General features: G+C 39.9%; 2 protein-coding genes across 2 annotated transcripts; one reads left to right on the top strand and one right to left on the bottom strand.

Annotated features, from left to right (window-relative positions):
- The first annotated feature begins 39,618 nt into the window (after positions 1-39,618).
- LOC117408309 (octopamine receptor-like) lies at positions 39,619-59,543 on the top strand. Its single transcript, XM_034013200.3, has 4 exons — positions 39,619-39,798; positions 51,520-51,808; positions 53,622-53,798; positions 56,750-59,543. The coding sequence occupies exons 2-4, from the start codon at positions 51,537-51,539 to the stop codon at positions 57,435-57,437; spliced, it is 1,137 nt and encodes a 378-aa protein (XP_033869091.1). The 5' UTR covers positions 39,619-39,798; positions 51,520-51,536; the 3' UTR covers positions 57,438-59,543.
- A 107-nt stretch (positions 59,544-59,650) lies between these two features.
- On the bottom strand, positions 59,651-122,953 carry eif2ak3 (eukaryotic translation initiation factor 2-alpha kinase 3). Its single transcript, XM_034013561.3, has 17 exons — positions 122,349-122,953; positions 89,571-89,700; positions 79,614-79,808; positions 79,298-79,428; positions 78,741-78,978; positions 78,345-78,510; positions 77,948-78,088; positions 76,541-76,663; positions 74,767-74,993; positions 74,393-74,508; positions 71,538-71,660; positions 70,325-70,474; positions 68,927-69,713; positions 68,266-68,439; positions 67,944-68,045; positions 67,573-67,635; positions 59,651-62,016 (listed from the first exon to the last, which is right to left on the bottom strand). Exons 1-17 carry the CDS (start codon positions 122,633-122,635, stop codon positions 61,840-61,842), a joined length of 3,330 nt encoding a protein of 1,109 aa, XP_033869452.3. The 5' UTR covers positions 122,636-122,953; the 3' UTR covers positions 59,651-61,839.
- Between the last annotated feature and the right edge of the window lie 21,226 nt (positions 122,954-144,179).

Raw genomic sequence — 144,179 nt, 5'->3', positions numbered from 1 at the left:
ATAGGCTTTCAAGAAGATCCTGGGCAGTGGCTGGACCCCTTAAAAACGTCAAACTGATAAAGGGACAGAATTTTTAAACAGAGAATTCCAAAACGTACTCAAAAAATACAAAATACACCATTTTACAACTGGTAGCATATTAAAGGCCTCTATTGTCGAAAGGTTTAATAGGACTCTTAAAACAAAAATGTGGAAATATTTGACAGCCTTCAACACTCATAAGTATACAGTTAAACTACTAGAAATGGTTCTGGCTTATTATAATTCATACCATCACAGTATTAAAATGAACCCCACAGAGGTTGATAAAGACAATTAATTTAACCCTTAGCAGTCAATTTATTCAGCGCATCTCAGGTGCTTCAGGTCCAATTTATTTTCACGCGCACAGTTTATTTTAGACGTGCTGTTTAAAAGTATTTTTTACAGTAAAACAGGTTTAAAAGGCACTGCATATCAACAGGACACTCAGTACTGCATCTCCAGCCCCGCCCCACCCCTTGTTCGCTGTATTTTTTACATACCTCTACATAGTAATACATACCGATAAATCATCTCCTGATCACTCGTTTTTATCACCAAACTCCTCAATAACACGATTAACACAAATCAAACGCAAATCATTATATAACGCAAATCTTTATTTTATTACTATAACATCTAAAAAAAAGCTCTGCAAATGTCTGTGATATTCGCTGACCGCTGGATGCGGAAGCAGCTATCTTGTTTGTGTATGTCCATGTTATCTATGTGGTGTCGGGTCTATCAGTATTCATGAGATATGCCCCCTTTTTTTCTTTTTTTTCGGCTTCTCCTATCGGTCCCACTCGGCCATTGAATAGTTTTCTCAGCTTTTTCCGGAGAAAACACGACTAGAGACCTGTTTTTTACTTCTTTTTGATGATGTCGGACAGGGTCCGACATTGGACCGGAAAGGGAAAATTGCAATGTCGGACCAGGTCCGACATAGGACCGCAAAGGGTTAAAAACCTATACCTTATGGACGATCCCATCAAATGCTCTAAGTATAGGTTTAGGGTAGGGGACTGTGTCAGAGTTTCAAAGCTAAGAGCTCCCTTTATAAAGGGGTATGAACGGCTGAAATATTTACTATAGCCGAATGTCTATCAAGAGGCCCCCCGGTGTACAAACTGAATGACTGAGATGGAGAAGAAATAACAGGGACCTTTCACAAACCTGAACTGCAGAAGAAAAGTGTAAATGATAGGATGTTTAGGGTCGAGAAGATACACTAAAAAGTATCATCTTATAAAATGGCTCAGTTGGCCGAAAAAATTTAACAGTATCTAAATCATTCAGTAGCAGAGCACGGGGAAGAAGTAATAAACAAAAGACTTGGAGAAAAAGAAAACTAGAAATATCTTTTAAATCATGGCTCTGGTTCATCATATGTCTCAAGAATGTGTCAAATCTGAACTGGATTTATTTACGGCCCCCTATACACAAACAAGTATTATTATTTATTTCTTAGCAGACGCCCTTATCCAGGGCGATTTACAATCGCAAGCAAATACAAATACATTCAAGTGTTACAATATAAGTCATACAATAAGAACAAGAAATACAATAATTCTCAAGTGTGACAAACCACAATTCAATAATACAGCAGATAGTGAAAGTTACATCAGGATATGATTAAATAGTGATAGTTACATCAGGATATGATTAAGTACAAAATACTACAGATTAAACACTTGGCAGATTACAATATTCTGAGGTACAGGATTAAATGCAGTAAAATAGGGGGCAGATAAGAGCAAAATAAAGCATATTTAAATGAAGGGTGATAGTGTCCCAGGATACAACAGAGGAGTTCTACAGGTGCTGTTTGAAGAGGTGAGTCTTAAGGAGGCGCCGGAATGTGGTCAGGGACTGGGAGTATAGATAAAGGCCTGTATGTGGAAATACCTCTGCTATCTGCTCTTTCTGACACAGCACCCCTTGAATTTGATATAGCTGGGAATGGTGAAGATTACCTTGATTTGAATAATACTCTTTTAGGGCTTTCATGTAAAATTACTATAGGCCGATGGGGTGGATATAGACAATGCTAGTCAGGTAGGAGTTATTAATTATCCTGTGGCTACGATGTTTTCACTAGTCGATGTAACTTTAGGAGAATGACTGATTAGTCAAAGCAGTAATACATATCTCTACATAAGCCTTATTCAGGTCCTGCTTAACTATAGCAAAGAAACATTGGCGTCTCAATTTACTTCTGGGTTATTTTTCAAAGATGCTCTGAGAAACATGGATGTGACAGACCCAACAGGAGCCAATACAGGTTTAGAAAGAAGGCATGTTTTTACTAGAAGCCACATATTTGAACTTTTAGGACCCCTGCACTCTGATATTTTTTTAAAGAAAAACTCATGTTAAATGTTATCAATATCCAAATTAAACTGGTTAGGGCAGGTGATAGATTTTGTTAATGTCTGATGGAGCAGATCATTACAAATTTTAGAAGCATCTCTATGTAAGTTAAAGTATCCCCTGAGGTAAAAATAGGCCATGTGCAGGCCCTGATGAATTCAAATGCTAAGTACCCCATTGAAAGAGTAGCTGTAAAGTTTATAGTGTACCTAGGGGTAGCCGAGTTGTAATTAAGAAAATATGTTCCTAGGACAGTTATCCAAGTTTGTAGTTATAGGCTTAACAGATAATGATGCCTTTAGCGGTGTATATGACAAAAACCCCTTTAACTTTAAACATTTTAACGCCAACTTTATAGCATTGCACGTCGATGGTGAACAATACCTTCAAAACCTTTTCAACCTAGCTATACTGCAGAAAATAACTCAGTTCATGAATATTACAGTGTGATTAAGGCCACTGGTAGGTATCTCAAAGACAAGCCTCTAATTATTAATAGCATTGATTATCCTCGGGGTTATACCCTCTATGCTTTTGATCTAACTCCTGACCATGAAGCTGGTGATCATTTTTCCTTAGTAAAATCAGGAAATATGCGTCTAGAAATGTGCTTTTCAGCAGCACTCCCCGACACAGTGAACATGCTAGTATATGCTGTGTTTGAGAATGTTATAGAGGTATCACAACAACAAGCAGTTCTCTTTGATTACTGAGAAGCAGTCTGACAACATCTTTTGAGGCTTTAAAATGAATACCTTACAACCTTCATTCCTAATGGCTAACAATCCTTTTACTCCCGGCAATGTTTATTGTCAACACAGATCCTCAAAATCAGCCTAGAAAACATTGGTTGACAATCTATTTAAAAGAAGATGGAACTGGAGAGTTTTATGTTTCTTATGGATATCCACTGGACTTTGCTTATTTTCCTAAAACTATTTCACATTTTGTATTCAAGAACTCTAAACAGACAGTGTATAATAATCAGCAGCTACAGGGACTCCTGGCAACCACCTGTGGTCATCACTGTGTATTTTTCTTACACCACCGATCAGGGGGTCTTTCTTACCAAAAGGTCCTGGAGCTGTACAGTAAAGAATTTGATTCTACAAATTTGTTAAACAAATGTGTACATCTAAACCGTCTAGTGTAAACTGCTTTTTATGTGTTTAGTGTGTAAGTTCATGCCATGAGTTTAAAAAGTGTTATAAATGTTAGAAAAGGTTTTAAAAAATGTTTAGTTAATTCAAAACAGAGATCCTTTAAGATGCACAATAACAGCTGTAAGATAGCAGGGAGGGGGTTAATATCCTCCCTGCGTGAAAACCATGTGCAAATGCACATTGATTGAGTTTAATTGTTTAATTAATTAATTGTTTGATTAGTGAATATTCCCATGCACCTGGTGATTATTGTAAATTAGAGCCAGGTGCAGGGTATAAAAGGAAAGCAGCCAGTCTCTTCAATCCATTAGATTATATAGTTCTAACCAAACGTAAGCAGATGTAAAGGCGGCAATAATTATATTTACATTACCTGTAGGCGTGTGTGTGTGTCAGAAGCATAGCGCCATTGAATCTGCACCACTGTGTCACTAACAAAGAACAAATGGGAAACCTAATATCTTAGAAAAAAGATATTGCAAAAACTGTTCAGGATCTTTGACCAAGGTGGTAGTTAGAGTTAGGTTTGTGTTTTGACCAAATTTACCCCAGAGGAAATTTAGAAACATCTTGGAAATGTGTCTTTTTGCTGGATTAAAGGTGGTATTTTTAGGTTCTAATGCTCCGCCTGCACTAGAAGACTGGCTCTACCTCCGCTACGCTCCCCTGCCTCCCGAGCCCGCTCCTTCTCCACCCTTGCTCCGCAGTGGTGGAACGACCTTCCTACAGGTGTCAGGACTGCCCAGTCCCTGACCACATTCCGGCGCCTCCTTAAGACCTCTTCAAACAGCACCTGTGGAACTCCTCTGTTGTATCCTGGGACACTATCACCCTTCATTTAAATATGCTTTATTTTGCTCTTATCTGCCCCCTATTTTACTGCATTTAATCCTGTACCTCAGAATATTGTAATCTGCCAAGTGTTTAATCTGTAGTATTTTGTACTTAATCATATCCTGATGTAACTATCACTATTTAATCATATCCTGATGTAACTTTCACTATTATCTGCTGTATTATTGAATTGTGGTTTGTCACACTTGAGAATTATTGTATTTCTTGTTCTTATTGTATGACTTATATTGTAACACTTGAATGTATTTGTATTTGCTTGCGATTGTAAGTCGCCCTGGATAAGGGCGTCTGCTAAGAAATAAATAATAATAATAATAATAATAATAATTGAATCCCCTCTTTCAGAAAATAATCACGGATGTACTTTTCTTTACTCTCATAATTAGTACCTTGAGCTCTCCTGTTTGCTCTTCAAATGGCTATTGATGTAATCTGTAAAGAGTGTCTTAGAGGTCTGAGGGAAATGCCATTATTTCATGTATTTTAGTCATTTTGTACCCTTTGTCAAGAGCTTTGTTTACTTCCACAGAACACCAAATCTTTCTTCAACACTATGGGTACAAGGAGGTGTCTGATTAAGCGTTTCCGTACAGGTGCGATAGAGTGTAAACATCAACTTGCCACAGATTATAGCCGGTAATACCAGACGACTTGGTGGAGGCACAGTCTGTTTAAACAACCCAAAATATGGACTCAGTCCTAAAAATCGTGATAAATGACGATGGGGTGTTCAATGGGATTGACAAAGGGGTACAGACTTGTAAAATCAAAGTATGCCAGATTTTCTTTAGCCACATAATGTAAAATAATGGTATTTGTACAACCCCCAAACAGTCCATCATGCATCGTGCATCGCGGGGGTTAATACACTCTGGAAAATCAGCTTTGGTCAATGAGCTGCTGTTTTTTCAGAGCAGTCCATTAGGGGGTTTGCATCATTAGAGTCATAAAGTGTCACAGCCGTGGAAAAAAACAACCTGCAAATTTGTAAGCTGTACGAACACCGTTAACAAGAGCAAAACCATCCAAAAAAATAGGGCCCTATTTTTTGTTCTCCACCACCCAGTGCCTGCCGAATGTGGACTTTGTCAGTTTCAGATACATACATCATCCATTGGATTGAAGCATTTGAAAAACTCTTTTGGTGGTTTGCATAGTTGTCTGAAGGCATAATGGCAACAGTGTTTTTTGGCATAAATTTACTCCCATACATAGACATACACAGGGAAGCAATTGTGATACATTGAAAGGGGTCAATTTGGCCTATAGCATAAACCTAATTTCTGAATCTGACATAGGCCTCTTTTAAAATCTGACACATGGCCTCTAGGACATCGTGATTACAAACAACATGATTTAAATAATGTAACATGTTATTTAGAAGTTAAGGCTGGATATGATGTAGTGAGGGGTTGAGGCACTGGTCCTGGAGTTGTTATATTAGAGTCTTTAACACTAGCACCACCATAGCCATAGCGTATGTGAATATCTTGTGCATGTCCGTTCTTAAGTGTTACTAAATATTTGAATTAAATACCCATACGGTGTTTCAGCTGCAGAATTGTAAAAATGAATAAGTTATAAGCACTTGCTTCTTCAACTGCCAGACCCTCAGTTTATGTGGCATATTGAAATCAATATGATATAGCCGACAATTTAGTCTGGGCTTTGTAGTAAAATCAACGTCATTGTGAAAGAACGTATTATAACCTTGTTGAGTGCTAGAAACACTGATGAAAGTCATGCTAACACAACATATATTATTATTATTTACACTACATTTCTCAGGCAGAACGACTGTGCCACCCTCAGTGTGACGGTGCACAGATCAGTGACCATCAGGACTGATGCTAAACGAAAGCCAGAGACTGTTGCGTTTTACAACGCAACAAAGTATGGTGTGGATGTACTGGATCAAATGGCACAGCTGTATTCTGTGAAAGGTGGTACTCACAGGTGGCCTGTGTCTGTTTTTTATAATGTTTTTGGACCTGGCAGCCATCAATGCTTTGGTTTTGTACAAGGAGTGCACCTGCAACACAATCACTCGGAGGGACATCATTTTGCAGCTAGCCCTGGAGCTACAGCAGAAACATTTTGATAAGAGACACGAAAGCCGGCTGGCAAATGCCCCTCAACCTTCAGCCAGCGCTGCGTCCACTGGCACACTGAATAAAAGACAATGCCAGGTTGCTAAATGCAATAAAAACATAACTTCTGATGTATGCGCTCGTTGTGAAAAGGCAAGTCTGTGGCAAATGCACTGGTACAGTTGAAAAGCGTGTTTTCTGCGTAGATTGTACTTAGAAAACTGTAATCACTCAAAGCACTTTCACATTGCATAAGTTATGTTATATTTTTGTTTTATGCTATTTTTATAACTAGTTATTTATGTAATTTGTAATTACAATGTTATATGTGCATACAGCTTTCTACACCTATTTACACAGAAGTTTATTGTGTAAAGTTTATTTTATTACAGTTTTTCATGTATGTGCTCTTTTTGAAAAAGAAAAAAAGATTAATTTTCAATGTATATACTGTGTTTCTGCTCTCAAAATGTTATGTATGATGTTCATAAATAAATATATTAAGTTGTATCCAATTGTTTGTTTTTCATTTTCATATCGAAGCTGTTTTAAAATGGAGCCGCACATTTTGTGGGTGCGGCGGTTGTATGTAGTCCAACATCTCGGCAGTTCTATTCTAAAGGGCATTCTCAGGGAGTTTGCCCTTTTCACAAGCATCTTAGTATTAGATGGAGTCTTCTAATTTCCTGGGGGTACTTTAAGCCTCTCTTGATATCAGTCTTTCTGAGAAGCCGTTCCTTGCTTTTCACAGCTCTCTCTGCAGAAGGGAGGGAGGAGGATTTCAAAAAATGTGGTCTTTTCCTCTGGGCTATTTAAAAATAAATAAAACAGTGGTTTATATCTCCAAGACACATATTTAAAAAAAATGTGTAACTGTTACATAACCATACACAAGATACATACCAAACGCTGTTGTTTCTGTTACAATGCAGGATCCTTCAGGAGTCTGGAATGCGTTAGGATTGCGGAGCATATTTACTTCGATGTCTCAATCATCTATAAAAGAACTGTAGATAAAATGTATAACTTACATTTTATAAGATTTAAAAAAAGATGTTATAGTAATAAAATAATGACTTGGATCGCATTATTGAGGAGTTTGGTGATAAAACGAGTGATCAGGAGATGATTGATCGGTATGTACGACTATTATTATTATTATCATTATTATTATTATTATTATTATTATTATTATTATTATTATTATTATTATTATTATTATTATTTATTTCTTAGCATATGTGAAAGCTTTAGCGAACGAAAGGGTGGGGTGGGGCTGGAGATGCCTAGTGAGTGCTTTGTTGATATGCAGGGCCTTTTAAACCCGTTTGACTGTGGAAAAAAATACTTTTAAACAGCGCGTCTAAAGTTAACAGCGTGTGAAAATAAATTGGACCTGACGCGCCTGACGCACACTTAATAAATGGACTGCAAAGGGTTAACTGTCTGTATATTAGAAATAGAGGGGTTGTTGTTTAATTGAGGAATGCAAGTGATCCATATCATAATCCAACACATTTCTGTAGGTCTCCTTCTTCCAGGGTTAATGGAGGTGCAGTGTTTTGAGAGGATAAAGCCACCCATTTAAAGAGAAGATATGACAATTACCTAATCAAACAAACACAGACACCTGTTGGAACATGTTACGTACTACCATATAAACGGTTAACGTACTAACCCGGAGTGTTTAAAATGTCCTCCGTAATACTTGCGGCTTGTGATGGCCTGTATTGGGCCTCCAATATATCCTCAATTAAAACATCAGTTGGTTCATTATTAGTAGGTAAATTCAGATCATAATCTAGAATTAAAAAAAATACATATTCGTATATTCATTTTTAAATGTTTTATTATTGTTTTTAAGAAGGACTTGTTTTTAATACCCTTATTTTATAATAAGTCCAGTGTAAAGGTACTTAGACTACAAAGACTAAATGCTAACACATACACTAACTATGAAAGTACAAAGACTAAATGCTAACACAGACACTAACTATGAAAGTACAAAGACTAAATGCTAACACATACTAACCACAAAGACAAAGACTAAATGCTAACACATACACTAACTACAATAAATAAATAAATGAATGAATAAATAAAAAGAAAAGAAATCAAGTGACATACCTGGGGTATTTAAGTAGTCCAGGGTCAGGCTTGTAGAGAGTGCAGGGTTTAGTGTATCATCAATTAAAATATCATTTGACTCGTTACTGCGGACAGGTAAAGCATTCACAGTATCTAATAAAAAAAAAACTAAACAAAAGGTCATAGCAAAAAACCCTCCAGGTAATTAAAAGTTGTTTAGGCCTTAAATTAATAAAGACATACATAATCTTTAAAACTCTCAATCAGGCAACACACCCCTTTTCAAAATAAAAACCTCTGAGCGTAAATCAAACAGCGCAGCAGTATATTCCTTTTAAAATGAACATAGCCGTGCTACACTTTAACATGCAAACTTCAGACTTTAAAACAAACATTCATTTTTTCAAAACAGACGCCATCAAAACCTCTCAGAACGTAAATAAAATAGTGCAGGGACATTGGGGTATTAAAACGAATAATAACCCACTCCATAATAAAAGGTATATTGACAGTTCGCACTCACACATTCAAAGAGGAGGTTAAATGTCGAAGAGATACAAATGACAAAATCATAGAGGAAGAAAAAAAAATAGCAAATATATGAAATGATTACTTTTCACAGGTTTTTACAAAGGAAGACACGGACAACATGCCCCACATGTCGACCTGTTCCTATCCAGTTTTAAATAACTAGCATAACAGAGGCAGAAGTGTTAAAGGGACTAGGAGCTCTTAAAATAAACAAATCCCCTGGGTCTTATGAGATCCTCCCAATAGTACTCAAAGAAATGAAAGATGTTATTTACAAACCACTAACCAAGATCATGCAACAGTCTCTTGACACAGGGGTTGTACCGACAGACTGGAGAATTGCAAACGTAATACCAATCCACAAAAAGGGAAACAAAACCCAACCAGGTAACTACAGACCAATAAGCCTGACTTCTATTATATGGAAACTTATGGAAACTATACTAAGATCCAAAATGGAAAATTACCTATATGGTAACAGTATTCTCAGATACAGTCAGCATGGTTTTAGGAAAGGGAGATCGTGTCTAACTAACCTGCTTGATTTTTTTTTTTTTTTTTTTAATTTAGTCGTTGCCAATTAGTTTTTATTATTTTCTCCCCAATTTGAAATGCCCAATTATTTTTAGGCTCAGCTCACCGCTACCACCCCTGCGCTCACTCGGGAGGGGCGAAGATGAACACACGCTGTCCTCCGAAGCGTGTGCCGTCAGCCGCCCGCTTCTTTACACTCTGCAGACTCACCGTGCAGCCGCCTCAGAGCTACAGCGTCGGAGGACAACGCAGCTCTGGCAGCTTACAGGCAAGCCTGCAGGCGCCCGGCCAGACTACAGGGGTCGCTGGTGCGCGGTGAGCCGAAGACATCCTGGCCGACCTAACCCTCCCTCCCCTAGGACAACGTTCGGTCAATTGAGTGCCGCCCCCTGGGAGCTCCCGTCCACAGTCGGCTGTGGAATAGCCTGGGCTCGAACCGGCGACGTCCAGGCTATAGAGCGCATCCTGCACTCTAGCGAGTGCTTTTACTGGATGCGCCACTCGGGAACCCCTCTGCTTGATTTTTTTGAGGATGCAACATCGACAATGGATAATTGCAAAGCATATGACATGGTTTATTTAGATTTCCAGAAAGCTTTTGACAAAGTCCCGCATAAAAGATTAATTCTCAAACTGAATGCAGTAGCGATTCAAGGAAATGCATGCGTATGGATTAGGGAGTGGTTAACAGGTAGAAAACAAAAAGTACTGATTAGAGGAGAAACCTCAAAATGGAGCGAGGTAACCAGTGGTGTACCACGGGGATCAGTATTAGGTCCTCTGCTATTCCTAATCTACATTAATGATTTAGATTCTGGTATAGTAAGCAAACTTGTTAAATTTGCAGACGACACAAAAAAGGAGGAGTGGCAAACACTGTTGAAGCAGCAAAGGTCATTCAAAATGATCTAGACAGCATTCAGAATTGAGCAGACACATGGCAAATGAAATTTAATAGAGAAAAGTGTAAAGTATTGCATGCAGGCAATAAAAATGTGCATTATAAATATCATATGGGAGATAGTGAAATTGAAGAAGGGAACTATGAAAAAGACCTAGGAGTTTATGTTGACTCAGAAATGTCTTCATCTAGACAATGTGGGGAAGCTATAAAAAAGGCCAATAAGATGCTTGGATATATAGTGAAAACTGTTGAATTTAAATCAAGGGAAGTAATGTTAAAACTTTACAATGCATTAGTAAGACCTCACCTAGAATATTGTGTTCAGTTCTGGTCCCTTCTTTACAAAAAGGATATTGCTGCTCTAGAAAGAGTGCAAAGAAGAGCGACAGAATTATCCCGGGTTTAAAAGGCATGTCGTATGCAGACAGGATCAAATAATTGAATCTGTTCAGTCTTGAACAAAGAAGACTATGCTGTGATCTGATTCAAGCATTCAAAATTCTAAAAGGTATTGACAATGTCGACCCAGGGGACTTCTTCGACCTGAAAAATGAAAAAAGGACCAGGGGTCACAAATTAGATAAAGGGGCATTCAGAACAGAAAATAGGATGCACTTTTTTACACAGAGAATTGTGAGGGTCAACTCCCCAGTAATGTTGTTGAAGCTGACACCCTGGGATCCTTCAAGAAGCTGCTTGATAAGATTCTGGGATCAATGAGCATAGACAGCTGCGCTCTACCAGGTAAACTAAAACTCTGGTGCTTTCAGTTTGGTCTACTGCCGAGGTTGCTGTGGCCATTGACTGTGTACGAGGTTTCTTTGACAACAGTAGAGAAGCTGGAAGCTTTAATCAGTTCATACATCAGGAAATGGTTGGGAGTTCCACGCTGCCTCAGCAGAGTGGGACTTTATGGTAAAGGAATACTGCAGCTACCAGTCTCTGCTCTAACCGAGGAGTTTAAGTGCGCCAAGGTCAGATTGGAAATGACATTAGTAGAGTCACGCGATAAATGCGTAAGGGAGGCAGCACCTGTGTTGAAAACTGGAAGAAAGTGGGCGGCAAAGAAAGCTGTGGAAGATGCAAAGGCTGCCCTTCGAATTGGTGATATCATGGGGCAAGTTCAGCATGGAAGAGGGGGTCTTGGTTTCAGTTCAACTCCTCCTACATGGCACAAGGCAGCCCCAGCTCAAAGAAGGAAGCTGGTAGTCAACGAGGTGCAAAAGCAGGAGGAGAGGATGAGGTGTATAAAGGCCATTTCCCAGGCCAAACAGGGAGAATGGATGAGATGGGAGAGTGTGGAACAACGCAAGATTGGCTGGCAAGACCTATGGTCAATGGAACAGAGCAGGATCAGTTTCCTCATCAGGTCAACATATGATGTTCTCCCATCACCACAGAACCTAAACCTCTGGGTAGGAGAGGATCCCTCATGTCCTTTGTGTTCATCACCTGCAACATTGAGGCACATTTTGACAAGATGTAAGGTGGCTCTTAGCCAAGGACGGTTTACTTGGCGCCATGACCAGGTGCTGCGATGTTTGGCCTTAGCATTGGAAGACAAGCGTAACATGACCAATAAGTTGCCACCTGTTCCATCAAAACATTACACACAAAAGACAACATTCCTCCGCCCAGGAGAGCAACCACCAAGAAAAGATGTTAAAACCAATCCTCGCCCAGGACAACTGGAAGCTGCTAGAGACTGGAATATGCTGGCAGATGTTGGTCAACGGCTTATTTTTCCACCTGAGATTGCCACCACTAACCTTCGACCAGATATTGTCTTGTGGTCTGGATCAGCACGCCTTGTTCACCTGGTAGAGTTAACAGTGCCATGGGAGGATGCTGTAGATGAGGCGTATGAGAGGAAGAAACTGCGGTATGCTCAACTAGCCACTGAAGTGGAACAGCGAGGATGGAGAGTCCGGGTTTACCCAGTGGAAGTGGGTTGTCGAGGATTTGTGGCACACTCTACAACCCGGTTTCTCAGAGACGTCGGATTCAGTGGCCAAGAGTTGCGTCGCACAGTGAAGAACTTATCTGAAGCAGCAGAGAGGAGCAGCAACTGGCTGTGGTTGAGACGGAAAGATTCTGGCTGGGGACAGGTAAGTAAGCTGGGCTGAGTTGAGTGGGGGACGGAGGGGGGTGATGCTGGGACGCCAGAATCACCGTCGAGTCCTCTTGAGGTGTCGTGGGCTAGTCGACGAAACACTGAGGATGGAAGGTGCCCACTTGAAAACCCCAGAGATGTACCCTACTTAGCTCAATCCAGACGGTTGTCATGCTGATGCGCTGGGGAGGCCGCACTTTGGTTGATCCCCGGAGCCAGCATCGCAGCCGTTGTGTGTGCTGATGCGCCAGGGAGGCAAAATAAGCTGATCCCTGGAGCCAGCATTACACTTCAGAAGGATATCTACATCATCACATGGAAGGAAACGTAAATGGATGGAGACGCATATGGATCACATTAGTTTACTGTAAAGCTACGTCTTAGTTGGTGCTTATCTTGGCGAGAGCCGAGTTCAAATCAGCATGAAGTTTTAACATCTACTCTCGTGTAATGGAAATCATGAAGATCTGGATACGTCCAGTGACTGCTGTGAATAGTGCAGCTGGCAACAAGGGAAAGACCTTGTGACAGCCTGGAGAGACAGCTGACAGGAGGAAAGAGACCCCATTGGGGCTGGTAAGGGTTAGCTACCCTTGTCGGCAGTATCCAGCTCTGTGTTTACAGGATGCTGGAGACACCCGCCCAAGGCTTCTAAGAAATTAAAGAGAAAAATACCCCTAGAGTCTGCGAGAGCGGGGGCGGAAGATGACTCAACGTTGGACAACACGGTTAACGACTTAGGAACGGAAACGGATATGAGTATGGAGAGTACTTCACAAAAGACTAGTTCAAGATCTGCAGTTAACAAAGACATGGAACTCCAGGTTTGTGTCTGCGGCTGGAGCAAGGCGACAACGGTCAGGGGTTTGAAGATTCATCAAGGGAGAATGAAATGCTTGAGGGAGAAGGGACAAGGGCCTCGCATTGATCAGTACTTCTTACGAAGTCAGTCAAGTCAGTCGAATGAAATCCAGCGACAGGAAGCAAACCACAGTTCGCAGGATATCAGCACCCCTGTCATAGATGTGAGGAGGACTTGCATGGACACAGTTAGTGATGAACCTAATGATCCTTGTGAACCCGGTCAGACAAACCAGCATAAGAGAGAAAAGAACCTCAACGGGCACAAGCCTGGAGTTAAATGGCCAAGAGCTTGTGAGAAAACTGCATGGGACACAGTAAACACAGATCTCTGCGTTGCATTGGAAAGATTAAGTGGAACAGTTGAAAAGAAGCTGGATAAATTTGGGGACATCATCTACGCATATGGAAGTGAGAGGTTTGGAGTTGAAAAAAGGAAGGAAAAAGTACAAACTATTCCTGGAAAGTCTAGACGGCAGCAGGAGATTGAACGCTTAGTTAGAGAAAGGAGACAGCTGAGGAACCAATGGAGAAGAGCAGAACAAAGTCAGAAGGAGGGACTCAATCTCTTACAAAGGGTCATAAAAGATAAGCTTGCAACATTGCGCAGAGCTGAGCGCCTACGGAAACGCTACAAAAAGAAGGAGCGTGCGAGAGCTAACTTTTATGAAGACCCATTCAAATTTGTAAAGAAGTTATTCACCAGTGAGAAGAATGGCACACTAAAAGCATCTAAGGTTGAGCTGGAGAGATATTTGGAGGAAACACATACAGATTCAAAAAGGCAGGAGCCTATGTCAATTCCGTCAGACATCCCACCTATCAATCCACCAGAATACCAAATGGAGGACTGTGCACCTAAGTGGAAAGAAATAGAGCAAGCTGTGAAAAAAGCAAGGGCTTCATCATCTCCAGGGCCTAATGGAGTTCCATACAGAGTGTACAAGAGTGCTTCAGGAGTTCTACGAATTCTGTGGAAATTGATGAAAGTGGCATGGGAAAAACAGGTTGTACCAAGAGCATGGCGCCGAGCAGGTGGAGTCTTTATACCTAAAGAAAAAGATTCTACAAGCATCAGTCAGTTTCGTCCCATTTCCCTATTAAACGTAGAAGGCAAGATTTTCTTCAGCATTATTGCTCAGAGATTGTCAGCTTACCTATTAAAGAACTGCTTCATTGACACTTCAATACAAAAAGCGGGCATTCCAGGTTTCCCAGGTTGCTTAGAACACATCAATGTGATCTGGCAACAAATTCAATCAGCTAAAAAGGAGAGGAAGGAGCTCCATGTGACATTCCTGGATTTGGCTAATGCATATGGTTCAGTGCCACATGAACTACTTTGGGCAGCATTTGATTTTTTCAGTGTACCGATGACAATAACAAATTTAGTGAAAGCCTATTTTGGAGATTTGCAATTCAGTTTTTCAACTTCAGAATTCAGCACTACATGGCAATGCCTAGAGGTTGGAATAATGGCAGGATGCACCATTTCTCCACTGGCTTTTACCATGGCAATGGAAGTAATCATTAGGGCATCAAAATGGGTAGTAGGAGGAGAGCGCTTGGCTTCTGGAATGCGACTACCACCAATTCGAGCATACATGGATGACATGACAACCATGACTACAACAGTAGCCTGCACTAATCGATTATTGGGCAAATTAACCAATAACATTGAATGGGCACGAATGCAATTCAAGCCCACTAAATCAAGGAGCATCTCTATAATTAAAGGCAAAGTAGTAGATAAAACATTCTTCATTAATGGTGAGGCAATACCAACAGTGTCTGAGAAGCCAGTGAAGAGTCTTGGGAGATGGTACGACGGGGATCTAAAGGACACAGTTCGTGTGGGAGAAGTTAGACAACAAGCAGTGGAAGGGTTGAAGAGCATAGACAGCTGCGCTCTACCAGGTAAACTAAAACTCTGGTGCTTTCAGTTTGGTCTACTGCCGAGGTTGCTGTGGCCATTGACTGTGTACGAGGTTTCTTTGACAACAGTAGAGAAGCTGGAAGCTTTAATCAGTTCATACATCAGGAAATGGTTGGGAGTTCCACGCTGCCTCAGCAGAGTGGGACTTTATGGTAAAGGAATACTGCAGCTACCAGTCTCTGCTCTAACCGAGGAGTTTAAGTGCGCCAAGGTCAGATTGGAAATGACATTAGTAGAGTCACGCGATAAATGCGTAAGGGAGGCAGCACCTGTGTTGAAAACTGGAAGAAAGTGGGCGGCAAAGAAAGCTGTGGAAGATGCAAAGGCTGCCCTTCGAATTGGTGATATCATGGGGCAAGTTCAGCATGGAAGAGGGGGTCTTGGTTTCAGTTCAACTCCTCCTACATGGCACAAGGCAGCCCCAGCTCAAAGAAGGAAGCTGGTAGTCAACGAGGTGCAAAAGCAGGAGGAGAGGATGAGGTGTATAAAGGCCATTTCCCAGGCCAAACAGGGAGAATGGATGAGATGGGAGAGTGTGGAACAACGCAAGATTGGCTGGCAAGACCTATGGTCAATGGAACAGAGCAGGATCAGTTTCCTCATCAGGTCAACATATGATGTTCTCCCATCACCACAGAACCTAAACCTCTGGGTAGGAGAGGATCCCTCATGTCCTTTGTGTTCATCACCTGCAACATTGAGGCACATTTTGACAGGATGTAAGGTGGCTCTTAGCCAAGGACGGTTTACTTGGCGCCATGACCAGGTGCTGCGATGTTTGGCCTTAGCATTGGAAGACAAGCGTAACATGACCAATAAGTTGCCACCTGTTCCATCAAAACATTACACACAAAAGACAACATTCCTCCGCCCAGGAGAGCAACCACCAAGAAAAGATGTTAAAACCAATCCTCGCCCAGGACAACTGGAAGCTGCTAGAGACTGGAATATGCTGGCAGATGTTGGTCAACGGCTTATTTTTCCACCTGAGATTGCCACCACTAACCTTCGACCAGATATTGTCTTGTGGTCTGGATCAGCACGCCTTGTTCACCTGGTAGAGTTAACAGTGCCATGGGAGGATGCTGTAGATGAGGCGTATGAGAGGAAGAAACTGCGGTATGCTCAACTAGCCACTGAAGTGGAACAGCGAGGATGGAGAGTCCGGGTTTACCCAGTGGAAGTGGGTTGTCGAGGATTTGTGGCACACTCTACAACCCGGTTTCTCAGAGACGTCGGATTCAGTGGCCAAGAGTTGCGTCGCACAGTGAAGAACTTATCTGAAGCAGCAGAGAGGAGCAGCAACTGGCTGTGGTTGAGACGGAAAGATTCTGGCTGGGGACAGGTAAGTAAGCTGGGCTGAGTTGAGTGGGGGACAGAGGGGGGTGATGCTGGGACGCCAGAATCACCGTCGAGCCCTCTTGAGGTGTCGTGGGCTAGTCGACGAAACACTGAGGATGGAAGGTGCCCACTTGAAAACCCCAGAGATGTACCCTACTTAGCTCAATCCAGACGGTTGTCATGCTGATGCGCTGGGGAGGCCGCACTTTGGTTGATCCCCGGAGCCAGCATCGCAGCCGTTGTGTGTGCTGATGCGCCAGGGAGGCAAAATAAGCTGATCCCTGGAGCCAGCATTACACTTCAGAAGGATATCTACATCATCACATGGAAGGAAACGTAAATGGATGGAGACGCATATGGATCACATTAGTTTACTGTAAAGCTACGTCTTAGTTGGTGCTTATCTTGGCGAGAGCCGAGTTCAAATCAGCATGAAGTTTTAACATCTACTCTCGTGTAATGGAAATCTAACAACCAAACGAGCAAGATGGGCCAAATGGCCTCCTCTCATTTGTAAACTTTCTTATGTTCTTACAGAAACATCCTATATAAAAAGTCATAATAAACCAACAGATGGAAACGCATGGATTAACAAAATGGACGCCGCAATGACGGCTGAGGGGTGGGAGCTGGTCCTGTCAATCATAAAGGACATAAGCAGATGTGGGTGGGATAATTGCGTCACAGGATTGGGCGGGGATAAATGCATCACAGGAAAGGGTGGGGGCAAAAGTGTCACAGAATGGGGAGGGATAAACATGTCACCAGAAGGGGAGGGGCGTATGGGGCCATAAATCAATCAAGGAGTCATAAAAGCATTTTGACAAAGGTGTCATACCTTTACTACTAACAGTCAAACAGGTAAACTACAAATAAAAACCAATTCCTAAGATCATAAAAACATTAATTACAAAAAACAATAAAAGTTTTAAGAACAAGTCCAATAAAAGTTTTAAGAACAAGTCCACAAGATCACTGTAAATCAAGCTGCAGAGAACAAATATGTCTTAAGAGTGGATTTAAAAACACTGATGTGGAGTCTCGAGTGACAGCCCTAGTTAAAACATATAAACTAGGTCAAACTCAGTCAAGTTTTAATTGACCTTGCCGTAAAACATAAATTAATTTAGTTTTCTCCCAAGGCTGCACAGAAGTACAACAAATCAATAAGCAGCATTGGAAGGGATATTCTTCTAAACTATTAGTCTGGAGGGCACTATTTTATGTGAGCTGTGGTCAGGTTTTTGTAACAGCAAAATAATCAAATTCTGTACAAGGCAAAAAACAACCAAAAAAAAACAACAACAACAAAACAAATCTACCAAACTTATTAAACAATAAAACCCGAACTTCATAACACAGTATGAAGACGCTGCATAGATGAAATTCCAGGTCTGTCAATCACATCAGCTAAAAGCAGAAGTACTGTTCTGGATCCTGCAATAAAAAAAGAACAAAGCATTTCTTATTCGGAATCTAAGGCCGTGGCATGCACAACAACAGTAATTACAGTTTTATTTCTCTTAAGAAACTCCATTATTATGTATGATAACAGAGTCCTATAGCAGTACATATACAAATGTAAAGTATTAAACTGTGTACCCATTTTAAAAATACCACCCAAAAGGCAACAGTTTCCCACAGCAGTATAATGCACTGCAGTATACTGCAGGAAACTATGTTCTTTTTTTATTTGGGAAAATAGCTTAGATCAGAGATTTTAAAGATGTGATATGAACAGCACACATTTACTTTCCACCTTTTTGTAGCAGATGGGGGTCGAGATTCAGTATGTGATTCAGTTCCTATAGGGACGTGGGATGAAGAACTTGGCAAACACAATCCCGCCACTTGCGAGTTCTTGGTTAACACATAATAAATGATATGCTGTCACACTCTGAATATCTTAATGCTATTGCCACTTAATGCTGTGCCACAATTCAGCTGGAACACAATACACGGGAAAGCAGAAACAGGCCACACTTTTCTTTATGACGTTTTATAAATTATTTATAGTTTTATAAATTATTTGCCTGTGTGCTGTCAGCTGTCAAATACACATGTGTACCATGAAGCCTGACTTTGAGATGTGTGAAACTGTGTCAATCTGTCAACAGTTTCTTTGCCAATGCTGTTACTAGGTTCCATGGGGCTCTTCACTGCACTTACTCCAGCTCCCTCTCCTCTCTCTGTCTGGCAGCCTGTAGCGTTGCTGTTTTTTTATCCCTGGAAACTGAATCACATAAAGTATCTCTGCCTTTATTGTCTACAAACAAGAGGAAAGTAATCACGCTCCAATCTGCACTGTCACACTCTTGTACACTAACGGTTCTGAGTTTAAAGTCATTATGCGCTGCAAGACATTTATACGAAGACACTCAGGTTGGAACAGATCGCAAAATTAGTTAAGTCTTTGAATCAAGTAAACGACTGTAAGTCACCCTGGATAAGGGCGTCTGCTAAGAAATAAATAATAATAATAATAATAATAATAATAATAATAATAATAATAATAATAATAATAATAATAAATAAGTTGTGTTATAATTGTCCCATATTTATTTATTTATTTATTTTAAATTTTGGAATCAGCAATTATTTTTCAGATTTTCTCTCCAATTTGAAATGCATACTTGCCAACATTTGGAAACTGTTCAGCGGGACACTCGTCTCCGGGGAGCGGGGGGGGAGGTCATATGCATCATACACATGGGAGGAGTCATATGCAAAAAACACTCATTACTGTATAATAAAGTATCCCCCCCAACTCAGCATGACACGACCATCATGACAGTAAAAATAGACATAATGAAGCGTTCTTAACTTTGTATAAGCTAGTGATCAGCAGATGTGTCAGCTGCATGAAGAGCACAGTGTGGTTTTCACAAACTCTACTGTGCAGAATATTTTTTTTTTCTATGGGTAAATATCGGGACTTTCTTCCTATGCATCGGGACGCAGGACATTTGCTAGGAAATCGGGACTGTCATGACCATATAGGGACTGTTGGCATGTATGGAAATCCCAAATTATTTTATTTTCAACCCAGCCCACCGCTGCCACCCCTGCGCTGACTCGGGAGAGACGAAGACGGACACACACATCCTCTGAAACGTGCGCCGTCAGCCGTCCACTTCTTTTCACTCTGCAGGCCTGCCATGCACCCACCTCAGAGCTACAGCGTTGGAGGACCACGCAGCTCTGGGCAACTTACAGGCAGGCCCGCAGGTGTCCAGCCAGTCCACAGAGGTCGTTGGTGCACAGTGAGCCGAGGACACCCTGGCTGACCTAAGCCCTCCCTCACCCAGGCGGCGCTCAACCAATTGTGCGCTGCCATCTGTGAGCTCCCGTCCACGGTCGGCAGTGGAATAGCCTGGACTGGAACCGGTGACTTCCAGGCTACACAAGGAGTGCCTTTAATGGATGTGCCACACAGGAGCCCTCCCATATGGATTTTTAGCAAACAGCATTAAGCAAAATAACGTTATTTTTGGGATATGCCTGCCTTAGGTAGGTATTCGCTGAGCATTTTATGTCAGAGCTGCCGATTGGACCCTCCATGGAGTGACTTCCTCGGTCCCGTCTGCCGAGGGAATAAGTAGTCGTGTCGCGGAGCTCACTTCCTCTTTTGCATCGAACTCGCGAATGCGAGTGGTGTGACCTCGTAAGGTTTAGCGGAAAGCATACGAGGGACGCCTCGCTACCGCCAACTAGTGTTGGTGGTGTGCACGTACAACCTCAAGGACTCTTGTGCCTAATGAAGGCTTAGAGAGTTCTACCACATTAAGTTGGTGAATATATGCGCGTAGCCCAGCTAGGCGCAGTACAAATGTCAATCAATGAGGCACCTCGAAAGAGAGCCCATGACGCAGCTACACCTCTGGTAAAGTGCGTGGCCGACCTCCTAGGTGGAGGTGGGCCGGCATTAATGTATACAGACGATGGAGTTCTGGGTGCCAGAGGGTGCCTTGCGCCAGAGGAGATCCTTGCGCAGCGGGATCTCCCAGGGCTGGCCCTGCAGCAGCTGGCAAAGGTTTGAAAACCAGATTCTCCTGGGCCATCTGGGGGCCAGCAGGAGAACTGTCGCTTTTTCTCTCCTGACATTCTCGAGAAGGCAGGGAGCAGCACTATCGGCGGGAAAGCGTACAAAAGCGCTTTGGGACATTCATTGACTAGTGCACTGCTCGGAGCTCCAGCATATTTATGTGCAGGGGTGTCCAGCGGCCTGTCCAGGACTCGCTGACTCCTCTGCCTGCCCAGACTGCACCCCAACCCAGGTTGGATGCATCTGTCATCACCACTTGATGGTTGTGTATCACTCCATTCTTACGCCTTCGCTCAGGTGAGAGGCTTGCCTCCACCAGCGTAGGGCTTCCCAGCATAGGTGAGACACGGTCAGCCGATGGTGTCTGTCGCGCTTGGGGTGTAGTCGAAAGGCACTGAGCCACGCTTGGATCGGGCGCATGTGGAGTAACCCCAGTTGGATGGCTGATGAAGCTGCGTCCATCAGACCCAATAGTTTTTAACACAACACCAATTATACTGTGAACCCTTGTTGAAACCAGTCGTCCGGCCAGACAAATTGGAGAATGTGACGGTGTGCATAACTGTGGTGTACGGTGGCGAGCACTTAAGTGGGGGCTGGGGTGGCATTGGGACTACCTCTGAGATCGCTGCTGTGTTGGAATCCCACGTTCGGCTCCCTCCCGTCATTGCGGGTAGGCCCCGTTGTTAGCTGCCACGGAAGCCTGAAGGTGGTGCCTCGGGTCATCACTTGGGGCAGTGGGGATCGGAACTGTCCGAGTCACCATGCGAGTACGACGGACGTTGTGCAAGACGTGCAAGCGTGGACTTTAGCCATGCTCGAGGTCTGCACAGCCCCAAGGGCGTTGTTTAAACTCCGGAAGGTGTAGACCTGTGTATTGAAGCACTCAGGCACCAAGGGTGCAGAAGCGCCAAGGACACTGAGTGAGGTAGAATACAGTAGTGATGTACTGCTTTTTTTTTTTAACTGCAAAGGCAGTAATAGGAAAAGAAAATAGAGGCTCACACACACAGCAATTGAGCTATGAGAGAACAACAGTCACCACACCAGTCGGTGAGCTGTAAAATTGTATTATTATTGTTACTACCAAGTGCGCCGAGTAGGCGGGCTGAAACAAGCCAGCAGATTCAATTCAACAGCTGGGCGCAGCAGAGCTGGTTCCCAGTGGTGGAATCATGCTTATTTTCTCTTTTTTTTTTTTTTTTTTAAACTGCAAGGCAGTAAAGAAAAAACACACACACACACACACACACACACACACACACAACAGCAAGCTGTGAGGGTAAAAAGCACAGTAACCATGGCAACACTGTTAACTGATTTTTTTTTTTTTTTTAGCTGCAATGTCAGAGGAAAAAACACAAAAAAGCCAGCGCTGTAAGATTAGAAAAGCAGACTACAATTGCAAAGCGATGTAGGCTGTTGAAAAGAAAAAGATTAAATGTAGCACAGTTGTGTAGCGTTTATAATGAAGGTGAACTCAAGAAAGGGTGTCTAGCCGGGACTGCGTGCAGTCACACAACCGGGGCAGCACATAGCCTACAGCGGAGCGGAGCACCGTCTACAGGGGTGTGCTATTGTGGGTTGTCCAGCATATTGTATTGTAACCTGTTTTCCGCTAAGTATCAAGTGAATAAACAGGTTTTGGCTTAATTTCCTTGTATTTCAAATTAAGAAAACTTAATTAACAGCAGAAGTTGTAAAATAAACAAGCAAGACAACACTTACAATTCTCTAACTACATTTAAAAAAAAAAAAAAACACACAAAAATCATAACAGGTGAAGAATGATCTTAGAAATATAAAACAGTGTGGCAAAAAAATATATATATATATCGCTAAAACAAACTTGCATATATATATATATATATATATATATATATAAAATAAAAAACAGAGCATAAACAGTATGAGATTTGTTGTTGTTCTTCAGATAGAAGTGAACTGTTTTTACTGCTGCAAAGTAAATGCACAGCAGTCTCAGTTTATTAAATGGGGATGTTTCCTGGCAGCTCCTCGTTCTCTTCATCATTGACTGACTTCTGTGAGGTTAGTACTGGGAAGTGTGAGAGAAGTCGAGAGCAGAACGTTTCAGTACTACCCTGTAGGGAGCTTATTTTGGTAGACCTGCCCCCTATGTGACTGCTAAAGCGTGGAAGTAATTACACGTATTGTATGTTTAAGTGTTCGATGGCTACCTCTAATCAAGTTGAGAGCATATTTCTCACACACTCTTTGTTGTGTCAGGTCGGGTCGGTCATATAAATAATGCAAGAGTTTCAAACACTGTGGACATGCACCAGTCAAACTAACTGAATACCCTTGAAAAGGGCCACGCTTGCATACGGGAATGAAAAAATAACTAACTTCCTTTTTTTTTCAGGGTTCGCTTTCAAACTTACTGAACTGTGTTCCTATGGAAACAAACTAATCTGTACAGCATGCTTTTATATGTCTTTGTCTTAGTTTTAAAACAGTATATCTGTTACAACTTTAGGTTGAAGGAAGTTTCAAATTTGATCAGCCTTTTTCACAGGAAATATGTTATACTTGCACTTCAGCAGCACATTGGCCTCAGCAGTGTCTTTTGGGTCATAGTATGTTACTGGCTGAACACATGTATATCAGTCAAGGAAGCAGATGATTGGTTATTGAAAGGTAAGAAGTCAGTAAAGGGGCGGGGACAACAAGTGCAACACTGAAAACAAAACAACTGCAAGCATTGATATGAAACAGATTTCTATAACAAAGTGTAGTACCAGATATCATGGTTTAAAATATATATAAAAAAATACATCTTTAGAATAACACGTTTTTCTTTGAAAACTAGACATTTGTCACGTGACAATGCACAGTAGGTAAGATTGATGGAATTATGTTGTTAGTTATTATTATTATTATTATTTATTTCTTAGCAGACGCCCTTATCCAGGGCGACTTACAATCGTAAGCAAATACATTTCAAGTGTTACAATACAAGTAATACAATAAGAGCAAGAAATACAATAACTTTTGTTCAAGCAAAGTACAAGTGTGACAAACCACAATTCAATAATACAGCAGATAATAGTGATAGTTACATCAGGATGTGATTAAATAGTGATAGTTACATCAGGATGTGATTAAATACAAAGTACTACAGGTTAAACACTTGGCAGATTACAGTTGTGATCACTGTAAAGTCACTGCAATAGAGTACTAACACTTCAAAAGGTTGCTTCTGCGACAGGCTCATAGAGAAAAGCATATTCTTAACTTTTTTATTATTATTTTCTGTTTTGAGTTCTTGTTCTTGCTCTTACGGGAATGCAACCTTTTGTGTGTGGAATGCAGACTGTGCCTTCAGCACCTGTGAGTGCAATTATTTTAGCAAAGAGAAGTAATTTGTTCTTGGATTGCACACCTGTTCATTTGTCTTTTAGACAGCTGCTGCCTTTCCTTATTGGATCTCTATTGCCAATAACTGTGCCACAGTATTTGTATTGTTCTGCTTATGGTGCAAAACCTACTTTCAAGATAATTATCAGAGAAGATTGAATAATCAGTCAGTCCATATTTTTTGCTGACTGCGGGACTTTGATGATCTGCTGCGGGAATCTTCTTGTGGCAGAACTCCCAGATAAAAAAGAGCTGCTGAAGGTTTGAGACCCATTTGCGTTATTATCCATCTCTGTTCATTCCTAAAGATGAATTCAAATGAAATGGAGGTCATGCTCCTTTTTGTTTCTTGACATTGGTCTAGCGTTCAGTCTTTTTTACCAACAGCATTCACTTTGCTGATGATGAATTGTTTGTTTTATCACTTCAGAAACTGGACCATACGTTAGATCACTGCCTGTTTGCAGACCCCTGTAGTATTGAGTTATGAAGGTAGCAGCTTGTCTGGAAACTGGAAAACTGGAGCACATGCACATACATCAGCACACTATACCTGGCTTTCTGCTTTTAAACTCATTAAATCTGAAATGCTGTGCAACGATCTGTCTGGGACTCAGTTGAAAATGAGCAATGGAAAAAGAAAACAAAGCTATAAACAAAAGGTTGCTGTGAATACGACAAAAGCTACTCCCACTGTCCAAGGAGGTCCTGCTGACACACCTTGCTATATTTCCGGTAGCTCAAAATCCCTAAAGTAATCCGTACTCCGAATAATAATAAAACACTGATCCCGGTTCCACAAACGCTGGTCAGAGGTTTGTTGTCCAGGGTAGCGTGGATACCCCTGCCCTGTCAGCATCTTCCTTATATACGTACTTATATATGTACTGTAGCCCACCAGCCAGTCAAGGAACAAGAGCCATCCAGTCCTTAGCTACAATTCCATGGAAACAGCTATCAGCACAACTCAGGCGGAGTGTCTGTTTCTAGAAACTATTTACAGTTTATTACATCAAAAACACAAAACAAACAAATAAACAAAACACACAGTTTTCCCATGTGCAGGGCAGTAGCCCTGTCACACACAGTTCTGATGTTTTTTATGACTCATTTTTTGTATCCACACACAAGCAGATTAACATTAGACAGGGTGATAGATTAAAAACTTGACATATTAAAATGCTTCTACCTTCTGATACCAGGGCAAAACTTAAGAGAGAAACTACAGTAGCTACAGTACACATACAGTACATGTAACCATGTGTATGTGACCTACAGTCAATATGCTGCTTCTCAGTGTGTTGTATGCAGCAATTAATCCAGTAATTTAAGAGACATTAACACAAACTGTTTAGCCCTGTTTTACCTGCTGTTGTATTTATTTAAATAGATTTTTTTTTTATTTAAATAGATTGTATACAGTAAAGTATTCATTTGGGGGTATTTGGATATGACAAGTGAGCTGGCTTTGCTGCTGACATCTCACAAACTCATTCATATTTGAATGGTCACACAGTCCCTCATAATTAGTTGTAAGCTCATAACCAACACTGCAAATTTGTTGGTAATGTTAAAACGGTTTACTGAAGGTGACTTTGGCATAGATAGGGTTGCTAAGGTAACTCCACTTTGCTTTAAGTTTAACCCCTTGTCTGCTGAGGCTCTTTTGATGCTCTGTGCTACAAGAATTTTGTGATTTTGGGAGTTGGCTGTTTTACACCACAATTACCATATCTTCAAGGCAAACTATATATATATATATATATATATATATATATATATATATATATATATATATATATATATATATATACACAGTGGCTGTCAAAAGTATTCACCCCCCCTTGGACTTTTCCACAATTTATTGTGTTACAACATGGAATCAAAAATGGATATAATTGGGAGTTTTTGCCACTGATCAACACAAAAAAGTCCATAATGTCAAAGTGAAAAATAAAATCTACAAATTGTTCTAAATTAATTACAAATATAAAACAGAAAATAATTGATTACATAAGTATTCACCCCCTTTGCTATGACACACCTAAATAAGCTCTGGTGCAATAGCCTGGGTGCTTCACAAAACTGGCCTTTATGGGAGATTGGCAAAAAGAAAGCTATTGTTGAAAAAAACTCACATCAAATCTCAGCTAGAGTTTGCCAGAAGGCATGTGGGATACTCTGAGACCAAGTGGAAGAAGATTCTATGGTCTGATGAGACCAAAATAGAGCTTTTTGGCCTCAACGCTAAGCGCTATGTTTGGCGCAAACCTAACATCATCCTGTGAACACCATCCCTACCATGAAGCATGGTGGTGGCAGCATCATGCTATGGGGATGCTTCTCTGCATCAGGACCTGGAAAGCTCGTGAAGATAGAGGGCAAAATGGATGCAGCAAAGTACAGAGAAATCCTGGAGGAAAACCTGCTGAAGTCTGCAAGAGATCTGGGACTTGGGAGAAGATTCATCTTCCAGTAGGACAATGACCCCAAACATACAGCCAAAGTCACACTGGAGTGGCTTAAAAACAAAAAGGTCAATGCCTGGAGTGGCCCAGTCAAAGCCCGGACCTCCATCCAATTGAGAATATGTGGAAAGAGTTGAAAATTGCTGTTCATCAAAGGTCCCCATCCAACTTGACGGAGCTTGAGCAATTTTGCAAAGAAGAATGGGCAAAAATTGCAGTGTCCAGATGTTAAAAGCTGGTTGAGACTTATCCAAATAGACTCATGTCTGTAATTGCTGACAAAGGTGCCTTTACCAAATATTAACTCAGGGGGGTGAATACTTATGCAATCAATTATTTTCTGTTTTGTATTTGTAATTAATTTAGAACAATTTGTAGATTTTATTTTTCACTTTGACATTATGGACTTTTTTGTGTTGATCACTGGCAAAAACTCCTAATTAAATCCATTTTGATTCCATGTTGTAACACAATAAAATATGGAAAAGTCCAAGGGGGTGAATACTTTTGAGAGCCACTGTACATGCCAAGCTTATTGTACCATGCCGTGGTCTTCCTCAGTGGTGTAGTCAAGGGTATATGCAGGTCAACGGCCAGGGATCGGACATTTAAAAAAACAAAAAACATGGACATGGACAAACAAAACATAAGTTATATACAATTACATGCGTGTGTGTGTTAGATGTATTCACTGCCACGGACACTGATAACTCTTGCCACGTACATGTGTGTCTGTGTATGGACAAGTTGCCGACCCCTGTAAACGGCATTTACCCACTTTTAATTTGGGCAATATAGTGTTTACCCACTTTTCATGAGAGATACAGAGTTTACTTGCTTCTACTCTCCTGTGAGATGCAAATCCTGGGTTAAAGATATTTTAACGGTGAGCGTCTGTGTTGTGTTGCTGTACGCGACACTTGAGGCCTTTGCACACTGGATCTGTTCCGTCATTTAGAATCCATCATCTGAAAAAGTTGTCCGTCAATCCATTGCACACTATGAGTGTTAATATCATACTTCACAGCGCTGGTGTGCAGTGGAGGCTTTGTAGTAAATATACCTAGCTTCAGTATTTTAATAAAAAATAAATACAACTCTGTTAATTCTTACATAACTTTGAACACAAAAAATGTTGGAAAAATGTTTGCTAATTATTACGTTTCTACTAGACTACAATAATGTTGTTATGCAATTCCTATATATATATATATTATATACAGACGTGCTCAAATTTGTTGGTACCCCTCCACAAAAAACGAAGAATGTACAATTTTCTCTGAAATAACTTCAAACTGACAAAAGTAATTGGCATCCACCATTGTTTATTCCATATTTAATAGAAATCAGACTTTGCTTTTGATTTTTTTTTCAACATAATATTGTAAATAATAAAACAAATGAAAATGGCATGGACAAAAATGATGGGACCGCTAACCTAATATTTTGTTGCACAACCTTTAGAGGCAATCACTGCAATCAAACGTTTTCTGTAGCTCTCAATGAGACTTCTGCACCTGTTAACAGGTAGTTTGGCCCACTCTTCCTGAGCAAACTGCTCCAGCTGTCTCAGGTTTGATGGGTGCCTTCTCCAGACTACAAGTTTCAGCTCTTTCCATAGATGTTCATTAGAATTCAGATCAAGACTCATAGAAGGCCACTTCAGAATAGTCCAATGTTTTGTTCTTATCCATTCTTGGGTGCTTTTAGCTGTGTGTTTTGGGTCATTATCCTGTTGGAGGACCCATGACCTGCGACTGAGACAGAGCTTTCTGACACTGGGCAGTACGTTTTGCTCCAGAATGCCTTGATAGTCTTGAGATTTCATTGTGCCCTGCACAGATTCAAGGCACCCTGTGCCAGGCGCAGCAAAGCAGCCCCAAAACATAACCGAGCCTCCTCCATGTTTCACTGTAGGTATGGTGTTCTTTTCTTTGAAAGCTTCATTTTTTCGTCTGTGAACATACAGCTGATGTGACTTGCCAAAAAGCTCCAGTTTTGACTCATCTGTCCAAAGGACATTCTCCCAGAAGGATTGTGGCTTGTCAATATGCATTTTAGCAAATTCCAGCCTGGCTTTTTTATGTTTTTCTTTCAAAAGTGGAGTCCTCCTGGGTCTTCTTCCATGGAGCCCACTTTCGCTCAAAAAGCGACGGATGGTGCGATCAGAAACTGACGTACCTTCACCTTGGAGTTCAGCTTGTATCTCTTTGGCAGTTATCCTTGGTTCTTTTTCTACCATTAGCACTATCCTTCTGTTCAATCTGGGGTCGATTTTCCCCTTGCGGCCGCACCCAGGGAGGTTGGCTACAGTTCCATGGACCTTAAACTTCTTAATAATATTTGCAACTGTTGTCACAGGAACATCAAGCTGCTTGGAGATGGTCTTGTAGCCTTTACCTTTACCATGCTTGTCTATTATTTTCTTTCTGATCTCCTCAGACTACTCTCTACTTTGCTTTCTCTGGTCCATGTTCAGTGTGGTGCACACAATGATACCAAACAGCACAGTGACTACTTTTCTCCATTTAAATAGGCTGAATGACTGATTACAAGATTGGAGACATGTGTGATACTAATTAAAGAAACTAATTAGTTTGAAATATCACTATAATCCAATTATTTATTATCTTTTCTAAGGGGTTCCAACAAATGTGTCCAGGCCATTTTAGAATATCTTTGTAGAATAAGCAATAATTCATCTCTTTTCACAGCTTCTTTGCTTTATTCTATGACATACCAAAGGCATGCAAGTATACATGATAAAAATAGCTTTTAATTTCATCACTTTTCAGGAGGAATGAAGCATTACTTCAATGAGCTGTAAGGGTACCAACAAATTTGAGCATGTCTGTATATATATATATATATATATATATATATATATATTGTAGCGGTCTCGGTTCCCGCAGGCAGGCGCATCACACAGGGCGAGGTAATCCACACACAGGTGGAGGAGGGCGGGCACGAACCCGGGACCTCTCGCACTAAAGCATAGCGCCGATACCGCTGTACAAAAGAGCCGGATCTTTTGTCTATTGAGCCGGCAACCTTCACTCAATTGGTTTATCAAAAAAAAAGAAAGAAAAAAAGAAATAAAACACAGTCTCGACTTATTCCAAGCAATTCCACCCGGTTTATCACGGCAGGGGGTATAACAGTCACAGTAATGGAATCACAAAAATAACATCTGTCAGCGTCTTAAGCAGCCAAACATGAGCACCAATACGGCTTTTTTTTAGTATTGTACTTCCCTGTGTGCTGCCTGAGTCGCGTCTCTCTCAATCTTCGTACTCTTTCATCCACGAAATGTTGTTCTTTCCTTTCTATGGCTCTGTTCCCACACTCTTGTCCACCTGCTCCCCCTTAATCCATTAATATCGGGTTGATCTTGCAGGTCTTTTTTTCTCCTCCCTTGTTACCGTTCATTCATTTTTCTCTCTGCCGTTTGTGAGTCAAAGCACTCTTTTTATTGTTTGTGAGGGATAGATTAGGGCAGGTGAAAACACCGGAGATGATTAACTGTGGGAGTCGGGAGTCAGGGATCCCAAACTGGTCTCAGGTGTTCAAGCATATTAATTAACAATTAGTGAATACAACAAAAACAAACCACTCAGTGATAAAAAAAAAAAACTTTAAAAAAAAAATTAAACACATTAATAATAACCGTGAATATATTAAAAATATTTAGTGCACACAATAATAATAACACTTGCTCCACCCCCACCATTTTAACAACTTGGTCATTCATGACATATGCTTGTAATAACCTATACTGCACAAAATCCACATTTTCATGTTTTATAATCCATATCATTCATGCCCAAGTCCACGGCAATGTCTTTCCATATGTGTTTCCATATGATTTTTTATTTTTTTTATTTTTTTACAGTCTTTGTAATCTTTGTTGGATTTATCATAAAGTCATTTTTGTTTGGCAGCACACACAATTAGATTTTCCATTTTGAACCCACGTGTCTTACCAGTCGTTTTTCATTGGTCAATGTCATGTTTAACGCAGGTCAAATCGGATCAAATTGAACATGTTTCGATTCCAAAATTGACGCATCACCGTCGTACGACAATTACGTACTCAGTGTGCAAGGTGCAATAGGGAATGCGCATGATGTTTGTTTTTTTCTGTTTAGACGCATTAAATTCGGATGCGTTATCGGATCCAGTGTGCAATGGCCTTTACAGCTGAGCGCTCTCAGTCAGAACTGTGGCAGGGCCATGGCTACTGGGCAGCGTATTCTGTTTGTGTTTGTGGGGCATTCTGTCCTGCGGCACTATGTTAAACCTCTTATGCCCTCTAGTCCCGCGGGCGGAACACGGAACTGCACATAAATAATATATTTCATAACTCATTTTTAATATTATTACAAAAGCAAAAGAGAAAAAAAGCTGACTCGATATCAAAAGCGAAGGAATTTTTTGAATCCGCCATTTCACCGCTGAGATATCCCATTCACAATGTGTCTAGTACCCCCATGCATTCAAAACAAAAGCAATCGACTAGCTTGCGTTTTGCTGCTCTAGTCTTACAACCTTGATGACGGTGAAATCTCCCTGATCACGTTGTAGGGGAGGTCACAAGCTTTCCATTCATACCTTTACTTTGTTTGTAGCCCAATCCATCACAGAGTAATCGATGTGCAAACAAACACGCCCACCTCTTGAATGAGATAAGGGGGGGAAAAAAAAGCCTTTCAAAGGCAAATGCATGTGGCAATGGATAGCATGTGAGGTGCCAGAAGATAACATCCCTTTTAGAACTTAGTGTATCAATTGACACAAAGATTTACAGATTTATTTTTGGAGAGGTTTGAGGACCCTTGGGCTTAGCTTTGTAAAAACTCCTGTAGAATTTGATCCCTTTGTTCAAACAGTTCCAAATTTTCCAAAATAGTTCCAAAATACTTTTCCCAGTATAGTAGACATGTTGGTGAAGCACTGGAAAAATATCTGGCTCTTTTCATATGCTACAAGTTGAAAAAATGACTATAGAACATAAAAAAATGAAAAGCGTTTGTTGTTTTTTTATGTATTTTTTCTGGATATCTCCTTCCAGTGTGGTACTGAGTCTTGATGCCCAAGGGGTTACCTTGAATTCAAGCCCTGAACCATGCCTGTGCTGTCTATACTTTGGAAGATATTGTGATTTATTTAAGGGTACAGCCCCCCAGGCGGAATTTGTCTGTGAGGGGCTGGGGTTTTGACAGGTTAATGTACAGCACTCGAGTGCATGCAGCGCAGTAAGTGTAGTCGTCATTTGAATAGAAAGGTAGTCAAGGAAGTGCATTATGCGTAGCAAAGCACTAAGTTAAGGATTTATGTACGTGATTTTTTTTGTTTGTTTTAACTTTCTGACAGTTCATTGGATAGAAAGACTGTCACTTGTATCGTTAGTTCCAGTATCACAGAATGCATCTAGTCTGCTGTACCACCTCCCTGCTGTAAAACACGCCTTTACTTCTCAAAATACACTTTCTAGCAGTTATTCTGCTGTTGCCACAGGCAGCAACAGCAGAATAACAAATGAAACCCGTCCTGTGAATCAAGCTAAAGCTACACCATGTCAGTACAAGGGTGTCCCACTTGAAACTTGCCCCATGAATATTTCAGTTTGTAAACTTTCTTATGTTCTTATTTATTTGTATGTTGTAATACTTACTGGGCTACTTTCAGTGGGACACCCTGTATAAACAAAGTGGTTGCAAAGTGGCTAGCTACCGACTTTTAATTTATTTCAATGATTGCATTTATTTTAAAATATATATATTTTAAAAGCGGCAATGAAAAACAGTTCATGAGTATATGAGTATAACGGATACCTTTTTAAAGGAAACTGATAAGAAAATGTACAGTCTATATTAACTGACTCCGTTGTGACTGAGCAGTTGGTTCAAACAATTTAACAGCAAATGCTTTTCTGTATAATTCTGTGTAAAGAAATATAAAACAATAAAGAGGGGCCAGCAATATGAATCCAGAAATAAGAAAACAGGGTTTTTATGATGTTTTTTGGATGATGATAATGATAATACAGTATTTATAATATCAATAATAAAACAAATTTGAATGAGATGGATACAGTAATTGTGTCAATTAAATATGTGATTTAATACCAAGATTAACATTTTAAATTGCGAGATTAATAGCGATTAATTGTTTTAATCGCTTGACAGACCTACTAGGTCTGTTGTTATGCACACTGGACCTGCAGGGCGGAGCTAGTAGCCTTCATCCTAGCCCACGAAATGACGCTCACAGAACTGTTCACATGAAGCGCACCGTATGTAAATGTTTTATTAGATCCGTTAAGCACTGCTTTTGTGATTTAAAAAAAATAACATGTGTTTGTTGTGTACACCAGCAATTCCACTGAGTCAAGGGTGTTCAATTATTCTGACAAATGAGCATTGTGCTAGTCTCAATGCAGAATAGTTTTTGTTGGGTTGCTGGATGCACGGCCATAGTACAATGGATACTTACAACATGGATCAAAGTCTGAAAAAGGCTGTATAACTTTTTCACAGTACAAAAGACTTGAGTTAGGTGATACTTGTGTTGCTGCTAGTTTAGCGTGTGTTGTGAATAAACCATGCCAGCTCAATCATATCCTCCAGAAACAGGACCAGTGTCACAAATGAAGTCCGCCCCCTAACAAAACCTGGACACCTGAGTGACGTTTTCAATTTCTGTCCTCTCTCTGGTCATTCAGCGGACACCCACAATTGACATAGCAGGTAAACCCCCCTGTTACTGTGCTGAATAACAACTATTTGGATGGGGGGACACTGGTTTATTTCATTTTTTGGGAGAGGGCTTCAACATTTTTTTAAACAAGTTTTTCCAGAGTTCTGCCGTGTATAATGTGTGCATTTTGTTTGCCTTGGAGACTCTTCTTTAGTTTGTGCTATTTACAAAACCAAAATCATTCTTAAACAGTGTTGTCATTGTCCCTGTGGAACTGAGTGCCAGAAATGCATTTTAATGGCTTTCATTTTTGTCCCTGGTGTCTTCCAAACCCAATTTAAAAAAAAAAGAAACAATGGTCAACCTAAGTTCCTACCATGCCACTGCCTGACTTCGAGCACCAAACGGGAGTTTACCCACTTCTTTTATTTACCACTACACCACTGGTCTTCCTTGCAGCATTGTACAGCTCCAGCATCTGGTCTGACCTGTCCATGCCTCCCATGTATTGTATTTTTTTTTTTTTTTTTTTTTTTTTTTTTTTAACAGATGAGGACACAGAAATACAATTAAACCAACAATTACAATCAAATTTTATTTATTTTTTTGAAGGGAGAAAAAAAAGATATCCTGAAAAGTTTAGAGGGTTGGGGCAAGGAGAAAAAAAACAAAAAACAATTGTTACTAATCTAAATCCAATTTCTCTTTTTTTTTTCAAATGTAGAAAAATCAGATACTTTTTGAATAGCTGTCAATTATATGTTGTAACTCAGCTGCTTCCACTCGGGTTCGTTGCCCCTTTAAAAACTGACCCAACACACACAGGAATGGATTTTTATGCGCTGACGCACTATTTTTAATTCACAAAAATGAAACAAACACAAAACAAACACCTAGCTCTTTACGAGCACTAACTAAACTCTCCGGAACACCCTGACTATAAGTGGGACAGCTAAGCCGTTTCCCCACCAAACACAGAACAACAAAACCTCACCGGTTTAAACTGCATCCACCTTTTTCCTCGACTGCTCGGAAGCAGAGCACCTCTTCTGCCTCCGTCTACTCAGCAGCCTCGAAGTAAGTAACTGTTCTTCTCTTATACCCTGCACCTGGTACTGATTTACAATTGCCGCCCAGGTGCAGGGGATAATTAAACAATAAATCAATTAACAATTGGGAGTGCATTTTCACATGTTTTTCTGCAGGGAGGAAATTAACCCCCTCCCTGCTGTCTTACAATGTGAATTATTATATAAAAAAATACAAATGAGGGACAATAGACAAATACATTTAGATCAAATATAAAATTATAAAAAATTAAAATAGTCAAAAAATTGTATTTTACATTAGCTGAACAACACCAACTCAACCAGACTCAATGCAGTTTGGGATACAAGTTACAGAAACTGTAACAATAAAGAGTCATAGCACTGGCCAGCACTAGCATTCAAGCAGGCTGTAGATTAGGTCTAACAACTGGGTCACATCGAAGGTATTTTATCACAGTAACATAATGAAATTAGAACCACCGACCACATATTATCTGTAAAGGCTTCTAGATGATCGATCCCAAGTGAAAAAACAGCAGTCCAGTGTTTGTTTGGTTTTTTAAACATGTTTTTAATTAGGACTTATCTGGTACTTTCGGCAGCACTGAGCGGGTGTTTTTGAGGACGTAACAAATACATTCTGGCAGCATAGAAGTGGTTCAAATAAATACGTATCCATAACAATATGAATCACAACACACTTCTAAACAGGTGCATACGAAACAGAGCCCCCAATGGCTTTACAGGATGTCATAGGACCTTGAGAGCACCAGAGTGTTCGGAGACAACCTCTCGAAACTACACCACACTGCCCTGCCATTGCGGATATTGTGACTCTAAAAAGGAGCTTGTGTGTTTCTAAACACATTTCAACACACAGCAGTCATAGGCTGTTAAGGCCGTTAACTTTTCCATTGTGTACTGTTTATGTTTTCACAGCCTTGGGATTGGAAGAAGGACTAGGCTCACTATCATGTCAGTGCATTAGCAATTCACAGCGAGTTCTGCCGAGCCCTGGGAGCCTGCTAAAATGTCACAGAGTCCAGTGATCTTCACTGAAGAGAACCCAGCACTGCTGTCAAAGACACATATCATTTGAATAATTATTTTCAGCTACAGTACATTGAGCAAGGTTATCCAAATAGAAGCTAAATCATGGAAAATCATGCCTTTTATTTTACAATATATACACATAACACAGTAGGAGTGTGTGCACAAAGGGAAAACCTAGACCATATGGAATATGTGTTATTGTTCAAACACTTTTCTTTTTACCCTGTATATAGGATGCATGCTGATACAAGATGAACATCAGAGAGCAGGCAGGCAGCATCACAATACTGATTCAGTATCTCCAGCATGATGCCTTAACTGATTTTCTTATTTATGTGTTTATTTTCCCAGCTATTGCCAATGCGACTGAGGGAGAACAAACTGACAAAATAACTACATCAACAACTTTACTACTTATTTTAGTTATCAAGATGGTTTAAACTATATTAAGGTGTGGAAAGCCATATCTTTTTTTAATTTTGTTTCTTACAGCTGGAGGGCTAAAATTATCACATCAAAACAAAACTGCTGGGGATGCAACTAGAATCATATTATCCCCCCCCCCCCCCCCCCCCCCGACATATTAAATACACCTTTTCTACACTCAGTTATACACTGAATCTCAACACCGCTCCCTCAGAAGTCATGCAGTTCACAGTGCAGTTTAGAGTGGACACTTTAAGGATTATAAATCCCAATCCATTGAGCACCACCTCTCACAGACTCCACATTCATTTTAGAAAAACAATCAGACTGTAATCATCTTTCTTTTTTGTTTCTAATGTGATAAACGAAAAACACATTCAGTCGTTAAGGCCACTAACTTTCCGTTCTGTACAGTTTATGTTTTTACAGCCTTGGGTTTGAGAGACACACTTCTACTTTGCTAACTGACACGTTCAACATTATCGTGTCAGTACATTAGCAATTCACAGGGATTCACAAAGGATCCTTTTGAAACGCTGAGAGGAATACGAACAAGAGCTGCCTCTCGATGACTTGAATAATTCTTTCAGGCTTTGTCGTCTCCTGACATTTTGACAGCAGATACATTTGTAATATTTTAGATAATCCCTATAAAGCAATTGTAGGCACTGCAATCATGACAGCCCTCAAAGGACAATGCAAAGCATGAAAACATCTGTTATTCAAATTACAGCTGGCACAGTGGTAACATAAATAAAGACATTAAGAAAAAAATAATTGCAGTTTATTTTTCAGAACTCTGCTTAAGGGGATGGCAATGTCAATCTGGGCATTTTAGAACAATGAATCAGACAGCTGGATTAAAAGGCTGTCAGAAGAACAGAATCAAATCTGAAGAAAATGTTAGGTGATCTTAAAACCTTAGGTGATCTAGGCCCTGGTGACAATAAAATATTACTGCAAACAGCCATTTATCTACTCTTACTGTATGCACATAACATAGTAGAGATGTGTGCACAAAGGGAAAACCTGGACCATACCAAACAGACAATTGTTATTTTATTTCAGATTAGACCCTCGTGAAAAAAGGATATTTTGTCGTGAGGCCAATTCCTTTTTTTGAGATCAAACATCTAACTGCAAGAGCTGTACTGAGCATGCTCAGAACCAAAATTTCAAATCCCTATAATTCAGGAACAGATTCATATTTTTTCACCAAACCAGAAAAAGGCACTATTCTGGGCCAGTACCCTTGTACTCTAAAATTGTCAAACAAAAATTCCATACCGTTTTGGAGCTGGAAACTGCCAAAAAAAACCAGCAAAAAAACACAGATTTTAATATTTTTTCAATATCTGGATCTTGGAATCCGCATATCCGAGCAGAACGAAATGGCCCACATCAAGAGATCTAACCAAACATCCAAATTTTCATGCAAATCCATTGAACAGGGTCAAAGTTATTAAAGTACAGAAATTGAGGTTTAACATTAAACTACCTACTCAACTCTAACTATAGTGGAGCTACTGCACCACTATAATACACAGGTTTTTCTACAGAACTGTAGCTTCAGCAATTCTGATCCTTATGTAGTCTACAAACGGAGCACTTAGGTTAATGATATAAAAATGATCCAGACAAAATGTTTAGTACAGTACATTTTTAAAATACTGGTAGTAAATAGGCTACCTTACTCGCCCACTATTCCCACTACATAATATTCAAATTTAATACATTTTGGGGTACAAATGGGTATTTTTATCCTTGGTAGGTACGTTAATTCACTCCTGCATACCATGGTTTGGCCATGCACTTTCTATAGAGTATATCCACCTTGTCAAGTCATACAGTAAGGACACTATAAAGCCGTCAAAACTACATCAACCAAACATGCCTAGAATTTGGGATAGGACAGGCCTCAACTGGTGCTGTACCAATGTGTATTTGAAATTATTTTAAGCATTAAGTTAAATTTGTAAAAGTATAAAGAAGTTTAAGATATACTTGGTTAGGGTTTGGTTAAAGGGTAAGTAGCAGGATTCCGAAAAATATAGCGTCATACGTTCCCACGTGTTTGTGCATACTGTTTAAATAACGTACCTGTCATTTTTCTTTTCATACATCCTGACAACTTTTTACAATTTTAACTGTAAAGGCTGTTTCAAAGCTCTTTTTAAAATGTCTGCTGTAGTGTACTGGGGTTTGAGATCTGTCCTCTAAATCACTGCAGGAAAAAGTGCTCTGCTATTTCTGTTCCGTACCACATCATGGATCATTATTGCTGTGTTACCTGTTTGACAATATGGGTTCTCTTCAGTGATGATTAATTAGGCTCCAGTCACATGTGTATAAAAAGGGTAATCACGGGTGTTAATTTTAGAATTAATGTTGGTGGCAGAGGTGAAGGTGTGTTTTGTGTTAGTGTTGGTGTTTAGGGGATTCGGTGCTGTGTTTTCTTGAAAGCAGCGGCTCAGCCTGAAACCAAGGGAGATTTAAAGTGTTTGTGTTGTCTTGTCTAGTTTGTTGTAAATAAACATGCACATTAGTGCTTAAACTTGCAGCTTCTGTTTCTGGGTTTACTTCCTGGGAGTAACAGCCTTGCCAGTGACACTATCCTGTTCACAAGAGCTTTGAAACAGACTTCATTTATTACAAATATTTAAATGAAAGATAATCCAGCAGCATACTGATGAAAGAGCTGTTGCATTATTGGAGCTATTGGACATCATGTGATTAGTCTGTGTGAAGAAGTGATGCTTGGTTAACTTTTATTTTCAGGCGTTTTACTTCTGTGAAAAATCTGCAGCACGAAAAAGAGGAAAAACCTGCCTACCAGGTTAAGAACTCTTCTTTGCCTTAAACAAATCAGAATGAAGCAGCTTCTATGTACAAGTCAGAAGAACAGGACATAACTCCATAAACATCCGAAAGATGGGGTCTTCCATCAGAATACATGCATATGTAGGGGATATGGTTTATCAAATTATCAGTTCATTATTTCATAATTAGTATTTATTACAGAATATGCAGTAAACCTAATATCGTTCGGTTCTGCAGCCTGAAGGGGGTGTGTATGTGTTGAAGTGTATATCCATTGCTACAGCACCAGTGGACCATGATGATGGTTGTCACTTGTGTCATCTGGAAAGAGTTACATGTTCTATGTCTTACCTGATGACGCCAGCCTGTGGTTGCTTGTGTTGTCTGGTTCCTTTGGCTGCTTGTGTGGGGGTAGGAATGGCGAGTTAGGGTTAAAAACTCTAACGCCACATTTCCTTGCTTTTGGCGATTTCAACCCTAACTGCTGCATTAACATAGGTTTTTGCAATGAATATATACAGTATATCATGATTTCCATTAGGGGTGGTTTATTAATCGCTTTTTAAACATCAATAAAGATAACCTAAAAGCAACAGAATGGACGGAATTATCATTAATATCATTAACAATGCTGAGATACCACTGCGCTAATAAATGTAACCCCACTGATAAAAAAAAAAAAAAAAAAAAAAAAACTCCGCACAACACACATTGTATGCTGACCGGGGTTTTTATCTGGTATAGAATGCGCGCCGCTTAGTGGCTATAACACAAAAGTACATGGTTAAATTCTGACAAATCTGTGAAGCTCTTGCGTTCATTGGGTTGTGCTTCATCCTGGTGGACTGGAGAAGACGTGGTGTGTGAATACACACTGAGAGACTGGTCGTTGTACAGAGTGGTGGAGATGAGATGACATGAGTGGACCTGGACGCTGCCTACTCCGTTCATATTAAAACCTATTTGTGTCCTGACAGCCACAAACACAGATGTATCTGTTTTTGAGGTGAATCTGGACATCAGCGCATGTACTGTAGACCAGTATACCAGGTAATGTATTCTTTATTGGTCTCGTTTCACTTACTGTAGTTGTTTACTTATGTTCGTGTGTGTCACTGGGAGCGCTTTTATTAACAGTATTTTAAACATCAGGTCTCTGCTGAAAGATCTGTACACTTTTTTTTTTTTTTTTTTTCTAATATAAATCATTTAATTATTACATTACGATTACTTTGCAGCACTGTCATCACCGCTTTGTTTAGGAACGGTGACACTACTATACCGATGGAAACTAACCCATGAATATATATGCCACTCCATAGTGTTCAGGTGGTCTGTAAATCAGTACGCCTCTCAGTCGTAGTTTTATGAAGGGCTTCCTTCAGAAAACTGGAGTGTGTTGGGAAAATACACACGCTGAATTGCATTTGCGGTGTAGAGAATATGATTTCAGTCATCCCGTTGTGGCACGGAGTAATAGTTAGGTTTAAGCTTCTGTGTTGCTGAAGCAGGGCTTCTAAATTGTTAAGGTCCAGTTACCTATTGAACCAATCGAAATCCACGTTATATATATATATATATATATATATATATATATATATATATATATATATATATATATATATATGCCATTTAAATTAAGCTCCAGAATTAAACAATAGTCAAATATTTCCCCACAAGCTTTGACATTAGTTAAAATCAAAATCTGATCCACAACCCAGGTACAACTGTTCCAAAAGCTGGCGCAATGATTAAATGTAGTAGCCTCTGAATTTCATTGATTTTAGATTTTAATAAAAAGAAAAAAACCATGACGCACAAAGTACCGTAACATAATTGAATAAGAAATTTAAATAAATGATTTAATAACTGATGCACAGTTGTTGGAAGCTAGTGTAATAAATGGTACACCTTGACCATTGCCATCCTTTTGAATTAGGAAACATATGCTTCTAACAAAAATTCTACATTGTTTTACCATTTCTGAGTGCGAGAATGGAGCCATATGCTGACTGATAACTCAAGCCATTCCTATGAATGCCCTTTCTCAAGCTCTCATAGTCTGCATCAGTAATGTTGTATTATTAACATAACTTGCCTGCAATTAAGCTTTTGCATGCAATGCAATGCTGTTCTGCAGTGGCCATGTGAGGATATTTCTCTATTATTTTTTTCATAACAAATGTAAAAATAAGACCAATAAATGGATAGCTTGTCCGCCAGTTAGAAACCTCTGCTGTGGAGCATTTTCCTCGAGACAAATCGATAATCCACCTGTGATGTTCCGTGTATCTCTATATTCTTAGGTAGTCTCTGTGACGGTTCACATGCCACGTTTCCTCCAGTCAGCCTGCTTGGAATGCAACCCAACTGTACTTAACAAGCAACATTTGTGAAGGGCTAAACCTACAAATTGCAATGCTTGTTTCAGGATCAACATCGACATATTGTAATGAGTTAATAATACGTGACACGTACTTTCATGTTGGGTTTAGGGTTACACAGCTTGCTCTTTAGTTGAATGGTAAAATGTTTGTCTTTGAACCGTGAGGTTAGTGGTTGCAGCCCTTGCCTGTACATTTAATTGAAGGAGGTGAGATGCCAAACCCATCCAGTAGCAATATGACATGCCATCCACTGGTCTAAGTTCTCTGGGAAACAAAGAATAACACTATTATGTCTGTTGCTCAGCTTTCTGCTGCTCACACTGTAAAACCAGGTATGTGCAAAATCCAGAATGGAGATGGCTGTTTGAAACACGGTTATTATGCTGTCTACAGTGACTTAGCTGAGAACATGGCCATCGTATTCTACATTAACAGGATTGTTCCAGTCTCTTGAAGTCAAAATAAAATGTCAGTAGTATTACTCTTATAAAAGTTTACCATAGTAAAAGCATAGTGCATAGGTAAGCATAGTGAGGTATGGTAAAGCATATTAACGTGGAAAACCAGGGTAGACTGTGGTAGATGCATTGTATAACCATAGGGAAAGCATGGCAAAACTGCAAAAATACTGTGGTGAACTTTTAGAAGGGTATATTAAAATAAGCTATTTTTAATAAATGTTTAAAAAAAAAAAAAAAAAAAAAAAAATTCTAAATCATACTAAATCTCAGCTCTCTTCCTAATGGAAGTGACACATCAATTTAAAGTATTATTTTTTTAAAAAAAACTGTACCAGCCCATGAAGCATGATTGTGCTGCAGTAACAGCAGTCGATCTGTGAATTTGCTAACTTGCAAGGTCACTAATGACTTGTATGGATGAGGAATGGAAATAAACTAGATGGAGAAACCTTGTTGTTTCAATTGGAGATTCTTCGAACACTGTAGCTTCTGAGCTGTTTTAGTCTTTGTTGTTAATGGCGATGAGGAATCTGTACCTCTTCACTCCACAGCTTAATAATGCTCCTGGATCTTTTGTATTTGTGAGAGTACTCACAATATTATTTAATACAGATGTAAGGCAGAAGAGTGAAATACTATTTGATGCAGATACTTGGAAGTAAGTTGATGATCTTTAGAATTGTGCTCTATGTGAATGGCATCTTAATGGACTAACTGAGCAGTGGCAGGAAAAATGATTCAGTGATATCTGTAGTTTGAAGTAGTCCCTGCAAGACCATTTTATTAGTTATAAGCTCACATTTACCAATGACAAGTGACACAGTAAAGACCAGGGGTTTTGTTAAGAATGCTCGTTTTTTTGACGTTTTGCCATTTGAGGTGTAAAACTTGTCTTATCCTAAAACATTTTGTTACGAACAATTTTGTCAATCAATTCATGGAACAGGAAAGTGTTTTTTTTTATTGTACGTTATGTATATAGAGTTATTTTTTGCAACAATTCTTTTTTCATACGATTCATCATTTGAAAAATAGGTACCGGATCTGGTATCTGGTGTGATCTGGCACAAATGAACCCCTGTAAAGACTATCTTAATGCTTGGTTACAATCAGAAATATCTGAATTTGACATCTCTCCCTTAGAGCATTCTGTATGTTTCTGTGAAGTCCAGAATAGGTCCAGAAATGAACAGCTTCTTGTTATTTATTCATGAAATTGTTTTACTGAGACAGTATAGTGTGAAATGTCAAATCTCAACTGGATGCAGGCTTGATGGGCTTTCTCAGATGTCGTCTCTAGCTTATATATTCTTTTCATCATGTTGTTTCGAGAGACATCATTATGTTTGATCAACAACAGTCTGGGAGGAGAGTGATCCCCACACTTGATGTTTAACCCTGTCAGTGCTGCTGTGAAAAGAACAGAGGTGTACCATTACAATTACAGCATCCCATTCAAATTCTGTGCTGTGTGTTAAGTACTGTACTAGTGACACTTGTTTACTTGACAAGCTTTCCCCGGTGAGTTAGTAGCATTCTTAGCAATGAGTGAGCTGCTTTTCCATCCGTCCTCCAATATTACCGGGATATTTACCGGAAAACTGTTGTTTTTTATGTAATAAACACATTAGCTGTAAATTGTATATAAATAAAATAAAAAAATACTAACATTAAATGTCTTCAATATACTGTACACCTCTGCTCTCTGACTATAGCAAAACAAAACGCTTTTGTCTTTTTCCTTGGACAGTAAGCTACTGTATAGCAGTGCCTGTGTACTTACTTAACTGCACAGTGGTTACAATACAGGTACATAAAAATAAGACACAAATACAAGCTACAAAAGGGTCTGTGTTACTGGATGTCAAAGTTCTTCAAGGAAAATCTAAAAGACAGAAATTAACTTAAAAAGGGTGATATATTGTAGGAGCAGATCAATAAAGTTCATACCAGGGGTGAGTGTTATCAAAAATGAATTTACAGTCTAGGACTATATGTTGTTTTTTTTTTCTGATGGCGGGAAAAGCACTCTATGAGAATCTGTGTGTGCTTCTGATTCAACACGTATAGGGCAGCAGTGTGGAGTAGTGGTTAGGGCTCTGGACTCTTGACTGGAGGATTGTGGGTTCAATCCCAAGTGGGGGACACTACTGTTGTTCCCTTGAGCAAGGTACTTTACCTAGATTGCTCCAGTAAAAACCCAACTGTATAAATGGGTAATTGTATGTAAAAAAATAATGTGATATCTGTATAATGTGAAATAATGTATAATGTGATATCTTGTAACAATTGTAAGTCGTCCTGGCTAAGGGCGTCTGCTAAGAAACAAATAATAATAATAATAATAACACCACAGACGTCTGGAAGAGGAACATCTCCTAATTGGCATTGGCATGCAAGGAGGAGAAACAATCGTGCGAATCAGATAGAAAATAGAATAGGGTGCATGACATTACCATACAAAGAATAGAACAAGGAGCTCATGCTATGAAAGAAAATGAAAATAGTATCTGTAATTTTATTATGTTGATGCCAGAGCAAGTGAGAGGAAAAAAAATCTTTCACCACATGATATGTGCAAAAGGGTCAGTGTATGTTAGAATCCCAAGCCAAAATAAGACCCCATCGGCTTGGGGTTAAATTACTTTTTTAGAAAGCTGAAATCGTGTGTTCGGCTTGGGGTTGTCTTGTGAATGATCCCATCGAGGTGCTGAAGGTTCACTTTACCCAAGGCGTTTTCATCACTTCATGTAAAAGTGACATTGAATTATTCTCCAGGGAAATAAATATAATTAAAAAAAAAAACTTTAAAAACCCTGTTATTGCTGTAATAAATATTTTGCAGATCCTTTTTTTCTAAGTGTGAATGTGTCATTTATAGTAATCAAATGTATTTTTGACAGAAAGTAATGTTTTAATAATCAGTTTTACAAAAAACATAATAGTACGCACTAGAACCGGATCCCTGATGTTTGTATCCGGTTCGTTGGTACCAAAGCAGGAACCGGATACCTGATTTCAAAGGAAACGGTTCGCACATCTCTACATTTTGGAAGCGATTTACACTAGCAGTGGAGAGGAGCATGAGTGGAGCTGGCTGCAGAATTTGAGGCACCGGAGCAGAGTGCGAGCAGAGCGGACTGGGGAAGTAAAAGCCTTGGAGTGAGCGGTTTCAAAGAGGAAGAGAGCGAGGAGCGGCGTTTGATGCAGGTCAGGAACTCTGGGCATCCCCGGGCCTGTGATTGATTTGTTTTATAAATCCTGTCTCAGAGTTTTAAACATTAATTGGCCGACACTGCTCCGTGGAGGATCTGTGTCAAAGTGTGCATTATGGAAGAGTCAATGACATATAAGTACTCCTGTTTCGTATTCGTGTTTTCGTACTCCTATTGGTATTGTTTCAGCTTTCTTGGAATGCAGCTTTGCCCCCGTGTGAAAAAGTAATCGCCCCCTTAGACTCAATAACTGGTTACACCACCTTAAGCAGCAATAACTGCAACCAAACACTTCCTGTAGTTATTGTTTAGTCTTTCACAGCACCGTGGAGGAATTTTGGTCCACTCTTCCATGCAGAACCACTTCAACTCAGTGACATTTGTGGGTTTTCGAGCATGAACTGCTCATTTCATGTCCTGCCAATGGGATGGGATTTAGGTCTGGACTTTGACTAGGCCATTCCAAAACTTTAATGTTTTCTGATGTAGACTTGCTTGTGTGTTTCGGATCATTGTCTTGCTGCATGACCCAGCTGCGCTTCAGCTTCAGCTCACGGACGGATGGCCTGACATTCTCCTGTAGAATTCTCTGATACAGAGCAGAATTCATGGTTCCTTCAATGATGGCAAGGCGTCCAGGTCCTGATGCAGCAAAGCATCCCCAAACCACGACACTACCACCACCATGCTTGACCGTTGGTATGAGGTTCTTACTGTGGAATGCAGTGTTTGGTTTTCGCCAGACATAACGGGGCCCATGTCGGCCAAAAAGTTCCACTTTTGACTCATCTGTCCATAGAACATTGTTCCAGAACTCTTGAGGATCATCCAGGTGCTTTTTGGCAAACTTGAGACGAGCATTCATGTTCTTCTTAGTGAGCAATGGTTTCCGCCTTGCTACTCTGCCATGAATCCCATTTTTGCCCAGTGTCTTTCTGATGGTGGAGTCGTGAACACCGACCTTAGCCGAGGCGAGAGAGGCCTGCAGATTCCTGGATGTTGTTCTAGGGTTCTTTGTGACTTCCTGGATGATTTTACGCTGCTCTTGGAGAGATTTTGGCAGGACGGCCACTCCTGGGAAGATTCACTACTGTCCCAAACTTTCTCCATTTGGACAATATGGCTCTGACTGTAGTTCGGTGGAGCCCCAGAGCCTTAGAAATGGCTTTGTAACCCTTTCCAGACTGATAGGCATCAACAACTTTTTTCCAGAGGTCTTCAGGAATTTCTTTTGTTTGTGGCATGATGTGCCTCTAGAACCTGTGTGCTGATAACTTCACTCTGATGGTAAGGGCCAAAGTTAGTCAGATTTATATTGGGCAGGGCTGGCTCAAATCAGGCCTGGTTGTTAACCAAAGTACTCAAACAGCTGACCCTAATTATCCCTTTAATTGGGTTGAGTTAATTAGGGGGGGCAATAACTTTTTCACACCTGAAGATTGCATGTTTGATTACTTGCACACCAAACAAATGAAAGAAGCACCAAACTTTAGTGTCAACCCACAAAAAAAATCTGACCAAATACAATGTGAAAAATGTGCAGAAATGCAGAAAATCAGACAGGGGGCAAATACTTTTTCACGGCACTGTATGTGAACATAGCTAAATCATCCCTATCTTTCACATTTAGCCACACACAGCAAGTTGAAGTTTTGTTGACAGCCCTTTTAGCCAGACACACACAACAAGTGTAACTCAGATAAACGTGTTTTATAAATGCAGCCCCTAAAATCTATGAAAACTGGTTGAAGGGTATCAATCACATTGACTCTCAACTCTCAGCAGCTTTACCAACACATATCTTTACAAGCTGACACAGCAGCTTTGACACAACCGCTTTACCAACACATATCTTTACTAGCTGACACATGGCCTATTATTATTCCTTTTATTTTATTTGGTGTTACAGGACCAAGTACAAAGCCAATATTGGAGAATACGGGACGCATTGGGCACTCAAGGGGAACTACGGGTGCCCAAGCCCACTGCTGTGGGATTCCTTCAGATAATGATTTATATGCTATTGAATTTCAGTGAATTGAGCTGCCCTTGTAAATCACTATTATTATTACACACTGTCAGCTGCAGCTGCAATGCAAGTATTGCTCCCAACATGTGACAGGAGAGATCAGAAGCTGTGCCGATTATTATTATTTTAATTATTATTGTTATTATTATTTTCTTTGAATTGTCTTTTCGTGTCCATTTCACTCATGCACAGGAACCATTTGGATGAATGATTATCTTGGTAACCATTGACATGAAAAATGAGCAGAGAAAATGAATACCATTAATTACCTTTGCTGCAGTACACTGCTGTGCAAACGCCTTGGACATGTTGCATTTTTCTACTCTGATGCATTATGAGTAAGGCCCTGTGAAAATCGCGGAAATTTTCTTTAAAATTCATGCCAGTGTCACGGGTAAAGTATATCGTATTTCGCGGAATGTGCACAGAAATATGTTATAAATTACGTATACAGATTATTATTTTTTTTAAAACAGCAAATATACAGGTAAATGCACTGACACCAACATTAACATCAAAGTTATTCAAGCACTTTACAATAGCTTGTGAAACAGTGTTGTGATTAACAGCCTGTAGGTAAAGTGTGTCTGCAAGGACAGCTTTCAGTTCTAGTACGTCAGTTGCATGTTTACCATTTAGGTCTTGCAAAACAAATACAATGTGTAACCCACACTGATCTTGTGCATCAGTCGACTCGTTAGTGACCACTGACAAGCAACCAGACTGTTTTACCAATTAAAACTTAGTAAAAGCATTTTTAAAATCTGTAATATTTGTTCTAATGAAAACTTGGTATTAAGGGACATAATAAAGGATGATACTAAAGGCATTAAAAATGAAGGGACTGATCAGGTATAGGAGTGGTGCTGAATTCTTCGGGCCATGGAGCAGGCGTAGTTTAAATGGCCTAGGAGGGACAGAAGATTACGTTTGGTAGAAGGGGGATCGGACAGAAAAGTGGAAACAATAGATACGATACAGCGAAGCTGAAAAAGATTGAGATTCCAGGATGATGCCTAGAAATAGCAATAACATCAATAATAGCAATAATAGCATATTTAAAGATATTTCTGTATACCCCAAGGTGCCTGATAACAAAAACACCCAAACAGACACAGTTACAGTGGCAAGCAGTGTTGCCAAGTCTCACGAGGAAAAAAAACCAACACTGCCTTTCAAAACAAACCCAACCCATTTCAGAGGGAGGGGAGTGGGGGTGTTTATACAATTTCCATATATATATATATATATATATATATATATATATATATATATATATATATATATATATATATATATATATATACAATTTCCATATATATATATATATATATATATATATATATATATATATATATATATATATATATATATTATTTATATTTATATTTTAAGCTGACTTGGCAACTGTGATGGCAAGCAAAAATCTACAAACGGATAGAAAAACATACCGTTCCACTGCCGTATTGAAGTTGTTCATTCGGACACCTTCATTATCAGTTTAAATTATTATTTTTTTCTTGCAACACAGTGTGACTGTACACAGGAAATGTCCAAAATAATGCCAGACAATATTTCAACATCAGATTGTTCAGAAACAGGAGATGGAATTTGTTGCCGAATTTAACTTTCCCACTCAACGGTGTGTAGATGATTGTGCATGTGTTGTTTCAGGAAATGCAAATGAAAACCAAATATGAAGGATGAAAAAATGTAATATTTATTTTTTTAGGTTAGATCGTTCTCAAAGACCTCATTCCGAAAGGAAATACATCGTTTCCGAATCTCATTTGCTAGTTTATCTGATATGTGTCCATTCTGCAAACATTCCGAATCAGCAGGAGCTATATCTAAGACTTTGGGGACATATATTGAAAAAACACAGTGCTGCTATAATTGTGAGCAGGTCCCTTCATTAGTTGGAAATGAGAACAACTCTGTCTTGGTTTTCTTTTCCCTGCAACCACTTACGCAGCACAGCTGTATATATATATATATTTTTTATTATAATAATTCATCAAAATAAAACATGCAAAGGAAACATGTACAATGTGAAAGATGTCTACTCACAAAATGAAAGCATGGTCCCTCTAATTTTCCTTATGGAAACCATGTTTGTCACACAGACTAGTGTGTTTCCACACAGAGGTAATATAGCTTATACAACGCTTCACTGGGCATGTGCCGGTATGTTTCAGAGTACATGTGACGGTACATGCGGAACTCGTGTTTTGGCTCAGAAGAGATGCTCAAACAGTGATTTTGGACATAGCAGTGTGGTATTATGCAGGTGTTTGGGCGCATACAGATTATTATACAATGACCAAATACATTCGGAACAGCAAGGTGGGATAGTTTATGTTTTATCTTTCATGTAGTGCTGAGGTACCCTTTAAGGAATCGAAAGAAAACAATCGACAGCAGAACTGGCAGAAGGCACAGGTGTCGTTGTCCATCAAATCAACAGTACGAAGTTCACTCTTGAAATCAGGACTTAAAGGATATGTTGCAGTACCTCTTAAGAAAGGGAAGCAAGAATAAAAGGTTAAAATATGCACAAGAACACAGAAATTGGACTATGGAACAATGGTCAAAGGTGCTTTGGACTGTTGATGGATGGACAGCGCACCTGTGCCTTCTGCCAGTTCTGTTGTCAATTCAACACTTGTCTTTTTTCTATTCCTTAAGGATATTATCTTCAAGTGTTGCTCATCCTTAATAGACAGCTTTTTGGGTCTTCCAATCCTGGGTTTGTCAATTACAGATGATGTTTCTCTGTACCTGTTGATTACGCTTCGGATACCTCACCTTGAAAATCGAGTGATGCGAGCTATTTCACTCAATGTTTTTCCTTCTTTATGCAAGTCAAGGTTGTTATAATAGTAGAAAACACTAGTGAAGGCTTTGAGTAAATTGTTGATGCTCATAATGCATCAGAGTAGAAAAATGCAACATGTCTAAGACTTTTTCACAGCAGTGTATATATTAGTTTCATACTGTATTATCCCCTATGTTTACTTAAGACACCTCTTGACTACAGAGCTCGCTCTTTATTGGAATAGTTTGAACCGAAGAGCAAGTAAAGCGCATTTAAGGAAGAGTGATAGTGTCCAGAGGGAAAAGGAGTTCTACAGGTGATGTCTGAAGAGGTGAGTCTTGAGGAGGCGCCAGAAGATGGTCAGGGGCTGGGCAGTCCTGACATCTATAGGAAGGTCATTCCACCACTGTGGGGCGAGGGTGGAGAAGGAGCAGGCTCTGGAGGCAGGGGAGTGTAGAGGAGGTAGAGCCAGCCTTCTAGTGCAGGAGAAGCAGAGGTCGAGTGGGGGTGTAAGGAGAGATGAGGGTCTGGAGGTAGCTGGGTGCAGTCTGGTCAAAGCATCTGTAGGCGAGTACAAGAGTCTTGAACTGGATGCGAGCGATGATCGGGAGCCAGTGGAGTGAGCGGAGCAGTGGAGTTGTGTGGGAGAAGCGAGGCAGAGAGAACACCAGGTGAGCAGCAGAGTTCTGGATGAGCTGGAGCAGACGGGTGGCAGACGCAGGGAGGAGGGAGTTGCAGTAGTCTAGGCTGGAGAGTACCAGGGCCTGGACTAGGAGCTAGGTGGTGTAGTTGGTGAGGAAGGGTTGGATTCTTCATATGTTGCTCAGGAAGAATCGGCAAGTGCATGCCAGAGTGGAGATGTGCTGGAAATAAGAGAGGCAGGGGTCCAGGGTGACTCCGAGGTTCTGAGAAAGAGGGAGAGAGTGTGGTAGGTTCCAGAGGAATGGAGATAGAGAGATCAGAGGAGGAGGAGGGAAAGAAAAGGAAGTCAGATTTAGAGAGGTTGAGTTTGAGGTGATGCGAGTGCATTCAGGAGGAGATAGCAGACAGACAGGTAGAGGAGGGTAATGAACCTCCTAGCGGCTGATGAATTAATAATACTGACATCAGGTCACAAATGTGCAATTTTGAAAGAAATGTTATAGCAAAGTGTATTTTTATTTTAAAACATGACACCTCGTACTACACTAAAATACTTTAAACTTAAATACATCTTTTAAAACCTGTTAGGATAAAGCTACTCATTCACTGAGACAATCAGTTTCAATTACACAGAAATATAAAGAAATGCTACCAAAATTAATGAATCTGGAAGGAACTCATACCAATACTCACAATTCAATGACCATTGGTTTTAACACGGATATTATTAACGGAGTTTCACTGGTCACAAACCCTCATTACTAAATGTCATACTCCTCTTGCTGTGTTTGAGTTGTCTCTTTTCATCATAACTTTTTTGTTGACAAGAAGGGAGATCTTGCATTGCATCCTGTCTTATCTATTTTTTCCTAAGGGCTCTTTTAAAGGTCAGCAGCTCTCCAAGCACTCTGATATTTTTTTCAATCCTCCCTGGCAAACTACAATTTCCAAAGATCTGTTCTTCTGATTGTCTCCCTGTAATTACAGGAGCTGCTGCTGAGTACCAGTAGCCTCTTCACCCCACCTGCCAGACAGGCATTCCCAATGCACTAGGGCACTGGTACTCTTTACATTTGTCTCAGCCTCTGCCTGTGCTGTACTCTTGTTAATTAAAACTGTTTGGCTTGAATATTCACTCAAATATCACAGAGTGGCTGAAATAAGGTCAGGTGGTGACCAATATATTGTTTCTAATTCTCATTGTGGTTATATTATGCAGGTATACTCTGGCTGACGATGTTGCGGGACAGGAACATGTCGAATGTGTCGGGGGCTCTCTCCATGGCTGTGGAGGGGGGGAACAGCAGCAGAGGCGCTCTGCAGGTATCTCCTCCGCAGGTGGCAGTGGGCGTGCTGCTGACCCTCATCGACCTGGTCACCTTCCTGGGCAACACTGTGGTGTTTATCTGCCCGCTGGTAGAGAGGCGGCTCCGCACCGTCACCTACATGTTCATCATGTCCCTGGCCATGGCTGACCTGCTTGTGGCGTGTCTTGTCATGCCCTTCAGGTGAGCAGAGCTCCGGGGAAACTTCACTCTTAATGGAGTTAGCCCAAACCAAACACAAAACAGTGAGTGCTGTAAGGTTAGAAAAGCAGACAGCAATCGCAATGCAATGTAGGCTGTTGAAAAGAAACAGAGTAAACACAGCACAGTTATGCAGCATTTATAGCTGAGTTCACAGAAGCAGGGTTTCTGATTCCAGGGAAGTGGCAAGCCAGCTTCCAGCAATGAAATTGCAGCGGAACTCCAGAAAATGAGAGAGGGAGAGCTCAGCAATACCTACCCAATGGGCAAGCATATCCCATACATAATAGCATTGGTGGTCGTCTTCGAATTGAAAGGGAACTGAGCTTATTATCGCTGACCAGAATTAAATACCAGTCCCCACATTTCACTTAAAGGTGGGGTGCAATGACATAAAAAGTCATTGTTGAGTGCAGCTAAACTTTCTATACATGTCCTGAAAATTTCATTCACATTCGTTACTTAAGGAAAAAAGACAAATTTGTGGTTAGACCATTTTCAAAAACCTTCGAGACCTCTACCCAGAAGAGCGCACGTGAGTGACGTCACACCAGGACATTCACTGTTTTAAACAAATGCAGTAGATGGAGGACAGAAGTGAAAGCCATGTTACCAGTTCAGATGTTTTAGCATCTTAAATCAAACAAATCAGAAATGTTGGTCTCGTGCTTCATTTATATTGGCTTCACAATGTAAAAAAAAAAAAAAAGCTTGTTTACATTTGCACTTAATTCTCTCTCTTCCAAGGTTTGTTGTAGTCTGTTGATGGTAGAGTAGCATATGACAGGTTTTTTAATTTGCATTTGTTTCTTGGCAGTATTTTTTCACCTGCTTTTAGTGAAAAGCTTGTGCCAAGCCAAGCATCCTTATTCAGACTGTGAATTTATTTTGAAGAATATCGCTTGATTGTTGCATCTATGCATCCTTGATCTAGTGCATTACTGAAATGTAGTTATTAATCAAACAAGAGGTTAAATGATCAATTGTATGTTTCGACTGCACCACCCTCAATAAAGGCCAGGGACCTCTAATTCTCTTCCGCACAGGTATTTAACTGGGCAGAACATCAGTGACTGATTGGAAGTATACAAAACAACAAGGAAGCAAACTGCAAAAAAATGGAGCGTTTATTGTTCATTTAAGTGGTCCAGGCAAAATAAGAAACTATCGGTCAGCTGCCTGCAAGCAATGCTGAGTTAGTCACTCCAGCTGCACAAGTCACCACTTTTTAACACCCCTCACTCTGATGTAAAACATTGTCTAAAAACACAACACTGCAAATGGGGAAGAATTTCAAGACCGCTCTGAGAACAGGATTCAGATCTGGCAGGCAGGCTTAAGGGTTCAGCTTGACTGGTGCATTTTTATTCTGATTTGTAAGCTGTAAGCCTAGCATAACAAGGTTATCTCAGAGAAGCAGTAGCAAGGGAATGACTTCAGCCTGCTTGAGAGCTTTTTTAGTGCCTTGTTTGCTCAGCTCTATTCACTGTGTTGAATGTATTATCGTGAAATACGTAATATAATGTGAAACCTTTTTATTGTATTTTGTATAGAAAGTAAAAAAGGGATTTAGTTTAACTGTCACTGATTTCTATGTTTAATTCAGTAGGTGACCTGTGGGGGGGAAAAAATGTTTAGTGTGAATTATACTGTCCTTAAAGAGCTTCAAAATGAAACTATTGTTCATTCGGACACCTTCACCACAACTTTCTACAGCTCCACAGTCAACGTTTCACTTACTCGGGATTTAAAGTTCTGTGAACACCGCTAACCTCTCTCATCATGTCCCCCCCAGTATTATTTATGAGGTGACGGGGATGTGGCTGTTCGGGAAGCAGTTCTGCAAGATGTGGATCTCATTTGACGTGCTGTTCTGCACGGCGTCCATCGTTACACTGTGCTTCATCAGCCTGGATCGATACTGCTCTGTCGTCACGCCCCACCACTACCCCAGGAGGATGTCACGACGCAGGTTTGTATCCCAGCTGGGCGCCGTATTGACTGGGAGAGGGTGACTTCAGTTCCCAGGGATACAAACATACACCAGTGTTTTATTTACAGTAAGGCAGCGGAACTGTCAGCAACCAAGTGGACTGTGAGAAATAAATATGTGTGATCCTTTATTCAGTAACATATAGCCTAACAGTAAATGATCGAAATGAAATTGTTGAGCAACTTTCATATTCAGTGCTACAGCCTAAATTATTGTGCATGATCTACCTTGCATTTATTAAAATGCATCACCAGAATGACTGGGCGCATTGCAGTTCCAAATTACAGCACGTTACTAAAGCAAAAAAATATATATATATATATATATATATATATATATATATATATATATATATATATATATGCATATATGCAAAAGTTTTAGGCAGGTGTGAAAAAATGCTGTAAAGTAAGAATGCTTTCAAAAATAGACATGTTAATAGTTTATATTTATCAATTAACAAAATGCAAAGTGAGAAAGAAGAAAAATCTACATCAAATCAATATTTGGTGTGACCACCCTTTGCCTTCAAAACAGCATCAATTCTTCTAGGTACACTTGCACACAATTTTTGAAGGAACGCGGCAGGTAGGTTGGCCCAAACATCTTGGAGAACTAACCGCAGTTCTTCTGTGGATTTAGGCAGCCTCAGTTGCTTCTCTCTCTTCATGTAATCCCAGACAGACTCAATGATGTTGAGATCAGGGCTCTGTGGGACCCATACCATCACTTCCAGGACTCCTTGTTCTTTACGCTGAAGAGAGTTCTTAATGACTTTCGCTGTATGTTTGGGGTCGTTGTCATGCTGCAGAATAAATTTGGGGCCAATCAGATACCTCCCTGATGGTATTGCATGATGGATAAGTATCTGCCTGTACTTCTCAGCATTGAGGAGACCATTAATTCTGACCAAATCCCCAACTCCATTTGCAGAAATGCAGCCCCAAACTTGCAAGGAACCTCCACCATGCTTCACTGTTGCCTGCAGACACTCATTCGTGTACCGCTCTCCAGCCCTTCGGCGAACAAACTGCCTTCTGCTACAGCCAAATATTTCAAATTTTGACTCATCAGTCCAGAGCACCTGCTGCCATTTTTCTGCACCCCAGTTCCTGTGTTTTCGTGCATAGTTGAGTCGCTTGGCCTTGTTTCCACGTCGGAGGTATGGCTTTTTGGCCGCAAGTCTTCCATGAAGGCCACTTCTGACCAGACTTCTCCGGACAGTAGATGGGTGTACCAGGGTCCCACTGTTTTCTGCCAATTCTGAGCTGATGGCACTGCTGGACATCTTCCGATTGCGAAGGGAAGTAAGCATGATGTGTCTTTCATCTGCTGCAGTAAGTTTCCTTGGCCGACCACTGCGTCTACGGTCCTCAACGTTGCCCGTTTCTTTGTGCTTCTTCAAAAGAGCTTGGACAGCACATCTGGAAACCCCTGTCTGCCTTGAAATTTCTGCCTGGGAGAGAACTTGCTGATGCAGTATAACTACCTTGTGTCTTGTTGCTGTGCTCAGTCTTGCCATGGTGTATGACTTTTGACAGTAAACTGTCTTCAGCAACCTCACCTTGTTAGCTGAGTTTGGCTGTTCCTCAGCCAGTTTTATTCCTCCTACACAGCTGTTTCTGTTTCAGTTAATGATTGTGTTTCAACCTACATATTGAATTGATGATCATTAGCACCTGTATGGTATAATTGTTTAATCATACACCTGACTATATGCCTACAAAATCCCTGACTTTGTGCAAGTGTACCTAGAAGAATTGATGCTGTTTTGAAGGCAAAAAAAAACTTTACAGCATTTTTTCACACCTGCCTAAAACTTTTGCACAGTACTGTATATCTTTTCCATACATTTTACTTCTTATATGAATATAACACCCCTTGTGCATGGAGCGCTATGTTTATGGATGGCTGTAAACAACCATATCTGACGACAGCAGCACAGTTGTTGCCAATGGCTCTCTCATACAGCAGGTTCCATATTTAAATATCTCCTGTCATGAAGCAGAAGTGATTGCTGCTGATGCAATCATTTACATAGTTTCCCTTCAAGTAGCAAAGGGATGGAAAATCAATCAGAATGCAACAGAGCTACTTAGGAAATATTTTATACTACACCAGATTCTCAAAGCTCAATAGAACAAATACATAAATGTCCTGAACCCTGTGAAATACATGGAACACAGCATACTCCCTACTTACTCCTTACCAGTCTTGCTGGGGTATAGCCCTTATACAGGAGTCCCATAGTAAAAGCAGTCATTTTAAAGAGGTATGGTAACGCATATTAAAAAACATGGCAAACTATGGGAAATTCTGGTAAATTAATAATATAACCACGGGAAAAGCAGGTGAAAACTAAACTAATTACTGTACAAATATACTGTGGTGAACTTTTAGAAGGGAGTAGCCCCCAGATTTCCAGGGATTTGAGCCCTTGAATTCTCTTACCAGCATAATCAGCTATGCAGACACAGTTGATACTCTATAGGATTAAACAGCATTTTGTTTAAATGTAGTTTTTCAAGAGCTATTTTTGTATTGTAAATAAAATCAATTAAGAAACCTGGGGTAAAACTCCATCTTCACCAAAGCATCCCATAAACAAACCTGGGCTTTTACAGTTAGCCAGAAATACTATCGTACGCTGGTCATTGCAAAAAAGGTATCGTTCACACTTCTGACATCACAGTCATAATTCACCGATTTCTGGATTACTCATTCTCACTCTCAGTGCAAATCATGGGATGTCTTTGAACCCTCTGTTAACAAAGCATGCATTAATGATGAAATAGTTACAGTTCTTAAATTGATATGACCCAAAGTTTGTTAGAATTCTTTGTTTAACTTCCTTGTTTTCCCCAGTCAGTAATACTTAGCACACATCATAAATTGTATTCTCAGTACATTCCTTCCTGTTTTTCCTCCAGATGCATCATCATGACAGTCACAATCTGGGTCTATTCCTCATTAATCTCATTCCTGCCGGTCATGCAGGGCTGGAACGAAATCCCGGGAGTAGACTTTGACTCGGGTACCGACTGCATTTTTGTCACCAACTGGATGTTCGCTATCGTGGCGTCTGCCTTGGCTTTCTACATCCCGTTCCTGATCATGTGCACCATGTACTTTTTCATCTACCGCGCATCCCGCCTGAAAGCTACACGCATCATGGCCCAGACCCTGGACCTGCACTACCACCCCGACAGCAAGCGTCCCAACAACCTGCAGCTGGAGAACAAGGCCACACGCACCATGAGCATCATCATCTCTATCTTCATCATGTGCTGGCTGCCCTACTTCGTGCTCAACGTGTGGATCGCTGCCAAGGGCTCCGGCAGCGACAGCCCTGTCATCACCTGCATCTTTAAGGTCATTACCTGGCTGGGCTACTGCAACTCCACCATCAACCCCATGCTGTACGCCTTCCTGAACCGGGACTTCCAGAGGGCGCTCAAGAAGCTGCTGATCTGCCAGCGCTGGAGGTCCCAGGTGGACATCGGGGAGGACATGGTCTCCATCGTGACCTTCTCCCGCACAGCCCAGGACCCCGAGTACAGCGTGAAGGCCACCATCCTGTCCAGCAGGGGGGCTCTGAAGAGCAAGTCCAAGCAATGAACCGACAGACACACTCACTACTGCTCTCAGAGGCTGCACAAGGAGTGAGCGAAGAGCACGTGGGGAACCTTTTGGAGATTCATTCACTTACAAGCAGTTATCTGCATATGCTTAGTTAATAAAAATACTACTTCATTGTTGAAAGCTTAAATAGGAACAGTAAATCATTACTTTTTTTTTTTTAAACAGTGCTTATAGAGAGAGGTAGCAACAAAGGGTAATAAAGAGACAGGAACCAAAGTGAGTGCTTTAATATATTGTGGATACACAGTAATCTCCTGGATGTGAGAATGTTTTCTAACAGCCCCTGCTACTCCTGCAGGCTCGGGGCTAGCACTGTCAGAGCAACTTTTTAAAATGATGCAATAACTGAATCTGAACAGTTACTTTGTCTTTATCAAACCATCAGCACTGCACTCTTCATGCAGCACCCAGGTCCCTTTTCATGGGTGGGGGGGTTACAGGATTCTTACCTGTTCACACTCCACGCACCTGATCAGCAGGTTTCAGGATATTGGAGATGTTTAGTTGGTTTCAACACATTAAAAATGAAACTTTCTGTACATCGACTGTATAAATGTAAATAGATTATATTAAAATGTTCATGTGGCCTGGATGTACAAGTGGAGGACTTGTACATTTTATTATTTTAATTGTACTTATTTTAACAGGAAATACATGAGTTATTTTGAAACGGAGATAACAATATGTTACTAGCTTATGAAAAAACACAAATCTACAGCTAGCACTTCATCTAACCTGCAATAAATAGACAGCTCCAGTTACCGTACACGTTCTAACCAGTGTAATGAATTCTGGTAGCTGGCTATATTATTCACTTCCTTTATTGATGGTGTAATTGAGAGCATTTGGACAGGTGCATTACTTTAGCTTTTCTGCATTTGATGTAATAAACAGTAAAATGACACATGTAAAAGCTGGAAACCACAAATTACATTAGATCATCAGGCTTCCTTTTTGTTGCTTGACTTCAGGACACAAAAATGATCTGAAGACACATGGCTCTAGAAAAAGACAAGGGCATACAAGAACACAGAAACATCCTGAACTACACCCCCACATTAAACTAGGAGGGTGTAGGCTGTGGGAGAGAAGGGCTCTTTAGCAAGCAGCCAAGGACCCGTGGGTATTATGTAGTTTGGTTTTCAATTGAGGAAAAGCAAATAAACAAAGTTTGCATTTCGTCTCTCAGAAGCCTTGGTAGTTGACCTTGTCTGTTCGATAAGGAATTACACACATTGCCCATTTCTCTGAAATAAGTAGATATATACACTACTGCGTAAAACAAATGTTTAAAGACTTAGCAAAATGTACAATGTAATTCAACAAATTGTTTATAAAGGAAAATCCCTGAAATACAACAGTAATCATGCACCATGCCAGACCTGCTGTATGGTTCAAGTTCCTTGCAATAATTTAATGAAAATAAGTTGATGTAATACATTATACAAAAAAACCCCCAAAAAACACACTAATATTTGTATGTAACATGTTAGAATGCTATCCAAGAGAATATTATCTTCATTCAAATAATTTACTGAACTTTAAAATCCAATAAAAAACAAGAAGCCAGAATTTTAAAAATGTCATAGCGCAGTTTTATTAAATTATTTAGACTTCACTTAGAAGTCACAATATTTCAATGCACTTGTCAATTATTGCAACAAGTGCATTATTTCATACCACAACCCAAATGGATTGATTAAGCATCAACATAAATAAAAGCAAACCTATACAGTATATTTACATACTAACAAAAAGGCAGAAACCATAGATTGTGCTTAAAAACTAATTTACATGGATGCAGAACAGACACTTTGTTTGGTATTCTTTGTAACGGATGGATATCGTCTCTTCACGGGTCAGAAAAAAAACTGTCCAAGAACACCAAATTCTTTCAGCAATTCAAGCTGTATCTTCAGTTATCTGGGAATGAACCATACCCTTGAATACTTACAGATCCAGGGAGCAAAATACTATACACATTTAAATACTTTGCTTAAAAATACAAGTACAATAAAATCTACAAGCTGAACTGTAATAAAGACTTTCTTCATTTATTTTATATATATATATATATATATATATATATATATATATATATATATATATATATATATATAAAATAAATGTGTATATATATACATATATATATATATATATATATATATATACACACACATATATATATATATATATATATACCAATGAACAGGAGGCATAGGTGCTATAGGCAGGGCATCCATCTTCCTAGGCCTTCTTGAACATGTCATGCAGCTCTATATAAAAATAGGACCAAATCCTTTAAAATTCTTGCAGGTCCATAATTTTCTTATACTTGTTCTTAATGATCCAGTATCATTTCACCTCTTTATCTCCAATTACAACAGAAAACTGCATTAAAATAGTACAGTATTTTTAAAACTTGCCATTTCATAAAAATATACAAAAAAGTAGCCAATCATAATTTACAAGTATGAAAAAAAAAAACAGAAGTAAAAAATGAAATTGCAACAAAATCAGTCCTTTTAAGCCAAGGCAATTATATCTCACAACAGTTCCCTCTACTGGCCAAAGTATGCAATGAATGGATAACAGAAGTCTACAGTTCAAAAATTACATTTGTATACAGATCTGACACTTACATTTTTAAAGTCTGTTTCAGAGCTCTTTTCATAATGTCCCCTCTAGTGTACTGGAGTTTGAGATCCGTCCTCTAAATCACTGTAGGAAGAGCGATTAAAAAAGAAAAAAAAAAAAAAAAAAAAACATACCAAAAAATGCTCTGGCTTTTTTGTCCTGTACCACATCATGGATCGTTATTGCTGTGTTACCTGTTTCACAGTGTGGGCAATAATTCTTACACTACCTTGTTTTATTTCAGTCTTATTTTTTTTGCAGTGTTGGTTTTAAATTCTACAGTTTTCTGTTTTCTCACTTTTACACTTTGTCTTTAATCGTTTTAATAACTGGTGAATGCCTTCATCACACATCTCTCTGAAGGCCTTAGCTGAAACGTTAGTGTAGTTTATCATAGTTGTACATAATCACTTAAGACAGAGTTTGGTTTTTATATTGAAAACTTATAAAATTAACAGCATTTTCTGAATGCATCAATGCTGCAGAAATAATATGAAAAATGACAGATTTCTTCAAAACCTCCAATGTTATTTGCATTGCTATTTCCTTTTGTCAGTTTGATCCCAATCAGTCTATGCTTTCCAAATCACATTTTTTGTGAAGAGCATTCTATTGAGTGTATCTTGCACAAGAAAGATTTTTGGCTAGCTATTCTAGTAGTCTCACCATCTATAAAATTATACATGAAAAAAAAAAAAAAATCCAACATGGCTTTTGAAATTTGCCAACAAAAACACGACAGGTTGACGGCTGAACCAAAGATCTGATCAACGGACACGACAGAGAATCAGAAAAACAACTCAAATACGCACAGTTCTGTCACCTGTTAAAGGGAAGGTACAGTATGGCAGTGACAGACCACATCTCAACCACCATGCGCTCACCATCAGTCCAAAAATATCATTTTAGGGCACTGTTGTAGGCAGATAGCACTGGACATCAGTAAAACAAAGTCTGAATGCTTTACATTTTATTTATACTACAATTTATAGAAAATTAAGAAAGGTTTCTAATTACATTTTTCAAAGGCAGTGAGACCTGGCATCCTCCCTATAAAAAGCAGGTAATGGATTTTGTAACCTCTGTACTAGTCATGTGTAAATTTAGATGTGTTTGAGAGAGAGATGTTCATTTTGTTCAACTCTGCACCAAAGCACCCCCCCGCCCCCCCAAATCTACACCACCTTTACTACATTATAACCAAGGCTATTGTGGTTATATGGAGACAGTCAGCTCACCTGCTTGTAACTTCAAGGCTGATGTGGCACAACTCAGATCACAGTCATTATATATGTTTGCCCAAGAAGCTGATTTACAGAAGCCAAGTATTTGTACATTTTACCAAATACAATATTGTACAGTTTTTTTTTTGTTTTTTTTGTTTTTTTTTAAATGTATTTATTTATTTAACAGAGACAGAAGGACTCTTTGGCTGCAGGGGGGGGGGTTCAGATTCTGTATCAAGCAGCCACCAAAAAACAAATTCTAACATGGTTAGACCACTTGGGTTTGGACTGAGGATTCAACTCCAGTTGGGTAGAAAAATACAATTTGATCCAGTTGCTCAAATTGTTTCCACTTGGTCCTGTTTCTCCCATAACCCAGGTTTGAGATGCCACTGAAAAGGAGGCTGCATGGAGCTAGTCCTCTAGAGAAGGGCAGTGTCAGCAGTGTAAAATCAAGAGACCAAGAGGGAGGCAGTCACAGGCCACTGGTTTTGTGTGAACCTGGTCCCCTCCTCTCAGGTGCTGGGCTGCCTGCAGTGTCTGCTCCCCGAGGCGCTGTATGTGCGTGAGCGCTGCCTCAGGACCAGCCTGCTGGGGACCTCGAGATCCTCAAAGAGGGGTAAATCTGTGATCTCCACCGCCTCAGGGCGCTCACTCGGGCACAGGGACAGCATGCACTGCACCATCTCATGCTGGAAGAAAACAGACGGAGGAGGAAGATATATAAACCTTGTTTAAAATTACATATAGGTTTTTGCTAAAAAGAGCCAACTTCCCAATGTTTAACATACCTTTGGTCAAGGGAAAGCGTGTTTGAAAACAAAACAGTGGAGGTGCTATAGGCTTTTGATGCCATGGAAACTACATTTGCTTATCTCTATTTAAATCTATTAATGTGCTTGTTGTGTCATTTACTACATCATTAACGATGTAACAAATCGACTAGTCCTTTCTTTTTAAACCTTCATGCATCAAGGTATTGAGTATTTATCCATTTATTCTTCTACACAGTACATTATCTAATTTAATTTCTTATAAAACTACAAACTTTAGGTCAATCGTGTTATGTTCATTTTTTGTAAACTACTGGTTCATTTACTTTTTATTTCTTATGTTTAAAAGCTGATTCTGTATTTTTAAATAATGCTGTACCTGTCTCCTACATATTGTATTACACATTTGAGACAGTTGGAGATTCATTCATACATAAACACACACACACACACACACACACACACACACACACACACACACACACACACACACACACACACACACACACACACACACACACACACACACACACACACACACACACACACTACCGGTCAAAAGTTTTAGAACACCTCAATTTTTAAAGCATAGAACAAATAAACAATTGGAGATAAAAAAGAAATCATGGAATCGTTTTGTTTAACAAAATTTAATCTAAATTTTTTACTCAAAGTAGCCACCTTTTGCAGATACAACAGCCGAACACACTTGTGGCATTCTTTCTACAATGGAAATCAAATATTGTTTGGAAAGTTCTTCCCAACACTGATGGAGAAGTTCCCACAAATGTGTTGCACTTGTAGGTTGCTTTGCTTTCACCCTTCTGTCCAGTTCATCCCAAACCAGCTCGATGGGGTTTAAGTCTGGAGACTGTGCTGGCCATTCCATGATTTGAAGCCTACCGTCTTGTTCTTTTCTTCTAAGGTAGTTCTGACATAGCCTGGAGGTATGTTTTGGGTCATTATCTTGCTGTAGGATGAACCCCTGACCAACTAGGCGTATACCAGAGGGTATTGCATGGCGCTGCAAAATGCTGTGGTAGCAGTTTTGGTTCAGGGTGCCACTCACTCTGTGCAAGTCGCCAACTCTGGATCCAGCAAAAGAGCCCCAGACCATCACACTTCCTCCTCCATGTTTGATAGTTGGTGTCACACACCGAGGAACCATCCTTTCGCCTACTCGACGGCGTTCAAAAACCCTGCGTGATGAACCGAAGATTTCAAATTTTGATTCATCGGTCCATAAGACCTTCCAGTCTTCAGTAGTCCACTGGTGGTGCTTCATGGCACAGGCAAGCCTCTTTTTCTTATTTTGCCATCTTAGCAATGGCTTTCTTACTGCCACTCGACCTGTCAAACCTGCAGCTCGAAGTCTTCTCTTCACAGTTGAAACTGAGACTTGCTTACTTCGACCAGTGTTAAGCTGTGCTTGAAGCTGTTGTCCTGTGAGCCGCCTATCACGCAAGCTGTTGACTCTCAGAAACTTGTCTTCTGATTCTGTTGTGGCTTTGGGTCTGCCAGACCTCTTCCTGTCAGAGTTTCCTCCAGTTTCCAATTGCCTTTTGATGGTGTAGGAAACCATACTCACTGACACCTTGGCTTTCTTTGCAATGTCTCTAAAGGAAAGACCTACACTTTTAAGGGTTATAATGGTCTGTCTGTCTTCCTTTGTTAATTGCCTTTTTCTCGCCATTATGAGAGCAATATACTACTTCCTGCAGTACCATACTGTCCAAATAATGCTTAAGAGGGTGTAGTAACACAGTCTGTTCCAACACTGCTTTTTATACAGACAGAGGGTTTGTAAGTAATCAACAAAAGTTGGGACACCTGTACGAATTGTTAGCATCAACTTTCAAGGCTTAATTTACTTCCATTGCTGCAGAACAGCTGTAAGTTGTTAACCCATTACTTGTTCCCTGAAAAAGGCCTTTTTGTTTAACTCTGAAATGTACATTATTTGTCAGTTTTTGGTAACCTAAACTTTTTTTTTTTAACCTCTGGCAGTTTACCGCTGACCTTTGTACCATTTCAGGTTATTCACTGGACTTGAACTGCTTAAATTTCAATAAAAACTGGAAAAATGGGGGTGTTCTAAAACCAAGGTAAAAACCCAACTGTATAAATGGGTAATTGTATGTAAAATAATGTGATATCTGTATAATGTGAAATAATGTATAATGTGATATCTTGTAACAATTGTAAGTCGCCCTGGATAAGGGCGTCTCCTAAGAAATAAATAATAATTTATATATATATATATATATATATATATATATATATATATATATATATATATATATATATATATGTGTGTGTGTGTGTGTGTGTGTATGTGTGTGTGTGTGTGTGTGTGTGTGTGTGTATATATATATATATCACACACACACTCACATATACATATATACACAGTCACCTCCAAAATTATTGGCACCCTTGATGAAGATGAGCAAAAAAAGGCTGTATAAAAGTATAAAATTATAAAATAAACACAGGTAATGAGCTATATTTTATGGTCAAATATATGGGAAACCATATTCTTTTATTCTAATACAATTACTCAGAGAAAAAAGATAGGTGTCAATTATTGGCACACCCAAAGATTCTTATAAATAAAATCAAACAAAATGAAATCTGCATTAACATTCTACCTTTAGTTCATCTCAGTCTTAAGGAACTGTATTGTGGCCTTCCATGGCTTCCTGTTTCACTGAGGTACTGAGGTATAAAAATGAGGTAACATGCATATGAAATCCATTTGTCATCCATCACCATGGGAAAAGGCAAAAAACTCACAAAACAAAACAATAGCTAAAAAACTAAATATACCACTTACCACTATTAGGGCAATAATTAAGAAGTTCAAAACCACTGGAACAGTGGTAAACTTGACTGGTAGAGGACACAAGTGTATCTTGCCCCCACGCACAGTGAGGCAGATGATTGGGGAGGCAAGAGGAAATCCAAGGGCCACAGTTGGAGAATTACAGAACTTGGTTGCATCTTGCGGTCACCAAGTCTCCAAATCTACAATTAGACGCCACCTCAAAGCCAACAGGCTATTTGGAAGGGTTGCCAGAAAAAAGCCTTTATTGAGAGTAACCAACAAACGTAAGTGCCTGGAGTTTGCTAAACAGCATTGGCACTTCGATTGGAACCGGGTGCTATGGTCAGATGAGACAAAAATAGAGCTCTTTGGCCACGCACACCAGCGGTGGGTTTGGCGTCGAAAGAAGGATGCGTGTGCAGAAAAGAACCTTACCTACTGTAAAATATGGTGGTGGATCTTTGATGTTATGGAGCTGTTTTGCTTCCACTGGTCCTGGGGCCCTTGTTTAGGTCAACGGCATCATGAACTCTACCCAGTACCAGGACATTTTAGCCAAAAACCTGGTTGCCTCTGCCAGGAGGCTGAAACTTGGCCGCAAGTGGATCTTCCAGCAAGACAGTGCCCCCAAGCACACATCAAAATCCACAAAGAAATGGTTAATTGACCACAAAATCAACATTTTGCAATGGCCATCTCAGTCTCCGGACTTGAACCCAATTGAAACCTGTGGTTTCAATTGAAGAGGGCAGTCCATAAGCGCAGACTGAAGGATATCAAGGATCTGGAAAGATTCTGTATGGAGGAATGGTCTAAGATCCCTCCCAATGTTTTCTCCAATCTCATTAAACATTATAGAAAAAGACTCAGTGCTGTTATCCTTGCAAGGGGAGGGTGCACAAAGTACTGAAAACAAGGGTGCCAATAATTGTGACACTTCATTTTTTTTGGAAATAAATTTATAATTTGAGAACTGTGTAATTTTGGTTGATTCCATTGAATCATTAATAAAGTCAAATATGTTGGAAAATTACAATATAGCTCCGTACTGGTATTATTTATTTTATACTTTTTTGCTCATCTTTATCAAGGGTGGCAATAATTTTGGAGGTTATATATACACACACACACACACACACACACACACACACAATTATTAAAAACCTAAAAACATTGCGTTGGAAACATGCATCCTGGCATGGCTTCAAAAAACAAATTGGAGACAGCTGTATACAATACATGTAAAAATGTTATTCTAGTAGTGACAGAAGGACAGGGTCCTCTACGATATGATTTACCTCAAATAAAAGGTGTCTTAACCCAGATTCATCACCATTGGATAAGCAATGGATATCTGTACAGGTCGACACCGCCTAATCGGGATACTGATAAAATCAGGATTGCTGCTTAAAACGGGACACAACTCTAGTGTGTTTTCCATCCATTTATCGAGTGAGTTTTTAAGTTACTTAGTAAAATTGCTACAAAAATAGTAGACATATAAGGGCAAAAAAAGGTCTTCCATCCACTGCAAATTCTACCGAGTCAAAGGGAATTCCCTGTGATGTTTTGTGATGTCATAGCATGTGTCGCTAAGTTTTCAGGTTATTCAGAAGAAATATACTCGCTAGATGATTTTCCATACATTTGATATACTTGCGCTAGTCTAGCGAGTATACATTATACCGAGTTAAGCTCAAAAAAACAAAATGAAGCTTGACCCTGTTACTACATATGCAGTTCAAAACAATTAAAATGTACATATCGTATAGCAAAAATGATGTAAATAAGTGTTGCATGCATAAAAGCTTTCACATTTTTTTGTATATATACCTATATATATACCTATATATATATATATATATATATATATATATATATATAAAATCATCAGAGCTTGCGCATTAAACAATTTGCAAGTGTCAAATAAAATGTCGCTGCGAGTAAAAAATAAATCCACCTCAAGCAAGTGAGCTTGTCATGCGAGTAAAAACTTCTTAAAAGGTCGACTTAAATTAAACTGTTTTCCATAGCGTTTGTCGCATATATTTTCTTATTCACCTAAGTTTTACAGAGCTTAAAAGTTGATTAGAAAAAGGCTTTCTGGGAGACTGTTCTTCTCAATGCTATTTACGTTGTTTAATTGAGACGTCACTTCGTTTAATTGGGATACAGTATTTTTCAATTGATGAACGGAGATCGCTTTTCATAGACAGGTCTTGTAGCACAGTGTAGCGAGTACGTGATTACACTGTGACTTGCGTAAACCACGTTGAACTCTTGAAGGAGGAGTCTCATGTGGTTTCTCAGGCTACTGTTACAAAGAAAGTTGGCGTGTCAACATCGTAAGTGCATTTCATTTTGTTTAGGAATAAACACAAAAAAAATTAACATGGACTCATATTTTAAATGATGTATTTAACATTTAATCATAATGTGACAAAAAAGTGCAACTAAGGTCGTCTCAGCTGCCTCTCGTTTAATTGGGACAGAAGCTTATTCATGAGATTTTTCCTTCTCCCGAGGCGTCCCGATAAAGCGGCACTGACTGTAACAAACACAGGTGCTTCGCTATATCCCAATTTCCCAGGATATGCATCCCCAGAGAAACGTTTCTGCATGCTGACCTGAACCTGTCAGGGACTCACCTCTTGCAAGTTTTCCTGGACAAACACCGGAGGAAATTTCAGGTTCCTCACTTCTGTTAAGGTCTGACAAAATAAAAATTAATAATAATAATAATAATAATAATAAAAACACAACAAATTAGGAACAAGGCTTCTAGAATGTATATACCTCCTGCCCATACCGTATTTATTTCTCCCACCAGGTTTTTATATATATATATATATATATATAAAATGTACTTTAGAAGCAACCTTCCAAGTTAATTCTGGTATGGGAAGAGCAGCATAGTGATGAGCCACTATCTTGCATGCAGCATTTGTCTCCCCCTAGTGACACACGAAAGATACTGTATCTAATGAAATGCTTCCCACTCCCTTCCATCAGCTCTTACCCGAACTCTTTCCATCTGGGTGCTGAAAGGGCAGAGCAATTCAAACAGGATCAGGCCCAACGAGTAGATATCCACTTTGTGAGAGTAGGAGTTTCCAGAAAGCTAGAAAAAGAGAGAGTATATTTATTTAATGCAGTGAAATGAAACATGTCGGTAAGAATAAAAAGCTATTTTTAATTGTTGAACAAGATATTTTCCTGACTGTAATTTTGTACTTTATGTAGAGTGCAGTGCCCTCTGTGTCCTTATTTTAAAAGTTGGCTTTAGCAATCCAAAGACATGCCTCCATGCACAGTGATACAGAAGAGTTACACCTGCCCACCTGCTCTGGGCTCATGTACAGCTTAGTGCCCACTTGTCCAGTGTGCCTGGCATAGGCTGGCATAGGTGTCAGCACTGCAGCCTCCTCCTCCTCTTCCTCCTGCTCCATCGCAGTCACCAGCCCAAAGTCTCCCACCTTCACAACATCATCCATCGTGAAGAAGATATTCGAGGGCTGCAGAGAATAAAGCGCAATCATGGAGGGCTTATTTCAAAAGAGAGAGAACGTTCTTGCTGTAGTTAACTTTATAAAACACAAAGACGACACCGAGTCGAGAAACATTTTAAAAGCAGAGAAACAGAAAAAAGTGATCAGAATATTATGATCTTTAAAACACAAAAAGCACTGACAGGAGCGAAATTGGGAATGAATCCAGTTAAAAAGAAACTACAACAACAGAGACGTGTGTGTGTAATATATATATATATATATATATATATATACACACACACACACACACATATACACAGTACTGTGCAAAAGTTTTATGCAGGTATGAAAAAATGCTGTAAAGTAAGAATGCTTTAAATAACAAAGTTAATTGATAAATATAATCTATCACACCTGCCTAAAACTTTTGCACAGTACTGTATATATATATATATATATATTATATAAAAGGTATCAATTCTCTACACGTTTCACTGACGTTCATTCTCACCTTCAAGTCCCGGTGCATGAGCCCCTTGCTATGCAGGAACTCCACAGCCTCAGCGATCTGCAGGAAGATCCCCAGACACTCACTGCGGTCCCTCTGCTCCACGCAGCACCTCTTGCTCATCCAGTCCTTCAGGTTCTCCTTGCGGCACAGCTGCATCTGGATGTACAGGAACACCTTGGGGGAGGGGGGCTTGGAGCGCTCACCCAGGACGGGGGCCTGGACCAGGTTGAGGCTGGTGGGTCTGGGAGGGGAGTGGGAAAGGGGGACTGGGTGACTGTTGCTGGTGCTGCTGGGCTCCCGAGTCCTAGAGCCTGTACTGGGGCACTGTGTCAGGGTGCTGTGGCTGCCAGGCTCCGTGCGGTCCGGCTCCATGGACTTGGAGGTGTCGTCACAGCCTGAGTCCTCGAAAACTATGTCGAAGGAGGAGGTGGTCCTCTCGTCGCCGAGCCGAGGGGGGCAGAACTCAAAGGAATGCGGGGAGTCAGAGTCATCCTGCTCCCACTGACTATCATTCTCCGTCAGGAAGCTGTCCTGCCCATGTAGGAGACTGCCTGCAGTGGCCTCGCTGGCTTCCTTGTTCTCTGTGGTGGTGGTGGTGGTGGTGGTGGTGGAGTCCAGGCCCTGGAGGAACACTGGCTGACCCACACCTGGGGCACAAATAAAGTCTCCTCCCCCGATCAGGGACGGGGCCATGCTCTCACACTGAAGAGCAAGGGGCTTTAAGACAGGCACCTTTACTGACAATGGCTCCAAATGGTCTGGGGAACTTAGTGGCCAATCAGTGGTGCTGAAAAGAGGGACAAAGCCAACAAGGATAGGTGTCATTTATCTTTTAGAAGATCACATGACTATTGGTAGTAAAACTGGACCAGTACTGAATAAAATCAATGATATTTAACATATGCATGTCCTATAAAGAAAAGCAATTAAGTAAGGAGGTTTCTAACTGAATCAAACCAGAAAAAATAATAGATCAGTGGGTGAAACTGCTATTTATGAAGGTGTGACAGGATGAAGGTGTGAAGTGTGGCCTCCCAACAGATAGGTAGGCTAACAAGACCAATCTCTGTAGCCTTATCAAGATGGAGCTGACAATAGGTCTAAAGTCGGGTTGCAGCCATCTTGATAAGGGCAGCTACACAGGTTCTCTGGGTTTTCTCCTCATCAAGTCCGTTGTTAGGCGATTAACCCTTTGCGGTCCATTTATACAGCGCGTGTCAGGTGCATCAGGTCCAATTTATTTTCACACGCGCAGTTTATTTTAGACGCGCTGTTTAAAAGTATTTTTTTTCACAGTAAAACAGGTTTAAAAGGCACTGCATATCAACAGGACACTCAGTACTGCATCTCCAGCTTTAAAACTTTATTTTATCCTGCTTCGTCCCAATAAAGACTTACCTTGACTCATTCAGCCACCTTTTATCCATCTCTTCCTGCCACCCCTCTGGAGGGGTCTCCTGCCAGGCATTAAAATAGCGAATGATCCCCGGATGCTCCAGCTTTGCCAAAGCTTTTACTTCCCTCATCACTTTCTCTCTGGCCAGCTCCCTGTAGCGACAGAAGAGGTTAACTGCTGCAGACACCATCTCTAAACATGCTCAAGTATGCAGTGCTGTCTGCAAAGCTGTGTGCAGAGTTTGAATTTTGTGTGAGATCAACAAAGCAAGAGCTTGCAATTAAAACCATGATTTTGTACCCCATCTCTACCAGTGCATGTCACTGATGGCTAGTGAGGTTTAGTATGCTGCATTTTTACAGTTATAAAAACTGTTAGCAATTTTGCCTCATTAGAATTTTGGTGCCATTTACTTTACATATATTATATGATAAACATTTCCTGCCATCAACATGTGCCACATTTTTTTCAGGACAAGAGAGTCACAGTGGCAGAATCAGAAGTATTTAATCCAAGGTTTTTCTTGGTTGAGAAAAAATACTTACGGAATATGTTTCAAAACCAGTTTCTACATATTTCAGCAGCTAATGCTAGTGTCCTGGTAATGTGCCACGAAATAATTCCTAACTTTTTTTTAAATTTGAGTTTAGTATGAATGTTACTTTCCCTCAATTGAACGGTTTTAGCTAAACATTATGGTCTGTGGAAATGGTGAATATATAAATCATTGTATACATCTCAAAAATAATAACTTAGCCAACATATATAAACAATAACATCAGAAACTTAAAGGCTAAATAAAAAGAGAGAGTCTCTACATGGACAAAAACAGACAAACTTTATTTATATTAAATATAATTTTCCAACTGGAATATGATCTTTTAAGTTAACACTTACATTTTTAAAATGAATAAACTTCTGACCTTCCCAAACTGTCCCCACGACGTATGTGATAGACATGCATGTTTTAAAATGTTGGAATGGTCTGAAGTATTGGACTACAAAAATAATTGTTCTCTGTGCCTGGGTTAGCATCATGCCAGCCAGTCCACAAGATGCTGTGAAAAAAACTTGGACTAAAGTCTAAACCTGTACTGAAGAACCTTGCACTGCATCACCACCCATCTTCTCCAGTTCAAATCAGCACAAGCAGAGATATATTGTGAATTAAAACCCACCGTGACCCACAATCTGCCCCCCACTCCAGTGAATCACCTGTTAGGCAGACGTATCCTCTTAATGGCATAGTTACAGTCGTCTACCTTGTTCCTGGCTTCAAAGACAACACCAAAGCCCCCTCTCCCCAGACACTGCACTGGCTCAAAGTCAGTCAGGTACCTGGCAGAACAAACCAAAGTATTTCAATTAACAAAGCTGCTATTCAGTGTTAATATACACCCCCCCAAAAAAATGAAAAAAAAAAAATAGTTCAATATTAATCTTTTACTTTTTTCATTGCTTCTTTTGTTCATTTGTTCCCTGCATAATAAATGGAGGTGTCGCAGTTTAAGTTTTTATGAAGCAGATCCCAAGCTCTAAATATTCAAAGCATGTAGTATGCTGCATCATAATCCACCCAATAGCAAGACATTCCTGGTGCAGGATTACGGTGGACACAGATGGTAGTTATTAGGTTTCTATGAGTTTGAAAATAGAACCGCCTCCACCCCTGCATATACATGAATATGTCAACAGCATTGGCACAACTGGAATGGACATTCAATACAGGTAGCAAACACCAAGCAAGCTGATCGGGATCTAGAGAACCGAGTAACCCTGCTCTGCACCCCAACCCCCCAAAAACAAAAACCTCCTTGAGAGGGCTCCGCTGTATATAATGGATACGTTTTATATACACACACAAAGAACATGCTACACATTTGTTTAATGCCTGCACCTACTTCAGCTGTGAACATACTCTGGAAACAGCTTTCTCTATTGCAAGTCTATATTAACTCACTTTGAGGCCAGCACTGCTTCAGTTATTTTATCTTTGGGTTTTTTTTACCTTCTGTCATTGTTATAGCATGTTTAATAGTAAATAAATGTTCCAATGACCGACAGTCATCATTATTTAATCTTGGAACAAGATGTGTGTGCACACCACAGAGAGGATTCATTGGAAACAGCAAGTTATTGAAGGATTGCAGTATGATGCTGTATCAAGTAATGTTTAATGAATCACTAATTTGAACAGACATGAACTGGAGATACAATTTGCATACATAAACTGCATACATAATACTTGGTGTTAGGGCTGCAACTTTGAAAGTTTGGAACACATTACCGAAGTAAGGTTCGAACCTTCGATGGCACTAATTTGCATAATTTACTGGTGACGTCACCATAGCTACTTTTTTATATTTGATTGAAAATCCTATTTTACAGGTAAGCCATACAAATGGAATAAAACATTCACATGTAGTTTAAAAATATGTTATATAAAACAGTAATCATGTTTTTATAATCTAAATAAAAATGAAAATACAAGTTTTATTTATACTTAATTTGTGCTGCTTGTGATATACTGTATACAGTAAGCTTGCATTGCACCAGCACCAAGTGCAGCTGACTTAGACAAAACAAAGCTTTATTTAACAGTCTCCGTTCCAAGCAGGTTATCAGTCACATTTTACTACTACTAAAAGCATTATTAATAATAATAATAATAATAATAATAATAATAATAATAATAATAATAATAATAATAATATGAATGTACGCTTGTCAAGTGACCCCAGAGATTGGTTATGCCTCCATGATACGAGTTACTTGCACAGTTTGTATTCAACTTTTGTTTTTTGGTCATCTGGACATTTAAAAAAATCATAAACAGCAGAGGAGTTTCGAAGCATTTCTTTCAATACAGCTTGCGCTACAACGCTTTGCCGTCGAGATGGCGAATGAAGAAATTAAAGGTTTGCCTCTGAAAAACACGCTGGAGGGGGGAGGGACGGATGGTGCTCAGTTTTCGAAATTAAAATGATTAATGTTAGCGTATATTTTTTATGTTTCAAAACATTCTACCATATCACTTCTCTTACACTGTCTTGTACACAAGGTATTCAATACGTATTTTACTGCAGCATTACAACTGCTATAGGTACTGTCCCAGTGCTTTGGCATACTATACCCTACTCCACACGACAGCGGCGCCATGTAGAGTTGCTACTGCACGTATAAAGACTTGGTACAATGGTAGTGGATTTTAATACAACTTTTGTTTAAATAATATGCATTATACAAATCAAAATATCGAAGTTTGCATGTGATTTTCAATGTGTGATTTTATAGTATTAACACATTGTCAAACGGTTTCTGTTAACGGGGAAAACACACACACACACACACACACACACACACTTCGAATTCCTGGCTAGCAAACGAACCTTGTAACACAGCCCTACTTGGTGTACATACTGAAGTACTTAAAGCAACATTGGTTTTTCTCCTATTTTTTATTTACATTTTTTAAATGAAATTTGTGTGTAATTGTGTAAAGTCATAATTGTTCATATTTTATATTAAATCACCATATGTAGAATAGATAGAAGAAAAAAAAGATCTCTAAAATACCAAGAAACTTGTTTAAGAAAATGCATACTTGCATAGTTTACTTTGAAAACAGATTTCAAATGTAGGATTATATAACTGTGGCTGTAAAAAGTAGCTTAGAATAAAGCCTTTGCTTGCACTCTAAACACAAACTACTTGGAATTCCCCTACACTGAAACGACAATGCTCATAAGCACTGACATGTTCTGAATTGCTGCCAGCTGCTTTTTAAACATGATCCAGATATACTGCCACAGTATTTGGCACAGCGCTATTGAAACCAGGAATGACCTCATTCTCTGGAGCAGATGTCTAGGACAGAGTGCCTCTGAGGATTTTACAAAAGGGATGAGCAAACCCTTTTCCTTGAACGAAATTCCTATTATAACTGCCCTTACACCTTGAAAATATGCCTTCCTGTTTCAGAACCACATACAGGTTCCTGAAAGCATGTCTATCAACACTACTTTATTTTATTAGCTTGCTGCCTTTCCAAAGAGTCCTGCAGTGCTCACCTGGAGACGTATTCGCTGTTCCTCCCTTCTGTCCCATTACTGTCTTTTGGCTCTTCATTGTCTTCCTCCTCAAACTTACTGTCCGTCTGGCACTGGGTTTCAGACTCCTTTCGTTGCTTTAAAAAAAAAAAAACACAAACATTGTGTAAATTGTTGCAGTGTCACTGAAAAGGACGAATAATATTGATAATACTAATAATAGTAATAATAATACTAATAATGGGACACAGATTGCAGATTATGGTAGTTTAGTAATAATCGGCTCAGATTCCAATCCAATGACCGGTGCATCCCTAAGACATAGCAAAAGTAAAGCAACTTGAAATAAGTGCATATTTCTATGACACATACACAGGTAAGATAGCAATACTCACTCTGCTCATGTGCAGAGTGGAGGGGTGGAAGAACTTGCGCACAATGTAGGTGGTGGCGGCAATGCAGAAGACAATGGTTCCCAAGATCTCCTTCCACCAGGGCAGGAGCAGCACGGGGTCCTTCCTGCGCGGCTCCCCCCGTGAGGGGTCCTGGTGCGTCAGCAAGCTCACCTGTGTGTCCCGCCGCCCCCGGTAACGCCTACTGTACGGGAAGTAGTACCCATTGTCTGTGTGCCGAAAGAGAGAGAAAAACACACATTACCGTCATCCCCACAAAGCTGACAGATTCAGTCTTGTTTTGCCAAATTTAGTTAGAATTCCTTTACCGCCACTATTTCTCTTCATGCACCATTAATAACTGCACATTGTGGCTTGCAGTTCTAAACTCTAACCACAAAATCTCAGAACATCCCAGAAAACAGCTCTACCTAATACGCAGCGCCAAGTCTTAGCTCAAGCCACCAACATTCCTTAGCCCTAAGCACTTACAATACTCTCTACTTATCCTAAACTTCACCCACTGCCTCTAGGGATCAGTATTTTCAGAACTCTTAGGCCCTGTCCACACTACATAACCGATTTCGAGAACCGTACTCGAAACCGCTCTAATTAATCCAGCTCAAAGCGTCCACACTGAAGTACCGTTTCATGTTTAGTCAGGCTTATTGCGTCCAAACACCTTAGAATACATTAGAATAGTTCAGTTACAATTCCCAGCAGCGCAATGAACCGTGGAAATTAATATGACAGTATCCCACCATGCACTGTATTTTATTTTAAAATAATGTGTTATGCCCCATATTAACAGAGGTCTATATTGCATAAATTAAATATTACAAGTATTGTGGAAAAAGTAAATCCGAACACACACAACTAGTAGGGCTTGAAGTTTTCAGGTGAAGTCCCTTTAAACAAATTGAGCTGATTCTGTTTTATAAATAAACTCAGAAAAAGCTGTTAATTACAAAACAATCTTTGTTTTTACCTTCATATCTTGCCTGAGCCTAATTCTGGTCCTCTTAATTATATTTCAAATAGAGCTGACAAATTACGTAATTTGTTCATTCCCAATCCTACTTTTAACTCGCATTTCATTTTTGCAGTCGCCCAATTTAACGCTGTGTTTTTGTTACTTATTATTATTATTATTATTATTATTATTATTATTATTATTATTATTTATTTATTTATTTATTTATTTATTTATTTATTTATTTATTTCTTAGCAGTCGTCATTATCCAGGGCGACTTACAGTCGTAAACAAAAATACATTTCAAGGATCACAGTACAAGTAATAATACGGTTAAGAGCAAGATAAATACAATGACTTTGGTTTTTTGACACATAAAAATGAATACCTAGTGCGGAGTGTACACTGATAGCAACTCCTTCGGGCGCCTGCTCTGAGTATTTCGCCAAACATACCACAAAGCATTTGGGGATATTGGAGGATACACAAAACATGTAGTTTGGTATTACAGCATCCACACTTGTGATAAACCGCACTACCTGATGCGATCTAATTAGAACCGGACTCGAGACTACCTCCTGAGGCGGTCTCGAGTACGGTATTAAATGCTGCATAGTGTGGACAGAAACCGTATTTAGCACTTTTAAGCCGGCTTAAATGCAACTAATACGGTTTAAAGGCATAGTGTGGACAGGGCCTTAGGCCACACTGCACTTTATTCACTAGCTGTTACCACCAAGACCATACTGAAAAGCGGTGTTAAAGCATGTTTCCAGTCAACCAGCATTATTCGCTGTACATACCATAGGGATACTGCAGGACAGAGAGTGGTCCGTTGCTGTACTCCTCGTGGGAGAACTTGTCATTGTTCAGACACTTATCAAACTCATCTGACCCCACCAACACAGGTGTCCTAGACGGGGAGTCTACAAAGATAAGAGTTGTTAACAAGTGTAATGCAAATTAATTAATTAATTAATTAATTAATTAATTAATTAATTAAAATAAACAAACAAACAAACAAACAAACCAAACTTGTGACATTGAGGCTTCTCCACCTAACTATTCTTTTTCCAGTAAGCTCGCTCCAGTGGGCAGGGAGGTGGACTTGCTACTGTTTTCCGTAGCGAACTCAGAATCAAACAGGAAATTGTTGAAGGTTATTCATCTTTTGAAATTTTAAATCTTGACATTAAACAGCCCATTACCTGTTCATATTGTAATTATTTATCGACCACCTAAGTCAAACACACTATTTCTGACTGAATTTGGGGATCTGCTATCTCTATTGACAGTCAAATATGATAGGATTCTTTTATTGGGTGATTTTAACCATCATGTTGACACTGATTCTATTCCAACTCCTTGGAATTTTTTAGGCTACTGGATTCCTTAGATTATATCCTGCATGTCAAAGGTCCTACGCATAATCGTGGCCATACTTTAGATCTGGTAATTTCTTGTAGTTTAGCTGTTAAGAATGTCATATATTTTACTATTTCTGATCATCTTGTCATTCTTTTTGAGGTGACTGCCTGTATCTACAAAGACTGTGGGCCGTACATTTAAATCCTGGGTAATTAATTATTTCTTCAACTGCTGTTAAGCTTTCTGATGTCTTGAGCTAATTACCACTCACCGAGTCCTCCTCAGTAGATGAGCTGGTTAATACCGACAACACCACATTACCTGGTATCTTGGATACTGTAGCGCCAATTAAAAGTGTCTTTTAAAAAAAAGCTCACTATGGCTCAATGATACAACTCATAAGATGAAATATGAGAGTCATAAAACAGAAAAGAGACGGCGGGAATCTAAATTTCAAGTTCATTACATCGCATGGAAGGGCCACCTGGTTAAATATAGGAAGGCTCTGGTGTTGGCTAGATCATCATATTATTGTAAATTTAAATGAAACAAATAAAAATAAATCCTAGATTTCATTTTGCTTCCATAGATAAATTAATCCTTCCCCTAATAGTCCTACCCTTGACATTGGCTCCTCTCACAGCTGCAATGACTTCTTACGTTTTTTTTTTTTAAATAAAATAGACCATCAGAAATGTGTGTGACATGCTATACAAATGTATTGTGGGGTTTTTTTTATGCTATGTACTGTACAGTGCTTTGCGATACTTTTGTATAAAAAGCACGACATAAACGCAATAAATACATAATAAAAACTGTATTCTTTGGGCCCAATAACTTACGTATCAATGGCTTCCACTTCACTGTGGGAAGCGAGATGATGCCGTTCTCTGTGCTTATGCTATCCAGGGCGTTAGACTTTGTTGGGAATTTTTCCGAAATGCGGACAGATGACTGCAAGTAAAGTTGTCCTCGGAACATTCCTGGATGATGGGAGGAAAATTATAATTATTATTATTATTATTATTATTATTATTATTATTATTAATTTTGTAATTTCAACTCAGTCTTCTGAGGATGTTGTAATAAAAGAACACAGACGTCATATATTAGTCTGTTGAATTACACTATCAGACAGACTGTAGATTGCTTTTACAGACCATATCCTACTCTTTTCATTACCCAAGTGGAAAGCTAGAAGAGAAACTGAAAATTGTCCCCTGTCCCACACTTCCTTACCCAGGTAGACGCTGGACTCTGTGGCCCCCCTGGCAGCCTCCACAATGTCCTCCTCGTCCTCCAGGATCTCGTCGGATCGTGTGGTGTAGCTGGTATCGTCAAAAAGACTTATGGGGATCACCTTGCCGTCCCTCACCAGCCAGGCAGAGGCAATGGGCGTGCAGAACTAGGAAAGTCATAAAGGAGTTAGGTCCTACCTGGGCTGGGGCCAGCTGAGGGGCAAGAAGTTCAATGCGAAAAACTACTGTATAATATATTGACCAACCATTCCATACGCAGAATTGTATTATAGAAGTAAGCAATCAAAAAAAGGTCCTTTGAGTTGCTGTGCAATAAATACCCCTATTGCCACACCATTAGCAACATATTGTTAACTGTGTTACAGCCAGCACTTACCTGGTGCTCCCACTCCAGGTGCCCCCCACGCTTGGTGAAAGCCATGACCTTCCAGTCTGCCACAGAGACCTTGATGACAGTGTCCTTGGTCTCAGCTGTTGCTTCCTCCTCTTCCCGGATCACCTTGGGGTCATCCCTCTTCACACCACCGCCCTTCAAGTCTCCCTCCAGGAAGTTCACTCCGGGCTGCACCTCGGGGACAAACTTCAGCTCAAAGTGCCCCACACTGAAGTTCCACCTTGACAAGGACATCATTATAAAACGGCTCTGCTGCTGCTGAACCGAGCTTTCATTATAAACAGCTATGCTTCTGAACTAGGCTTTTTATCATACATGCTATGAACTAATGTTACAAATCTAGTGTTAAGGGTTCAGACGTTCAGCGTTAATCAAGTGTTCAATGTTTAGAATAGAACTTAACCATTATCTAAAAACATGCAGGCCAAATATAGGCGTTAGTAGCCTTATATTATCTTTAGTCAGTCAAGGAGGAATTTTAATTTGTGTCCTCCCCTAAATATGTATTAGTGACACACTTCCCCATGTGTTTTGCTCACTTCTCATTGCCACTGCGAGGTCCCACTGCGCGGACAGTCTTCTGTGTTCGCTGAAGAAGCAGTACGTCCTCGGGCTCTGGCTCATTTTCGTCCCAGCGGCTGCATCCCACCGCAGAGCAGATATATCGAAGCTAGAGGGCGGAAAAAAAAAATCCAAGACGGAAACACCGACAGATAAGCCTCATTAACAGACAGGTTGCTCTTTGGTAGTTAAAGCTAGTGTAAATAATCCTAAAAAAAAAAAAAGTTTAGCACCATTAAGATAAGGATCTGCAATAATTGGATATGAAAGCCCTTGGTAATGTCTAGTCCTTACCTTGCCGCTGTAGGCTCCGAGTCCATAAGTTGTGAGAGATTTTCCTCCAACCAGCACAGTGTCTTCTCTCAGCCTATAGGAAGACTCCAGCAGGGACTCCACAGTGAAGGGCACTGCCTCCATGCTCTCCCGGTCCCGATCCCACTGAAACAGGGCCCCGTCCAATGAGGGGATGATCATCTTGTTCCCAAAGACCTGCAGGGACGGGAGTGATTTCGATTTTATATTGCCTTTTATTATTCAGCACAATCTCAAAGCATTTATTTAAGCAGAAAAGCACCAAACTCCAAAACATAGACTAAAACAAGTGGTAGTGTATGTGTCATTAGAATGAATGAGTACATTGGATGCCTACTAGGGATGTGCTTTTGGTAAATTTTTTGTGAACATTTAAATGCTTTGCAATGTCAGTGTTTAAACCATCTCTACATACATACACACACACACACACACACACACACACACACACACACACACACACTCTGCCCAGTCCCTGACCACATTCCGGTGCCTCCTTAAGACTCACCTCTTCAAAGAGCACCTGTAGAACTCCTCTGTTTGTATCCTGGGACACTATCACCCCTCATGTAAATGTGCTTTATTTTGCTCTTATCTGCCCCTATTTTACTGCATTTAATCCTGTACTTCAGAATACTGTAATCTGCCAAGTGCTTAACCTGTAGTACTTTATATTTAATCATATCCTGATGTAACTATCACTATTTAATCATACCCTGATGTAACTATCACTATTATCTGCTGTATTATTGAATTGTGGTTGTCACACTTATACTTTGCTTGAACAAAAGTTATTGTATTTCTTGCTCTTATTGTATTACTTGTATTGTAACACTTGAAATGTATTTGCTTACAATTGTAAGTCGCCCTGGATAAGGGCGTCTGCTAAGAAATAAATAATAATAATAATAATAATAATAATAATAATAATAATAATAATAATAATAAATGCTGAAAACTGACAGCCCTGGTTAGTATTTTCTAAGCAAATAAAACCTAAATAAGCGAAACAAAAGTAAAAACACACACACATTTTCGGATAGTATCATGTATTTAGAATAGTGTGTTTCTTAAGGTTCATTTAACAATAAAAAAACAGGAACCTATCACTTTTTTTTTTTTATTATTATTTTTATTTATGGTTTAAAAAAAAAAAAAAAAAAAAAAACACAACACTAAAAAAAGATACGATCACCACCCATTGTACGGTGCTAATGCAAAAGCGAGTTGTGCTTAAAATTGAAAAAAAGTTGGAAATACTTTCACTTCTGGAAAAGGTAATTACCAGGGATAAAATAGCACAATATTTTGGAATTTTAAAAAATAGCACTGTGACTGTGTGGCAATGCGCCCCGCCCCTGTGTGCATTTGTGTGTTGTGTTGTATGTTGCGTGTGTTAATGTTGGTGTATAGTCACTGGTACACGGGATATAAACGGGTCTGTGTTTCACGTGTATTTAAAAAGTGTAGATTTGTATTTAGGCACGAGGAGAGCACAAATCACTTCACGTGCTGGTTAAATATAATATGTGAGCACGGGGTTGCACAGAATTAATTCACGTGCTGGGATTCAAGTGAATAATTAATTAGTAATTGAATCCCAGCACAACAGTATATATAGAGACACGTAGCACTCAGTCGTGGTTGGGTGTTTGGAAGAGGAGAACGGGTGAGAGAGAGAGGAGTAAAAGTAAAGTAAAATCGTAAAGATAAGTGTTTGTACTCACCGTGTTTGTTTGTCTCCGTGCACCGTTTGTTAAGTGTTTAGTCCGTTTTGTTTATATGTTTCTTTTGGCTACCAGTGCCGTGTCCTGTTTTTGTACTGTTAAACCTTTTTATTTGTTAATAAACGCTGAGTGCAGCCATTGCACTCAGCTCATCATCACCACCGTCTCTGTCTGTGTATTCCTCTCTGGTCTGACGCCACCCACTCTGGCCGTCTTTGTGACAGACTGACATTAAAAAGTCTGCCTCAGATTTAAAAGTTTGCTGTCTTAGCAGTGGGATTTTTGAGATCTATTGTTGTTCGAGCATTACAATTTCCGAGTACTCAAATCAAACGCCACTCTCCTCTACATACTGCACTAGTGTACATAAACCTCCCAAACATTGCCACAAGTCCTACTTTAAATGCCAAACTAACACACAATCAAGTAATATATTAAGTAATTAATATAATATTTGCCTTCTTGTGCAGTTAATTGTATAGAGTAAATTTTACTAAATAACATAAAGTGTTCAAATTCACGTAGCCACACAACTTTACATTAAATTGTAAAAAGAGATGCCGGGCCTACCTGTTTGAAGTGTGTCTCAGAGGTCCTTTACTTTAGTGCAGTAATTCCAACATACAAATAAAAATTGTACTAAACAAACGGCCGTTCGGTCCAAAAGCTTACAGAACAATTTCAAGTGAAAAAAGCCTTCCACCTATGGGAAGATTGGGGAATGGGGTCCATGAGTCTGTGGTTATTGCAACTTTTTATCCCTTTGAAAGTTTTGTACGAACAGCTGCAGCACGATTTTCTTTAAGTTTTTCCAGCCTCACTGTTATTGTTTTATGGGTCAGCCCAGTATTGGGACAATTTTACATCGATTTCAAAACTGCTGTGTAGCGTCAGAGTGGGTCATAATATCATTCTGTTTATGAAATTAACAGAATTTAAATATATAGGCGGGGGGTCCTATGCCATTCTCTGTGTGTATACTTGGTTTCTGGTCACAAACTTCCCCACTGAAAAAACCTTCTGCCTACCCGGCCAGCATTCCGTTTCCTGACAGTCAGCTGAGAGTGGCTCTTATTAAATACACATTATTAAACTGAGGTTTACTATCCTTGACTGGGGTGAGAAAGTTTTCATATTTGCAAATTACGACATGTCCCGGGAATGTTGTTGTAAGCCAACAGAATGTGATTTTGCAAGTTGTATGTACTTGTACTTATGCAAGGCTGTCGTTTCCTTCTGTATTGTGCGCAATCATCAAGTGTGAGAGGTAACGGCTGGACATTTTAGTTAGTGTTCAGAAATTATGATTTAACAGTTATGTTTTTGTGCACGTTGTACTTGTTTTACTCAAAAGTGATTCTTGTTCAGGTATTTGTGAATGGGAATAATAAGAGACATGCACTTCCTTCTTGTTTGAAGTATACAAAAGGTACCGAATTTAAAAGGTTTGATAAAAACATCTGTTTAGTTTTTGCAATTTATTTTATTTACTAAAAGTGTTTCAAAAATTATTTTCACTCGGCGCATATTCTATGTGATTTCCATCTTTCACAATATTCATTCAAATAAATAAAAGGTATATTTAGATTAGATTTATTTATATTACAGGTTTAAACATATAAAATGGTTTTAAATTTGAATTTTTACTCCGGTAAAAAAAAAAGTTTGGGAACCCCTGCACTATAGAATGAACTCATTTTGCTTCATAAAGTCGAATGTTACGTTAACATATTGAATTACATACCGCTTTGTAGCTTTTCCACAGTACTTCACGAAATACTGACAAATTAAAATGTGACATTTTGAAATCTAACTTGAATACTGTACTACTACGATGGCTTCCGGTATAATTCTGCGATGTCACTTTGTAGTTTATTTGATTACATGTTAAATAAAATATCTAAATTATGTTTATATGGGGTTATTTATTTATTTAGATGCAAAACTTTTGGCCACAGCTATAACCTGCTGGTTGACAATACAATACAATACATTTTCTGAATAAATAAATAAATTATTAAGTTAAACAGTTTCCTTCTGTGTTCAATAATTACCTTTATATATGAATCCTAAGCAAAATTACACAGCATCCAACACTTTGGCCTTGACTTGTTGTTTAGTGGCCCTGGTGCCCACTACAAATGTATTAAAACGAAGGCCCTTTTGGCCTTGCCCTTTTTGTTGTCAATTTAGAGCCCTGAAATTACATAGGTTTTATTTCAGTAAAAGACCAAAACAGTACATGCACACAATTTAAACAAGATTAAATACAGTGGCTTATTGAGTCCATTTCATTTAGTAAAATGCTATTCATCGTTTCCCCAACAGTGACTTGTGCATGATGTAGAACAAGTTATAAAACCACATTAATTGGATAAAATTAGCAAATCAGTGCTTTATAATGGATTAGGTTGGTGCAAAGCGGGTTGTGACCCCAAACTGCATTAGACAGCAAGGACTTCATTGTAAACCTCTCTCAATGTATAATAAAACGGCTTGTTCACCACTGAAGGTATGCAGTGGAGACTGAGGGGGGTAGGGGTGGGCAGTGTTAAAAGCATGACATCACCCTCTGCCAGAGCATTACCTCACCCCTAATTCACAATAGGATGACTCACACCAGGATTGGCTACCGCCTCATCTCTTTGAAGTAACAGAATGTTTGCAGACTTGCTGTTTATCTGACATTTGCCACGTTCCTCAGATTCCCATAGGTAAATACTTTGTTTCAGCTCAGCTGCTTAAACCAATGGCATTGGCCAGCCCCAATCACTAAGCAGACTGGTGTCTCAAGGAGAGGGCTTGCAAATCAAACTGCCTGGTTACAAAACGCCAGGGGTTGCTGGAGCTCACAGCCAATCAGCATGCATTCTCAGTAGGCAACAGCAAGACTAAATAAGAGGTTAGTGCCATCTGACAAGACAGGCTAGAAAATTGCTTAAAAAGCAGAACCAGAATACCTGGCGTAATGAAATAATCCCACACACATTTTAAAGGGGCACAGCCTCATTGTGCTTTATCTTGGTCCAAAATTGAATAAAAGAGTTACACATTATAGTATTTAAAAAAATCATTTTCCAATTCTCTCCCAAATTTTGTAATGTCCAATTATTATTCAAGTTGGCTCACCGCTGCAACCCCCGAAATAACTCGAGAGAGACGAAAACAAGCACTTGCGTCCTACAAAACGAGTGCCATCAGCTGTCCGCATTTTTTCCCCTTTGCAAGCACGCCGCAGCCATATCCAGAACTTGCAGCGTCAGAGGACCACGCAGTTTTGAATTGCGTACAAGCCAGCCACAGGGGTCACTGGTTCACGGTGAGCCAAGGACTCCCCATCTGACCTAACCCCTACCCCGCTACCTCCTGGGAACTCCAATCCATGGTCGGCAGTAGCTTGGATTCGAACCAACGCTCTCCAAGCTATAGGGCACATCCTGCTCTCTGGGCGGAGTGCTTTTACTGGATGTACCACTCAGGAGCCTGCTTACAGTACCTTTCTTATAAGTACAGTAATACTGGCAAAACTATGAAGATATCAATTCAATTACAGATGAATATCATGTCATATGGATAGATTTAACAAATTCTCCCCTTCAACTGTTAACTTTCTGAAAGAAAATACTGTAATTACACATCATGAATCAATTAATACAATGTACATAAAATAACATTTATGTAAATCCAAACCAACATAAGTTTATACCATGCCCTTTTGCAGTTTTACCATGCTTTTCCCAAGGTTATACTATGTATTTACCATAGTTTACCCTGGTTTGCCATCTTCACCAATATGCTTTACCATACCTCACCATTTTTCAGTATGTTCACTTACAGTAAACTTTTATAAGGGACATTTCCTTAGAATAGACATGTTCAAAACAAAGTCTTGTAAATCACTCTTTTTCTGAAGTCCGGTGTCTGCCTGTCACCTGTGCACTGTACAAACTTTATAAGTTCATGCCATGCAGGCAGCTGACCGAGTGTGAAGAACTGCTTCACCACATTTGTTTTTCTACAGAAAGGCTAGTTGTATGCTTTATGGGCGTTAAAGCATGACTCATTCTAAGAGCAAACAAAAGTGAGATGCTAATGACTGCATTTTTTTCCCCCCTCTCTACCTCATTTGCCGATGTTGAGGCTAGTCAGTGTAGAAAAAGAGTCTTGTGGCAAGGAAAGGATGACTGACCCTTTACTCCTTTGTACAGTACCACCATTAGCCAAACTACAGCATGTAAGGTAAAGTAATAAAAAGTATGATTTAAAGCAAATCGCTTTAAATAAGTGCAGCTACCCTGAACAATTATAATTAAATAGGGTTTCTTCTAATCTCGCTAACCTAATGTTTTACATGCATACATACATACATACATACATACATACATACATACATACATACATACATACATACACACACACATACATACACACCACACACTACCGGTCAAAAGTTTTAGAACACCCCCATTTTTCCAGTTTTTATTGAAATTTAAAGCAGTTCAAGTCCAGTGAATAACCTGAAATGGTACAAAGGTAAGCGGTAAACTGCCAGAAGTTAAAAAAAAAAAAAAAGTTTAGGTTACCAAAAACTGAAAAAGAACGTACATTTCAGTGTTATACAAAAAGGCCTTTTTCAGGGAACAAGTAATGGGTTAACAACTTACAGCTGTTCTGCAGCAATGGAAGTAAATTAAGCCTTGAAAGTTGATGCTAACAATTCCTACAGGTCTCCCAACTTTTGCTGAGTACTTACAAACCCTCTGTCTGTATAAAAGCAGTGTTGGAACAGACTGTGTTACTACACCCTCTTAAGCATTATTTGGACAGTATTGTACTTCAGGAAGTAGTATATTGCTCTCATAATGGCGAGAAAAAGGCAATTAACAAAGGAAGACAGACAGACCATTATAACCCTTAAAAGTGTAGGTCTTTCCTTTAAAGAAATTGCAAAGAAAACCAAGTTGTCAGTGAGTACAGTTTCCTACAACCATCAAAAGGCACTTGGAAACTGGAGGAAACTCTGACAGGAAGAGGTCTGGCAGACCCAAAGCCACAACAGACTCAGAAGATTTCTGAGAGTCAACAGGTTGCGTGATAGGCGGCTCACAGGACAACAGCTTCAAGCACAGCTTAACACTGGTCGAAGTAAGCAAGTCTCAGTTTCACCTGTGAAGAGAAGACTTCGAGCTGCAGGTTTGACAGGTCGAGTGGCAGAGTGGCATTGCTAAGATGGCAAAATAAGAAAAAGAGGCTTGCCTGGGCCATGAAGCACCGCCAATGGACTACTGAAGACTGGAAGGTTGTCTTATAGACCGATGAATCAAAATTTGAAATCTTCGATTCATCACGCAGGGTTTTTGTACGCCGTCGAGTAGGCGAAAGGATGGTTCCTCGGTGTGTGACACCAACTGTCAAACATGGAGGAGGAAGCATGATGGTTTACGCCTAGTTGGTCAGGGGTTCATCCTACAGCAAGATAATGACCCAAAACATACCTCCAGGCTATGTCAGAACTACCACAGAAGAAAAGAACAAGATGGTAGGCTTCAAATCATGGAATGGCCAGCACAGTCTCCAGACTTAAACCACATCGAGCTGGTTTGGGATGAACTGGACAGAAGGGTGAAAGCAAAGCAACCTACAAGTGCAACACATTTGTGGGAACTTCTGCAACAGTGTTGGGAAGAACTTTCTGAACAATATTTGATTTCCATTGTAGAAAGAATGCCACGAGTGTGTTCGGCTGTTATATCTGCAAAAGGTGGCTACTTTGATGAGTCAAAAATTTAGATTAAATTTTGTTAAACAAAACGATTCCATGATTTCTTTTTTATCTCCAATTTATTTGTTCTATGCTTTAATTTCAGAGTACATTGAGACATTAAACTGTGTAAATTTCAATAAAAACTGGAAAAATGGAGGTGTTCTAAAACTTTTGACCGGTAGTGTGTGTATATATGTATATATATATATATATATATATATATGTATATATATATATATATATGTATATATATATATATATATATGTATATATATATATATATATGTATATATATATATATATATGTATATATATATATATATATATATATATATATATATATATATATATATATATATATATATATATATATATATATATATATATATATATATATATATATATACACACACACACACACACTGTATATTATATATATATATATATATATATATATATATATATATATATATATATATACACACACACACACACACACACATACAGACGTGCTCAAATTTGTTGGTACCCTTACAGCTCATTGAAATAATGCTTCATTCCTCCTGAAAAGAGATGAATTATTGCTTATTCTACAAAAATATTCTAAAATGGCCTGGACACATTTGTTGGTACCCCTTAGGAAAGATAATAAATAATTGGATTATAGTGATATTTAAAACTAATTAGTTTCTTTAATTAGTATCACACATGTCTCCAATCTTGTAATAAGTCATTCAGCCTATTTAAATGGAGAAAAGTAGTCACTGCGCTGTTTGGTACCATTGTGTGCACCACACTGAACATGGACCAGAGAAAGCAAAGGAGAGAGTTGTCTGAGGAGATCAGAAAGAAAATAATAGACAAGCATGGTAAAGGTAAAGGTAAAGGCTACAAGACCATCTCCAAGCAGCTTGATGTTCCTGTGACAACAGTTGCAAATATTATTAAGAAGTTTAAGGTCCATGGAACTGTAGCCAACCTCCCTGGGCGCGGCCGCAAGAGGAAAATCGACCCCAGAGTGAACAGAAGGATAGTGCGAATGGTAGAAAAAGAACCAAGGGTAACTGCCAAAGAGATACAAGCTGAACTCCAAGGTGAAGGTACGTCAGTTTCTCATCGCACCATCCGTCGCTTTTTGAGCGAAAGTGGGCTCCATGGAAGAAGACCCAGGAGGACTCCACTTTTGAAAGAAAAACATAAAAAAGCCAGACTGGAATTTGCTAAAATGCATATTGACAAGCCACAATCCTTCTGGGAGAATGTCCTTTGGACAGATGAGTCAAAACTGGAGCTTTTTGGCAAGTCATATCAGCTCTATGTTCACAGACGAAAAAATGAAGCTTTCAAAGAAAAGAACACCATACCTACAGTGAAACATGGAGGAGGCTCGGTTATGTTTTGGGGCTGCTTTGCTGCACCTGGCACAGGGTGCCTTGAATCTGTGCAGGGCACAATGAAATCTCAAGACTATCAAGGCATTCTGGAGCGAAACGTACTGCCCAGTGTCAGAAAGCTCTGTCTCAGTCGCAGGTCATGGGTCCTCCAACAGGATAATGACCCAAAACACACAGCTAAAAGCACCCAAGAATGGATACGAACAAAACATTTGACTATTCTGAAGTGGCCTTCTATGAGTCCTGATCTGAATCCTATCGAACATCTATGGAAAGAGCTGAAACTTGCAGTCTGGAGAAGGCACCCATCAAACCTGAGACAGCTGGAGCAGTTTGCTCAGGAAGAGTGGGCCAAACTACCTGTTAACAGGTGCAGAAGTCTCATTGAGAGCTACAGAAAACGTTTGATTGCAGTGATTGCCTCTAAAGGTTGTGCAACAAAATATTAGGTTAGCGGTCCCATCATTTTTGTCCATGCCATTTTCATTTGTTTTATTATTTACAATATTATGTTGAATAAAAAATCAAAAGCAAAGTCTGATTTCTATTAAATATGGAATAAACAATGGTGGATGCCAATTACTTTTGTCAGTTTCAAGTTATTTCAGAGAAAATTGTGCATTCTTCGTTTTTTGTGGAGGGGTACCAACAATATATATATATATATATATATATATATATATATATATATATATATATATATATATACACACACACACACACACACACACACACACATATATATATATATATATATATACACACACACACACACGATATTGATAAGTTTAAGTGCAGTTTTAAAAAAAATGCAAAAGAAACTGCTTATTTACAAGTTTTATACACATTTAAGTTAACATATAAAATCAGTTTCACCTTGCACAATAACTGCACTCTGCACCTTTATTTTTTAGATTCTGCAGTCTGGGCCAGAACAGCCGTGAATAGACCGTTAATTTCGAGTCCTGTTATATATTATTCTAACCTTGCTCCAGATAACTCTGGCCACCTCCTGTAGGAATGTGAAGGAGTGCTGTACATGTGCAGGACCTACCTCAGGCTTGCTGAGGCTTGAAGAAACCAGAGTCCCGGAGCCAACATCCAGGTCCCACTGCTTCCTGCCATGATTCTCTGGGTCCAGCGCAGATATCCGGCCATCTAAAGTGCTGATGATCACCAGAGACCTTGGGGGGGCAAGGGGGGGATAGAGGAGGAATTACATTATATATATATATTTTGTGTACCTGCATTCAAAGAAAAACAGTGTGCAGCTCTGGGGTTTCTATAGAATTTTACAGCAGCACTTCGTTAATATCTGTATTTAATCTGCAGGTCCCGGCAATGCTGCAGTGCACTAAAACAACATGTCTGGTTCAGATGCTCTAATCTGGTGCCGAGTTTGAATTCCAGCCAAGGACATGAACTTGGAGCACAGACGGAGTCCCTGGATCTGAACTTCTAGCCTGTCTGCCTTGTTTGGATGCCTAGAAAGAGAAACCAGGTCAGTTCCCGTCTGCCTGTATACCAATTGCTACTTTCAGCTGCCTCTACACAGCTGTTTTCACATGCTTTTGTCATGGCTATACTGTGTATTTACCATGATTTGCAAGATGCTTTAAAAAAGTACTATACCTCTGGGCTCTACGATGCTTTATTACACTTTAGTGTGGTCAGTTGTTATAAGGGCATACATAGCACTATAGAGTTACGGATAAACAGTAAATTATGGTGTGCATTATAAGCATGCTCTGTCTGTGCTTTCATAAAACACCTAGATTATTATCAGTAACATACAGTACAGGACTGACGGTAAATATTAATTTGGTATAAAATTAGACCACCATGACCTACAGTATGTAGAAGAACTGTAACTGCAGTAAACTTGCAAGCTTGTCGCATTCAATTATGTGTGAGGACTGAAAGTTCTAAATAGTTTGAAACACAGTACTGCTAGAAAACTTCACTTCTCAGAGAAACTACAGGACATAAGCTTGTTTAAACAACCAATACTGCACTGTTTACCTGAGTTTGTATTGCCTTCATAATGTCAAACAGTGCTGGCAAGTCTAAAAGAGGAAGACATGACTCCTATACCATATTCACCTTGTGTATTTACCATTCCCTGCCAAGTGTTTCTGAAGAGACTGCACAGTTCACATTGCGCAACTTACCGTTGCTACCTGCTACTGGATTCCTACAATACCGTTCTCAACATAATTTGTAAACGTATATTGTTTCTTTATTCACATATTTGGCCATATCCATTTTGATCTGTGACTTTCTTTGAGATCAGGCAAGCATCAAATCTAGCATTTTTTTTTTTTGTCTATCTTTGAATACATTTTTGCTTTGTTACAGGTGCACATGTATAATGTGTAGTCTGATATGAACTTATTGTTGATAGTGTCAATAAACCCTTCCTGCTGCTGCTTATAATACAGATTATATTGAACACAAGGGGGCAGGTTTACCAAGTGAGCTCACCACATTTCACCATGGAAAATGTTATGAAACTATTAAAGCCAGAAATAGCTGCATGAAAGGTGCACGATCCAAGGAGATAGATCTGTGTACTCACAGGGTGGGTGGGACCACAGCTGCAGTGAATTGTATGAGATCATCAGGCTTTCACACAGGACAGCAAAAATAGACACCAGCCGCCAAACTCATGCCTTGAAAATTAGATTAGATTCAGACATAAAAACTAGCATACTTGAGGGAAAACGAGAGACCACTGTTTGTTTCAAATGTAGTTTACATTGCAATTCTTATTACATTGTTGTTAATACAGCAGCATGGCTCAGTGAGAATAAGACTCTTTAGTCTCTGTGGACAACCCCTGTAAAACTTTGTAAACAAACAGACACGCAAACAAACAAAACTTGTAATAGAGGTGCTCAAGACAAGCCTCTATCAATGTTGGCTACTTTAAAAGGCAACCTCTGGGATGCGAGAACATGCCTACAGCAGTACACTTGTGCAGTACAGTATTTGGGTTCATTGTATACCACTACACATAAATGAATGGTGGAAAATCAACGATCGCTTTCCAAAAGTAGCCCGCTTGGCCAGAAGCATTTTAAAACATGCCTGCAAAGTTACTCCCCAGCAAGTGGGTTTTCAGTAAGGCTGGGTAGATTATAAACAATCTCGGTTCCGCTTTAAAAGCTAAACGTGGGTGCGATGCAGTTTAACAGAAACAAAATATAAGAAATGGACACCAAGATATAGGACTGTTTTTGTAAATAAAAGTTACATTGTTGATGCCAAAAATGAACCGTCTGTTACCTGGATTTAGCCATTTAACTATTCAATGCAATATTTTCAGGGCTCCAATTTATTTATAATATATATATATATATATATACAGACGTGCTCAAATTTGTTGGTACCCTTACAGCTCATTGAAATAATGCTTCATTCCTCCTGAAAAGTGATGAAATTAAAAGCTATTTTATCATGTATACTTGCATGCCTTTGGTATGTCATAGAATAAAGCAAAGAAGCTGTGAAAAGAGATGAATTATTGCTTATTCTACAAAGATATTCTAAAATGGCCTGGACACATTTGTTGGTACCCCTTAGAAAAGATAATAAATAACTGGATTATAGTGATATTTCAAACTAATTAGTTTCTTTAATTAGTATCACACGTCTCCAATCTTGTAATCAGTCATTCAGCCTATTAAATGGAGAAAAGTAGTCACTGTGCTGTTTGGGACCATTGTGTGCATCACACTGAACATGGACCAGAGAAAGCAAAGGAGAGAGTTGTCTGAGGAGAGAAAAGAAATAATAAAGAAAGAAAATAATAGACAAGCATGGTAAAGGTAAAGGCTACAAGACCATCTCCAAGCAGCTTGATGTTCCTGTGACAACAGTTGCAAATATTATTAAGAAGTTTAAGGTCCATGGAACTGTAGCCAACCTCCCTAGACACGGCCGCAAGAGGAAAATCGACCCCAGAGTGAACAGAAGGATAGTGCGAATGGTAGAAAAAGAACCAAGGATAACTGCCAAAGAGATACAAGGTGAACTCCAAGGTGAAGGTACGTCAGTTTCTCATCGCACCATCCGTCGCTTTTTGAGCGAAAGTGGGCTCCATGGAAGACGACCCAGGAGGACTCCACTTTTGAAAGAAAAACATAAAAAAGCCAGACTGGAATTTGCTAAAATGCATATTGACAAGCCACAATCCTTCTGGGAGAATGTCCTTTGGACAGATGAGTCAAAACTGGAGCTTTTTGGCAAGTCACATCAGCTCTATGTTCACAGATGAAAAAATGAAGCTTTCAAAGAAAAGAACACCATACCTACAGTGAAACATGGAGGAGGCTTGGTTATGTTTTGGGGCTGCTTTGCTGCGCCTGGCACAGGGTGCCTTGAATCTGTGCAGGGCACAATGAAATCTCAAAACTATCAAGGCATTCTGGAGTGAAACGTACTGCCCAATGTCAGAAAGCTCTGTCTCAGTCGCAGGTCATGGGTCCTCCAACAGGATAATGACCCAAAACACACAGCTAAAAGCACCCAAGAATGCATAAGAACAAAACATTGGACTATTCTGAAGTGGCCTTCTATGAGTCCTGATCTGAATCCTATCGAACATCTATGGAAAGAGCTGAAACTTGCAGTCTGGAGAAGGCACCCATCAAACCTGAGACAGCTGGAGCAGTTTGCTCAGGAAGAGTGGGCCAAACTACCTGTTAACAGGTGCAGAAGTCTCATTGAGAGCTACAGAAAACGTTTGATTGCAGTGATTGCCTCTAAAGGTTGTGCAACAAAATATTAGGTTAGCGGTCCCATCATTTTTGTCCATGCCATTTTCATTTGTTTTCTTATTTACAATATTATGTTGAATAAAAAATCAAAAGCAAAGTCTGATTTCTATTAAATATGGAATAAACAATGGTGGATGCCAATTACTTTTGTCAGTTTCAAGTTATTTCAGAGAAAATTGTGCATTCTTCGTTTTTTGTGGAGGGGTACCAACAAATTTGAGCACATCTGTATATATATTTTATTATTTCTTTCATGATGTTTTTTAATTTCTGCGTGTGTCTAAACATGTACGGTAACCTAAGAGAGCCCACGTCTCTCAAAAGAAAGTGACTAAGCGCGAAGCCTTTCAATATACATTATTGCATTATTCAGCCATTTAACATGAACACATTGGTGTGCTTGTTGAAAATGAAAATACTGTATTTAAGATTTGAAAACGTATGTGTACAAATGATACCCATTTTTTTTCACAAGCAAACCTGCAACTGAACTGTCACCATATGGTCACAGCAATGCTAAAACATTAACTGATTTATACTAATCCTAATACACACTATTAAAACAATAAATCATAATAAAAACTCTCTCCCAGAACATTGTCACTTGTGTAGCACTTCTGTCCTGAACACATACAACCTGATTTTTAGAAGGTGTATTTTTAGAGAGAAAATAGAGGTTGCAATTAGGGCTCCAAACAAAACCTTTTACCCAAGGAGCCAATGGCTCCTAGAACAACATTTTTGGGCACCAAATCCAGTTGTTGGGTGCCAGTTTAATAGCAAGTTAGCTGCCTCCAAATTCAACTCCTCAAAATACAAGAAAACAAAAACAACGATACAAAAACAGAATGTTTGTACTCGCTTTAGCTCCTGTGCTGCCTCATTCATCCTCTACGCTGCCTGACTGACTTGCTCTGCCTTCCTTGTCCTCTGTGTAATCTGCTATTCTGCCAAAACTCCTGTCCTTCCTCCTTATGCTATTGTTCCTCATCTTTCATGCTTTAAAAGTGAACTTCGGGGGCTCCGGAGTGGCGCATCCAGTAGAAGCACTCGCTAGAGTGCAGGATGCGCTCTATAGCCTGGACGTCGCCGGTTCGAGTCCAGGCTATTCCACAGCTGACCATGGACGGGAGCTCCCAGGGGGCGGCGCTCAATTGGTCGAGCGTCGCCCGGGTGGAGGGAGGGTTAGGTCGGCCAGGGTGTCCTCGGCTCACCGCGCAGCAGCGACCCCTGTAGTCTGGCCGGGCGCCTGCGGGCTTGCCTGCAAGCTGCGTTGTCCTCCGACGCTGTAGCTCTGAGGCGGCTGCATGGTGAGTTCGCAGTGTGTAAAGAAGCGGGCGGCTGACGGCACACGCTTCGGAGGACAGCGTGTGTTCATCTTCGCCCCTCCCGAGTCAGTGCAGGGGTGGTAGCGGTGAGCTGAGCCTAAAAAATAATTGGGCATTTCAAATTGGGGAGAAAAAATAATAAAAAAAAAAACTAATTGGCAATGACTAAAATTAAAAAAAAATAAATAAATAAAAGTGAACTTCAAATATCCTACACTTCTGCCTTTTAATAATGTTTCTTAATAAATTAGCTGGAATTTGGCCTTAACTTCAGCCTGTGAACTATATACAACTATCAAATATTTCTTATTCGTCAGTCTAAGACAGTGTCACCAACAGTTAAAATGTCTGCATCACTTGGCCAGGAAGCGTAGTTTGGTTTTTGTCTCCTTTTACTCGTGCAAAGTCAGTGCTTAACACAAGGCTCTGGTTCTCACAAGATTTTCAACTTCAGCCACATTAAGTGAGTTGCATAGCTTGGATTTAATTATGTTCTGTGCAGAAAATCCATGTTCGCATTGGGCAGCTGATATCGGCAGCACAAGCATGATTTCCATTAAATATAGAAGATTTTTTAAATCTGTGCAAAATGGTTCTTTTGTTAGCATGACCTCCCATAAACTGACCTTTGACCAATGTTTTAAGCTTTCTCCATTCTGCTTGAAATGCATCAATTTTGCATCCATTCTTTTCACTATACCAATTCAGTAAGAGTAACTGCTCATCTCCAAAGTTAAGAAAATTAAAAAGCACTGTATCACTCTGGGTCCTCCTCAAACTCCTTCCTCTGTGGAAAGCTTAATTATGTTGTCAAACCTGTACTTAAACCCCCTGACTGGGATTTCAACAGTTGTTTAAATTTGTGTCCAAGTCATTTTTAAAAATGTCATGAGTGTAGGGGCCCTTGAGTTTAATGTCCTGAAATGTATTGCTGGTAAAGCTACTGCTGGTAGCCCTGCCCCTCCTGCGTCCTGACTGATCCTCCTGCTGTGCACCTGCCTGGGGTAGCAATGTGGCAACCGTGGATTGGAAGAGAAATGGCTGCACTCGCTAACCAAGGGGGCGTGACTGAAGGTACAAATAGGGAACGTGGCTAGGTGACCTGGGGTGCGTTTTAGCGGTATGACCAGGTCGTCAGGTCATCTGGTTGTGTGTTTTCGCGATTCGGTCACTGGACCTAGTGGTCATGGGTCCACTGAACTGGGTTTGTGGCACAGTTCATTGTACTGTGAGATGGGGGTTTCCTGTCAAGATGGCAACGCAAGTTTTACAACTTGTTTCTTTAACCTTTTCTGAATTATGTAGATTATTTTACTTTTTCTATAAATAATAAAAAAATGTCACGATTGTGTAAATGTGTTTAATATTTTAATGCAAGATGGTTTGTGTAGATTATAAAGTCATGTATAATAATGGGGCTGAGATAGAGATACCGTGCCATGAAAAAGTATTTGCCCCCTATTTTTCATATTTTTGACACTGAATGTTATCAGATCTTCAAGCAAAGCCTAATATTAAAGGGACCATGGGTGAACAAATAACACAAAAATGTGATACATATTTCATTTATTTATTAAAAGAAATGCAACACCCAATGCACCTGTGTGAAAAAGTAATCGCCCCCTTAGACTCAATAACTGGTTATGCCACCTTTAGCAGCAATAACTGCAACCAAACGCTTCCTGTAGTTATTGATTAGTCTCTCACAACGCCGTGGAGGAATTTTGGCCCACTCCTCCATGCAGAACTGCTTCAACTCAGTGACATTTGTGGGTTTGAGCATGAACTGCTCATTTCAGGTCCTGCACAACATCTCAATGGGGTTTAGGTCTGGACTTTGACTAGGCCATTCCAAAACTTTAAAATTTCTTGTCCTTCACCCATTCTGATGTAGACTTGCTTGTGTGTTTCGGATCATTGTCTTGCTGCATGACCCAGCTGCGCTTCAGATTCAGCTCGCGGACGGATGGCCTGACATTCTCCTGTAGAATTCTCTGATACAGAGCAGAATTCATGGTTCCTTCAGTGATGGCAAGGCGTCCAGGACCTGATGCAGCAAAGCATCCCCAAACCATGACATTACCACCACCATGCTTGACCATTGGCAGGAGGTTCTTACTGTGGAATGCAGTGTGTGGTTTTCGCCAGACATAACAGGGCCAAAAAGTTCCACTTTTGATTAATCTCTCCACAGAACATTGTTCCAGAACTCCTGAGGATCATCCAGATGCTTTTTGGCAAACTTGAGACGAGCATTCATGTTTTTCTTAGTGAGCAATGGTTTCAGCCTTGTTACTCTGCCATGAATCCCATTTTTGCCCAGTGTCTTTCTGATGGTGGAGTCATGAACACCGACCTTAGCCGAGGCGAGAGAGGCCTGCAGATCCCTGGATGTTGTTCTAGGGTCCTTTGTGACTTCCTGGATGATTTTACGCCTTGCTCTTGGAGAGATTTTGGCAGGACGGCCACTCCTGGGAAGATTCACTATTGTCCCAAACTTTCTCCATTTGGACAATATCGCTCTGACTGTGGTTCGGTGGAGCCCCAGAGCCTTAGAAATGGCTTTGTAACCCTTTCCAGTCTGATAGGCATCAACAATTTTTTTCTGGAGGTCTTCAGGAATTTCTTTTGTTCGTGGCATGATGTGCCTGTAGAACCTGTGTGCTGACAACTTCACTCTGATGGTAAGGGCCAAAGTTAGTCAGATTTATATTGGGCAGGGCTGGCCCAAATCAGGCCTGGTTGTTAACCAAAGTACTCAAACAGCTGACCCTAATTATCCCTTTAATTGGGTTGAGTTAACTAGGGGGGGGCAATAACTTTTTCACCTGAAGATTGCATGTTTGATTACCTTGCACACCAAACAAATGGTGTCATTTTTTCTCTCAGACTCCCTCTACATACTACTACAACCAACAAAAAAATCTGACCAAGTACTATGTGAAAAATGTGCAAAAATGCAGAAAATCGGACAGGGGCATAGACTTTTTCACGGCACTGTATATAGGAAAATAATTCCATCTAGGGTTTGCGTGACGTTATAAATTAAGAGACTGAAGGTCGAGTAATTTATAAACTGTCACAGAAACCCGAGATGAAACTGTTTTCCTGTAATTCACTGAAGAGGCCCATCTAATTTTATAATACATGGGTACTCTTGTGATGCTAATATTCAAGAAGACGAGGTTCAGCAGTACAGTTGGGTTTTTTTAAACATAGTGTTTCAGTGCTGTACAGACATTCTATGTCGTTATCCGTTAGTGCTTCAGCTTTATTTGGATTATTGCCTTTACCTTGTTTCAATTTCCTGTTCCTCTCCAGTTTCTCTGAGATACTAATGCATCAGCGTTATTTTTTTTATTTTTATTTTTTTTAACGTTTTCTCATTTTGTTGATCATTAATGAACATTTCTGTACTGTGGGTGTTGTCGAGTGATTGAAAACGAGACATTTTGTGTTTGAATTGAAAGTGATGGTCTCAAGGAATCGAATGGGTCAAAGTTAAAGTATATTTTACTCTAGAGGAATAATCACTTTTTGACATCACTACTGTGGTATTATGCTTTTTTTTTTTTAGAATGGCTCAGGATGCAAAAATAGCCTTCACCCATGTATTTATAGTGTGTAACTTATTTATTAAATTTATATTTATATATATATATATATTATATATATATATATATATATACACACACACACATACATGGTGTGAAATACAATTATTAAAGCACTTCGAACAAACTACCTATTAGTCCGTATAGATAGCAATTCAGTTTAACACGTTTGCCTAGGAGACGTCTAGACATATTTTGCATTATGTATGGTATAGAACTTCCGACAGACATATACCGAGCATCAAAAGAAACTTATCACTATTATAAAACATTTATTTTCGAAAATAAAAAAGTATATAAATGACTAAATGTTTTGGTTTCTTTTTAAATCACTCAAATCATTCATCCTTGACCGTAACACGCTTGAGTGACTATGACTGAAGCATATGCACTTAATCATCTAATTAGTGAGACAGTTGATTGGACAATGGATATGGAGTGATTTCAACTGTTGAATTGCAAGCTTGAATAAAAGCAATAAAGAATCATATTAAAAAAAACAATACGCCATGTCTGTAAAGAGAGCAGCGCCTTCGTGCAATCGGCATGTTGGAGGCTGAATTAGGACAGCGTACTGTGGCTCGCCGTCTTGAGTGCTCACAGACAGCAATTTCAAACTATGTTTGAAACACACAAAATATACGCTAAACACCAATAATTTTAAATTTAAAAATAATGACCACCGTCCGTCCCTCCCCCCTCCAGCCCATGTTAACCAGAGGCAAATTTCTTCATTCACCATCTCAACAGCAAAGCGATAGCGTAAGCTGTATTGAAAGAAATGTCTCAAAACCCCACTGCTGTTTTTTCTTTTTGTTGTTTTTTTTTTAACAAAAAAAAAATCCCAAAGTTTACTGTTGATGTATCATGGAGGCAAATCCATGTATCATGGAGGTAAATTGTGACTGTGACCGATAACCTGCTTGCAACAGTGAACGTTAAATTAAGTTTGTTTTGCCTAAGTCCGCTGCTGTTAGTGCTGCTGCAATGCAAGCAACATCAATTAGATGTAAATAAACAACGTGTATTTGTATTTATTTAAATTATAAAAACATGATTACTGTTTCTACATAATGTATTTTTAAACTACATATGAATGTTTTATTCCATTTACATGGCTTACCTGTAAAATAATAGTATTTTCAATCAAACAATATAAACAAGTAGCTATGGTGACATCACCAGTAAATTATGCAAATTAGTACCATGGAAGGTTCGAACCTTCCTTCGGTAATGTGTTCCGAACCTTCGAAGGTCAAAATGTACCCTTCGTTGCAGCCCTATTGTATGCTATAGTTGAATAATGTAGTAGTTATTCAGTATATTATCAGTATCTCTAAATCTATTACTTCTGTTACAGTAGTTTTGGGATATCTTACCAGAAGCCAGTTTTTTTAAAACGATAAACTGGGTCTGGAGCCTTAGAAATACTGTCTTATGCATATGTTAAATTAGTCTCGCTAACAGAAGCTGTGTTTCATATGCTGTACAAAAGGAGCCAGTCTTTAGTAGAGAATATTAACTTGTGTTAAAGTGATAACAGGATGAAGAAAGATTTAACACGTTTTATTAAAAAAGTAACATTAAATACAAGTTTGCAAACAACCACATTAAGATCTGATCTTCCACTTTTAGTGTGTGCTCCAGTAAAATGTTTGCATCATTCAATTATAAATGGAAAAGCAAATAAATCCATTACTGTGCATTTGTATGCATTAAATGACAGACTGACAACTATTGTTCTTAATTTCCAAAAAGGGGACATATCAAGTACTTGCAGCAGAAGTTGAAATATAGTTGTTGCATACTGTATGTACAAACTGGTTGTTCCAGTTTATATCACTTAAGTGTGCCCGAGCTGCCTCTCTCTCCTCTGTCCTAATTCTCCTCGACCTCTCTGCTGCCTTTGACACTGTTGATCACTCTATTCTACTATCATCTCTTGCTGACCTGGGGATCTCTGGCACTGCTCTGGCCTGGTTCTCCTCCTACCTCTCCAACCGCACTTACCAGGTAACCTGGCGTGGAGCAACCTCCACACCTCACCCTCTCTTAACTGGAGTCCCCCAAGGGTCAGTCTTGGGTCCTCTCCTGTTCTCTCTCTACACCCGCTCCCTGGGCCCCCTCATCGCATCCTATGGTTTCTCATACCATTTCTATGCTGATGATGCTCAGATTTTCCTCTCCTTCCCCACCTCTGACTCCACCATCTCCTCCCGTATCTCTACCTGTCTGTCTGCTATTTCCTCCTGGATGCACTCGCATCACCTCAAACTCAACCTCTCTAAATCTGACCTCCTTTTCTTTCCCTCCTCCTCCCCCTCCTCTGATCTCTCTATCTCTGTTCCTCTGGAATCTACCACACTCTCTCCCTCTTCCTCAGCTAAGAACCTTGGAGTCACCCTGGACCCCTGCCTCTCTTATTCCCAGCACATCTCCACTCTGGCACGCACTTGCAGATTCTTCCTGAGCAACATCCGAAGAATCCGACCCTTCCTCACCAACTATGCTACCCAGCTCCTGGTCCAGGCCCTGGTACTCTCCCGCCTAGACTACTGCAACTCCCTCCTGGCTGGCCTCCCTGCGTCCGCCACCCGTCCGCTCCAGCTCATCCAGAACTCTGCTGCTCGCCTGGTGTTCTCTCTACCTCGCTTCGCCCACACTACTCCACTACTCCGCTCACTCCACTGGCTCCCGATCACCGCTCGCATCCAGTTCAAGACTCTTGTACTAGCCTACAGATGCCTTGATCAGACTGCACCCAGCTACCTCCAGACCCTCATCTCTCCCTACACCCCCACTCGACCTCTCCGCTCCGCCTGCACTAGAAGACTGGCTCTACCTCCGCTACGCTCCCCTGCCTCCCGAGCCCGCTCCTTCTCCACCCTTGCTCCGCAGTGGTGGAACGACCTTCCTACAGATGTCAGGACTGCCCAGTCCCTGACCACATTCCGGCGCCTCCTTAAGACTCACCTCTTCAAACAGCACCTGTAGAACTCCTCTGTTGTATCCTGGGACACTGTCACCCTTCATTTAAATATGCTTTATTTTGCTCTTATCTGCCCCCTATTTTACTGCATTTAATCCTGTACCTCAGAATATTGTAATCTGCCAAGTGTTTAATCTGTAGTATTTTGTACTTAATCATATCCTGATGTAACTATCACTACTTAATCATATCCTGATGTAACTTTCACTATTATCTGCTGTATTATTGAATTGTGGTTTGTCACACTTGAGAATTATTGTATTTCTTGTTCTTATTGTATGACTTATATTGTAACACTTGAATGTATTTGTATTTGCTTGCGATTGTAAGTCGCCCTGGATAAGGGCGTCTGCTAAGAAATAAATAATAATAAAATAATAATACCTTAATTTTATATAATAGTACAAGAATCTTATTAAAAAAATGAAGTTGCAAGTTTTGCTTTTATTGGTAACACTTGTTGGAATGGATATTTATGAAACTATATTGTACAATTGATCTAAAACAAATTATCAAAAATCCACAAAGCCTAAAAAGTACTAAATATATGTAAACAAGTGGAATGGAGTACATTTCATGCTCTTCTACTGTTGTTAGTTTGGAGCTCACTGGTACTGTACAGTGTACTGTATGTGGCATCAGCAATTCGTTCTGACAGCATAATGGAAAACTGCCCTGGACTTTTTTTTCTGCATTAATAAATTAATTATTTAATGAAGACAAATGCCCTGACATATTTGCATCAGCCTAATAAAGGTTATGACAAATCTTCAGGAAACAGTTTGAATCTTGTACAGCAAGAGACGATTTAACATCTATGGTGCAGTGCAGTTCTATACATTAAACCAGAATGAACTCATCCCACATTGTCCTGAAGATATAGGGCACAGACCTTGCCTTGCATGCATTCTCGTCTTCAACGTCTACTGTAACACATAACATTGTAGGTCAATAACACACACATTTAAAACATGTTGGTTCCTGTAGGACGCAAAACGCATTGTTACACCACTTTTTTTTTCAAATTATTTACCCTTAGAAAAACCACATCCACCCACCCTGCATATTTTCAACATTTTGGGGTATATTTCAAACCTTTTATGAAATGTTCCCAAAGACACAAGGTAGGAAATCCAAAACAGGGCATGAACTAGATTTCTTGTTTTTCATCCAGACACTACTACAACGCTAGACCTGAAGCCCATCCTCTCCTTGTCTAATTGGCTAGCTGGATGTCCAAAAACATTTGGCTGATTCGCTGTTGCTAAGCAGTTGAGAGGGGGACAGAGGAGTTTGCTGGGTCCTTGTGCTCCCTTTTGTCTATCAAATACATAGGAAACTGAAGAAGTTTTTGCTTTTTGTTTTAGTTTATTATTTATATAACCAATCCACATCCAATTTTATCTCTATTGTAAACCCTTAAGCAATGCATTTTAAAATTAGCATAGGCTCTCTTCCCAACATCACTGCAGAACTACATTGCCAAGACAAGCCCCAAATAACCCCAGCAGAATGCAAAGAAAATGCAGCAAGGACAATATGTGTGATGCAGAGCTAACAATAAATGAGCTCATTAACAAAAATGATCCAACATTTGTGAATGTAATCATTTTAGATTTTACTTGCAGTATACCCTACACCAACTTCTCATTCAAGTTCAAATGCCATTTAAACTGTAGCTAAATCCTGGAACAAGCTTACAAATGGGTTAAGGAGTGTCCGAGTTACTTTAAGTAACAAAACACAGAAAAACATGCCACTTGCAACAGCAGTTTTAAATTACAACCACCACCCTAAAAGCAAGGCTACGCTTACTGCAGCTCTTTTTTCTATAGGTCAGTTTACATACAGCAGATCAGCACACCATTCTCAAGCCATCTAATCAACGCTGTTTTCTGCCTGTAACTGTGCTGCAATGGGCAGGTTCAACCCTGTTATACAACTGGTAGTGGGTGCAATGCCACTCACCACGGACAAGCTGCACTAGAATGCCATAAATAAAACCACTTGCCTGTTTAATGTGAAAGTTGACTAAAAACACCATGAGCAGCAAAACTAGTGTGAAGAGAAATGTTTTACTATTGTATTTAAATGTATTTCGTTAAATACATGTCATTTCATGTTAACAAACAAGACAGGACTGCATTGTATGAATTGCAAAGAATAATTTCATGCAAACCATTGGTATTTTCTGAATTCCCTCAGTGAAGACAACATGTTTAGCCATCTGACAGTACAAGTTGAAAAAGTATACAAGCGATTATTGCTATTAATACTGGGCCCTAGTCACAACACTTCAAGGAATGCTGAAATCGATTTGAATAAATTAAATCAAGTTTGCCGTTCATGAACCCTTTTCTAGCGGTTTCAGAGAGGGTAGATGTATATTCTCATTTATCAAAGTCTGTTTAACCAACAGTTTGAAAATTATCATAAAAAAAATAATAAAAAAACAGTAAGAAATGTTTGGAGTCAATAATTGTCAGTAGAGCAAAATGTGGCCAACTAACTATTCAAGCACATGAAAAATAGCAGTTTTATCTTTGAATTAATTCGATTCTTAAAAGATAGTTATTTAAGCCTGTATGTATTTCAGGAGTAGGGATAAGAACAAAGTTTACAAACGAGTGGAGGCCATTCAGCCCATCTTGCTCGTTTGGTTGTTAGTAGCTTATTGATCCCAGAATCTCATCAAGCAGCTTTTTGAAGGATCCCAGGGTGTCAGCTTCAACAGCGTTACTGGGGAGTTGGTTCCATACCCTCACAATTCTCTGTGTAAAAAAAGTGCCTCCTATTTTCTGTTCTGAATGCCCCTTTATCTAATCTCCATTTGTGACCCCTGGTCCTTGTTTCTTTTTTCAGTTTTCAGGTCAAAAAAGTCCTCTGGGTCGACATTGTCTATACCTTTTAGGATTTTGAATGCTTGAATCAGATCACCACATAGTCTTCTTTGTTCAACACTGAATAGATTAAATTCTTTTAGCCTGTCTGCATACGACATGCCTTTTAAACCCGGGATAATGTCACGGTATACCGTTGTAGACTGCCACGGTTTTGAAACGGCAACCATTTTTCTATAACAAAAGTCAACGTATTTCTGTCTCTACCAGCTCCTTGTCAAAAAAAAAAAAAAAAACCTGTATATCTCCCGTCTCTGTATAGCGAAGCTCCGGCATGTAAATTCTTAGTATACACTTAATCACATTTTTAGAATTAAAATTAAGTTAAAATGCACTTTGTTTTGTGTCCACGTAATAGATGCTGTTTGCAAATTCTATACAGTAAGCTTTTACTGCAGGAGCACATTGTGGCCAAATAAATAACTGCAGCTAACTAACTAGGTAAAAACAGATTTAACAGAAGTAGTTCCATTATTATTATGTATTTCTTAGCAGACGCCCTTATCCAGGGCGACTTACAATTGTTACAAGATATCACATTATTTTTACACACAATTACATTATTTTTTACACATTATTTTTACATACAATTACCCATTTATACAGTTGGGTTTTTACTGGAGCAAAGTACAGCAGCAGTGTTGCCCACCAGGGATTGAACCCACGACCCTCCGGTCAAGAGTCCAGAGCCCTAACCACTACACCACATGAACTGTATCCTTCACATTTCTTTTGCCATTTAAATGTAAAGCTGGTGTATTAATAAAGTATCACCAGTACAGAAGAGATGAACAGTTCACTATGCATTATGAATAGTACATTCAAAAACTGAAAACTCACATAGCCAGTACATAATATAACTCTTTATTTAACATTATATATAGCACTACCACGTTTATATATAGCACATTATATATAGCACTACCACGTTTCTGAACTGCAATTCTGCACACAATACAGTTCAAATTCAAACTGATAGAAAATATTCTGATTTTCTCAATAAGTTTTGTAAGAAAAATGTAACTACAGCAAGAGCACTTAAACAGCTTAACATAGCTTAATGTCAAAAGTAACAACTTATTTTTTTAATTAATACAAATATTATTTGACCACTATGTATTTCTTTAAATAGCCATTTTAAAAATGTATTTAAAAATGGCATACCGTGGTATGACGATAACCATAGTATATTTGATGGTTATCATACCATCAAAATGTAATACCGTGACATCCCTATTTCAGAGCAATACAAATGAAACGACATATTAATTTGCAATATATATATATATATATATATATATATATATATATATATATATATATATATATTTATTTATTTATTTTTCTCAACCACCCTTCCCACACAGGAACAACTTAAATAACAACCTTTATGTACACCAATGATGAATTAACGTAATTTGGTTTCAAAAGACCCAGCTTATCTGTAATTAGGTTGGTCAATCCTAACAGCCACAAGAAAGTAGTACGATCTTAACAAATCAACATGTCAGTCCTGATTTTGAACTACTTGCTGAGAAGTTGATCATTGATGCAAAGTGTTCTGTTAAATTGTGAAACCACATGCTCCCTTTTCCTAATCTGAAGCTTCTTTGGTCTGGTTTGATTTGATATTTTTAAAAAGATCTGGATACAGGAATGACGTCCTGTCGTAGAATAATGCAACAGTCAATGTACTGAAGCAGGCAATGCACAAAGGGCACTACTACAGTACCTGTACTTCACGAACACTAAACACATCACATTTATTGGAAAAAGTTTCTAGAAGTGGTTTGGAATGTTGCAGCAGACAGCATATTTCTGAATATTCAGTAGAAAAGTATGAACTGCCTCCATTTCTCTTTCTGATTTAAGGGTTTCAGTTCTCAAATTATAAAGTCACAGCTCCATTGCTGCTGTGGCCCCACCTGAGTCTCTGGCTTGGATCTCACGCATGGCAGATCCACACACTGGCAGCTGCAAGGCAGAGTGGAAAGTTATGCAAGGAAATTCACTGGAATTACTATGAAATAGTACCAATACCTGATAAATTCCTGTTTATTTTCTTGGGTAAATAAAGCATAAAAATTGTACCCTTGGTATCAGGATTTTATAATGCTATTTGGTGCAAAAACATTGAATTTAAATTTGTTTTTGTTCCCCCAGACACTTTCGTCCATAAACCATTAAGTTGGTAGATGTAGCCATCCCCTCCTAGCATGAGGGGCGGGTTTGTCACCGTGTCCCCACACTCCTCTGCCATTGCATTACCCAGGAAGGATTTCATCCACTCTTCACTGTTACAGGACAGGAGCATCTCATTTTGCAAATCAGTTTAAGAGAGATCTCAACACACTTCACGTACTGTAACTTTCCCCATTACAGTATACAACCAGACTGGCAAAAAAAAAAAAAAGTTATGAACTTATGCTGTTCTCCCTTCAGACACGGATCAAACTCAAACTCAGACACCCATTCCTCCTCTAGTCTAATTGGCCAACTAGTTGCCCAACTATCTGGCCGATTTGTTGTTGCTAAGCAGTATGCAGCAATGGCACAGGCAGACAGACTGGTTCACTGGGTCCTAGTGCCTTACCGCAGGATTGAACAGTTCAAACACTGCTCTCTACACATCACGTAGCTCTGCTCCTTAAACAGAGGCACTTTTTTATTCAACAAACATTCAGTAAAAATACAGGCAAATTCATTAAAAATGGAAATTCACAAATTATGGGACTTCTCTAGGTCTCTCAAAAGAAAAAAAAAAAAAACACAATCCACAAACTGAATTAAGGCTTAAATGCTAGAATAAAAATTAACATAGAGCATTCTGTCTGTCAAAAGAGGTTAATTGCATAAATGCATAAAGGAACTCAGATTCTGTATATGGGGTAGATATGTATTAATTTCCTACAAATGTATTACAATAGCCAATATAAATATAAGCTTGAAGAGTTTCCTTACAATATAGGGATGGAAAGTTAGCTTTGCTTAAACATTCTCCATATCATCAAAAAAAGCTATTTAAAACAAAAAGGGACGCAAACTTAAGTCATCAGCCTTTGATTCGTATTCGAATTTCAGGTCCCCAGAACATTTTGCCATGTACAGTAGGAGACTAGTGTCTATTAATAATTACCAACCAATCCTTACCAACACTTACCCTAGTTACAGAACTAGACCATAAAAACAAAACATGGGCATGAGCTCTTTTTTTTTTTTTTTGCCCCTTAAGACACTGCTAACTCAAATTCAGACACACACTCTCCTCCTGTAGTCTAATAGGCCAACTAGTCACCCAGCTCCATCTGGCTGATTCGATGTTGCTAAGCAGTAGGGAGGGGAGGGGTTTGAGGGGGAAGAGACACGGACCGACTCCTTACCGGAGTCCTCATGCCATTCCCATCACAGCCAGTGTTACAAATTAGTACTATCTAGGTTTTGATTTTAGAAACAAAGTGCACATATTCCTTTGAATATGGTATTCCTTGCCACCAAAACAAACAAAAAAAATAGTTCCCATAACTATTTGAAACTTTTTATATGATATAGCTGTTACATTGCAAAAAACAAAAAAAAACACACACCACTTCACTCAACCTGCAGTCCTCTGTTATTGGCACTGTGCCTCATTTCTTCTTGCTGCAGTATCCTCCCTTGTTTCCTTTATAATCTATTTTACCCCTGCTTCTACCCAGTTTTCAAATGCCCAATTCAAAATGCACCTCACTTCTACAACACACCTGTAGATCAACTTGTTTTTGCAATTATGGCTAGTAACTATTGTATGGTATACTGTAATCCTGTTAGAGCAAGTTATTTTACTGTAATCCAAACTATTAGCTGAACAAAATAATACTACTCAGCAAATTAAAAAAAAAGACACCAACCATAACAGTAAATTACACTGCACATTTAAAGTACTAAACATCATCATTGATATTGTCTACTGCTTCATGCTCGGACTGTTTTTATTTTTGTTTGTTTGTTTTAAACTTAAAATACAAGTATTGTGTTTCCTGCATTATATTATGTATTTACTGTACTCACAACTTCATACAGTGTAGCTTTAATAAAGTTCTTGTTTCCGAGATGCAAAACCCTTACCTTTACGTTTAGGCTTGTTGTAGTATTGCACACCACTGTGCAGTGTAAGAAATAGCTTACAATGAGGTGCAAAAGCAGGAGGAGAGGATGGGGTTAAAGGCAGTTTCTAAGGCCAAGTAGGGAGAACGGACGAGATGGGAGAGTATGGAACAACGCAAGATCGGCTGGAAAGATCTATGGACAGTGGAACACAGCTGGATCAGTTTCCTCATCAGGTCAACATATGATGATATTCTCCATTCACCACAGAACCTTAATCTATGGGTAGAAGAGGATCCGTGGTGTCCTTTGTGTTCAGATCCAACTACATTAAGACACATTCTGACAGCATGTAATGTGGGTCTTAGCCAAGGACGGTTTACTTGGGTTCATGACCAGGTGCTACGATGTTTTGCCTTAGCACTGGAAGACAAGCACAGCATGACCAACAGGTTGCCACCAATTCCAGCAATATATGACATACAAAAACAACATTTCTCCATCCAGGGGAGCAACCACCAAGAAAAGGTATTAAAACCAAAACTCATCTAGGACAACTGGAAGCTGCTAGAAACTGGAAAATGCTGGCAGATGTTGGACAACGGCTTATTTGCCCCACCTGAGATTGCCACCACTAAACTCTGACCTGATATTATCTTGTGGTCTGGATCAGCACGCCTTGTTCACCTGGTAGTTAACAGTGCCATGGGAGGATGCTGTGGATGAGGCGTATAAAAGGAAGAAACTTCAGTATGCTCAACTGGCTGCTGAAGCAGAACAGAGAGGATGGAGAGTCCAGGTTTACCCAGTGGAGGTGGGTTGTCGAGGATTTGTGGCACACTCCACAACTCGGCTTCTCAGAGACAGCGGATTCAGTGGTGAAGAGTTGCGACGCATAGTGAAGAACTTATGTGAAGCAGCAGAGAGGAGCAGCAACTGGATCTGGTTGAGACGAAAAGATTCTGGTTGGGGACCTCAAGCATTGTAGAAACCAAGCAACGTCGACATAAAGGAAGGCAAGTAAGCTGGGCTTAGCTGAGTGGGGTACGGAGGGGGGTAATGCTGGGACGCCAGAATCACTGTCGAGCCCTTTTAAGGTGTCGTGGGCTACTCGACGAAACACCTCCGATGTAAGGTGCCCACTTGAAAGACCCCAGAGAAGTACCCTACTCAGCTCAGTCCAGACGGTTGTCATTCTGTTGCGCTAGGGAGGCCACGCAGTGGTTGATCGCTGGAGCCAGCATTGCAGCCGTTGTGTGTGCTGATGCGCCAGGGAGGCAAAAACAGGCTGATCCCTGGAGCCAGCATTACACTTCAGCCATCAATACCAGGCAGAAGGATGTCTACATCATCAGATGGAAGGAAACACAGAAGGCTCCCATTAGTTTACAGTAAAAGAAGCTAGATCCTAGTTGATGCTTATTTGGTGAGAGCTGAAGTTTTAACATCTATGGAAATCATGCAGGGTCATTCCATATGAAATCAATCACCAAAAACCTCAATCTCCTTTGATTTGTGATCAAATTTCCATGAATGTTTGCCTTTGGGAGAAGTGGTTACAGTGTAAATTCTTGGCCTGATTGACATCCCATTCATGAGATACAGCTCAAAGTTGACCCATTTTGGACCTCTCCACCCAACCTTTCCATGGTCATAACTTCTCCCATAACTGACACAGAAAGGTAGTTTTGGTGTCATTTTAAAGCTCTTGAATATGACTATTCTGTGATGCAAGATAAAAGTTGTGGGATTCTGTGACCTTTGACCTCACTCAGGTTAAATCGCGTAATACATTATTGTCTAGAGTGGCGTTGGTGTTGTTTTAAAGCTCTCAAATATGACTATCTATGTATTATATCAAAATTGCTAATTACAATACATGATACTAGCACCGCCATAACCGTTTTTTGAACGGCTTTTGCAATTCAGATTTAAATCATGTGAATATCTCGTGAATGTCCGTTCTTAAGTGTTACTAAATATTTGAATGAAATCCTCATATGGTGTTTCTGCTTTAGAATCTTAAATGAATAAGTTATAAGCACTTGCTTCTTCAACCACAAGACCCGCAGTTTATGCGGCATATTAAAATCAATACAATATAGCCAACAATTTTGTCTGGGTTTTGTAATAAAATCAACGTCAGTGTGAAATAACGTATTATAATCCTGTTTGAAACACTGATGAAAGTCATTCTACACATCCTATATTATTATTTACACTACATTTCTCAGACAGAACAACTGTGCCAACCAACAAAGTACGGTGCGGATATACTGGATGAAATGACACGGCTGTATTCTGTCAAAGGTGGTACTCGCAGGTGGCCTGTGTCTTTTTTATAAAGTTTTTGGACCTGGCAGCCATCAATGCTTTGGTTTTGTACAAGGAGTGCACCGACAACACAATCACTCGGAGGGACATCATTTTGCAGCTAGCCCTGGAGCTACGGCAGAAACATTTTGCTAAGAGACACAAAACCGGCTGGCACAGGCCCCTCAACCTTCAGCCAGCGCTGCGCCCACTGGCACACGGAATAAAACACAATGCCAGGTTGCTAAATGCAATAAAAACAGAACTTTTGATGTCTGCGCCCATTGTGAAAAGGCAAGTCTGTGGCAAATGCACTTGTACAATTGAAAAGCGTGTTTTCTGCGTAGATTGTACTTAAAAAGCTGTAATAGAACTCTGAACAGACACGCAAAGTGCTGTCACGTTGCATAAGTCACGTAATATTTTTGTTCTATGCTATTTTTATAACTAGTTATCTATGTTTCATAATTTTATATGTGCACACAGTTTTCTACACCTGTTTACACAGACGTTTATTGCATAAAGTTTATTTTACTTCAGTTTTTCACGTTTATGTTTCTGTGCTCTTTTTGAAAAAATAAAAAAAGTTTAATTTTCAATGTAAATACGGTGTTTCTGCTCTGAAAATGTTATGTATGATGTTCATAAATAAAAGGTTGTATCCATTTGTTTGATTTCATTTTCATACGGAAGCCGTTTTAAAATGGCGGGTGCGACAGTTGTATGTTAATATAAGGCAAGATATTCTATTTTTTTTGGTAAATGCAGCAAACAAGACACGTCTCCTCCTCCTAGCACACTTTTTTTTTTTTTTTTTAAATTTCAAGCCTTTCTTTGTTTGTAGACTGACTAAGAGGCAGATTGCTATGATTGTGGATTTGTCAAGATGCAAACTCAGTGAAAGCCTAGTTGCTTATTTTTCAATGTACCTGGAAGACAACAATCCTTCTTTTTGTTCCACAAATGCAACTGGGAATATATCAGAAGGAAATATTTAATCTTGAAAGTAATCATTTTGATTGGAATATAGGAGGCTGTGTGGTCCAGTGGTTAAAGAAAAGGGCTTGTCAACTCCCACCTTAGCCCCTGACTCATTGTGTGACCCTGAGCAAGTCAATTAACCTCCTTGTGCTCCGTCTTTCGAGAGATGTAATTGTAAGTGACTCTGCAGCTGATGCATAGCTCACACACCCTAGTCTCTGCAAGTCGCCTTGGATAAAGGCGTCTGCTAAATAAACAAATAATAATAATAAAAGCTGCATTCCGATGCATACAGCAAACTGAAATGGTAGGGTAACAACTTACGTGCCTAATATGAAACATATGTTATATATTCTTTTTTTTTTATATATTACTTTTAGAAAAAAAACATTTCGGTTTTACAGGTTTATATGTGCCAGTTTACACGTGTTTACATAATAGTGTTTAGTGAACCTGCGTCTGTTTGCAACACAGCTCCTGGATGCAGGCACAATCAGCTGGCAGACGTGTACGCTCCTCCATAGAGCACAATGCAGCCGTCATACCGGAAGTAGCGTTATATTTTCTTTTTATGTAGTTTTAGAAACAATGATTTTGGTTTTATAGTTTTGTGTGTACATATACCCGTTTACACCTGTTCATGGATATATGTACAGGAGGCTGTGTGGTCCAGTGGTTAAAGAAATGGGCTCATAACCAAGAGGTCCCCGATTCGAATCCCCACCTCAGCCACTGACTCATTGTGTGACCCTGAGCAAGTCACTTAACCTCCTTGTGCTCCGTCTTTCAGGTGAGCCCTAGTCTCTGTAAGTCGCCTTGGATAAAGGCGTCTGCTAAATAAACAAATAATAAAAATAATAATGTACATGCCCATTTCTTTTTAAATATGTATTTTATTATATTTTTTCAGTTTGTAATCATGCTGTATATGCGGTCATTTTAAAAATAAAGCCTTTTATGTTTAATTTTCTATTTAAATACTGTGTTTCTGCAATGCAAATGTTAAATATGATGTTCATGAATAAAACTTTTCAGTTGTATCTGATAGTATGCTTTCATTTTCATAACGAAGCAGTTTAAAAAATGTATGGGTCAAAGTGACCCACATGGGGATTCTAGGTAGTTCGAAAATCCGGTTCTAGTGTTAACACATGTGACTAAAGTGTAGCACAGGTGAATTAAATACAGATCAATACTTTATAAAGTGAAAAACAAGAAAACCCAACTATAAATCAACTATGGTGTGTCCTTAAACCTGATACTCTTCCAAAAACACATTTATATATTATACTTATCATTTTAACATTGACATTAAATGGTTTGTAGCTAAAATTCTTGCAGTTTTGCAGTCTATTTGATATTGAAGACAATGTGTTGCATAAATGGCAAGTACTTCCGATGACTTTCTTGGCACTAAAGACATCAAAGCATGTTGTGACCCATTTGCAAAGCATCGTGGAGTGTGCTGCACTACAGGTCGCACCTTAAAGAAGAAGATCAAGGACCACCAGAAGCTGAACTTTGTATGGCCAGAAGTTATGTTACCCTTGTATGGAGTTGCTAGCCCATCGTCCTCCTGACCAAGACCAAACATCATCTTCAACAAAAAGTGACCCCTAGTCTAGACCCCGACGAGTCTAGAATCCAGCCTTCACGCTGTTCAAGACAAACAACCTGAAAGCAACAACATTTTCAAAGCTGAAAAGGAACATGAGATTTCAAATAAACAAGGCCTTGGAGGCAATACAGGAATCTCCAATGAAGAGAAGGAAATTGTCACAAAAGGTATATGCAACTCAGAAGGTAAAGATGGTCAGAGAAGCAATGAAGAGAAAGCAAAGAAAAGTTTTGCCACAAACACAAGTGGAAGACCGTGAATCAACCAAGGAGCAGGCTCAGACATATCAAGAGATGATGGCCGAGTTGAAGGAAAAATGTCATTCAAATAATCAGTCGAAGTCAGCAGGTACCGTCACCTCCAAAATTATTGGCATCCTTGATAAAGATGAGCAAAAAAGGCTGTATAAAAAACACAGGTAATGAGCTATATTTTATGCTCAAGTATATGGGAAAAAACATTATTTTATTCTAATACAATTGCTCACAGTTTTTTGTTAACATTTTCTCAAAAAGATAGGTGTCAGAATTATTGGCATCCCTAAAGATTCTTATAAATAAAATCGGACAAAATTAAATCTGCATTAACGTTCTACTTCTTTAAGTTCATCTCAGTCTTAAGGAACTGTATTGTGGCCTTCCATGGCTTCCTGTTTCATTGGGGTATAAAAATGAGGTAGCACGCATATGAAATCAATTTGTCATCCATCACCATGGGGAAAGGGAAAGAACTCACAAATGGAGAGACAAATGGTTGTTGACCTTCATAAAATCAGGCAATGGGTACAAAACAATAGCTAAAAAACGAAATATACCACTTACCACTATTAGGGCAATAATTAAAAAGTTAAAAACCACTGGAACAGTGGTAAACTTGCCTGGTAGAAGATGCAAGTGTATTTTGTCTCCCACGCACAGTGAGGCAGATGGTTCGGGAGGCAAAGCTAAATCCAAGGGCCACAGTTGGAGAATTACAGAACTTGGTTGCATCTTGGGGTCACCAAGTCTCCAAATCTACAATTAGATGCCACCTCCATGCCAATAGGCTATTTGGAAGGGTTGCCAGAAAAAAGCCTTTATTGAGAGTAACCAACAAACGGAAGTGCCTGGAGTTTGCTAAACGGCATTGGCACTTCGATTGGAACTGGGTGCTATGGTCAGATGAGACAAAAATAGAGCTCTTTGGCCACGCACACCAGCGGTGGGTTTGGCGTCGAAAGAAGGATGCGTGTGCAGAAAAGAACCTTACCTACTGTAAAATATGGTGGTGGATCTTTGATGTTATGGGGCTGTTTTGCTTCCACTGGTCCTGGGGCCCTTGTTTAGGTCAACGGCATCATGAACTCTACCCAGTACCAGGGCATTTTAGCCAAAAACCTGGTTGCCTCTGCCAGGAGGCTGAAACTTGGCCGCAAGTGGATCTTCCAGCAAGACAATAACCCCAAGCACACATCAAAATCCACAAAGAAATGGTTAATTGACCACAAAATCAACATTTTGCAACGGCCATCTCCATAAGCGCAGACTGAAGGATATCAAGAATCTGGAAAGATTCTGTATGGAGGAATGGTCTAAGATCCCTCACAATGTGTTCTCCAATCTCATTAAACATTATAGAAAAAGACTCAGTGCTGTTATCCTTGCAAGGGGAGGGTGCACAAAGTACTGAAAACAAGGGTGCCAATAATTGTGACACTTCATTTTTTTTGGAAATAAAATTTATAATTTGAGAAATGTGTAATTTTGGTTGATTCCATTGAATCATTAATAAAGTCAAATATATTCCACAAGTTGGAAAATTACAATATAGCTCAGTACTGGTATTATTTATTTTATACAGTCTTTTTTGCTCATCTTTATCAAGGGTGCCAATAATTTTGGAGGTGACTGTACATATTTTGAAAACTGTCCCAATGTCTTGGTCTATACGGAGGACTGCTGCCGAGTTTGGTGCTACCTACCACATGTCCAGGAAGAGAACGCGGGCAGAACGCTAACACAGGAGATTGCTCAAATAGTAAAATTGTTCTAAAACAAGGGAAGATGTTAGGTTGACTCATGGCCAGAACAAAAGATTGTGTTTCCGTTTACAATAAAAAGAGTCTGGAAGGAGGGAGCACCAACAAAAATGGCTTGTTCTCTGCAATCTTTCAGAGGTAATTTCTTCAAATTACAGCATCCTGACATTAAGATTGGCTTCTCCAAATCTGCAGAGCTGAAGCCAAAAGGAGTGTGTATTGGCAGGCAGTAGCAGTACACATGCTGTGTGTGTCTGCACAACACACCAGAATGTAGAGCTGGTGTTCATTTGTTCTAAGCTTCCACAGCCGAGTGCCAGTACAGAAGTGCCTTTGAATCACTATCGGCATTGCTTATCTTATCTCGTGTGTTTCTCACCTAACGTTGATTGCCACTTAGGAAAGTGTGAAAATTGAAGATTTCAAGAGTCATCTACAAATGCTCTTTCAAGACAGCCTGGAGGATGCAGTGGCGTATAGGAAGTGGACTAAAACTGACAGATCCACCCTTCAGACAGTCTATGAACTGATCAACAGGGTAATTGATTTTTACAAGCCAATGTCTTTATCAACAGCTGAGGGATGAACTCCTTGAAGAAAATGAATTCCTAGTTGTTGGTGATTTTCCAGAAAACTTCACTTTCGTCATGCACAATCACACCACTGGAACAACGCTCAGGCAACCATACATTCTTTTGTTTGCTATTGGCGAGACAAAGATGGGAATTCTCAGCACATCACTGCTGCATTGGAGTAGTGGTTAGGGCTCTGGACTCTTGACCAGAGGGTCGTGGGTTCAATCCCAGGTGGGGGACACTGCTGCTGTACCCTTGAGCAAGGTACTTTACCTAGATTGCTCCAGTAAAAAAACAACTGTATAAATGGGTAATTGTATGTAAAAATAATGATCTCTTGTAACAACTAAGTCGCCCTGGATAAGGGTGTCTGCTAAGAAATTAATAATAACAATAATGTAACAATATCAGAATGCATGACTCATGACACAGTCACTGTTTATCTCTTTCAAAAGCATCTTTTGAGGGTATTAGAGAAGAAATTTGGGAAGCGCCCGAGAAAAATCTATTACTTCTCTGACAGGTGTGCAGGGCAATATAAGAACTGTAAAAATGTCCTCAACATTTGCCAGCATTTGGAAGATTTTGGCATGGAACTTCTTTACAACATCTCATGGCAAAGGACCCTGTGATGGAACTATTAAACAAATAGCAACAAAAGCCAGTTTGCAGCATCCATAACATGACCAGACCCAGACTCCACACCAATTGTACATGTTTGAAAAAGACAACATTCCTGCTCTTGAAGTAGAATACTTCACAATAGCACAATGGCAAGCTGAGCAAGATTTTCTGGAGCAATGTTTCCTCAAGGTAAGAACTGTGCCTGGCACACGGCATCTCCATTTCTTTCAACCAGTTTCCAAAACAAAAGCGTATACGAGAATATTCCCAGTCAAAAAGACAAAGAGAAGAATCAATCACAGTCGAAGAGGATGTCCTACCATTTAACCGAATTCAGAACGAATCAACAATAGAAGGCAGGAAAGCTGCGCTGGGAAATGTATTTATTATTATTTTTTTAAATTTGTGGTAGGTTTTATTTTTTAATGGGAAAGGGGTGAAGTCAACATGAATTGATTATCCATTTCCACTGTTTTTCGAGTGATTTCCGTGGTATATTGGCTATCCACCGATTTAATTTTTTTTGTATCGGGGGTGTTATCAGTTAAAAATGAAAATCAGAAGCCCCATTTCATATTTAATTCACCTGTATTTGTTTGTTTTAGCCAATTGTGTAAATAGGGCACCTTGGTTAATTAATTAATATATTAATAGCTGTTACAGCTGCACCAGGTCACTGCAGCTTCAATTTAACAGGAGAGGAGCGTATACTCAATTGCAAATAAATATTTGTTTAATTGTATTAGTCTATGTATTGGGTGTGTAATCGCTTCACTTCGAAGATTCACCTGACACTCTGCATTCAACTCTGTGCCTCAACCAATGGCAGGCACAAAATGAAACTTGCAGGAAATGTAGATTAGAGTCTAGGCTACAATCTATCAAAAACTAACAATTCTGATATAATACATAGATAGTCCTATTTGAGGGCTTTAAAACAACACCAACGCCACTCTAGGTCAATTATGGAGGTAGTTATGACCATGTAAAGGTATGATGGGTGTCCGAATCAGGTCAAGCTTTGATGACCTATATCTCATGAATGGCCTACAATTCACAGTGTAACCGTTTCTTCCAAAGACAATAATATGTGCAAAAGTGTATTAAAATCAGGGGAGGTCAAGTGAAAAATTGCCATTTTTTTATTGATTTCACATGGAATGACCCTGCTATGGCACATGTTCTAATAAGGGTTAAGTATCATGGTACTAATAAAACAAACAGTAAAGTAGCAAGTTGCCACTGGCTTGGAGATCACCTTCCTCAGTGCTGGGTAACAGGAATCAGTACAGTAAAGGAAGGGAACTTTGTGTGCTTCTTAGGCATTAAACACCCTCATAAGATGGGGGGACAGAGAAGTGAACTTCTCATGGGAAGGGTGCACAAAAGACAGCCCAATGTGCACAAACAGCATTCGAAGACAGCCTCTGTGGTGGAATAACCTTCCTACGAATGTCAGGACTGCCCAGTCTCTGACCACCTTCTGGCACCTCCTCAAGACACACCTCTTCAGACAACACCTGTAAAACTCAACTCTTCCCTTCTGGACAATATAGCACTCTGCCTTAATGCACTTATCTGCTCAGTATTTTACTGTATTTAATCCTGCACTTAACCCAATCTGTAGTATTTTGTATTTCACTTGCACTCATATCTAACCCTGATGAAACTATCAACACTGTAATCTGCTCTTGAACTGCCCCGATATCAAATCGTACTGTGTTTTTTATTTGCTCTTATTAGGACTGAAGTCAATGTATTTTGTATCTTGCTCTTAATTGTACTTTAATTCTTGATATGTATTTTTTGTATAGAACTGTAAGTCGCCCTGGGTAAGGGCGTCTGCTAATAAATAAATACTATACAGCAATTGCTCTACAGTACAAAAGTTAAGACTGCAATACAAATTCACACTATATGGGGTACTTGAGGACTACGGTTGACAACCACTGCACTTCAAGATAGATTGAGCATCCAGTGTTGCAGCTGTAAGAGGTGGGATTTCTGCACTCTGTGCAATGAGAGTAATGGAAAAATAGTTTATGATGCATTGTGCTAACAAATGCATAAATATGTATTATTTGTTTTTTTTAAAGAAACTAAAAGTGAACCCGAGAGCAATACTCTTATTACTGTACTTCAACTTGCAACAGAGAATACCTGCAGGATTACAGTACAGATACAAAACACCTCGGCAGAGTTGTACAATAATGGCATTTTCCTAAGAGCTGTAAACTAAATGATCATGATTATCACAATTATCATTTAGAACCTGTTGATAGTTTGCTTTTCATGCAATGGTTTAGATGTGCTGAATGTGTGTGTTTACCTGTCAGAAAATAGAACAAGGCGATTAAAACAGAAGTCTTAACATGAACTGTTCCCAATCAGATGATATTGTAACAAAAAATGACTTTCAATACCTGTCAACTGAAAAACCAAAACTGCCTCTGGAGCCTAAAGCCAGATGATAGATTTGGCTTATCTGCTGTAAGTTCCAGTTGCTGAAGGGATATTTCAAGGGATTGCGATTTAGTGCTCCGACTTCAATAAGGATACCAATATACAGTAGCAAGTAAGTGTCCTGGTGCCAAGGAGAAAGCAACGGCTTATGTTACCTGCTCACTTCACAGCTGGGCGAACTGCTACTGTACGTTAAAACCAAGTATGTCTGGGGGGTAACACAGGCCTCTTCATCAGCAGATCACAGGTTCAAACTCTGTCTAGAGGGAAGTCTGGGCCAACCCCATCAACCAACACCAATAATACACCTCTAGTGTAGTATTCTAAAAACATGTTCAGAATTGCCCCCAAAGATGTAACAAATAATTAATTTGTTTTCAAAGCCATAGCGGTTAACCAGGCACATGCAAGTCTGAGCCCTGATGCTACAGAAGCATCACTGAATACTGTGCATCACACGTTATTGTTATTAAACCACTTAAGAGAAGTATCCTCAATTAGCCAGCTGTCTAATTTTCATATTTACACAGTTCTGATGCATAACTAGTTTATGATACAAGTAGCCAATGGCATTCTGAGTGGGTTCTAATCCATTCTGGGGCTTATAAAAATGTTGAAATCAACTCTAAACTGCACAAGGAGCCAATTGCAAGGTGGCAAAAAAAGGAGTAATATTTTCACTTTTTCTGGTTGTAGTCAGTATTCTATCAGCACTGATCTGAATGAGCTGTAAGTGAGACTTTACATGTGTTGGGATTCCAGAGAAAAGTAATTACAATAAATCAGTTCTAGATGAAACAAAGGCATGCATTTGTATTTCAGCATCAGATACAGTAATAGGTCCTAGTTTAGCTTTATTTAGACTTATTTTTATCGATTAGCTTTTTTGTAGTTTGTTGTTGTTTTAATATGTGTTAATTGTTTTTATTTTACCTGTAAAGAGCTTTGAGATGATGCAAGTCGCCCTGGATAAGGGCGTCTGCTAAGAAATAAATAATAATGAAGGCGTATACAAAATAAATGTATTATTATTATTATGCATACATGTCACAGATTTTTACATGTGAAGTTAGAAACTAACTATACACAGTATTTTGGAAAAAGCAGGGGAAAGAAACGAGGGATTTTGCATAGTCTTTCAATATTTCACCTTTAACTTGTGAGAAATGTCACCAGAAATAAAAATGTATGTATTTTATTTAAAAATAAGCAATTTATAAAGGGAGTTAATCTAGAGCAGATTCAGTTATTTTTGTCCCTAAATTTAGGTACTGTAAAAAAAAAAAAAAAAAAAAATTATATATATATATATATATATATATATATATATATTACACATACATATATATATATTTTTTTTTAAAAAAGGATCATCAGGCTCAGTAGTATCATAATCCCCACTTGTATGCCCCTCCTTGTGAGCTGAACGGTAAGACAGCTCGCAGTTACACTCAGCAAGCGCTTCTGTCACATGCCTGCAGACCATAGAAATCCCCATTAGCTAAACTCAGAGCACTTTCCTCAGACAACTGCATTCTTTGACAGAACACCACAAAAAATAATTGCATAAATATGTTAAAAAAAAACACCCACACAAACAAACAGGTATAACCCCTGACGTACCATATTAACCCTTGCCATATCTCACTCTTAGGAGCAGGTAGAACCAAAGGTTTGGAGATGGATGAACAGCTTGTTTGTTTTATTTATTTATTTTACTGATCCCTTAATTCTTGCTTGAGATAAACAGATGGACATGGAAATCAAGACATTAACCATTTATAATATGACTGTAGCAGTACCACTATTCTAAGTATGAAAAAGAGCTCAAAAGAAATTGACCTTGACAGTCCTTCTGTAGCTGAGAGGAGATCTTCCTCTGTACAGAGGGTGTGAGAAGAGAGGGCATCTCCACCCATCCATACACTGGTGACTCATGTTTCAAATGGGGACAGCTGCTCCAGTCCCAATATAAACCAGAGAGACTCTTTACATGTGTACAGGCAAATGAGCAGTACAGCAATTTAAAAAGGGCACAGTGCTGGAAACTGTTCACATTAGAAATACTGTACAACGACCTGTGGTGGATCAGTATCTATTATATATATATATATATATACACATACATACATACACACACACACCACAAATTAAAAGGGATCTGGGACAACTGTGTGCAGATAGCATTTACTTGTGTGCACTGTAACACTCTCCTAGTTCAAGTACATTTGTAGCAGCAAATTCTTCTTTAAACTAATCCTGGCTATTCACTCAGATTATCCAAGATTATATACAGTATGACTTGTATAGTTATCTTAAATATATTACGTAATATCCAACATGACTTTTCTAGGATGCTTCATATGTCAGATCTGTTGAGATTTCAGGTTTCTGCAAACACTGATCTGAATTGGAAATACCTTCTCTTCGAAGGGTAGTTAACAGGGAGTCAAATATCCATTTATTTTACAGGGTTTTTTTTTGGTAAATGCCACCTATAACTTTTTTTTTTTTTGCAGAGATATATGCACTACCAGCGTACTGCGCTTGAAACATGAAGGCACTGGCTGTAAAACAAATCAAAACAAAACTGCTGGCCGAGCCCTTTTCTCTGCGGCAGCATAACATTAAAGAGCAGTTTATAATTCTGATAGACTTGATAAGACTTCTCCAAACATCTTATCATCGGTTGCTCACAAAAAAGTAAATCTACACTAAGCGTGTATCGCTTTTAAATGGCTGCAGTTATACGAAAGACTTTCAGCCAACAATGTACAAATGTTGCGAATAGCTAGTACAGCCGCACTAGTAACGGAAACTTGTATAAACTTCGGACAGAAAACAAATTAACAAACCAATGAGGTTTCAGTTTCCACAAAACAAACTAAGCCAGCTAAATTGTGTTCTTGTTTAAATTACGGTATCTAAGCACTTCATTAAACTGCTGGGTGAGTCACACAGTCTCATGCCAAGGAGCAGCACAGTGCTGCTGACAATACGATTGGCTAAATTGGTGTATAATAATATCTTACCCCAAGGTATCACGAAAATATTGGCTCATTGACACGCAGCGGTGCAAATAAAAATGCACCAAGTTATTTTGTCACAACAAGCTTTCTCTTATAAACTTTCTATAAAATGACGTTTGAAATTATATTGCAATTTCCCACAAAATGTCTTGTGCGGAAATCACTACTGCCGAGAAGAAAAAAAAAACAAGTTTTGTTCTCCGTCTAAACAGAATAAGAACTACAATGTCATATAAAGTAAAAAAAAAAAAAGACATATCGTGTGATCAAGCAAATACGAGTTGGAATATATCGAAATTACTGGATTAATACTGGTGTCGTAGACTCGTATTTGTACCAGGCGTCGTCTTCAAATTCCAACAAGTCGCAGACCACAAACCAAACACAACTAGTCAGGTATAACTGAGACAGGCTTTTGCTGTAGTAACAATATACATTTAGCCTCAAACGCAAAAAGAGCTTACGAAATGATCATGTGAACGTCCTGTTTACTGATGTACATTAACTTTTTATTTACCTTTTGAGCTTTCCGTCCCCACTTGATTCTGCAGTTGTATCGTCCCCTTCACCGGCTGCACCGTTCTCATCGTCCTCCACAGTTACATCCCCAAAAGCCGCTGCAGCCCCGATGTTTTCCAGCCCTCTCTCCATAGCACTGGCACCATCTTCGCCAGTCTCCACCCTGGCAGCGGCAGGTCCGGGCTTCCCCTCAGCCGAGTTGTGCGAGGTCACCGTCAGCGCTGTCAGCAGGAGCAGGAGCACCAGAGAGATGCTCAGGTTTCCAAACTGCAAACCCTTTTCCATTGGGGGGATGGCACATTGATACAACAGAGATTGATTGTATAAAATAAAAACTTGAGTGGATTACTTACAGTACAAAAAACCAACACTCGCCTCCCACCTCTTTCTTTAACATAAACATAAACAGCCACCAGAGCACCATGTTATTTCCTTTATACTTAAATGCGAAGTCTGCCTTAGCAACGCTCTATCCACCCCGTCTCCAGACACTGATTGGATAGAAACGCCTAGTTATTAAATATTAATTAAGTTCGGTGAACGATTATTGAGTGCAAGGGTTGTCAATCAACAGTATTGTGGTACTACTCACAACTTTACTGGGCAATGTGGCTGTCGTTTAAAAAAGGCTTGACTGGGAAGTTCGGCCTCCCAAACATTGAAGGTGATTGGTCGCCTTCGTTGTCATTCTCGGTACATCTTGGTAAACTTGGAAGCCCCGCCTATCTATTACAACTTCTTGGAACAGCAGCCGTGGCGTGTTTGTAGCTACCGAGATGGCGATTGGCTCCTTGAAACACATTTTAACGAATAGAAACGAGACTCCGAGTCAGTCGCAGGATGATTGGTACATTCAGTACTACCGCGAAACAATTGTAGCCGTTGAATGGATAGCATGCCGTGTCAATCAAAGTCGTTGCTAAGAGGTGAGTTTCCACTGAAGGGATTTGTTACCGTGCCCTCGGGGTTCTGGGCGCTGATTGGTTGGTGGAAAATGTGATGGAAATAATGAAACGTGGCTTTTTTAGAGTGTAAAGTGCTTTTAGCGGAGGGAGCCATAGAGCAGTTACAGTTGCTCAAGGGGAGGCTTTTAGTATGACGTTTTTAACCGTTTACAGTGCAGTGCAATAGCTGAGCATGATATCTGTCCTGATTTATGTACTGACAATTCAAACTAAAATGTATAATCTATATATTTTATTACCTGTTTCTTGTTATCTGTGTAACAATAATACAAAAGTATGTAGTAATACAAATTAAAGTTATGTATATATTAATGGATTTATTCATCCCTGCTGTCGTTATTTTAAAAGTTGTTTCAAGCGTGATTTTTGGGTTTATAGGTTTGCTTGTTTTCATTGTGAGTGGTTCTGGGTTTGTTGTTCCCATCATATCATGTGACAACATGACCTTTCAATTCTGCCAGTCCCACCTACTCAACGTAGACTATGTGGACAGAGAGCTGAAAGGTCATACTGTGTCACATGATTTGAATAGAACAAAGAAGTCTGTTCAGCTGCAGCACTTGATGAGTGTGTATAGCTGGCTTGGATAAAGGTGTCTGCTAAATAAACATAATAATAATTCACCAGACAAGCTAGAAGCCAAAGCAAGATTTAGAGAAATATGACAACATAGTACCATAAATAAATTACATAAAATCAACTTTTTTGTATTGATTTATTTACTCAAATCTGTTTAAAATAAAGAGTGTGCCCTTACAATGGTGGTACTGTGGTACTGCATAGTACATTATAGATACCATGGTACTTCTATTGTGCAAAAAAGTACAATGATCGATCATGGTATGTCCATATGTCCATATGTCCATATGTCCAGGCCCTGGTACTCTCCCGCCTAGACTACTGCAACTCCCTCCTGGCTGGCCTCCCTGCGTCCGCCACCCGTCCGCTCCAGCTCATCCAGAACTCTGCTGCCCGCCTAGTGTTCTCTCTGCCTCGCTTCGCCCACGCTACTCCACTACTCCGCTCGCTCCACTGGCTCCCGATCACCGCTCGCATCCAGTTCAAGACTCTTGTACTAGCCTACAGATGCCTTGACCAGTCTGCACCCAGCTACCTCCAGACCCTCATCTCTCCCTACACCCCCACTCGACCTCTCTGCTCCGCCTGCACTAGAAGACTAGCTCTACCACCGCTACGCTCCCCTGCCTCCAAAGCCCGCTCCTTCTCCACCCTTGCTCCGCAGTGGTGGAATGACCTTCCTACAGATGTCAGGACTGCCCAGTCCCTGACCACATTCCGGCGCCTCCTTAAGACTCACCTCTTCAAAGAGCACCTGTAGAACTCCTCTGTTTGTATCCTGGGACACTATCACCCTTCATGTAAATGTGCTTTATTTTGCTCTTATCAGCCCCTATTTTACTGCATTTAATCCTGTACTTCAGAATACTGTAATCTGCCAAGTTTTTAACCTGTAGTACTTTGTATTTAATCACATCCTGATGTAACTATCACTATTTAATCATATCCTGATGTAACTATCACTATTACCTGCTGTATTATTGAATTGTGGTTTGTCAAACTTGTACTTTACTTGTTTTATTGTATTTCTTGCTCTTATTGTATTACTTGTATTGTAACGCTTGAAATGTTTTTGCTTACGATTGTAAGTCGCCCTGGATAAGGGCGTCTGCTAAGAAATAAATAATAATAATAATAAATGTCCAAAAAGTACAGATAACCCGCATGGACCTCTCAGAACTACATTTCCCATCATCCTCCTTACCAGTGAGCAGGAGGATGATGGGAAATGTAGTTCTGAGAGGTCCATGCGGGTACATGGGAAGCTCTACTGGGCAATGTGGCTGTCGTTTAAAATAGGCTTGACTGGGAAGTTCGGCCTCCCAAACATTCTGCTAACAAAGCTGATTTCATCTCTGCCTTTGCCTCCCACCTCTCTCTCGATTTCCTTGCTCTCACTGAAACCTGGCTGTCCCCTGATAACACTGTAACTCCTGCCGCCCTGTCCTCTCTCTACGTCCTGTCCCATACCCCGCGTCTCACTGGACGGGGAGGTGGGACTGGTCTTCTCCTCTCTCCCTCCTTACTCTTTTCTGTCCCCTCCGACCTCTCCTCACTCTCTGTTAACACCTTTGAATTTCATACTATCCAACTAACCTCTCCCTGTCAACTCCTGCTAATTGTACTCCTTCTCCCAACTCTCTGTAGACTCTGCTACCTCCACCCTCTTCTCCTCCCTCACCTCCTCCCTCGACTCCCTCTGTCCCCTCACCTCTCGACCTGCTTGCCCCTCCCCTCCCCAACCCTGGCTCTCCTCTGTGCTCTGCTCAGCAAGAACCACACTGTGATCTGCTGAAAAGAAATGGAAGAGAACCAAACTCCCTGCTGCCCTAGACCTCTACCGCTCCCTCCTCTCCTCCTTCTCCTCTACTCTCTCCTCTGCTAAATGTACTTATTTCCAATCTGTAATCCAAGCCTCCACTAACAACCCACGTAAACTATTCTCTACCTTCTCCTCCCTCTTAAACCCTCCCCCCTCCTCCTCCCTCCTCTATCTCCTCTGATGACTTTGCCTCTTTCTTCTCTTCTAAAATCTCAGATATCCGCAAACTCTTTAACACCTCTCCCTCCCCCGCACCCCCTCCCGCTCCAACCCCTACACCCACTGCATCCCCTACTAACTCACCCTCCTTCTCCACCTTCTCTCCCCTCTCAGACTCTCCTCCCTGCTCCAGGGTCACAAACCCACCACGTGTGCCCTGGACCCCCTCCCCACTCACCTCTTTCAAGCTGCTGCTCCTGCTCTACTTCCCTTCATCTCCTCCCTTCTCAACACCTCTCTCCTTTCTGGTCTGTTTCCCTCTGCCTTCAAACAAGCCTCTATCACCCCCCTCCTCAAAAAACCTACCCTCGACCCCACCTCCCTCCAGAGCTACCGTCCTGTCTCCCTCCTACCCTTCCTCTCTAAAACCCTTGAGCGGGCTGTACACCGACAGCTCTCTGCTTTCCTGTCCAACCACTCTGCTCGACCCTCTCCAATCTGGCTTCCACTCTGCTCACTTCACTGAAACCTCCCTCCTGTCTGTCACCAACTCACTTAACTCTGCCCGAGCTGCCTCTCTCTCCTCTGTCCTAATTCTCCTCAACATCTCTGCTGCCTTTGACACTGTTGATCACTCTATTCTACTATCCTCTCTCGCTGACCTGGGAATCTCTGGCACTGCTCTGGCCTGGTTCTCTTCCTACCTCTCCAACCGCACTTACCAAGTAACCTGGCGTAGAGCAACCACCACACCTCGCCCTCTCTCAACAGGAGTCCCCCAAGGGTCAGTCTTGGGTTCTCTCCTGTTCTCTCTCTACACCCGCTCCCTGGGCCCCCTCATCGCATCCTATGGTTTCTCATACCATTTCTATGCTGATGATGCTCAGATTTTACTCTCCTTCCCCACCTCTGACTCCACCATCCCCTCCCGTATCTCTACCTGTCTGTCTGCTATCTCCTCCTGGATGCACTCACATCACCTCAAACTCAACCTCTCTAAATCTGACCTCCTTTTCTTTCCGTCCTCCTCCCCCTCCTCTGCTCTCTATATCTCCGTTCCTCTGGAATCTACCACACTCTCTCCCTCCTCCTCAGCTAAGAACCTCAGAGTCATCCTGGACCCCTGCCTCTCTTATTCCCAGCACATCTCCACTCTGGCACGCACTTGTGGATTCTTCCTGAGCAACATACAAAGAATCCGACCCTTCCTCACCAACTACGCCACCCAGCTCCTGGTCCAGGCCCTGGTACTCTCCCGCCTAGACTACTGCAACTCCCTCCTGGCTGGCCTCTCTGCGTCCGCCACCCGTCTGCTCCAGCTAATCCAGACCTCCGCTGCTCGCCTGGTGTTCTCTCTGCCTCGCTTCTCCCATGCAACTCCACTGCTCCGCTCACTCCACTGGCTCCCGATCACCGCTCGCATCCAGTTCAAGACTCTTGTACTAGTCTACAGATGCCTTGACCAGACTGCACCCAGCTACCTCCAGACCCTCATCTCTCCTTACACCCCCACCCAACCTCTTCGCTCCTCCTACACTAGAAGACTGGCTCTACCTCCTCTACGCTCCCCTGCCTCCAGAGACCGCTCCTTCTCCACCCTCGCCCCGCAGTGGTGGAATGACCTTCCTACAGATGTCAGGACTGCCTTAACAAAACTCACCTCTTCAGACAGCACCTCTTTTTTTTCCCACTGGACACTTATCACTCTTCCTTAAATGTGCTTTACTTGCTCTTATCTGCCCCCTATTTTTTGCATTTAATCCTGTACTTTAGAGTACTGTAATCTGTCAAGTGTTATTTAATCTATAGTATTTTGTATTTAATTATATCCTGATATAACTATCACTGACACTGTTATCTGCTCCGTTATTGAATCGCATTTTGTCCTACTTGTACTTGCTAGAACCAAAGTCGTTGTATTTATTTTGTTCTTAATTGTATTATTACTTGTACTGTGATTCTTGAAATGTATTTTTGTTTATGACTGTAAGTCCCCATGGATAAGGGCATCTGCTAAGAAATAAATAATAATAATAATAATAATAATAATAATAATAATAATAATAATAATAATATACTGAAGCAGGGAATGCAATTTTAAAAGTTTAAAAAAGTGGTCAAAATGTAAAAAAAAAAAATTAAACAATACACACACCTGACATAAACAGTTGTAGCAACACATGGGAACATGTAATAGAATAAAAAAAAAAGGTCCTTATGTACCCTTTAAAATTTTTCTGTGGTACTCGATATGGTTTTAAAGAGCTTAGTTTTGTATGCAGTGTTGGGTTACCTAACAGCATTCAGTTTTAACTTGGCCATATAAACATAGTGCCGTGCTTACCATTCAGTTATCTACTAACATTTACTAACACTTTAACCACGGTACAGTATTTTGGGGTATTGAATATTTTTAAATGGAAATACTGTATATAGATAGCAACTGAAGATAATGATGACCTTTCATTTTATACATGTATGAAATATAAAATCATATATCCTACAATTTTTAATTTCTAATAAAATTAACTTTACTTTAAAAGGTAAACTGTTTAATATTGGTAAACATCAGACACCAACATTATTTCCAAAAAGGTTTATTTTCATGTAGGTAAGAAATGCAATACAAACAAACATATATCACTTAGATATAGCAGGTGAAAATGATATCTAGTCACTTTACATACTGTATATTAGTTTATGTTAAAAAAATAGAGGCTAATCAAAACTAAATACAAAATATTGTTCAATCAAACAGATGAGAGTGAAACATAAAAATAAAAACATTTTATATCAGTAAATATAATGAATAAAATCAGACATTATACTATAGGCAATCTGAAATAAACTTCTAAAGCTGTTTTTTTTTAACCTATGAAATTACATAGTCCAAGCATTTAACAATACAACAAATTCAAGGAACATGAACCAGTGTAGTGGTGGCGTGTAGGATTCTCAGTGGTGGTGTAATGAAGACGCTGCAACAGGCTCTTTGGTCAATAGCAATGTTAATTGCAGTTTGTTTATTGCGAACGCTCTTTAGCAAATGGATTTAGCTCTCGCCAGGAACTCGGGAAAGACACACACACTAACCCACTCACATGCTTTTATAATGCCCTCACTCACTCCTGACTGGCCCACTCTACATTTCTACATGGGGGCATTGCTCATTCGCCCCCACTCGTCCAATCATAACACTGCATATACAGCTTCTCAGAGCAGGCTGATTAAAGAAGAGAGAGAGAGAGGTACACACACAACCCACTCTTCTTTGGCACACTTACATTCACACAAGCACTTGAGTTACAGCGTTTTACAGTTTACAAGGGTATTACAACCCCTCCCCAGGGTCCAACACAAAGTCTGAAATGTTGCAGTGCTCTGTCCCGACTGCCTTGTCGTTACACTGCCACCTGCGCAAACATTTCCTGGCCAGGGAAAAATTGACCTGGGTTTGGTATCGCTGGGGCAGTGAATGCTGGCAGCGCGGACGTGTCCTGATAGCAGGGGTGGGTTGAATGTCCCACTGAGCCGGTGCGGAATTTGAGTGTGACGCAATGTGGTGTCCTTCTAACTCACTGGGACATGCTGTAACAGGAGAGGGGGAGGCTGAAATCGGAGGCGCAGGGCTGGCTGGCCGGGAGACAACAGGCCGGTGGAGTCGCCTTCTCAATCCCAGGTGATGCTGGTCGGAAACCAAAGAGGTGGAGGGTGGCTGGAAGGGATTCAGAAGAGGGAACAGAAGCGGGCACAGGGATACGCGGACGACGGCGCTGATGGCACTCAGGAGCGGGAGAAGTGGAGAGTGGAGGGGAGTGAGGAGGAGAGCAGGGAAAGTTTGACTCACCGTTGTTGTGGCAGCCTTAGTAGGGAGCAAGGTGATCCTGGTGCTGTACCACTTGGTGACCAGGGGGCGGCATCTGAACCCAGTATACAACCTCTCACACTCGCTCCAGTATTAAGCATGGGCCGATCCATGGGCTATCCAGCTTTGGGCAGTGTCCCCCTCCTCCACTCGGCCCAAACACCCAGACTCGTTCCCCTGGTTTCAAAATGCTGTCCTTACTCCTGGTCATTGCAATTTCTCTTCTGGTGAACTCCTGCTGACTGGAGCTGGTCCCGGGCGAACTGGTGGGCTGTGACCAGCTGATCCTGCAGCTGGTGGGCAAACTCTGGACCCAGTGTGGGATGCTGTTGGTCTGGAAGGCGCGACCAAAGAGCAGCTCTGCAGGCATCTGGAATTCCCTGACCAGCATGAGGAGAGCTGGGGTGCAGCCGGTCGACTCCTGCACCACACTTCTGTAGGCTAGCAGGACGAGGGGCAGCTGGAGGTTCCAATCCTTCTGGTGTGTGCTGGTGGTAATGGCAAGCTGAGCATTGTGGCACTCAAAACCAGGCAAAGAATCCCTCAATGAGGGCGTTTGCAACCGTGACAGCTTCCTGGTTGGGTAGAGCGTAAACTTCAGGCAATTTGCTGAAATAATCCATGGCCACCAGCACGTACCTGTTGCCAGACTCAGTGAGGGGAAGGAGGCCCAGGATGTCGATGGCCACCCGGTCCATGGGAGTTCCAGACTGGCGCTGTTGCAAGGAGAAGGCGGTTTTGGGGCACATCTGGGGCGAGTTTTACCTGCCAATAACCACTCTGGAGATAGAGGGAGCTGAACCAAATGGATCCAGCAACCAGGTCCAGGGACTCGTCAATACACGGCAGGGGGTAGGAATCTTTTTTTTGTGGCATGATTAAGGTGACGATAGTCCACGCACAAATTGTCACTCACTTTTTTGGGGATCAAAACCAGTGCTGAGGCCCAGGGATTTGTTGGATGGTTCAATGATGTCCGAGGTCTGCATCTCTGTGAGTATTCGGTCGGTTGCTCCTTGTCTGACCAAGGAGAGGCGGCATGGTTGTTGGCGAATGGGGCGGGCATCACCAGTGTCAGTAGAATGTTGTACTAGATGGGTGCAGCCAGTTTCTTCAGGGCGGGCGGTGAAGATGCCTGGGAATTCGGTCAGCAGTGTCCACAGCTGGTCACACTCTTCTGGGCTGAGCCCCTCTCAGCTACGGGACCAGACCACTTTCATTACTGGTTCGGTAATGGGGGGTAACGGTGATGCTGGTAGTGGGTTGATGAGGTGCTTTTGCTGGCTATTTGCAGGCATGTTGGAGTCTGTGGCTGCACAGCCAGCACAAGAGGATGAAAGGGGGGGGGGGGGGGTCAGGTGCTGCTGTAGTGACATGGTCATAAGGGGCTCGCCCGGTCATCCGATGTTGTCGTGTTGGAGATCCAGGAGCATCTCCGCGCCTTGTAAGAAGTCCAGCCCCAGAATGCATCAATCAATCAATCAATCAATCAATCAATCAATCAATCTTTATTTTATATAGCGCCTTTCATAGTGGACCACCATCATAAAGAGCTTTACAAGATACAGTAAAAAACAATGCATAATACATTAAAAACAGTGATAAACAATGCAAAATAATACATTAAATACAAGGCTAGGATGTGAAAATACAAAAATATTGTGGAATGCGTATGTCATATAGAATCATGAGAATAAGATACAGTGAAAGATCAGAAGAGCAAAGACACAACAACTAATAACAGATATCAGGCTTAAAGAGCATGGAAAGCAAGAGAGAACAAGTAGGTCTTGATAGTTGATTTAAAGCAAGTGACGGTGGGAGCATCACGCACCAAAGCTGGGAGAGAGTTCCAAAGAGTCGGAGTCATGAAGCTAAACGAGCGTTCTCCAAGTGTCGTGCACTTTTGCTTGGGGATAACAAGCAGGCCAGAGTTGGAGGACGTCAGTTTGCGGGTCAGCAGGTTGAAGAGGTATGGGTCTTGTACCACTGCTATCCAAATTTTGTGGCAGTAACTGGAACCTCTGTGCTCCAGTTTCAGCCAACCTTTCGTGGCCATCTCTCTGGTTATTGTTCACAGGTGGACGGGGGTGGCTGCTATCCGGTTCCTCCAGTCCGCCTGGGCTTGCCGTATCACATCAGGGCGGACAATCGTGATAGAAAATCCTGGGTCGATTAGTGCAGAACACAGCACTCATTCAATCTTGACAGTTGTTTATAGAAAGGCCCCCTCTCCTGTGCACCCTACAATGGCAATGGATGGGGTTCTGGGGTCCTCGTCTCCCCTTCTACATGGACCACATTAATTTCCCAATAACTGGCGTGTAGCATGTTTTGGCTCTAACTGGTGGCAGTCAGCCATAATGTGACCTGGTTCTCCGCAACGCCAGCAGATTCTCTCCACTCCACAACCTCTCTTATGGGCTGTCAATCCACTGTTATGGGCAGGTGATTCTCTTATCTCTCTCTCTCTCGTTCTCTTCCTAGCTCAGATTGCGTCCAGTAAAGTGGTTCGACTGGTGAGGCGGTGGGCCGGGGTCAGCTCGTCTTGCAGGACCATCTCAATAGCCGTGTAACTGGTCCTGGAGTAGCAGATATGATTCGTGCTCACAAAATCGTCTCTTCAGGGCCCTTAAAGGGCTCGATAGTTGTCTCTTTCATCTGGATCTAAGATTAATAGGATTTCTGACGCAGCCCCCTCCAGGGACTGGGCCAGGTAGTGTTCTTCACTATGTCTCTTTCAGTTGGGTGTTCTTCACTATATCTCTGTTTTAGTCAAGTGTTCTTCACTATATCCCTCTTTCAGTCGGTTGTTCTTCACTATATCTCTTTTTCATTTGGGTGTTTTTCACTATATCTCTTTGTGACAGAAAGACAATGATTCTTGGTGGTAAATCTCCCTCCTGACGTGTGAGGATGCTAAGTAACAGGAACAGAGAACCCTGGACTGCTTGGCCTGACACTTCGTCCCTAGGGTTAAAAGGAAGTAGGTCATTTAGAAAAGGGGCAGAGCTTCGGTACATGAACTATCGACCCGGAAGGGAAATTATGTGGCAGCCGCAGATTGGAGGAGCGGCTGCAATCGTTTACCAAGGGGCCATGAGTGACGGTATAAGTAGGGGACGAAGCGACGCAATCTGTTCCTTTTGTTGTGGTTATGCAAATTAACAGGTGCAGTGCAGTGTGTTTTTGTCAGTCTGTTTATATCATCTTGTTTGTCTTGTGTATTTAGACTAGACGGCTAAACACTATCCGGAGCTGTTGCCCATGGCCAGCACAAAACCTGGACAACGACGCACTGACTGTTCACTAAATAACATTGTAAATTCACTACCAGCACTACAGCACTCACTGGGAGAGGTGACTGTGTTTGTGTTTGGATATTTGCATTGGGACTATTGTTCTTGTGGGGTAACTGTTCATTGTAAATGGGACTGCAACCCATCATCATTTACTGTGTTCTGTCTTCTGTCTTCACTTTATCTCTTTCAGTCGGTTGTTCTTCACTATATCTCTGTTTCAGTCGGGTGTTCTTCACTATATCTCTCTTTCACTCGGTTGTTCTTCACTATATCTCTTTCAGTTGGGTGTTTTTCACTATATCTCTGTTTCAGTCGGTTGTTCTTCACTATATGTCTTTCAGTTGGGTGTTCTTCACTATATCTCTGTTTTAGTCAGGTGTCCTTCACTATATCTCTGTGTCAGTTAGGTGTTCTTCACTTTATCTCTGTTTCAGTCAGCTTAATGTCATTGACATTATGTGCATAAAAAAACCTAGATTTTCAATTCTTTATAACATTTATAAAAATGGTAACAAAAAAAGATTTAAAAAAAAACTGTGTTAAAAGAACAGACGAATTTGTGTAAATGCATCAGTTACTGCATATAAAATGGTGGAAACAAACCAAAGAGGGGGGAAGATGTTGTAGTTAATGTTTTAAATGGCTGTTGCGTCTTGTCTCTACAACCAAGCAAAACCTCTTGCTCTTGCAACACCAATCTCCCGCCTCCCAGTCATACAAGTTAAAGATCTTCCGGACGTGTCTTCCCATTAAAATTAAAATGTCGACTAAAATCCTTTTAACAAACATTTTGGAACAGGCACTTTTGTTCAGACATCAACTATACTGAGCTTATCTAAAACAAAAAGACTAAAAGCTTTCATCACGTGATTCTGAAGGCAAACTGTGCACAGTAAAACATGTGGTTCGCACTGCAGGTGAGCGAGGACTGTAGAAATAAACCGACAGCTCCCAGGTAGAGTGGTTTCCTCTCTGTGGTTATGTACTTTGTGCTCACATGATGTTGATTTTACATATTTTTATCAGCCCAGGAAACTAGGTCTACATTAGCAATGCCTCATAACAATGTCTGATAACTATACCAAAACCTAAGGTGATTCAAACTAAAGTTTTGTACCAGTTTGCTAAAGTTTTGAAAATGTAATTTTACTAAGTTTGTGAAACTGCCTACCTGAAATTAACTAAAGTCTTTAAAGAAAGGTTAATTTTTTCAAAGCTTTTCATGCTTTTCTTTTTTCCATTTTCAAAAAAACATATAAATATAGGTTTTCTTGTTTGTTTTGTAAAAGACATGCTGCCATAAAATCAACCGGTTTTCAAATTGTAGTGCTTCAGACAGTTCATATAGAGCATTCAGTGGGCTTGCTTCTTCAGAGTTGAAAAGCTGCATCCCCCCACTGTGGTTCAGTGCCGTTTTAAACTCCTGGTTGCATTGGTTCAGAGACACCAGCTTTACAGGGTGATTTCATTTGTTCAGTCGAATATTAGCTGCAGTCCAAGCTGGCTGTGTTCTGTTGTCTCAGCTCTCTCTGCATTGATGCCTCTTTTTCGCTCTCTTTGTATTGCGCTATCCAGGTGATTATCCAGGTGAGAGTCCTGGGAAGCATTGCAGGCTGTGCAAGTATGTCATCATGACATCATCTGTGTGGAGGACAGAAGGTAGATATTCCCTTGCCAGCTCTTATCAAGGGAACAAAACTCACAATCTGACACAGTAATCCAAAACCAAGTAGAAGGATTCTGTTTAAATGCCCTACGATGTCTGGCAAACTGATTGTGACACACTGAATGCAAGGTAATGGAAAGTAATAATATAATTTGTGATATTCTAAAAAGTAGTCTAATTCTATATTTACCTACCATGTGTAAAACTCACTTTATAATAGTTAATGAACCCACAAAATAAGTTACTGAAGAAAAAAAGGATCAATGAACATGGAAAAACAAACTCTTTGTGTAGCTTTTTATAGGTGATGACTGTGAGTAACATATTTTCTAAAATGTGACGGGTTTGCTCCACATAGAGACCTTAGCAGGTAGAGCAGCTACTGTAGGTATTGTAATATTGATCTTTATTGGGATTCTTTCATTTTGTATTCGCAAGCAACACAAATTAAATAAAATACACTGCAATAACTACAATTAAACTATACAACATATTTTCAATTTTGTATACTGTAAAGAATAATGTTTGTGGTGCTGAAAAGCATATGCCCCCATAGAAAATATAGCTTCTTATATTTGACTGTGTATTGTAATTCTTTAATTGTGTTAATGGCTGCCTACCTTGTTTATGTTTGTGGGAAAGCACTGCCGGTTAAGAGAAGAATCATGAGTGAACATGGGATGCCTTTGTGATTGCAATAGTGCCCGGACCATGCATTTGCTGACGCTGGAAGAATTCATGTTATAATATATATTTTGTACATCAGCTTTTCTGTTTGATGGCTCTTTCACCGGGTTGTCTTCAGTTTTGTTTTTTGACAGAAAACTTTTAGTTGCAATGTTAGATTCCTCTCTGTCTTCACTGACAACAGTCAAACCTTCCATAGGTGAATTCCCTCCTGTTGTGAGTTTGTATAACACAACACTGTTGCTGATTGAGGTTGTTAGCCTCATGCCCACCTCTGTTCTGGGAACACCAGGAGACTGCAGACAGTCTGCACTCAGCCCTACAAGCCATCCGGTTTTGGAAACTATCACAAGGCTATTTAAACATAATTTGTTCCTGTTTACATGAACTTGGTAACACATTCAATTAACATTGACACGTACCAGAACGTTTTACATCATATGAAGGTAGCGATATACAGTAAACGCTGTACCCCCTACCCCCACCCCTCCAGCTTGGAGACAAGGAAAGGATCTCTAAACAACAACTGAACTGCTGCAACCAAGCGGTTTCATGTTAGTTTTATAATACTGATCTTGTTTTTTTTCCTTTTACTGAAAGTGGGTCCCAAACTTTCTCACCTCAAATGTGTCCCAAGGTCTCTTTGTAATCCACCATGCATGGAGTGAAGCATCTCCATCTCCATCTCTCAGAGTCCTTACTGTTGGAGAAAAGGAGACCAACATCGCCATCTGCTGGAGGTCAAGTGTCCCAGGGTATTCTTCAATTATTTCTAGTCTCTAGTTTTTATGAAAGATGGTTGTGTAAATCTGAACAAATAAGTTTGTTTTCCAGAATGGCACACAAAGCCATAATTTCTAAAGACTAAGGAGCTTCAAATGTCTATTTAATAGATTTGTAAATGTAATTGTGTGGTTCTGAGTTGTTCTGGGATCCATTATTCCAGTATTTAGTTTTTGTTATTTGTTTCGAAGTCTGCCTTTAACGGGTTTTGAACTTGTCCGGAGAACAGGTTTGAACAGCCATCCTCATTCCATTCACATCCTTTTCAACACTGTTCTATAGAGAGTATGTCACACTGTTACAAGATTTGATTGGGATACAGGCACAAAATAGTATACGAGGTGTAAAAAAAAAAAAAAAACAATTAAAATGACATTTGAAGCTACTTAGTCTTTAATGTTCTTCCTTGTAAACAGTAATGACTGCAGTCCTGAAAATGCCAAACAACCACCTATCAGAACTATCAGCTCCAGATCAAAATCTGTCTGAACTACAACAGGGAGATGCGGCTTTTATGTATTACATACATGTCAGGAAAGCAATTTGCATGAGAAATTAAGCAATTAGGTGTGAGACAGTCCATATCGCTACACATCACAGTATTTTACAATTGGGGTCCAATCCTGTAGCTAGATAGATAGATAGATAGATAGATAGATAGATAGATAGATAGATATTGTTGTTGCGTCAGCCTACTATTAGCAGTATCCTCTTCTGATACAGCCCCCATGCTTTTCAACACAGTGATTCAGAATGGTTGCAGGACACTAATGAGAGCTGGCAGTATTTCCAGCCCGACCTGTTCCTGTGGGAGTCTGTGAGGTTCAGTTTAATGCAGTCGGGGAGACGGGGAGACGCTGCTGTCGGGCTCAGAGCCCCAATCAGGATACTTCCTATGACCTCATCCTCCGGGCTCCCCTGGGATCCCGGCGTGTGTGAGCATTTCCTACACTGCAGGAGCTCCAGCACAGCCCTGATGTAATTCACAAACCCTGATGAATGAGTGAGAGAGTGCATGTGTGAGTGAGGGCTTGTGCATGTGTGTGTGTGAGGGGCCGGTAGGGTAAAGGATTAAAAGCCTGTTAAAAATGATTACGCTGAGCGGGAATCTGAAATCCCCTCATGTCAATCTGTGGCTTCCTTTACAAATGCAAACTGTATGGATTTTCCTTAGGTTTGAAGCTATTGTTGAAGTGTTACCTCATTCGCAATTAATCTGTAGGCGCAATACTGAATCGCATGTTACTTACTTAGAATTAAGTTTCTTAATAGTGGTTTGTCAGTATGGTAGTGTTACAGTAATAGTCACAGAGTACAAAAGTGTTACAGTAATAGTCACAGAGTACAAAAGAACAAAAGTAACCTAACAAATGAGAGGAGGCCAATCGGCCCATCAGTGCTAGCCTGGTTCCTAGTAGTAGATTGATCTCATAACGTTATCAATTTGGGTTTTACAGAATCCCAATGATCCAGCAGTAATGCTATAATATAGTGTACTACAGTGGTGGGTTTTCATAATTTAAAGATTTGCTGGGGAAGTAGGTCAGCATTTGTAAAATAATATAGAATCGTGATTGAGTGGAATGTATATTCAGAAATTGAATGGCCTAGTTTAACCATCAAGAGTGGTATCTTACACAAAAGGTGCCACTGCGAGGAATTGCTGGGTGCATCCTGCTGGAAATGCAAGACCAATTCATCCCAAAGACAAAGAAGACCAAACTAAACAGTCGCCAAAATGGTTTAATTGATCCATTAAGCAAAGCACTAGCAAGAAAAAGCAGATCTACTGAGCATACAAAAAAGACAACAGCACAGCAAAACAAAAACAGTTCAAGGAAGTGCTTGTGCAGGTATATAAAAAGATATTACACACGCAAAAGAGATATAAAACTCCATATTGCCTTGGACATTAAACATAACCCCAAGTAGCCCTAAGAGGGGAATGTAGACAAGAGGAAGGGGGGTGTGGCCCAAAAAGTCTGGGAACCGCTGCTCTAGCGCACTGATAGTGTAAGGATTAGTGGCCACATTTTCAAACAGGTAAAGCAGCAATAACTATACCTGTGGTACGGAATAGAAAAGCCAGAGCACTTGTTATGTTTTTTTTGTTTGTTTTTTTAATTGCTCTTCCTGCAGTGATTTAGAGCACAGATCTCAAACACAAGAGCACTAGAGCAGCCATTTTGAAAATAGCTTTGAAACAAACTTTAGTTATAAGTGTAAAAGGTTGTCAGGATGTTAACAATGAAAAGAAAAATTACAGGTACCTTATTTAAACAGTTGTAGCAACACGTGGGGAAGTATAACGCTATATTTTTCAGAACCTTCTACCTACTCTTTAAGACCTAACTTGACAAAGTTCTGAGATCAATCAGCTACTGGATGGGCTCAATAGCTTCCTACTATCTTTTTATGTTTTTATGATGAAACTAGGTCCAGTAAATTAACTACCAGTCTATTTAAGCCCTCTAAATGTTTTCTGTGAAACAATTACTTTTTTTTATTAATGTTGAAGGTTACATTTGGTTGCATTTATTCCAATTTAGAATTGTTTTACACTGATTAATTTTAAGGACACTTGAAGTAATATATAATGCTAAAATAAACAATATAAGGTGCCTTATTTTGCTATCTGACTTAGCCTACATATTAAAAAAAATAAAAAATAAAAAAAACTTGTAATACTGAAAACAGTCAATTACCAAAGGTTCCTCATACAGGAAACTATCGACATCTATAATTTACTGTTATAATAGCCTAACAATGAATTAACCAATGAAAATAATGAATGAAAAAGCATTAACTTTAGCTAAAAGACTGGTGCTTAATAAGTCTTTTAGGGCACTGGAGTTCTCAACTCCTTGTCTTTATTCCTCTTGATTTCCTTACAAATTCCCAAAGGATTCCAGTGTATGCAGTATGGAGTTTGTGGTATGTGGCTGTGTGACGCCTACGGTAACACTGTGACAAATGATTATAAAGGAAATTACGTGAAAACAAGTCACAGGAGGAAGTTATTAAGTAACTTATAATACACGGGTAGGTTGGTATTATTTTAATTCAATATTTGTGTAACTCTGAAACAATTAAACATTTTGAAGACTTGAATAACTATATTTATTAAGCAATAATTATTAAGTTCCTTAAAAGCACAGGCCTGACGTAAGCCTAAGGGCGTAACATGCACATGTGAAAACAGTTTCGTTTTGTAAGACTAACCAGACAACGTCAATGTCACGAAACTTTCAGTTATTGCTCATTATAACATTTTAAAGGGGGATCCCCAAAGGTATGCGGTTTGAATGGACTTTGTTTTGTTGTGGTTTGATCAGAAACATTTCGTTTTAAATTGTATTTGCCATTTGGTCCTGGATGTTTATTTAATTTATGTGAGGCCTAAACAATTGATTAAGAGAGTGAGTCCTGTGATGCTTGACTGAGAGCATGAGGCTGTTGTTGGGCAAGCATGGGGGGAAGAGAACTGTTTAGAAAACTTTATAATGTATAGTTAATGCAATTAGACCATATTTTCATATAAGGTGGACGAAAACTGATTAGTTATTGACTGAACTGCTAGTGCTGAGAAGGTGTTCATTTTAAGTTTAGATGTGATTCATTTATTTGTCATTATTTTCTTATAAAGGAACAGATTACTATATACAGTATTTGTTTTTTTAAGTGCTTAGTCACAGTAATGTTCCTGTTTTCCAATGCTTTCCCATGGTTATACTATGGACTTACAACGGGTTATCATGTTTTTTTAATACTTTATCATACCTCTCTGAGCAGTACAGTGTTTGTCTATGCTTTACTATGCGTTCACTGTGCTTTATTAGACTTTCCATTGCTTTCACTATAGGAGACTTGAATAAGAGCACAGATAGCCCTGAAGTGCACAGTCCTGCTTTGCACAATTTTCACCAGAGGAAGACAATGTTTATTCTTATTAGCCCCATAGTAGGGGATTCCAAAAACCAAAAAACACAATACCAAACCGTAGCAAGGGTAAAGTGGGTGAAATTATACTTTGTTTTCAGAGGTGAGATGTACAGTCAGTGACATGCAGTGTGGGTGTACCAGAACAGTCAGCATCCTGCACAGTATTTGAATTATAAAAGGCCCAAAGCAGACAGCACTGCACCCAGTGGTACCCTCTGGCAAAATTCCTAGACACGTCTGTCTAGATCACTAAAAACATCACATACCGGACAAGACACGGGACTTGTATCTTCTGTCTTTCTATTCTTACAGGCAAAGGAGAATCATAATAATGAAAATGACCTGGATCTCATTGATCCCAGTCTTCCTCTGTCTTACTTCCAGTAAGTAACCAATGTTATAATTTACTTGACCAATTAACCCATGCTGTAAATCATACTGTAAATCACAAAATCGCACATTAAATGCATAACACTTTTTTCCAGACTAAAAGCAACAAATACAAACAAAGAAGCAGATTATAAATTGTAGTTTCATCCTTTAAAGATTCTTGTGACCAGATTAGTTGCAGTTGATTGTTTACTGCAGGGATCAGCATGTCGATGTGGGGCTTTTAGACCCCACAACCCCACAGTAAAAACCCTCCTGATTCAAATGCAATTTCAAATGGAATTACAGGATTTATGAGTTTTGGTTTCTAATTTATTTCAAATAAAAAGCAAATGTCAGAAACACTAATTAATAGACCTGACCCTGTAGCCATCTTCTTTCTGTAGAAAATCAGGTTATGGCTGAATATCTGTGTCACACGACTGTATTATGGGGGAGTTTGTAACAAAACTATGATGTGCAGATTTCACTTAACATTTTATGTGAAATATACATTTTTTTTTTATATCATTACAGGTATGATAATAATGGATATCCAAACTCAACAAGGTGAAGTTCAATGTTTTGTCTATCAATTCTTCCAGTAACAGAATATAAGATCTCTGGTATTTATTATACTTTATTGTGTTTAACTCTGTATTGTCTCTTTAAGTGTTACCATTTTCTTTTCAGATTGTGTTGGGAGCGAGAAAGAGATTGTCATCAATGTTTCCAAACTGGAGAACTGCATAACAGTTTATTTTAATAACCAAGCTAACCCGGTATGCCACTCATGTCCGACACCCAGTTGCAGGACGGGCTACAAGCTATTTCCTGATGGCAAACAAATCCATTTTACAATCGCAAATGTTCAATACGGGAACAGAGGCAGCTACCAATTCGAGACTGAAGAAGGAGCCACAACTGTTAAACTGGATGCCATCAGTAAGTACAACTAGTATTTGATATTGATGTATTTATTAGAGGGTGTTTAGAATGAGTCCACTGAGATGCAAGCGGCTCATTCACAGGGATTTCCTGAGGCAAAAGAAGCAAAGCAAAGAAAGAGACAAAGAAAGAGACCTAGAAACATGAACAGTACTGTAAATAGAAACATTCAGAATATACAGGCAGGGGAATATAAGTTAAAGCAATCTAAACAAAACCAGAACAGTACTGTAGTACTGTACATAGAAATACAAACTGCCCTTCACCAAAGCCTCCTATGTGAAACTCTCAAGTGTGTAACTGAACCAAACTAGTTAATGTACACCCCCGCCCCCTTAAACACCAAAACAATCAAAAGTGTGTGACAAACCAACCTCAATCCTGACCTGATCACACCCTGCTGTTTAATCCTTTCTGTAGAAGAGATTACAAATTGTATAGAGAACTACTAACAATCCAGGATTCCAGAGGGAAAGACTAGGCAGTGACCTTGCTGTACCACCGGGCCACCTTAGAAAGATATTTTATACACTGACTAAATATTGTTTTTGGTCAATTTTCTTTCAGAATGTGCAGAATATTCCACACCAGAGGTCTCAACACTTCGAGGTACCGAACATATTTAGTTATTTTACTTGAATTGTTTTCATATTTTTTAAACCCCATCATCTTGTAAAATATTTTCTTTTTTATGAAAAAAAAAGTGAAAAGTGGAACGCAAACCATATAAATCTTCAAGTTATCATATATAATGTTCACTATTAAGGTCCTCTGAATGGTAACACCTGGAAGATCATCATGATGTTTCTCATCAACATTGGTGCAGAGGATAAAAAGCTCTTCAGCAAATAGGAATACTGTTCATAATGCATTCTTTTTTGGAGTATTTGTCTTTTCCGTCAAAATTATGTTACAAGCATTCATTTTGAAAATTTTGATTCAAATCCGTTTTTTTTTTCTTTGTATTCTTTTTCAGCAAGCCAAAAGTTGATTTATTATTTTGTATTAAATTACATTTATTTTCATTGGCACAATAATGCTACAGATCTTAATAGATTGTCTATGCACAATATTGAGATACAAACTAATTTATAGCATGTACAGTTGGTTAAACAACTAATCTATTGTTCTCTAAGTCTATGTACATTTAGTCTAAGAGCAGATGAAATGTACTGTTTTTAAATATACTTCTCATTTTTACTCAGGTGTGAACAACAATCCTTCTAGCAGTGCTGGTAAGTCATAATTTAAAAATAAATAAAAACAAAGTGGTGATGTATGTTCATTTATTACAAGTTTGCTTAAAAGTGCAGCATTTGCTTCTTGATCTATTTACAATAAACCCTGCTGTCATGACAGTGGCTTTAACAAACAAACACCTGTGATGTTGTTATTATTGTAGTGTTTCGCCGGAGGCAGGAAATGGAGAAGACACGCTTGTTTCAGTTCCTTTCCAGCGCCCACTCAGAGACCACTGCTCTGACTGCTTCACTGCTTTCCTGCAACAACAACCATACTGGCAGCGCAGTGCCTCCTTGTAACCTCAGCCCTGCCCCTTTATGCAAATAAGATACCAGGGTCCTACATATCCCAGTAGGCCACCACTTTCTTTCCGCCTTCAGGAGTGCCTTGAGACAGCACCGCATGATACCTTCATTACTGGCATCTGTATCCAGGGTGAAGGGGACTGTCGTGGCAGGGGCTGCGAGCAAAGAGTCTGGTCAGGGACTGGGCTAACGCAGTTAGGACGGCTGGTGCTTTCCAGAATTGGGGGGTGGGGTGCCTGCCAGCTGTCTCTGCTCCAGTGCTCCTTGCTCTTGGCGCCATTTGCAGGAGCTCTTGAAAGGGCTGGCACTTGCCGGAATTCAGGGGCGGGAGGTAGTGGCGGCCGTCATCACACTTCCGCTCTGCCGATGCCTTGCTCTTGCGTCTCGCGCCTAAACAGGGGCAGCTGACGGGGTGCTTCCCTACTGGGTGGGGATTGGCCGGTATCGACCATTCCCGTCCGTCTTCCATGCTCCGGCCTGACCGCAAAGAGGTGCTCAAATTCTTGCAGTAAGACGCGGAATTGATCACTCTCCTGTTCCTTGAGTCCCCTATGCTGTGCAGGTACACCCCCTCCAAGGCTTCACTAAGGCGGCTTCCTGCTCTGGGTGCGTACCTTTTGCAGAAGCCCTTGAAAGGGCTGGCATGTACCAAGGTTCCCATGGAGACTGCTGTGCTGGGGGGGGGGGCATCTAGAAAGGGAGTGGCTGCCCCGCTCTGATGGTCACTTAGGGCCCTATGAAATCCGTTTTATTATTTTGAATCTTCGGATTTATTTTTTCCTGATTTCGGATTTTTCAGTTTTAAAGATCTGTAATTTGTTAGTGAGTTTGTTTTATACATTGACAGCAATGATGAAGCTAGAAATGCATAACAAATATTACAAAAACCCTTTCTAAATGGTTTTAATCAAAGTGCTTTCAGAAAAAAAGGGTACAAATTGGCAAAATGTAATAAAAACAAACTAGGAAAATTGTAAATTTAAAAATCAAAATGTAGTCTTTTTTAGTAGTTTTTCTTTTCAACACAAGCTGAACTATAACATTTTAAAATAGATTTAATGGTTTCATTAATAATTAATTACAAACAATGTAAATAAAAACCTAAATATTTTGATTTATTCTAATTTAATAAAAAGGCACTTAGTAATATCTCCGAGAACTTTGGAGAAAAAAATGCAGCAACTAGACCCTACAT

This window comes from Acipenser ruthenus, chromosome 2 (assembly GCF_902713425.1).
Source record: "Acipenser ruthenus chromosome 2, fAciRut3.2 maternal haplotype, whole genome shotgun sequence".
Classification (NCBI taxonomy): domain Eukaryota; kingdom Metazoa; phylum Chordata; class Actinopteri; order Acipenseriformes; family Acipenseridae; genus Acipenser; species Acipenser ruthenus.
The sequence above is the reverse complement of the archived record's forward strand: the minus strand, read 5'-3'. Positions and strand labels throughout refer to the sequence as shown.

Coding starts and splice junctions, on each gene's coding strand:
- eif2ak3 (XM_034013561.3), bottom strand. CDS start 122,635: ATGGAAAAGGGTTTGCAGTTTGGAAACCTGAGCATCTCTCTGGTGCTC. Junction 78,511..78,740: donor ACCTGGAGTGGGAGCACCAG/GTAAGTGCTGGC, acceptor TGACTTTCCTAG/TTCTGCACGCCCATTGCCTC. Junction 69,714..70,324: donor AGGTGGCTGAATGAGTCAAG/GTAAGTCTTTAT, acceptor CCCTCTTTTCAG/CACCACTGATTGGCCACTAA.
- LOC117408309 (XM_034013200.3), top strand. CDS start 51,537: ATGTTGCGGGACAGGAACATGTCGAATGTGTCGGGGGCTCTCTCCATG. Junction 51,809..53,621: donor TGTCTTGTCATGCCCTTCAG/GTGAGCAGAGCT, acceptor TGTCCCCCCCAG/TATTATTTATGAGGTGACGG. Junction 53,799..56,749: donor AGGAGGATGTCACGACGCAG/GTTTGTATCCCA, acceptor TTTTTCCTCCAG/ATGCATCATCATGACAGTCA.